The following is a 135,785-nucleotide window of genomic DNA, read 5'->3' as shown; positions in this document are numbered from 1 at the left end:
CCACAGATACAACGGAAAACGTTCCTAGCACGAGCGTGCCAGAAAGTCAGAGGTGTCTCACTCGTAACTGGCTTGGGCTATGCAAGGAGTGGGCTGTTGAAGACGTGGAATTTGCCCCAGATGAGATGTAGGAATCGGCATTGAGAGGTCCTATTGCAGCAGCAACGTCCAGACCATCTCTCGTATCTCGTACATCGATCGCTGGTCGAAGCAACATGCACCTTTGCCTGCCTGTTCCAGCAGCTTGATTTCTGTTTTTCTCTCTCGTACGCGTGCTTGGCTGCGATATAGAGGGGCCCGCTCAGCGGTTAGCCATGATATGTTTAGCGTTTTAGATACACTCATGCAGATCATGAGGATGGAGTCTTTGTTTTGTATACTGGAGGACACGGCGTTTGATTAGGTACGAATGACCGGGCTACAGATTTGAATACATGCGATCTACACATGAGACTCGCACATTTGGACGAATAAAGCAGGTTAAATATCAGAATAAATTGGATTATTAGATTATTCACAATTAATTGTTGTTCATCACCTCGCGATCATTGTGTCGGTGGAATGCACCTATCGTAGTACATCTTCTGTCGTGATGTCAGCAACGTACCTAAAAAAACCATTCCCAAGTCTAGGCGTGTCCCCACCAAAAAAACGCGTTCGTCAACCTTGCATCTTCTATCTTTAGCTTCAATCCCACCAGGCGAAGAGCCACGGCACAATACCGCTTCATTCTATCAACTTGGATATCGTTCAACATACGCAATGTGACATCTTTACGCTTACTCGTTCCGATAATAGATAACTCACAATGGAAACGGAATCCAAACCTTCCGATATGGGGACCCCCTTGTCTTCGACATTATCTAGCCTCAGCGACAGCGGCAGTGACGCTGAAGTTTCGAAGACTACTGGTCTCAACAACCACACCGATAGCCAGAAAAATGACGAAGACACTGTAGAATGGCTGGCTACAACTCGAAAACGCCGTTCCACCGCCGGCAATCGAATGAAGTCGATGCTCGCCAACGAGGAACCCGATTCAGATCTCGAACTACTCTTCGCCGAAGATGAGAACGACCAGGGCTTCTCCGATGCTGAAGAGAACGGTTCGGATGTCCAGATGGACTCTTCAGACGATGAAGACGAGAACGACAATAATGATGATGACCTCGAGGGCGAGAAGGAATTGGAAAAGCAGGCCAAGGAACGTCGCGCTGCTCAGCGCAAGCGAAAGGCGCAAGAAGCCATCCCTGCCAAATTCCGCAAGAAAGTCCGTATCGACCCTACGACGAGAACGCCTGCATCTGCGAAGCCCGCGCCACGACCTAAGAAGAAATCTGAGCGCACTTCATGGCTGCCGTCTGCCGCGGACCTACCGACACGAGCCTCTTCCCGCCAAACGACTCGACTCTCCAAGGAGCAACTGCATCAACAAATGGTGGAGCGAGAGGCGCGCCGGATAAAACAGCTAGCCCAAATGCAGAAGAAAGCTGCCAAGCTGGAGGCGATGAAGAAGCCACCCATGACCCAGGAGGAGCGATTACGAGAGGCAGCCATTGTCGAGAAGCGCAATAGCAAGAGTTTGAATCGCTGGGAGGAGGCTGAGAAACAGCGTGAGGAAGAACGTCGAGCGAAACTGGCGGCACTTCATAACAGAACGTTGAAGGGGCCTGTGGTTACATTTTGGAGTGGAATTGGTGAATGGATGGGAAGGCACATGGTGATCGAGGAGCCTGCCAAGGAGAAGCGGAAGAGAGGCGAGAAGGCAAAGGGTAAAGAGAAGGACAAGGAGAAAGAGAAGGAGAAAGCTGGTTCAATAGAGGACAAGAAGGAGGACGGTCAAAATGGCGAAATCGCAAACGCCAACGCCAAAGAAGGATTGCAACCTTCACAGGACAAACTACCAAGCACAGCGTCAGCAGAGCCTGCAGCACCCTCCGATTCCAAAGACACGAAGCCCGCTACTCCTACTAAACATGTTGAAGACATCACGAAACCCACAGATACACCTTCAACTTCAGAGACTAGTGGTGCTCCTCCAGCGGTTCCCAGGACCGAAGACATCGCTGCTCCGATGACTATGCCACCACCTCCTCAACCGCCCCCTACACCTCCGAGCAGTTTGGCTGCTCCAGCTCCTCCACCATCAACCCTCGTGCCAGCTCCAAGCCCTCCTCCATCCCAGGATCCTCCAGCATGTGGTCTCGCTGCACCGCCGCTGCCTCCTCCACCTACGCCCGTTGGGGCAACATTATCAACAACTTCCTTCGTGGCTCCTCCGTCAGGACTATCTCGCCCACCAGATTCTAAACCATCTGGCGTTCTAGCAGCGCCTATACTTGCTCCTCCCCCAGGTATTGGCATCAACCCTAATGCTCCTCCTATGATGGGCTACGGCAATCCCAAATCCAATGTCCTGGCACCACCAAATACGTCTCAAGGGGCCATGCCTCCTACACTCACTGCAACTGCAACTGCAACTGCAACTGCAACTGCTCCTCTTCATAACACTCCTCCGTCAACTATCTCACCCCCTCCATCACAAACTTCCACGGGAGTTGCGCCCATATCTTCTACAACAAATCTTCAACCCAAAACTATCACGCCCGCTCTCCCAACCAAGTCTACCAGTCCCGACACTCCCGTTGTAGCCCAAGCCCCTGACTCTCAAACTCAACCTCCTCAGCCCTCAACCGGAGCCCGCAATGCCATTGTCTTCCAAAACTTTGACGACAACGCCCTCAAGGATCGTAGCATTCAAACACAGATCATTTTTGGCCGCAAGATGAACAGGCTTTCCAGTAAGTTTACATGGATCTTCAATAAACGTCACCTTCTCTAACATTGGTCAGAACCTTCTCCTGCGCCTCTTTGCGTAATCACAAATCATCCCGCTCGGTATCGGGATCCGTGTACCGGCCTCCCTTATTACAATGCCTACGCGTATCGGGAGATCCAACGCCTCACCCGAGGCGAGTACCGATGGAGCCACATCCTTGGTGCTTGGGTCGGTAGCGGAACATATGCTGCACGGGGCGTCCCCGAACGCTTCCTGAACCCCAACAAGAAAGGGCCTGAAAAGAAATCGACGCCTGACGAGGGCATCAAGGGCAAAGATGCTGTCAAGGCCCCAGATCAAGCCCAGGACCCGCAAACAAAAACCCCTGATGTTCCGTCGGGTATCCCGACTACGGGGGACAAGTTGACTGGGGTCGAACAAGGGGCTTCCGCACCACCAAACTCTGAGCCTAGCCAGACGATACAACCCAAGATGGCGCCACCGGCAGTCACTCAGCCTACAAAGGCTACAAATGCAACGGCCGCAACACCAGAAGCGCCAAATATTGCTCCTGCTCCCGAGCCACAGGCTCAAGCTCCAACAAACCCTCAATCAACTACCGCAGGAAATCTCCCAGCACCACTTCAGGCAGCTCAATAGGATTTGAGGCGAGTTGCTTAGACCACTATTATAGTACTTTGACTAGATACCTTGGGTAGATACAGAGCTGTTGAATGGCAGGAATTGGCGTGATAACACAACAGCGACTACAATATGTCCCAATATTTATGAATAAAAAACGTGTTAACAGCACAAAAGCACGCCTGAGACTATTCACGGTTGGAAGCGTCAACGGAGGTGTGTAACTGGTAAAACCAGTGTTGTAGGTTGGTTATAATTGTGTCTTATCTCATCTATCAAGATTGTGCCACCTACCGATCGCTATGTCATCTACATACACATGCAGATGATAGCAGATCGGTCCATACCATAATCCTCGCCTTAGGTCCACAATTCGTGTCGCGATAACTGCCATGTTGTCCGTCTCATGAACCATACCACCCTTCCCTCACATAATCCTTTAGAATTCCACTGTTACACGGCCGTCTATCTCGATTCGCCCAGACCCTTTTCTTATTACCCCTCGGGGATTGTTGTACGTTTGACATCTCCTTAAGCTGCCTATGCTTGCGCCATCCCCTCTTGTTTCTTTTAAAACGCCAAATGCAAAACCCGCTGTGTTATGTTCATCAAATGTTGAACTCATTTTTTTGAAAACCAGTATTAAACGCCGTCAAAACAATGTTGATCATGGAGTACGGTAGGCGCTGAAGCCCAAAATTAAGTTGTATCGTATCAGATACTATGTGAGTATGTTGTAGTTGACTAGTTGGTCTTGGTGCCAATAACGTCAACCATCCAGCCCAGCTCGGCCGCAAAGTCGTCCAGGCCGGTATCGATAGGCGCACCGAGGAAGTTTCCGCTGTCGCCGCGAGAAAGAAGCGATGTAGAGTTGACCTTGGCATAGGCAGACTGGGACTCGACAATTTTCCGTCCTTGTTCCTGAGACTCCGGGAGACTGTAGCACTCGAAGGAGTCGGTAGTAGGGGCCATGCCAGGAACAGGCTGAAATGCGAGGATGTCACTGTTGCTACTTGATACAACGTCATCCTCATCATCGGTAAGATCAAAGAAGTTGTTTCCTTCATCTTCGGGAAAGTTTGGTGTGGCCGGCGACAAGAAGAAGCTCGTGGCAGGATTGATTCGAGGGCTAGGGGCCCGAAGAGTCTCCAGCCTAGGTCGTGAAGGAAGCACAGCCGATGCAGGCACACCGCTGACCTCTAATAAGTCCTTCCTAGATGGTCTTGAAGGAATCAGAGGCAGCGGCCTTGAATTAGCGGCATCGCTTCTGACTGACTCGGAGGAAGTAGTTCGCTTGAAGGGAGGAGGTGAGAGATGAGTGACGTAGGGCTGTCCATCAGATGCTGCTGAAGTCGCAAAGTTATCGTCGTCATCGTTCTCGTTTTCCTCCACAACATCTTCAGGGATGACTAGAGATGGTCTCTCACTGAGGTTAGAGCCAGGGCGGGGAGGAAGATCATCAGACAGGAAGCGTCGAAGAGATTCGGGTGAGATATCTCTTGTTCGAGTGCCTTCTGATGGCGTCGTGCAACGGTCGTCGATATCCTCGGCGGTATCAGACAAGTCATTGCGGATGGGAGATCGCCCACGCTCGCCTTCAGAATTCACCTTGCGACCGAACAAGCGCTTCCATGCCGCCGGGGCAGGCGATAATGATCGGGACGAAGACTTGTGATTTAAGGATGGAGATGAGCCAACCCGGTAGGGGATGTGGTTGGCTGGTACTGAAGGTGCAGGTCGAGGTGTGATGTACTTGGATTCGGGATTCATGGTTTTGAGATCGGTAGCACGCATAGAGGTAAGAGAAGCACTTCGCTGCCTGAGAGCCTGCTCGACAGGAACGATTAAAGTATTGACAGTTTGGCCAGGTAGGTATGGGCAAGCTGTGGTTGAAGGGAGGCTAAGGTCGTGTGTCTCGACCGAGCCATCTAGCTCATACTGGAAACCCATTGTTAATATAAATGAATGACTGGATTAAGTAATAAACAAGTAATGAATGAATGAATGAGTGAATAAAGAATTGAAATAAGTGAGAGAGGCGATGTTGATTAAATGTGTTTAGGTGGTTGGGTAAACGGGTGTTGATGTATGTAGTTGAGTTCACTAGTTTAAGGCAAGGGAGAGGAATGGGTTTGTTATGAGGTGATGTGCAATGCAATGCAATAAGATGGCATATACCGAAACGGATAGAACAACACACGTACATAGTAATAATAGGTATGACCCATCTTAAGACCACCATGCCTCTTGTTGGGATACGAAGGTGCTGTGCCAGTAGTACCTGAGCCTGAGCTTGAGCTTGTTCCAGCGCCTACGCCAGCGCACGTCGCAGAAGCCGAGACGGAAACGTCGTCACAGACAATGTCACGAAAAGAATAGCAACCTCTCCACTGATCACGGCCCCGCCGGATGTCTCGTTGCATGGGGTGAGATTGGCTGAAATTGTCCCACGACCCAATAAGCCGCACGGACTGTGTCGAAGGGGGAGCTTGACTGGGGGGTGCTTGTCAGCGGCCGTCGTTAAAAGCCATCGGGTGACGGCATGGAAGGGGAATAGAAGCAAAGAAAAAAGGGCAGGGAAATTGCACCAAGCTGCAGTGCGTTACAGCCAGCCACACGCCTTGAAGCCAAGGGGTAACAGCTGAGAAACAAACTGGTACGATAGGCTTGGTCCGTATGAAATGACAGAGCTGGCAATCGTGGGGAGACAAGGGAACCCTTGGATCGATCCCAAGGTAGCTGCAGATAGAGACTTCCATCTGTAATCAAACCCAGCTGTCTTCCCCATTTTGATGCATACAGCATATTAGCAGTACCAAGCACTGCAGCTAGAGGCTGGCTGAGAGGGCTTCGACGCTGACTTCAGCTCCGACTTTTTACGCCCTCAATACAAAAAAAAAGCGACTCAAACATTTTGTTTTTTTCCTAAACACGGCGTCCGTCTATGTCTTGAGGCACAGGCCGGGGGGGCTGGTCGGGGACGGAGCCAAATTCAGATGATTTTCATGCGAGGGTACAGAAATAAGACAATTGAAGCATACCACGGCAAATAAGACACTTCTAGGTAATGTGTACCGGTCCCGGGGTAGAGAATGGAATGACAGCGTTCGATAGTTGAAACACAAAGGGAATGCTGAGAGATGAAGCTGACGCAGTCGGAGAGAAAGTGGTCCAATTGCTGAAGAGAACGATTGTTGTAAAGAGGGATTGGATTGGATATAATGAACCGACTCAACGGTTCCGTAGAAGGCGATCCGCAGAAGTAGTGGATCAACAATCGACCAGCGAGAGGCGAAGTAAGGGAGCAAACAAGCAAACAAACGGAAGGAATATAATTAACAAAAGAAAGAAGAAATGGTCCGAACTCACAACAAGAAAGTGAAAAGAGTCGTTGATGGATCCATGACAGGCGACGGGTGACGGGCCTTTACTACAGTTAATATGTAGGCACCCGTTACCACAGGTCGCTGTGGGGATTAATGATGAGATTGGTACTAATCTGGGAAACCAGTCAAGATCCACGAAAGCGCCTATAGGCTTTGATGCCGGGGATTCGGACAGGTCGAGATTAAGCAATAACAGGAGGCTGATGAAACACCATGAGGTGTTCGTCGCATGTTCAGACAGGCGCGAAGTGGTGTTAGAGACTCTATACTGACTGTCAATGATTGGATGTGAGCCTCTCAAATTACAGCGAATTTAGTTGTAGGTGGTTGACAGCCAATGACCTGACGAGGAGCCCTGAAAGGTGACGGGCAGTAAGCGCCGCAATGGAGTCTTGGAACATGGAACCCCTAGACGACGACGAATGTTGACGTGTACCAAGAACTGGGTAAGTAAGGTACGGAATGCGGCACAGGACGGGCGCTTAAGCGCAGGGCGTCAAAGGCAGCGCAAAATGCCAAAGCGAGGCAAGACGAGGATACTCGGCTATGAGACGAAGCAATGCAACAGTCGGGCACAGCGAAGTACCGTATAACAAAGGCAGGGCAAGGCCGTAGACGAGGGAGCCAAGGGCGGCTAGTGAAGCTGCTTGCTTGCTTGCTTGTTTGCTTGCTTGCGACGCTCGAGTAAAAGTTGTGACCCAGGAGTGGTCGATGCTGCAAAGCAAAGGTGCGCGCGGACAGTTTGGAATACGGTCCCACTAACAAGAGGGTGAATAGTTGACGGTCTCTCGCTACCTAGTTTGCTTTTGGGTGGTCTCAGTCTCAGTCGCAGTCGCAGTCTTGGACGAGGAATGAATGGGGAAAGGTAGAAAAGGGAGACCAAAGATGCAGAATGTTAGATCGAAGAAGAAAAGAGGGTGAGACTTTTTGGATGGGGAGGAGGAGGAATATTGGATATGAGATTGCGGAAAGAGCGGGAGAGGACCCAATTCTGACCAAGATGGAGATGGGGAAATAATGCTCCTGCCTTTCTTCACATTAATTACCTTACCTGCTTAGGTGCCTACCTACCTAGTCGAAAAGCCAAAGGCCTCGCCAATCTAAGGCCAGCTCGGAATGGGAAATGCCACTGTCATTGGAGAAGACAGGTAATATTTCAGCCCGTGGCTGTCAAGTGACAGGTCTGGTTCAGCCCAGCTCAGCCAGGTTTGAATATTGGCCTTTCCAGTTGCGATATCGTTCCGGGTTTGCCAGTGAGACCAACCGAACCATGCACGAGGGCGTCAAGGGGTAGTATTGGCCTATTGGTCTGTTTGAGCATGCGCTATGGAATATTGCCTTGCTCCTTGAAGTTTCCAGCCTGTTGATCATCGCCAATGAATAGCACAGACCGCATGCGTCTCGTGAGGAAGGATCGGCATCGTCATGTCTCGGGTTGATGGTTGTTGATCAACAACTTACAGATAGACACAAGTAGACAAAGAAGAGGGGAGAGACATTTCTGTACATTGTACCACAATCAACAAAGACAAAGATTTCAGGGGAACAAGGGCGATCATCTACATCTACCTGCACGAGCACGGCATCACCAAAGACAAGGAACCCAAGTCTCTGGAACATTGGTCAGTCGTGATTGGTCCACTAGCCTTTCTCTGATCGAACCGAACCTGATCTCATTAACTTGAATAGGTTCTAGCTCTCAGCCTGAGACCTGGTGGGTCAGCTTGTGCCAGGGGTCTTTGTGGAGCTCAGCCAGGGTTCCGGGATCTCCTTAGCACGAAAGAAGGGCGTCATAAAAGATGGAGCATTTTATGTCTGCCAAAGTTCATAAGCTGCACGTATTATTCCTGACCATGAGCTTCACTAATTATCCTTGTCTTGGCAAATTCAAAAGGGGAGGGACGGGTGCTGTCAGGATTGGCCAGACACATCTGCAGTACAGCTCGGCAAGTTGCCAATAGTCTCTTGCAAGAGATCAGCTGGGTTGTGACATGATGAAGAAATCAAGTCAGGATAAATCACTCTTCGGACAGAATCAAGAAAATGCAGGCTCCAAAACCAATGCTACTCAGCTGTGAACCAGGGGGCGGGCAGAGAGAGAGGGTGAGCTCTATTCCCGACCTCCGGGCCTTGGGGAGCAAGAAAACATCAGGCCTTGAGATAGGGTGTCAGAATAAACTTAGCAGTGAGTCACCTAAACTTAGGCTATATTTTTCTAAGTATTTACATCCCTTATAGTCAAGGGCCTGGGTTTTCTTCCTCCCCTAGCGGGACACTAATACCTTGAGTGGAAATTCAGGGTCCTCTTAGCCACAGCCAGTGAAAACCTGTGGTCTGAAACTCGCCTGAGCTGTCTTGACTCTTGAGAAGCGAGCGTTTAGCGCTCAAAGCTCAAGGGAGAGACAAAAAGTCGGCGGGTTCTTGACGGAAAACAGGCCAGAACCGGAGAGAATGGGCCGCTTGCATCAATTGTCATAGGGAAAGACGAGACAGCAAGACGAGACAAAGCTGGTTGCGGCTTGCATTACAGTACCTATAAACCACATGATAGTTACATATCTGTCTCGAGCTGTCTATTGGTGTCTGTATCAACCACGTCAGTCATCACCGTTGACAACAGCCACAACATATCGTCAACGTTGGTAACGCCTTGTACGTGCATATGCACAATTAATTACACAACTGACAGACAGAATGCATGTTATCAACCCTATTTGCTTTTTTCTGTCTTATCTTTTGTCTTGTCTCGGATGCATCAAGCCTACATCCGCCCTGCAGCATTCATCATCCATCGTCCCCCCAACCGTATTCATTGTTTTCTTTTTTATCGGTAAATCACGTCACCAAGTTCTCACATCTGACTGAATGTTTGTTTCCAGGGAAGTCCCATCGCCAAGTCATGCCCTTTCTTGCTTTTCACCCCGATCTCTGCTTCATATCTCAGCCCCAATTTCAAGAGACCCGGTTTCTGGTGGAGGAATATCTCCCTCCCACCTCGAAGCTTCTCCCTGAACACGGATGTGGATACGTCAATAAGCCGAGAAAGAAAGCATTTACCGAGAAAATTGACAGTTCGTCGTGACGGGACACAAGCCAAGACGGAAAACAACAAAGGAGCTTCCCTGATTGTGGCTCCGGATGTTGTGAAATTGTCTCTTCCTTCCAAACAAATGGATACCTGTACAACCACGTACAGAATTTAAGGCCGAGACAATCATTCAATGTCTTTCCCGGGTTCGCAGGAACTCATCCCGTCCTGTCGTTGTGAAGCGTGTCACAAAAAGTCAGACACGTTCAATATCGTCATACCTAGGTATCCGATACCAGCTTCATCAACCGGTCCTATCGGTCCGGGATTTAACTTTAGTCCTAGATTCCAAATAAACCAAAAACGGCGCTTGATGATCTTCAATGTTTCTATATTATTCCCAGCCGCTGTTAGCACTTTAAATCTACTCTCGAGGCCGGAGGTTCTGTCATTCCCCCCGCGTAGAGAGCCTCCATCTGATCAAAGCGTTTGTTTCGTCGTTAAATAGAAACACCGTTGTTTGTTACAAGCTATTTCCCTAGCCTATACTTAATTTCCATCAAGATCATAGGACTTATTAAGACTGTCTTAGAGCTGAAGTGTGGAGTTCATTTCTGTAGGAGGAAATGATGCTCGTCACGAATTCTCATCACTCACAGTCCGCTGGCTCAACGTGTATTCTCACACGCCACATAACCTCAACTAATCTCGACAGATCACATATCACTTAACAGTGAGCAACGATTTGTCGTTCTCATCGTAACATGGAAAAGTTGGGTCTACGATACACGGCATACATATGGTTTATTTCTTCACAATATTGGAGACTCCTTTCTTCCGAATCAGGGATACTTCTATAGGGTAGGCGGACTGCTCACAATAAGATCGGGCTGGGTAGTCTCGATTTTGACAATTGCTGAGTGATGCATTAGACATTTACATTCATATGATCGCCGGCGCTAATACATGTGATGTCGGGAGGGTCCTCTTGCATTCATACGTCGAGATTCTAGCTGTGGCTCACACTCAATAGTATCTCTCAGATGCTAGATACTGAGGTCCCGCCGCCAATTCGTTGCCCAAACCATGAACGTTATGAATCAATGACCCATCTGCCATTATAACAATGGCTGTAAATACCGACGCTTTGTGCGCAAAAATATATAGATGGTCTCATTGATATCCTTCTAGCATTACCTGTAAGTTATAACCACGTAGGTAGACTCAGGGTGGCTCTACTAGTGGACAGGTATCGCGTTGGCATTCAAGAGTTATCGGGACGGGTTACAGAAAGAACTCTTAGTATTCTGCTCCTGGGGGCTATCCTGAGAACCAAACCGAGATTCAGCGTCGTACATCTGCCCAGATATTTATCTTCTCACTGGGTTTCTTCCTCCTTGCGGCCATACATACTCGTTCCCGATACACAGGAACAGGGACCCAAAGCCCATCATTTCACATACTAATTGTGCGCCGTTACTAAACCCAACTCTGTGTCTCATTCTTGACAATTATGGTACAAATCCAGATGCAAAGCAAAAAAGCTGGAAGACCCTCGTCTACCCAACACCGCCGTTCTCGGAAGGCCAGCCCTGCCACTGCACCACCAGACCCTTGGATTGCGGCGACGGGACTGGTGGCAGGGTAAGAATGAGAGTGTGTAAGAATAACGAAAGTAGTAAGAACGTATTAGGCCCAAGGAGTTGGTCCATCAGGCGCCTCATTAAAGCCATGAATTAAAGGTTGATAAAAATTACCGCAAGCTTCGAGCCGTAATGATAAGTGTTGATGTTGAAATTGCCGTCATGCCCAAACCGATCCAAAACCGTAACAAAAAGCGCCCCCCCCTGATAAGATTAAACAGCCATACCGCAATCCGGCGATTCCTCAAGAATACTGATGCTTGATTTTCTTGTTTTGTTGGGACTGTGCAATGTGCTCCTTATGCTGAAATCAAAAAGTTCATAGGCCAATGTCTCAAAAACAAAATCTACTGAGCCTTTGCCTCGACCTTGGCCTTCCTTTGGCTAGGCTTGTTGGTCTTGGAGCCCCTGTACTTGGTATCGAGAAGAGTGTCCCAGAAAGTGAAGAAAGGCTGAGCAAAGTTGGTCTTGATGCCCCAGTGTTGGTGGTGGATATCGTGATATTCAGCGTTATTGCTGGTCACGATCTGGAGAGGGTCCCAGGGAAATGCGTAGCCGCAGTGGTCATCGACTGTCTTGATTGTGGACATTGAGAAGAAGAGGATGCCCTGGCGCAAAGTCATGCGGGTGACCTTGAATGCGACGGCGGCGCCGAGAGTGTCGAGCAGGAATCCCTCAACAGGGTGGTTGTAGAGAGCACCGTAAGCGTAAGGGACGTAAAGACGATGGTGGCGAGAGTGGAAGTGAACTGTTGAATTGAGTTAGCGACCGTGACATTGAAATCAAGCAGTTTGTGGATGGAACTTACCATACAACCACTTGTTGACATGCATCAATCGGTGGAGGAAGTATTGCCAAGTATCGATGATAGCAGCACCAATAAAGTACTGAACAGCAGGGATCATGAAGTAGTAGATGGCCTTGGCCAATGTCATCTCCCAAGAGGCGAAAGCAGGCTCATTGTTCGCGCCCACCAGCGATGGGTAGTAACCGCCAGCAACAGCCCCGGCCAGCAGGGGGTGAGTGTCAAGGAGACTCTTGGAGATTGCTGTAGCATTGAGGCCGACGAGGCCGAGCACAGTTGGGAGAGCTCGCTGCGTGATACGGATGCGAGTAGCCCAGACTGCAACGTCATAGTCATTCTTTCCAATCATCTCCGGAGGCTCGGACAAGGCGAGAAGAGCGCCGGTGACGACCTGGATGATCTGCTGCAGGATAACATCGCGGGCGACCTCAAAGCGGGAGACGTGGTTGCGTTTGGTGATTTCTTCGGGCGTGTGTAGTCGATATTGGGGGAACCAGTCGTTGACGTCGATTGCATGGAATATCAGGGACAGGACCCAGTACACAACAACAGGGAGTAACAAATTGAGCCAAAAGTCGGAGACCCAAGGAAAGAGATCAGGCTGGACCTCTAGACTAAATGTTGGCAGCGGTGGTAAAGCTGTTTCGAAGAGCGTGTGATTGAATGAAGTGCCGGGCATGGCCATGGCGGAGCCGTCGGCGAGGATAGAGCTGTCGTTGCCCATGACAGGTTCAGAAATTAAGTTGCCAAGGTATCGATGCTGCGGTCGCGTTATAACGTTTTAGTTGGTGATGATGACGATGTGAAGGAGTGAAAGGAGACAATTCAGTTCCGTACGAGAGGCGAAACTGTTAGCGACAAAACGAAACAAACAATTAATAGAGCCTCGATCAACAAATGAAGGTAGAAAGAGTTGGAGGCTAGACCTGGAGGATACAAGAGATTTAAGAAAAGGGAGCGTCGATGTCGATTGCGATGGCAATGGCAAGTTAATAAAACCCGACGCCCAAGACAAATGGAGGCAAGGCAAGGCAAGGCAAGGCAAGGTAGGTACCTTGATTTGGGGGGCAGAAGATTAGATTAAGGCTCGTGTCGTCCAATCGCTCGCGCCGCTGGGTCACTTAAAGTGGCAACCCACCTCAGGTACACGCGAAAAAACAGTGATGATACAGTATCTGCAGACACGGAGGCAGCCCTGGGCCCGGGAGCTTCGGAGTGCAAAGTAGAATCAATCAGCGGACGGACTGTGCAACTTTGAAGAGGTCCAATTATTCCAAACCCACGCCAAGAGACTAATCAATCTCCTTTTTGTAGACGATACTTTACGAATGCGACATTCTCATGCGTTATTTCATGTACAAGTGTCTTTGCAGTTCTCACAATCGACATCTCCTGAAGAGCAATTCCGTGAGGTCGCATCATGGCCGGGAGTGGCGGATCAGCCCACGCGTTAACTTAGTAGACTGTCAATGACTTTGTCAAATCACATGTGCTCTGCGATATCTCTATTATTAAAGGGGCTTTGCATTCTGTCATTGCTCAATGAACTCAGAAAACGTACGAATATCTTACGCCTGTCCTCCCTGTCAATTCATGTTGGTACTCCATCGCCTGTTCATTCCTCTCAACACAGGGCAAGCCTTGCGAAGCCTCTCGTGGCTCATACCACTGAAACGTCACCAACAGGTCATATGTCTGCTGTCAACCTAAGGCAGAGTAGCTGCTTACAGCTCGTCTGAATATTTAGATTAACTGAACCGAGACGCAGATGGATCATGCCAGCCTAGCCAGCTCATCCGTCCCTTTCCCTGCCCATGACATCGCATGAAGCCGTTCGGTTCCAAATCCGCGTATTAAAAAATAAATCCGGGGCAAACGCGGAACCCCTGGCTGATCTTGTCAGGCGTTGAAGATCATAGGTCCCCTCGGACTCCGGGTGCTAAGCCTGATTTCGGCTCCTTGGGACTTGGGAAAAATACTCGGTATGGGACATACAATGCTGGTAATCGGCAGTATGTACATGCATTTTCCATGATGCGTGAGACGCAGCTCAGCATTGCCGTCCGCGGTGTAATTCTATTGGGCTAGAGCTGGCCTATTATATTACATTGTCGCGCGCAGAGTACTCAAAGTTCCATCGCTTCCACCACTCGTCAGCGTGTAGCCAGCCAGCTTGGTGGTCAGCTCAGTTAGGTAGGTAAGTATTTTTCACTACCTTATTAGGTAGCCATGGGATCGCTCAAAATGCCTACAATTCTTCCTTGCTTACAACTACACTGAAAAGTTTTTGTTTATCTTAGCTCAATAACCTCTCGCTAAGAAGCCCACAATGCTAAGATCTATGCTCTAATTTAGCATATTCCGCCTGTCATTTTAACTCTTCCTCCAAAACGTGATATTAGCAGAGAGACCGATTTGGTGCTTTCGAGTCCCACTCCATGATTTTGATTGGTTCGCAGGAATCGGCCACGGAAAAATTTTACGGCGTTGTTCAGTGAGCTTTTTCAGTTTGCGTGCCGCTAATGTACTCGAGCCCCACTACCCCGCCACTGGCTCTAGATTTTTATTATCATCAGGCTCTGTTTCTCCCTTTGGCTTTTGCTCCTCTTTGCCAGTCTCATCAGCTTCATTTTCTCCTCTTCTCCATCCTATCCCATCCTCAAAGGTCTAATCGACTCCAGCCGTCAAAATGCTTATCTACAAGGTACGACCATGAACAAACTCGTCTCATCGCCTTGAGCAGTACCCCGCCTACTCTTACCCCGCGCTCGATTCTTGTCTTGTTTTGTCTTATTCGCATGATCTGTCGCTGAACCCCGCAACAATAGGATATCCTCACCGGTGACGAGCTCATCTCCGACTCTTACGATCTCAAGGAGGTCGATGGCATCGTCTACGAGGCCGACTGTGCCATGATCGAGGAGGGTGGCGTTAACGTCGGTACGTGACGACCAGCATCAAAGCCTCAGGGCTGGTGTAAAACAAGGTTCAATTTTGCCCTAACACCATAATCCACAGATATCGGTGCCAACGCTTCCGCCGAGGAGGCTGCTGAGGACCTCGAGGACCAGGTCGTCAAGGTCAACAACATCGTCAGCTCTTTCCGTCTCCAGGAGACCTCTTTCGACAAGAAGAGCTACCTCACCTACCTTAAGGGTACATAAAAGCCATCCCATCGGGATCCACGATATCAGAAGTTAACACCAATTCCAGGTTACATGAAGGCTGTCAAGGCTGCTCTCCAGGAGAAGGGTGCCCCCGCCGAGGAGATCACTGCCTTCGAGAAGGGTGCCCAGAACTATGTCAAGAACGTCGTCCTTGCCAAGTTCAAGGACTTCGAGTTCCTTACTGGAGAGTCCATGAACCCAGACGGAATGTAAGCTTGCCCCTTATTACTGAGTCTTTTTTTTTTTAAGAGACTAATTATCTATAGGGTTGTCCTTCTCAACTACCGTGATGATGGTGTCACCCCCTACATCACCGTCTGGAAGCACGGTCTTACCGAGATGAAGGTCTAAGGTGGAGGTAGTGACGTGGTGATGTTTTTGGTCTGCCTTGTTTGTGACGACAGACGGACGAGCAGTTATTTAGATTACGAGCCACACGAATCTCGTTCTCGGCGCTTGGTATATCCCCGAGATATTGCGATGAGATGAACAAAAAAGAAAGAAGTCATGAGTTCCAACCAATTTGTATTTTTGACCCTTTTGTGCAGTGATGAAGGCGATTCTCGTTGCAAAGAAAGCAAGAAAGATCAAAAAACTCCCCTAGATGCGCGCCTGGCAATGCTGTGCGTCTAATACTGATTCTCGTAACTTAAAACTGTGGCCTAGTTGCCATAGGAATAGGAGGTGGTTCATCGTTGGCGGGAGTAGCTGAAGCGCTCATAAGAGCTGGCTTCTTCTTTGGCGGAGGTGGAGGAGGCTTCTTCTTTCCAACAACGCTGGCCAATCCGGGCGATGCTGGTGCAGAGGGAGCATCTTCATTTTGACTTTGTGTTTGGTTGCCTTGGAACCTAGAGTATGAATTCTGCGCCTTGTCAAGGAGTCCATACTTTTGGTTCAGGTTGTTTGCTGTTTTGGCTCCAGCAGCAACTTGTTCACCATGGCGCTGGCGGAAGTTGTTAGCTGTACTGGCAGCAGCTCGGGCATCGGAGAGGGAGACCGAAGAAGGATCCTTTTGGAATGATGAGGCAGTCTTGAGAGCGGCTTGCTTCTGAGCCCACGTGGTGCTCTCACTAGGTGGTGGAGGTGCTGCTGTGTTAGCGCTAGATGATGTTCCGAACTTCGAGAATCGGTTCTGCAGTTCGCTCATGTGTGATGCAGCAGGTGCTGGAGATGGTGACGCGACACCGGGTCGTGGAGGTTGAGGTGGACTAGAGGATGCTTCAGCTGCCGGGCTGGAACGACCAATACCAAAGCCAGGAACTGATATCCCTGCTGCACCCAGACGATTGACTGCTCCTTGATTCAACAGACCGTTGCCTGTAGGCGCGGGACTAGCAGCGGGAGAGCTCGCGATGGTGCTTCCAGAATTTGTCCTTGGAGGCAGTCGTGGTGGCAAGCTCGGAGGTGCAGCTCTTCCTCCTCCCCCTACACCCGCCATCGCCGACTGATATGAAGGCGGTTGGCCCGAACGTCCGTCAGCACCATCTCTGCGACCGGGAGGCTTCGGTAGGTTATCCGTTGAAAGACCTGTAGTATTTGTGCGATAAGGGCCACGGGGCTGTTCCTCATATTCCTCCTCAGGCTCGGCATACACGGGTTCTTGAGGGGGCGGTGCTCTCGGATCCTGGTATTTCGAAGGGGCGGTGATAACCTTTCTAGGTGCCGACTCTGCCTTTGGAGGTGGTGGAATAAGACCAGAACCGGTACGTTTGGGAGGTGGTGCAAAGCTTGAAGGGTCCTTTAGTTGGGACAGCGGAACAGAAACGTGACTACCTCGATCCTCCTCCTCAGACTTCCCTCTCCCAACTAGTCCTTTCTTTGAGTATGTCAGCCATTGATTTCAGTAGCAGATAAGAGAGAGGAGAGACTGCTTACAACTTGACCTTTCAAGCTGCTACCGGTCTTTTCAGGATGCCACCCATTTTTCACAATATCCTTGTATTTGGACATGGCCAAGACTTGTAGGTATCAGATTTTTATAGGAATGAAGGAGTAAGGTGAGGTTGGGATAGGCGATCCGCTGAAGGTTTACCTTAGTACATTACCCGCAGGCAGTTCCATTTGGGTTGGGCCCAAATCCACTGAGCACGAGAGAGTGACGTACAGTTCTGCCGAGCCACTGAAGATCCGTCAGTCAGTCAAGCCACAATGTATGTTCGCGGGGTAGGTAGCTAAGATTCAGGGCTGACGCCTTGCGATTTAGGTGTCAATTATTTGGACTCGACTTCTCATGATGGGATAGAGAGCCCATGAGTTTACAGCACATAATATCAATTGACATGTAGAAATATTACACAAGATTAGGTACTGCTTCAGTTCATTTGGTCTCTTCGACGGAGGACGAGATACTATTTTAGCTGGCAATTAATTACTGGCGCAGGAATTGAGCATTTCTTAGACGCGTCTCTTCCATTTACGCGTCTAATTGTCCATTAAACCAAAGCACTTCAACACTCCAAACTTTGTACACATAGCGACAAATCAAAATGACATCGCAACAAAACTCAGACTATGAACTCTTAACAGAGCATCTTGGTTACCCTCCAGTTGTAAGTTGGCACTGGTAGTATCACAATATCACACAATCAGCGCTAACGCCTCCAAGTCCCTCCTCGACGACATCATCAACACTGTCAATGTCCTCGCCGACCGTGCCCTCAACTCGGTCGAACAACTTCTTCTCTCCATTCCTCCTCAATCATTAGGCTTCTCCAATAAACACGCCCCGAAAGATGGAACACCGGCTCTACCGCCCGACGAGGCAGCCAAGCTAGAGATTGAACATGGCACACACCAGCTCGAGACTCTCCTCAACGCGTCCATCGATAAGAACTTTGATTTGTTCGAGCTATACACAATGCGCAATATCCTCACTGTGCGGCCAGACGATCAACCGTATATGCGTCTGGCGCACTACGAGGGCTTGGATTTCTCTGGGTCAGAAGGTCCCGATCGGCCAACGACAGAGTCTGTGACTGCGCTGCGGAGGAGATTGCATGCTAGCCAGCGACTGCACACAGCACTCGAGTCTGAGAGAGCCCGAAATGATGCGCTGCTTGGAAAATTGAGGTCTGTGCTAGGTGTTGTGCCTGGCAATGTAAAAGCGGAAGAAGGACAGGCTCAGGCGCCAGACGGTTCAGCCTTTGGCTTCTTGCGCGACAAGGCAAGTCTTCAGGCCGCTGGAGCTGACAAGCCCATCGCGACGACAACAGAATTCACCCTCTCACAATTACAAGCCCTCCGCGCTCTATCAACATCACTACGCACATTGCTTCCAGACCTTGGTCCCACGGACGCAGACACCTCGATGGAGGATGCCTCAAGTAGCTCACGTACATGGAGGCGTGAGCGTGTGGAATACGTCGAGGGTGCTTCGCGGAAATATCTCGAGACAGCTAGAGGTCTCGAACTGGGAGATCAGGGCGATGTACGTGATGGTGAGTGGCAGGGAGAAGGACGCAAAATTACGAGAAGCGATGTTGAGGGGCTAGAGCAACTGGCTGGTATGCTTGGGCAGAAGTCAACGACGGCAGACGAAGCTTCTGGAGAAGGAGAAGCAATGGATCAGTCATAGGTTGAGAACTGCATATTTGATGTGTCAAGTTGAGTTGAATAATTTTTTGAAAGGCGTTGGGCCAACGAAGAAAAAGGTCTGTATCATAATATTGGCGAGGGAAACTTTTGTCATGCAATATACAAAACGGATGCCTCAAGGCATGGTCAACACAGCGTCTACCCTAGCGAGGTATATACCTCTAGTACACGTCTAACCCTTGAATGGTGGTACAATTCTCCCATTCCATCATCCCTCCTTGTTTTCTCTATGAACGCGCATACTGCCTCAACTTCTGGCTGTCTATCAAACCATTATGCTGAGCCAGATACCAGAAATGATGTCTCCAGTATCTCTCATTCGCACTCTTGCTCTCTCTATCATGAAGCTTATACTTGAGAACAACATCCACGACTCTCTTAGCCGACTCCGTGTCTCCATTTTCGAGAAGGGCTTGCATCAGTTCTTTGAGACACGAGAGCGATGTGACAGGTCGACCAGCATTGGCGAGATCATCAAAGATAGACATGGCTTCTCGAACATCACCACCGATGGCGTGGGCGGTCATGACTCGCTCCCACAGAGTCTGGTCGCCAGAGGACACCTTTGTCAGATTGTTGTCCTTGAGCAGAGTGCGGATCTTGTTGATATCAGGAGGATCATGACGAATAGCGCGCTCTACCAGAATAGTAATCATGTGAGGTGTCAAAACAGAACCGAAGCCGTTGCTGCGCATATGTTGCTGCAAGGCAGCAATAACATCGTCGGAGCAGTTGGGAAGACCATCAAGAGCGTAAAGCATCTTGCCATATGTCTCGAGATTAGGCTTGAGTTCAGCTTGTTCAATATGGCTGAAGACTTCTTTGATAGCAACAACTTGCTCCTCAGCACTGGCATCTTCCATCCGCCCAATAACAGACTCGAGTAGAATGGTAAAGGTAGCAGAGTCAGGCTCGATGCCCTCCTTCTGCATGGACTGTAAGAGTTCCCCAATGTTCTTGTGATAGCCCATGCGAATCGTCTCGCGGATGAGAATATTGTAGGTGCGAGTATTTGGGGCAAGACCCTGTCTTCCAGCCCACGCCAACAAATCGTGTGCGGCCTTGGGGTCTGCATTTAACAGACTCTTGAAGGCAGCATTGACGGCTTCGATAGTAGGCTCAACAGCTTGAGACTGTTTTCCTTGCTTGACTGCATGTTGCCAGTTTTCTACCATCTCCGCGAGTGCCTGTAGACCCTTCTGATGCTGACCAAGCTCGATAAGCGCCGACACACGCTCGGTCCAGATAACAGCGTCGAGCTTTATGCCAGACTTGACAAGTTGACCCCATAATGCCTCGATCTTGCCAATATCCTTGCACATCTTCCATCCGTGCATCATGCTTGTATAAGTTCTGACTGTTGGCTCGACACCAAGCGAGCGCATTAGCTCTAGAGTCTCCTGCACTCTTGGATGACGACGAACTGCACACCACACAAAGATCCAAAAATCGAGGAATTCACGATCATGAGCTAGCTGGGGTTTGATATCCGGGTTGTCGCGCAAGGCCTCTAACATGGCGTCCCAGACGAATCCAATGGCGCTTTTGTTGCGTGCCCTATAAGCTAATCGTAGTTGCTTGTGAAAGTGGCTGAGCTCGTTTCTCGCCCCCGGATATGCACCCTGAGATGAGGCTCTCACCCAGGCGTGAGATTCACGCATGATCATATCTGATGCAAGAGCCCATTGTCGCGTGACATACTCCTTGAGTGTGGTCAGCTTCTCGGGAGAAATCTTTGAGGATTTTGACACGATAGTATCGATATCAGCCTGTTTGATTTTGTGCTTGGATATCACCGCTCGGACAAGTACTAGTAAAGGCGACAACTCCGACTTGTAGTCAGAGCTAGAATATCTGTTATCTGAAGTGATAGCGAGTGTAGCCAGTAGTGAAGGGATGACTTCAATGGATTGCGGCGGTGGTAGCTGAAGGAACAAAGAGGCTAACGCTCGAGATGCCTGTGTCCCTGCTTGTGCTGGGGCGCCACCGCTGCTATACTCTATATCCTTCAACACCTCCGTGATGCTGGGTAGTGCGAAGCGTGCCTCCTTATTGGCTTCACTAGGTCGCTTGAGCTGAGAGATATGCTGCCACATTTTGATGATCTCCACCCTCATTGCGGTGCGGTCATTGGACGCGTTCTTATGTTGTAAGAACTTAGCACACATGTTGAGAATGAGATCGTTTCGTAGGCGGAGGCTATAGTCCCCAAATGCCCGGTACTTCTCAGCTATATCGTGACTATTCTTGTATAGACCATTTTGAAGCATGTGATGACACTCAGTGCCGAGTAGTTGGGTTACAGCTGTGTAGATATGCTTGGGGATCTGGCCTTCAAGTCCGACGATACTCGGCCAGATCTCGTCGCGGAAGATGTTATAGCGCTCATCGGGGCTGAAACCTCTAGACATGACTTCCTTGAGTCTTGCGCTGATTTCAAGCTCAGTGAGTACAGGCATAGGCCCACTGACAGCCTCGGTGCTTGGGGTAGCTTCATGATCGGCGCGGCTCACGATTTCTTTGAAAAGAGCCAATGCCGGGTCCTGGTCTGATTTCTGTTTATACCTGAACGCATTGGCTCCTATTCTTGGTCCATTGTGGGAATATTTTGACTCTCTGCTGGTGTTGGCTGAGTGTGAAGCTGTCCTTGTCCTGGTCCTGGGTGTATCAGGGATGTCAGCTGTGGTTGAATACGCAGCTGCAGCCCCAAGCCTCTTGGCTGAGGCTGGAACCGATCGCAACTGCGATGAGCATCTTGAACAGGCTGTCCGAGATGCGTACATGGCGTAAAGGCCCGGGGGTTTTTTGGCGGGTGCAGTTGCAATATGTAACTCAGTAGAGGGCCACTTAGTAAGGTACGTAGGTATTTTCATCAAGTTGATGGGCCGAAGGTGAGGAGCCAATCAAGTGCGTTTTTGCATCCCACCTCGGTAAATTCGGTGTGGCCTGTACCGGGTAGTCTAAGTCGCTACCAAACGAGTTATTCGCCAGTAGGTAGGTAGGTAGTTAAGGATATTTATTGCTTACTGTCTACCTATCTATGTCGCTTCTGGGATCAAAATATCATCTTCATTTAGGTATACATACTTGTTATCTAATAAATCAATACCTCGTTTCTATCCAGTTGCTTCAAACTTATTGTCCCGGTCGAAGAGTAGCAGAAAACTCTCCATCAATCTCAATAATCTTCTCTACACTCTTCTTATAGCCCTCTTCATTCTCAATCAAGTCAATATACTCGGCCAATTTTGGGAACTCTGACTTCCAAGAGCCATTCTCAAAGCTTCCGAACTCGTCAAGATCTTCCTTGGCAGCAATCAATGGGAAGCTCAAGAGAATATCCGCAGCAGTGAGTTGCGGTCCACAGATGTACTTTCCACCTGATGTAGCGAGATGACCTTCAATCATCTTGAGGTTGACGTGCACATTGGGGAAGATGAAGGCCGAGAAGATGCGGTTGGCAAGGATTGTTGATATGGGGCGGATGAAGAAGGGAACCTGAGGAGACTTGAGGGCTGTATATCGAGTTAGTAATCATTGTTTGAGGCGAGAAAGAGAGAGAGAGAGAGAGTTAACATACCGCTGATAACAAGGGCCATGACCAGAGGAGGCATGAGAGTACCCTCGCAATAGTGAAGATAGTACTGATATCTCATCCAAGCCTCAGTCTCGCCACCAATCTTGCCCTCCATACCCTCTTTCCATCGCTGAGGCACCAGCTTCTTACCCTCAGGCACGTTCTCCGCCAGATACTGAGTGATGAAGCCACTCTCAGCCAGGGTGATGGGCTCAGCGTCCTCAGCGGCACCAGCAGGTTTGATCTGGATCACAGGCGACTTGCCTAGTGGGTGCACCTTTTGCAGCTCCGGGGGAGCCATCATGGTCTTCTTGTTGCGGTGGAAGATCTCGAGCTCATACGGCAGATTGAGCTCCTGGAGTAGCCATAGGATGCGCTGGGAGCGCGACTTCTCGAGCCTGGATTGGTTAGCATTTGAAGGCACAGCACAGCACAGTGATGTATGTAAATGAGACATACCAAAAGAGCTTGACGTGGGGTAGTTCGTTTGAAGCCATGATTAGGTATTACTGCGAAGGGTGTGAAACGGTGTGAAACGGTGTATCAAGATGAATCAATTGACAATAATAGAAATCAAGTCTATGACAGCTTCTCAAAACATCCGGGAGAGCCAAATTTATATGGCCGATTAGTCTCGGCCAAGGTTCCAGATATGGCCGCCCTAAATATGATATGCGCCCATGATGCATCACTTTTGGTTGGCTGGTCGATGTCGATCCATAAAATAACTAAAATAATAAAAAGGACCGGGAGCATCACATGTGCCGAGTCCTCGGGTCGATCTCTTTAGCAAGTATGTAAGGAGTAGTATTCATTGATTTTGTCTTGCCTGCCTTTGTCTTTGTCTCATACAAACAAGAGCCCAGTTTCAGAGCCTCTAATCTAGGTAGTTACAGTATTTCTCTCTTTCTATGCCACTCCCAAATGCTGCCGGTTGCCATGTGATGCGATGCCATTGGATGCTTTCCGTTCCTCTCCCTCTCCGAACCCCTTCCACAAAAGCAAATATAGGAACCAAACGCCTTTTGCTCTAAGACTCCTCCAATCCAGGCTTTGCCGCCAAAATCAACACGCTGTGACCATCGCCAAGTCCGCTGTAAAAAATTCATCGAGATCCTTTTTCTGGATGCTTTCCTTTGCTATGCAGTCAATTCACACCTCAGACACCATTTTGATACGAGACGCATATTGCCCCATAAGCAACACACAAATTCCTTCATCGTCGTCGAGACTTTGCTGCTGGGGCTGGCGCGTCGTTAACGGCCTCCCGCTTTCGTGTCTGCTTTCGAGATCTGGGAGGTGGCGGGGGATCACTGTGCAAGTGTCCTAGTTCCTCCAGCGCGGTCGTGTTCTCCCACTGGAGACTGCGATAGTTGGGCGTCTCCGGTGACTTGTCCCGGATGCGAGTGCTCATTCGCTTGTGATTCTCCTCTTTCTTGTCGCCATCTTCCTCCTTGGACAGGTAGGCCTTGCGACTCTCCATGTGTTTGGCGATCTTGTCCTTGAAACTTAAGAGCTCCTTTCGAAGCTTGAGTTCGTTGAACCCGCGAGGGTCCAGCCATTTGATGAGCTCATCTACATGCGCCGGCTCCGAGATATAACCCCACTGGTGAGCGTTGAAGACGCTGGTGTTGGCCTCTTCCATAGCCTTTCGCTCAGGGACAGTCATGTTGAACTTTTCCTTGTACTCTTCCTGGAGCTCAGCAGGCAGGTCGATGTATCCTTCTCGCTCAAGCTCGTCAGGTCCTTGAACCCAGATCAGGCCGTTGGCGTAATCGGCTGATGCGGTCGAGCTATCAGGAAGCCCACCATACGGCATGCCATTTCGTTCAAACCAATAGTACCGGTTCCAGAAGCGATCCTTTCCGAGTACTCGGGTTCGAGGGCAGTCTGCCTCGCGAAGATCGTTTTCGATGACGGCAATCTCCTCCTCACACTTTTTGACGACTTCTTCTTTCTTCTGAATATCCTTCAACAGTTTGGTGAACTGCTTTGACTGGGCTGGCGGTTTGGGCGTCTTGGCAACCTTGACAGCCTTCTCCTTCTTGCGAGCCTCTTCCTCCTCTTGCTTGCGCTGCTTAGCCGTCTGAGGTCGTCGGCGCTTGCGAGCCGATGGGTCATCTTCCGTTTCTTCGCCGTCTCCCCCTCGTGAGATAATGGAATCTTCAGGATCAGCCATTTTCACGTCTCCATCCTCTTCCTTTGGTGGGGAAGGAGGCATGTTCTCTGGTAAGAGGATCTTTTTCTGCTCATTGAGTTGGCGCAGATCTTCAATGCTGCATAGATTGTTAGCATTTGGTACCGAATGGGTAAGTTTGGCTCTTGACTTACGCTTGCTTACGTTGCCGCTGCCATTCGATCCTCTCCTTGCGGTACGTGGTCATGGTTTCGCTGCAATCTTCCATATAGCCTCGCATGGCCTTGGTCTCAGTGGTCAGCATGCAGATTATTTGCAAAGCCTTGACACGCTGGTTGATATCGAGTTGGGCGTATCGCTGCTTGACGGTTTCTTGAGTAGCGTCAACTCCAGCAGGCACAAGGAGGTGCAAGAGCTCCTCACAGACCTCGTGTCGACGTTCGTTCTTTGATAACTGATGGAGAAGGCCAACCATGATTCGCTCCCATCCCCCGTTAGTAAAGTCTCGCTTTCGAAGATGTTCGATCCAGTCGTAATCCTTGAGAAGTTGCTCGGCACGATGCTTAGTCTCCTCCTCGCTTTCCTTCTCAGCGGCCGCGGCCTCGGCAGCCAAACGTTCTGCTTCCGCCTTAGCAAGACTACTGCGGGTAGCTCGTCCCACTGGCCGAGCCTCGGGCTCGGGAGTTGGCAGAGCGCTGGCATCCTCATCGCTGTCCTCGTCGCTATCTTCTTCGTCGACTTCGGGTAAAGTGATGCGAACCTTGCCACCATCGGCTTCAGAGTCCACCAAAATCTTCAATACTGAGCAATGAATCTCGTCAAGTAATTGGATCGGAACCTCCTCTGATGCAAAGCAGAGGGTCTCAACATAATCATCAAATGTGAACGAGTCCAGTTTGAACACCTCGCAGTACACATTGAGGGTGTCCCAAGTCTCAAGCAATGGGCCAATCGATTCCATCTCAATCTTGTCGCAATACTCACTCTGCGGCATATCATCGTTTTCAATCTTGACAGGCGGGTTTCTGCAGAGAAATTTAAGTGGTGGACGCTTGCGATCATCTCGGGGCTCAAGCTGCAAATCTTCGATAGGATATTTCGGGGGAGGTGGTGGAGGAGGCGGCGGTGTAGGTTCACGCTGGATTGGTGTCTGGATGCCATAGTCCGAAGGAGAGTTGAATGGGTTGCTGCCATGAACAGGCATGTTAAGAGGCCACTTAAGACCTTTGGAACCAGATCCCGGCTGACCAGGCTTCGCCTTACTCTTGGGAGCCGGCTTGAGTTCCGGCAGACGTACTGGACCAGAATGAAGTGCAGAAGTCAGATCATGACCATTGGTGTCATGGTTGAGGTGGGCTCGCTTCTGGGCCTGCAGCTGTTTACGCTCCATAACTTTGGTGTCATATCGAAGGTGAGGAGGAACACGAGTATCGATATGATACTGGCTCGCATAGTCATGCTTAACTAACCACGGTGCCCCGTTCCATGCATCGCGGGTGACAGTCTTCTTAATGAAAGATCGAAGCATGGCCTTGGTGAAGATACCCCGGTCGCGACAGATGTGCTCATCGGTTACAATCGTGTCCTGCTCTGTGTCCTTGAGATCCACCAGATAGCGGGTTGTAGGTAAAGAGTGAGTTCCATCAGCAAGAGCGCGGGGACCAAAAGTTGTCTTGTCGCGGACCAATCCGTGAGCGCGATCGCCTCCCTTCATGGTCACTGTGACCTCTTCACCAGGGTAATAGTCATGCTTGAACTCTTCGTAGATTTGATCAACGAGGTTATCCAGGCGAGAAACGGTCTGAAACTGCACCTTACGCAGTATAGGGCCTTTCAACGCCTCAGGAAATGAAGCTTCGACTTCTTTGCCACCAGCAAGCTAAGCCAATTGTTAGCCGTTGAACGATAAATCAAAGTTTACAAAACAAACCTCGCTCTTGAGAGCTTCAAAGAAAGTCAGACCGGAATGGCCTGTAATCTGATCATTAAAGCGACGCTACAGGATCGTTAGGAAGGGGTGTCAAGGTGTAAACCAGATATCATGGCTAACCTGTTTATAGAAGTCCATTCTGAGAGTTGTGTAAGTAACGTGTAATATTGAACTCGGGTGATATATGGTACTTACCGATCAAGATAGTCCTCATATGAGGTAAAGATCTCCCCTGTTTGAGGAATGTGCCAGACCTATTGCTGTTCAGCTATTGCGCAAAGCCTATAGCTATGTTGAGTTAGCCGTACCTCAGTGTTCTCATCTTCAAGTTCCTGTGCCGGCACGAAGCGGACCGGTTTACGTTTGAAGAGGACCTGGTGATACTCGTTTAGCAAAGGCGAAGTGGCCGAGAGGCAAGCATGAGAAGCGCGTACCATGGTCAAGTAATCGAGGCGCAAGCGGCCGAGTCGGATGTGCAAGAGAAACCACCTGCAAGGCTAAGGGATAGCCTGCCCCCACTAACAAGATTGAAGGTTAAAAGCGATGCTATATTGCAGCATGAGCACGAGGGTGATTGTGGTGGAAGACGCGACGTTGAAGAATGGTGCTAAGGTGAAATTTGGGGTCGCTTCGTTCTGCGTGGGCGGATCGAGGAGAACGCGGGCGCGCAGGTGGGAAATAGAAATCGGGGGTGGGCTCCTCGAGAGACGGAGTCCGGAGTTGAACGACTTACACGCTCGCTCGCAGGCTGCGGAGGTCGGAAGCAAGGTATAAGACGCGAAAAAGATGATATATGAGATATCTCTTGCAATGCGCAGACGTTGTCGAGGCAGAGACAAGTTGCAGGCGTGACTAGAGTGAGGAGAATGATGTAGGAAGAAAAGAAGAATCTAAAGAAGGAAAAGAAGCGGGCTACAAGTACGCGACCTGGGCTGGCGGGAGGGAGTTTAACGGGCAGGCAGGCCAGGTCCCGGTAGTACGGTGGGTCACTGGGAGCTGAGAGATACCCGGGCCGCCACTAAGATATGGGCCATTTTCCAGTAACTTGCAAGTACAGGTACTTGGAGTCAATGCCGTCCCTGAGGTGCCCTCCACGACTGGTACATAAGGTAAGTACTTACATTATTAGGGTCCGATCCAATGCTTTGATGAAGAATGCGGCTGCAGATACCCGAGGATGAGACTAACACGGTACGAAAAGTGAGAGAAGTGATCTATCAGCAAGTGTATATATGATATATTACGGCTTACAATTTACTTGTGTACTGTCCATTATACTACCTATATCCATGCCTGCTTTGTTGGAGTCAACATTCTAAGCGCGTCAAAATGTCTTGTCATGTCCCAGCTTTTTTTTTATAGCTTAGCTCCTCATGGATCCGTTCCATCCTCTCCACCTCCAACCCCTGTCGGGCCGTGGCCCTCCTCCTCGTCGTCTAAGATCCATCATTCAACTTTGCCCGCCTATAAAACAAGCCTAACTCAACTTTTTGCCCACGTTCTTGGACTCTTTATAATCCTCACGTCACTCTGTAACCAGCAAACGTGGATTCGGAAACATGTAGTGTAGATTCGGGAAGTTATATCCAATATAGCTTAATATTGAAATTCTCGTGGAGATACTCCAGACCGTCATCTCGGGACGCCAAGTAAGCTTCTGATACAACAATCACTCACGATAATCATCAGCAAAGCGCAGTTCAGAATCATAGAGCCTCTGAAGATACCACTCTGTCAATGTAGTAAACTTATATCTAGACTGCCTGGAATTAATAGAGCATCATGACATAGAACAAGAGCCTCTTCGGTCTCTCCGTCCAACGCGTCGTGTAAGTCATATTGGAATTATATACAACCCTATCACTTAATAAATACCTCCAAACGAAACTCAGAAGTCAGTTTTAATGTATTTAGACCACATGCAGTGTCTTTGCGCTTTTGGGCACCTGCAAAGGAGCCATTATGTCCCTGCCAGAGCTGGAGCCACCGCCTCGTCCAGGGATATCCCATAGCTTTGTACTCTATGAAGCTCCACAATTGGTATCGCATGCTATTCGACACTTGCTTGCCACTGCTTCCGCACGCGCGGGGATAAAAAGCACAATAGAATGACAAACTATCGTGAATAGGTACCGAGAAGCCAGCTAGCCTGATGGTGCCCCTGGATAGATTCAGGGTCTCTGAAGCACAGGCCTGGCATTGATTATTCCTGCTGCCTAATTACCAACAGAATGATATGTTTTACTCAGAGAACATCATGACAGACGTAATCACGTTGAGAAAAGATATGAAATCTATTGGGTATCTAACATCAACACTTCATGCTGTGAAATACACAACCATATAACCCAACCAGCTTCCAACCACGCCAATCGCAGTATACGAGCTCGTAAACATCAACGGGAGGAATTCATAGCTCTTGCCAAATATGATCTGGTGCAGGAGTGAGCAGTATAAAATGAGTGGGATGCACACGGCAATGTACAGTGTACTGAATCGGTCTAGTAGGAAGATCCTGGGCTTGTTGGAAGCAGGGGCAAGACGATCAAACGCCATGAGGAAAACAACAAGCCAGGTAATAGTGTAGAGTGTCTTGATAGGAAATTCTGCCGGCGTGAATAGCAGGGGGAAGAGTGATACATGGCCAGCAACAGCCAGCGGCCGGAAGGCTCCGAGGTGACGTCTGTCTCGGAGGGCAATAAGACTAAAGGGGATGATGACAAGAAGAATGGCCTTCTCATGAACGTGCCAGCCAAAGAGAAAGGAGGCATAGCCACATAGGGTGACAGCACCGATGAACGTCTCCCAGGTTGGTTGGGAGAATAGCTTGATCAAAGGTAGGAACTGGAAGAACAATGTGAGAACGAAACATGTTCTTGGGCTGATTTCAGGCAGAACGGCAAAAGCTGTATCTCCAACTAAACCACGAGTGACACTCTGCAAGGCGTTCTTATCGACAGCCCAGCCAACGCGTGGAGCAACTACAGAATGTTAGACCAATGGCTGAGGTAGCTGTTCTGGATCAAGGTGAAACTCACTGTGAATCAAGATTCGATCCGCAAAAGAGTAAAGCGCCCAGACATTTGGCGCCCAGTAAGCGTGACATAGGCCACGAGAGAAAGGGAATAATCGACTCAAAAGCTGAGGAATCTGATTCATAGCTGCAAATGGCCCAAAAGCAGCTCCAAAGATGGTTCCAATACCCAAACCCAGCTTGATCGAATTCAAGAATCGAATTCGGAAGATGGATTTAGACGACAAGCAATATGCTCGCAGGAGATATACGAAATAAGCTGGCGCCAAGTACAAGTAAATGTGCTTGAAGCATAGGAGGGCAGCAAAGATAAGCCCACTGGTTAGTAGCTCGTTCTTTTCACGAGCAAGAACAAGAGACATGACAAGAATTCCATACATGAAGCCATTGTACTGGAAATGGATATGGTCGATAATGAGAAGTCCGGGAGAGAGGATGATAGATAGGGCAGCGACCTGAGCGGCGCGACGGGACTTTAGAGGCGCATTGTCGATAAAGGTCTGAAGGGCCCAGACCAGCACAAGCTCTGTAATGATGACAGAAGTTCGTTGGAAGTAGACCGTTTGCCAGCTCTCGTAATCGAGGTTGTAGACCTTGACCATGAGGGGATCAATTAGACGGGCGACGTGTGCGAGGATCCATTCGAAGTAGGCGAAGAAGGGGGGGTAATCCAAGGTCCATTCCGACGTCTTTTCGAAGTACCACTTCTCTAGAGGAAGACTGTTGGTGATGGCGAGCCAATTGCGATGGACTTCAAAGTCGGTCGATTTGCTTTTCGGTGGTGGTGAGCGACGGCACGCGACGGATATGATGGAACGAGACTCACTATGCGGGGAACAGGAGGACTTTGAAGGCGGCAGCGACAAGCGCCGTCTGCGCGAGTGTTGGGTAATGTTCGCTCATGATGCGCGGTCACTATTTGTGTTGTCGCGGAGCTGGGGATGGCCTCATGACCTTGTGACTGTGGGATTAGTTGAAGTAGATCTTGATACAAGTCATGACGAGAAGGAGATTGGCTCGTGTTCTTTTTTGGGCATGAGGTGGTTTGTTCAAGCACATGTCCCCACTAAAACACACTAGCATGAGTTGACAGCTAAGGAACCAGTACAACAGAGCTTCAAGCACTCAACACATTTCACCAGAGGTAAGAGTTGACAGAGTTTATTGGCCAATTTCTCAAATAATGAAATAACATTAAGACAAGGCTTTTAGACCGTTAAAGTAACCAAGGCAAGTCTAAAGACGCACAATGGTCTTTGAGACCTCTTTTGGACATGTCCAATCTGGGGTCCAGCTACCTTACCTATGGTGTCACTTACAGGGGTATAGCTTTGACTTTATTCTGGCAAATACGTGTCAGTCAACGTCTGAGTAACAGAAACAGCTCCCAAACTACTAACCTAATCAGTCCTTGCTTTACTTATTATTCAATTCAATTCAATTCAATCATATTACACAATCTCAAAACACCTCGAAAGGGGTTCACCGTATTCTCTTTGAAGCTACCGACGGCCCGAGCTCTTTTCCCCAGCTTCCCATCTCGTTAGTTAACAAATCCACCAATAATGCTCTTTACTGGGCTTCATCAAGCCACGCCGCTCCAATTTGGTTGCGCCACAAAACCCTTTCCAAGGCTGAGTTGAATTATCGTATATGTGGCTCTATTAAGCCAACGACTGCTTCCTATGAGACTTTTCCCTCTCCCTTATTGTGTTTGAGTATCAATTGATAGATTCTTTGTTCTTCCATTATCTCAGTTCTTATATTACAGGCCTCATTATTCTGTCTTTCAGAACCCCATGGTTAACTCTTGGTCGTTGGTCTATAGTGAAACCCCCGCTCTACTAAACTCCAACCACCAAGTACGGTATACGCTTGTTCCAGGGGCTGCATAGTGCAAAGTGTCCTTAGACCTCAGCCTTGCCTCCACCAACTCGGCTCATTCCATTCAACTTCCCGAGCTCGTTTTTTTCCGTGACCCGAACTTGGGAAAAAGGAGTGAGTCCGTCTTGCGCAGGTGTCTAGTCTAGTCTAGTCTTGTCTTGTCTTGTCTTGTCTTGTCTGCGGTTGAAATATTGTTCTATCCTTGTTCTTATTTCGTCTTTTGGTCCCATTGGAAGCTCTCTATCTGCATCCATTTTTACGCTGCTATGAAGGTCTCTTTCTCTTTGGCTGCGCTGCTGGCAGCAAGCCTGTCGCAGGCTCAGTATCTCATCAGTGAACTTAGCTTTGGTCATGCTGGAAGGTTTGTTCTACCTTTTTTGTACCTTTGTGGTACTGCACTGTCCAGCGAACCAACGTTGCTAACCCATGCTGCGTCTACAGGATAAGCCCACCCGAAGCTCGTGGACAGATTCCCAACTTTGCTGTCCAAGGCAACCCCAACACGCCCGAGGTTCTCTCAAACCGAATTATCTTGACACCTCTTGCGCCTGGCAACCAACGAGGTGCCGTCTGGGGCCAGCAGCCTTTGCTTCGGAACCAATGGATCGCCGACGTCGACTTCCGAGCCAACGGCCCTGATCGTGGCCGTGGCAACCTCAACATCTGGCTTGTTCGCAACGGTCCTGCTACGATCGGCTCTGGAAGCATCTACACTGTCGGAAAGTTCGACGGTTTGGCTCTGGTTATTGATACTTCTGGCGGTTCCAGCGGTATGGTTCGAGGTTTCTTGAACGATGGAAACACCGATTATTCAAGGCAAAGCAATGTCGATGAGCTCTCGTTCGGCCACTGCCCATACAACTATCGCAACCTCGGCCGACCCTCGCAGGTCAAGCTTCGACAGACCGCTAGGACATTCCGTGTTGAGTTGGATGGTAACCTGTGCTTCGAGTCAGACAAGTTCAGCATTCCCACAGGTTATCAGTTTGGTGTCACTGCTGCTACCCCTGATAACCCTGATTCTTTTGAGGTCTTCAAGATGGTTGTCATGGCTGATAACAGCGACAGTGGTCCTGTTCGTGACCCTCCTAAGCAGAACCAAAATCAGGGACAGAACCAGGACCAGAACCAGCGTGTTCCACCCGTCAAGGACACCTCCAACAGTAACAACAAGCAAAGCGATGGCGAGTACGCAGATGAAGATCCCGATGTCTTCCAGACTTCCAAGGCTCAGTTCATGGATCTGCACAATCGGCTCCAGAACACCAACCACCAGCTCGCCTCCCTCCAGCGCACCTCCTCACGCCACCAGCAGCAGGATGAGAAGCGCCACGAGGACTTAACTGCCCTTATCGGCCAGCTCCGTGCTGATATGCGTAAGCTTGACGATATCACTGCTCTGCACAGCCGTGTCTTGGAGCTCGAGAAGGATATCCAGGGCCTCCGAAAGGAACTCAACCGCAAGCTGCAATCCACCGAGCGTACCTTCAAGGACACCCTCTCTGACCACCATAACTCTTTGTCAGAGACCGTCATGGCCAAGACTCCTGGCCACCGTTTCCTTATCTTTGTTTTCCTTGGTACACAGGGTCTTCTCGTTGCGGCTTATGTCGTTTACAAGAAACGGCGCTCATCCATGCCCAAGAAGTACCTGTAAACTCATAAGAAGGACTATAAAGAGGAGGAGTATGGATTCAAGGGAGAACTTGTATTTGGACAGTGAGGTTTGACGTCACGTCTTGTTCCTGGGTACTGCAGTGCTTTGTAAATTAGACGCATGAGCCGTGTGTACATGGGAGAGTCTTTATGTTAGCAAAAGAAATGAGTGTGATGATTAGAAAAAATCATAAATCAATATTGTAAATCTGAAAGACCATATACCCAAGACGCATTCTCATTACTTGGACCATACACTCAACGTCATTAGACCACTCCCTGACCACCCATGACTACTAATCCACGCATTCAAACACTAAACATTTCAGACTCGCTTAACTTGCTCGCCGACAGTTTCATAGCTAAATGCAAGCATTCATATCGTCATTAAATCTTCTCAAAGCTGCCGTTGATCACATCAAGCATCTCGTCACCCTTGGGGGCAGCAGAGGTCAGGTTCTCATAGCCTCCGGATGTGACGAGAATGTCATCTTCGATGCGAACACCACCAACTGGGTAGTATGTCTCGAGGAGGTCTTGGTTAATGAACTTGGCATGTGACGGGTTGTTCAAAAAGTATCCCTCAATAAAAGGACGGCAGAAATAGCTTCGATAAATTAGCTTCATGGACCTCGTTTTCGAAGAAGGTATAGGACTTACATTCCTGGCTCGATTGTCACAATCATATTGGGTTGGAGAGACTGTCTTGGCTTTATAGGCGGGGAGGACGAAGCCATACGATGCATGGCCACCAGAGCTGTGGCAGTCACCATCTCACGCTTACCACCCTCGACGTGGAAGTTATCTCTCATCAAGAGACGCTCATAGCCAGTGACATCGTGAACCTCAAGACCAACATGATGACCGAGACCGTGGGGAAAGAAAGCAGCGACGGTTCCCGCCTTTTGGATCTCCTCAAAGTTGCCCTTCAAAAGACCCAACTTGCGCAAGCCTTGAAGAGCTACATCACTAGCATGAAGCTGAAGTTCGTAGTAGACAGTGCCAGGTCGAACACGTGCTATACACTCTTCCTGCATGCGCTGCACAATAGAGTAGATCGCGGAGGCCTCCTTGGAAAAGGAACCACTGACAGGGAGAGTACGGGTGATGTCGCTGGCGTAGCACTGATACTCACAGCCGGCATCGACAACGATCAGTTGCTTGCCCTCGAGAGGCTGGTTGTTGGCTCCGTAGTGTAGAATCGAAGCATTGACACCAGCGCCAGCAATAATAGGATAAGCCTGGGCATGAGCACCACGCGAAGTGCAAGCGGCAAGTAGAACTGCCTCGACGTCTTGCTCGTTGCGCATAGAAAGGAGGCGTTCAGCCACAGCACGATGAGCAGCGGCAGAGATACGTGAAGCCCGACGGATGAGTGCAACTTCATATTCCGTCTTGATTACACGGGCCTCATCCATGGCAGGTCGCAGCTTGGAGCAGTTGATCTGGGTCTGCCCACGTGGTCGATCAGTCAACTTAGGAGCCTGATCAGAATGAAGGACAAAGAGAGTCTTCTCAGGACGAAGTTGGCCATGAAGGAATTTTGACAGCTGAGCAGTGTATCGAACGTCATCGACGTCGTATTTGCGCATAGCCTCTGCTGCGTCAGGAGTTGGGCCGTGATACAAGACCTGTCGCGGCTCAGCATAAGGGATCCAGAGGGTGAGACGATCCATGGCGATTTCGTAAGTCACGGCACAGTCGGGAAAGTCAACGCCGGTCATGTAATAGAAGCTGTGCTTTTGTCAGTAGATTTTCTTTCACGGGACTGTGTAGCATACTATCTACGTTGCTTGAAAGGGGGTGACTGGTCTGAGTCCTCATAGAGGCGTGTAGGCTCGCCAGGAAGATAGATGAGTCCATCAGTAACGCCGAGCTCTTTGACGACTTTGCGCGCATGGAGTTTTGCTTCATGACATATCAGTACTCGTTTGCATATGAAGGACATGTGAGATAACTAGAGCTTCTTTGAACATACCAGGATATTTGTTACCGCTGCTGCTTTTGCCGCCGTAGTCATCGTCACTCTTCTTTACCTCAACACATCTGCCACGAAGCCCGAGTCAGTGATCTGAGCAGTACGCAACACTAACAAGGGCATAAGAGCCCAAGATCAACTCACAGCGCATCAAATTCATCCTCAAGCACAAACTCGTAGCTCATCGACCTTCTTTCACGTGCTTGAGGCCTCTGCTCCCCGCAGACGGGCTTCGGCGGCGTTATCGGCGGCGCCATCTGCGTGCACATAAATAATTACAGTACAGTACAGCCTTGTTGACTCGTATGTAGGATCGAATGAGCGTGTTGAAAAAAGGGCCGAGAGGGACGAAAAGATTTACTCAAGAATAGGTACGTGTTGTTTATTGAGAAGAGAGGAAGGTTCAAGTTTCATGTGATAACACATACACTAAAGCTACAGTTACAGCTACAGTTGGAGTTACAGTATCCGCCCCCAATAAGTCAGCCATAGTCTCCCCCGTATCGCTTCCTTGCGGTGCTCATCGGGAGTGGTCACAGCGTATCGTAACCCCCCGATAACGCCCCTTCTAAGCCCAACTGCACTAATTCATCCATTTCATGGCGCAACCAGATCGAGTATGAGACGCTTTTAGTCCGCTGCCGTGGAATTGTTGAGGAAAAGGTAGATTAGATTACGGGACGATCTGATCTTGTTCCAGTGGCTGAAAGATCTCGTATCTCCGAGCCAAGCGATACAAAATGCATATTTGATACTCAGTCAACCACTTTCAATGTTTCATATTGCTTGGTGGCAAGTCTCATTACAATTGGATGAATCTGTACTCAAAGCTGAATTCATTGCAGTCCTAGCAAGTAGTCTTCTCCTCCATGATCCTACACCTTTCATTCAGCTTCCCTCCTCTCTTCACATCCACTTCGACTTCAACCTCAACAGACAATCCAATGTTTGTCCAAGTGTACAACAGTCCCAGCCGCCGTCTATGTGCGTTGGCCATATCTAAAAACGCGATCATTCCTGTGCCATACTCTTCAACCGTGGTATCCTAGCCCCTTTAACAGACAGCCCAAGCACTCCGTTCCAAATCAAAATCGCTCTTCCCATGAAATAAAAATCAAGATCAAAATCACTAGCCGACGCCTCGCGCGCTTTCCGTCCTCCCGTATCATGAGTGGGTATCAAATGTAGCGACCGTTACATTCCTTGGAATCCTCCTCTTCCAGAGCCAAAGAAGCCTCCCCAATCCGCCTGCATGCCCTGTTCCGTAAACATTTGTTGTATTTGCCTTTCTTGATGCCGCTGTGCGTGCGCTCGTCGGTTTGACATGGCGTGCCCTTGATGAATTGCGTGCGTTTGTGACACTGGTCGCCGTTGCTGCATCATCGGTTGACCGGGCTGCATTCCCATTATGGCTGATGGACTGGCGAACATCGGTTGGTGGCTCGGTGCACTCATCATGGGCTGGCCCTGCTGGTGCATCATGTAGGGCGGTGGTTGTCCAAAGATCTGGCTTTCCACGTCGTCGAAAGTTCCAGTCAAGAAGAGTTGCATATCTTGGTTCTGGTCTCCCATAGTCGTGGGTTGGTCTGTCTTGCCCGGGAATCCCAGTTCCATCATAGGTTGGTTCGGATAGGCAAAAGGATCCTCGGACGGGAACATGAGCGAGTCGAGTTTGTTGACAGGGTTGTGCATACCCATTTGCTGTCCTGCGTAGGGGTAGCGCTGAGTACTTGTCGCCGCGCTGCTTGTCGACTCTGGGGTGCTTCGTTGCAAATCGGGAGACATGAAATCACCAAAGTTGGCTGAGAAAGTGTTATCTTGGAAGGCTGTCATGCCTCCTCCGGGCAGATCCATCGTTCCTTGGGACAAGGTTGTAGGATAGGAACTTGTTGACATCTGGCTTGCACGAGTGAAGTCTGTCGTTCCTATCGAGGACATGCTTGCAGGAATTGGAGTGTGATGAGACGAAACAGAGGAAGGCCGTCCTGTAGGGGCGGGTCTTTTCTTTGAAGGTGCTTGTCGCATCGCTCCAGCATCCAATTGCTCTGGTAATTGATCAAATAGAGCCTGTTTCGATAACGTCAGTAAAATTACAAGGGTTCAAATATTTAGGTCATACCTTGAGGGCACTGGTAACTCGTTCGGCCGACATGCTCTTCTCCGCCAGGGCTGCAATCATTTGTCTTCCAGCTCGAGCATCTGCTAGAACCTCGCCGGAACCGGGTTTCTCGGGGTTTTCTGTAGCATAGAACACAAGGGACAGGACGGCAAAGAACTCAGTGTACAGCATGAACCAGTACGGTCCACTGAGAACCCGCTGTTTGCGGATTTCCAATCCAATATGCACAATGTTACGAGAGACGCTGATTGCTGCGGCTGCACAAGCATATGATAGCTCATCGACCTTGCTTCCGTGACTCAAACGAGGAGAGACGTAGTGCAAGAACGGTCGGTATAGCACAAGTTGGACATGTGCATAGGCAAATCTCAACAAATGACGGATTCTGTCACCTTGGTTAGTAATGCTTTACAGTTTGTTCAAATACATCATTGCTACACTTACCGAACCGTCTCAATTGGCCCCTCACCGCTTGGGCGCCAATGCTGAGGCAGCCTCTCAAACCAAGAATGAAGCTCAGCTTCAATTTCCTTGATGCGGCCATAACTAATTAGATAGGTGGAGGCAGGTTTGCTGTCTTTTGCAGCGGTCTGGCCCAATCCCTTGGTTGGATAGACGTATTTCGTAACCTTTGCCAAGATTTCCATGAGTTCTGAATGGGCGTTGAACGCTTGGAAGAAAGATGGTGATCCAGGCGGTGGTCGCAAAATTCCGGTGTGTGTAATAAACTCGTCGTCAACTTCCAAGGGGAATGGCTGATCGATATCGTCCACGTTAAGGAGGAGAGGAAAGCCAAGTAATGTAGAAACATAGATATCCATTTGTCGAACCACGTAGAACACACGTTTCCGGACTTCCTGCTCGATCGGATCGATTTTTTCGTGCTGCAAGTGTCGATGAAGGCCTATTCGGAGTGACGAGCGCAGCGCAATACCAACGAAGGAATAGCAGCTGCTGAGATTCGAGGTGGCTTGGAGGAAAAGAATAATGAATAGAAGAGCTTGTAGTGAAATAAGGTCGCGACAATCGGTCACATCGTGTAATACCGATCGCGCAGCATTGTAGTATTTGAGACCCTCTTCTGTCGCATCCTGATAGGGCATGCTTCCTGGGTCGTTATCGTCGAGATTGTTGTACATACACCCAAGAGACATGACGGAGAATAATAGTCCAAGATATTGCGTTTCGTCCTTTGTTAGATTATCCAATGGTCGTTCGTAAATCTTGTCCATTTGCTCGTAGAAAGTGGGAACGTGAAGGATTCGGACGAGACATGTCGCGCAGCTGAGGGAATAATAGCACAGCTTCCGGGCAACATCCTTTGGCGGGAGCTCTGGGTAGCTTGGAACTGCTGAGAAGGGTGTTCCGACCGAAGATAATGAAGGCGACTCCAGACCAGCCGGTCGTTCGGCACGAGGCAGAAACGGAGCTTTTGAGGACGAACCAAGCATTCCTCTGAAATGATCCTTCATACGTTTCAAGAACACAGCGCCTGAGGAGTTGCCATGAAATTCCAAACTTCCCTTCTCGTCGATATCAAGTTGGCCAACGGAATCGATCATCGAAGTCAGATGGGCTTCATTCTGCTCAGGCTGGGGTGGTGGTGGTGGAGGAGGCTGTCGAGCCTTGGAGGCTTGGGCACGAGCATTTTCGCGATTACGGAATTCTTGCTGAATTGCTGGATCAAGATTCGGGTCGGCAAGGTCGACATCGGGCATAAATTTGTGAAGTAGAGACTCGGCGCGTTGCAGTCGACTTTCCAGGGCTTCGATGTACTGTGGGGCCGGGTTTCTTCTCCTGTTTGAAGGTTTATCGTACGTGCATTCTGCATGTAACGGTCAGCCACTGCGTCGTTTTCCAGTATGAGGGTTAAAGTGTATAAGAACAAGCGATTGAGCGATAAATTAGATAGAAGCCGCGTACCATAACTATAGACGGAGCAGTGCGTGCATGGTTGCTTGCCGTCACATTTAATCTTCTTCCGTCGGCATTCATCGCATGCGCGCGTTACTCGTCGTCGCTTCTGAATCGGTTGGGATGACGCGCCAGGTTGTGGGTTGCCGTCTTCGTCAAGATCGTTGTCGGACTTGATGCTCGCTGACGGCGATGGAGCATCATCGTGCCAGTCGTGAGCCGACTGGCCAGCGTCGTTGTCACCGACGTCCGGAGGCATGTCGAACTTGGTTGAATTAGCAAAGGACCATGGAGTTAACTACTCGACATTGGTGAATTGAGGGGATAAGGTGATCGGGGTATGAAATTTGGAGTGTCTTGGCAAAGGCTAGGGCCCCATCGCCGATTGAACTCGCAGATGGGACAGTTTCCTTGTAAGGATACAGCGCAACGTACAATGTTGATGCGAATGCCAGGTAGAGAAGAGGAGGTGAGTTCGGGGCACAATGCTGAGGTGCCAAGGAACGACGGGGAGAGCCGACGGGCGGGTGATTGATGTTACAGGTTTTCACTCACCAGTTAATGGGCCTCTTGGCCAGGACGAAAAGGAAATAACGAGCTGGGTATTATTATGACAAGGGTCGAGAAAGGAAATGTCGTCGTCGTTGTCGCCGCTGCCGTGCGGCAGAACTGGGAATTGATTGAAGCGGGCAGTCGAGAAGAGTCGAAGAGAGTCAAAGGGAGTACAGAGTGAATGAGGTGCAGATACAGTTACAGTTGCAGGGTCGCAAGTGTAAGTTGTGAGGCAAGTGGTAGCCCATATCCCAATCGCCCCAAAGACTCACGGCCTAGGCCATCAGCGTTCAAGAGAGTTCAGTTAAAGTTCCTGCGAAGCAAATGGCAGGGTCAAGAATAGAAATAGAAGAGTGAGGTCGGTAGGTATCCAAGACTGAAATGAGATGGTGATGATGGGGGGAAGCGCCCTGGTAGAGAGAGTCTGAGAGTGAGTGCCCTGGCGCTGGTGTTGGGCAATAGACGGGGGATAGCCTGTCGTAGCAAGTACCGCCCCGTAGCGCGCTGCACTGCACTGACTTGACTTGACGGAACCTAACTGAACTGAACTGGGTATGGACTGAGCCAGAAGGGACTAAACTGTTCCAAGTCAAAGAGAAAGGGATGAGTGAGAGAGCCCAGTTGTAGCGGGCGGGTTTCGCGACCGAGGCGGATACGGATGATCCGCTTTGGTTTGGATTGAGCAACAACAGGAGAGTAACAAGCCCAGTACAAGCGACAATACTACAGCAGCTCGCAACAACAGGTAGTTAGTTAGGTAACCTACGAACAAAACGGGGTGAGCGAACGAGAGCGAACGAGAGAGGGGAGAACAACGAAAGAAGGTGGAGTCGCAGAGACGGTAACTCGAACGGGCTCTCCAAAAGGACCTCAGTCTCAGTCCAGTCTGAGTCTGAGCCTGCCCGAGCCTGGGCTGGTTTTGGGGCTTTGGATGGGGTCCTTAGGCGGAGCCAATGACCACGGTACTTGATACCGTATTATCAGCACGGTACAGCCTGGTACCTCGGTCTTTCACGTTCATGTCTCAATCGTAAGTGACTAGTGAGAGGATGCAGATACGATAGGTGAGGCCACCTTTGAGGGTAATATTCAGGTCTCCAAAGAGATGGTGGCAGATGCTAAGATTCTACCAAGACCCAGGGCTGGCAAACCAGAGTTGCCAAAGGGATGATGAGACACAAAGGCTGGGAAATTCTAGTGCCAAGCAATACCAAGGCACAAAACATGTCGAGCCAAGAGTTGAAGCCAAGTAAAATCAAAGGCTAGTGGATGAATGAGTGGCATGAGCACCAGAGGGAGCAGCCCAGCACAAGACGCGCAATGTCATTTCGACCAACTTCCAATGGCCCAAGAATGGCTGTCGCTGTGAAACCGCTGCACTCTAAGCGATCAGTATGAAAAGGAACAACGGCAATTGGAAAGATTGCGGACGCGTCAAGAGACTGAAAGCTTGATGTTTTGAATGCAACGTAGAGCAAGGGATAATTGAGTTAAGGTTGCGGGTGTAACAGCCATGAAATAACCCGTACAGTTAGGTCAGCCAAGAAACAGAAAGCAAAAGAGGTTGTTCAGCCATTTCAAAATTAAAAGTACGAATATTAATTTCAGTCGCGATCAACTCACGATGTCAGGTTGAGGAACCTCATTTGGAGCATCACACATTACGGCGGCGTTGCGCAATTCTACCTACCAAGGGGAAATGACCGAGACGGAAGGGTTCAAGGAAAAGACGGCTTCTGAAATGTCACACTGTCCTCTGGAGGTCATTTTGTTACTGCAGGGGGGATCGGCCTCCAAGTTTACCAGGGCAGGGAGGTGAGGTGACATTGGATCCAGCGTATACCTTTTAGACAGGTACCAGTTTTTTGAGTTGCTCGCTGTTACTGACTTATGTACAAAAGAACCCCCTCGTCTTGAGATAACTACAGTATCTCCATGCCTCATGTGTCGTTTTGTCTTGTGTTGTACTGCGGGCTTCCTTGAGAAACCACGCGCATAACGCCAATAGTGTCCCATTGCGTCGCTGAATAGTTACAGAAGTCGTTGATGCTGTTCATCAAGACTTATCTTACCCAGATTCTCTAGAGACTATCACTTGGCGCATTGCCCAAGTGAGTCAGGTCCATGCCCCCAAATAGACTATCACCTCGTAAAACGCGTCGGTGGCTGGTTTACCGGGGCTTTCCTTCGACAACGCTTCTTCTCATCAAACAAGAAGGAATTGGAAACACGAATAACACATTGCAGTACCAACTCGTGCGCAGCTACAGCAGGATCACGGCTATGACGGGACGGCGACCTCTAGAAAAGAGAAGCCATCTCCACTGCTCAGGGCCCTGCAAGTGGACGGATACATCCATCAACCCCAAAGCCGCGCGGCCGCAAAATAAACTCGCAGTCAGTCTCAGGAACAGACCCCCTTTGCATTTTGGGACCAACCGGCCGCTCAGCGCCGTCGCATGCACAAGCACAAGCTGTTGCACCGGCGGATTCAAGATGGCCAGCGTCTTCTTTCTTCAATGGATGTCGTTAATTGAAGCACTGAAATGAGACCGATACAACTTTCAGGGACCACGGGCTGCTGGCTGCTGTAGACGACCACTACGCCATTGATTACGGTCTGATACCGTTCCAACGCCTCGAGTCGCGAGTACCAGTACCCAGCAGTAATTTTAAGCACCCGCTAATTGGGTTCGAAGACACTCACTAACTCCCTAGGGGCAATGAATGAACCGCCCAAAGGCGCAAAACGCTCTGGACCAACCTTGTCGTCAGCTAGATCGCATCCAATCCAATTCACCCTGACGAGACTTGCATGGCCTAGCCCGGGCAGGCTTGTGAGTGGCTGCACTAGGCAAACCTAAGCCCCAGCGGCATAAACTTATGGGGATTGATCTTGTTCCCGTGTTATCTGCGCTGATGAAGCTGTGGCAAGAGTCTCTAGACGAGAGGCCAAGAGGGTCTCGGAATCGCGAGATAAAGCCATTGAAGATGGTGTTGACGACAGGAACCAAACGTCATTGCTGGCATTTTATTTGGGGTCGATTGGCAGCGTTGAAATTTGCGTGTTGATCAATGAAAATCACAGTCAACTCTATTCGCAACAGCAGTAGACCGCTCCAACTTTGTTCATACCTTATTGAGAGTCTAGTCTAATGCACTGGCTGAAGTGTGACCCAGGCTGCAGCAACGGAGACAAGCATAAGATAAACCAAACACTAACAGAGATGCTTTAACCCGTAGCGTTTGCGAGAAGAAGCAGGGTCCAAAATCAAAATAGTTAGATGCAGAGCGTGTTGGTACAGTACAGTACCTACAAATTGATATTGAACTGAATCCAGAAACCACCATTGCATCGGCTCCGGGAGTCACGGAAGCTGACGGGCGGGATGATCCCTATTCATGTGGCTTCTGGCCCGCCACGCATGAGAACAAGGCGCCACATGCATGTTGGGTAGTGACCATCATGCAATGTGATTCGAATTCTCTTCACGTACCCGAGAATCGAATTGGGAAGAGGATCACGACGACCAGGTGAAGAATCTGTGCGTTGGACATGACATCATCCAACTAAACCGAACTTGACACACACAGAATGGATGGAGATGGATGGATGTATGGATCCTAACCTCAATCTCCGGCTCTCACCCGGGTTTCCTCCGTTCCCTGACCTGCCTGGGCTCTAGCTCTAAACGGCGCAGCCGAATCAGACAGAGGGCCCTCTCGCGTCTTCGCGGTTCTGATTCACTTTAGATTCAGGATCTATTGGTGGAAAAGGTGCCAGTGGTTCTCTATCGCTCTAGAGACCCATCGCTAAGCTGGAACCGTCGTGGTTCTTTGGTCCAAAAATATGCATCTCCTTCGGCCGATAAAGTCGGGTCAGAGAGCGATTCAGAATTATCTGCCGTAGATTTGTGTTGCAACAAGTCTTGGCATTGGTCTTGGCGTTCAAGCTTTGTTTTGACCTCTTCTACAAAGTTTCAATCAAACTTGACCAGGCCTTGCTTGAGCCTAATGAACAACGTCTGTTTTTCCAGAAACATCAACTCTCAGTCAAAACGACCTAACTCAACTATAATTGAATAGAGTTAACACGTCCGGAACTAGCATTACCCTGCCAGTCACAACATCTGCAGCCATGTTCCAGCACATTGTCTAGACTCTAGATTGTCTGATAATTCAGGGTCTCTTGATCGTCGTAACGTTAACTCAATGGTGAAAAACGCTCACAATGTTCGCAACTAGGCAGGTGGTTATTTCCTGCCCGGGCCTGAATGTCACAGTCACTTTGTCCTCGTGAAAGAGCGGACATGCTGCATTGGGACCCTCATCCAAGCGCTCAGCTCCAGAATATTGCTGATGTGCCAACATGCATCTGTGCCTCTGCCGTATCAGGAGAACACTGTACGTAAAGTCTCCAATTGAAAGTTGCATTATGCGCATTAATTGTCAGGAAAAGTCGCAGAACGTCATCACGAAGTCCTGAGTCAAACCTGAGGCTAGCCTTGCTGGAGTCAAAAAGCTTCTTTTTTTGATCGTCAGCAACCAAGAACCGAAGCTGGATGTCATGGGAGGCTCGGGACCGAGTCGGCTCCCCACTTACCGCCACCAAATCCTCACCTTGGCTCACCGAGGTTGACCCATGTTGCCCCGGTCTGGCTGCTCACTCACCGAGCCTCCCCCACCTTGTCTTACCCCACTGTAGCCTAACCTAGCCTACCTTACCTAGCAGCAGCAAGTGATTGCTATCCACCAAAGCACACGTCAAGTTACAGATAGCTCTTTGTATCCATCCCACATTGTTTAATAGGCGTGTCTGGGTGTGTATGAGCTACGCACAGCTTCGAGATGTCTGAATCAAGTCCCTTGGCGGCTTACTTTGCCCATATGAGAAACACGGGTGGCATCATTGTCCAAGGTTCGTTGAGCTGCTGGTTGTCGTCAAAGCCGTGAACACTGGCTTCAACATGCGATTAGAATCATGTGCTGAGTTGCATCTTCAGAACAACCAAAGCTCGATCTCGATCTCTATATCCAGAATTACACCGGTCAGTCAATCCGGTCTCACTGGTACCATCTCGATGTGCCAGCTGACAGTTCATTTAGGGCGAACAAGAATCGATCGCCTCATCCACGTCGGAAAGTCTTCAGTACCACTTTGTATCGACGCGCTCAAGACTGCTATCGCTGAGATCAAGCAAGGCTCAGATGTGGCCCTATACATCGAAGCTTGGGGCTGCATTCGACTTGCTGCTCCTGACGACCCCGACGCCCAAAAAGATCAAGCATGGATCGATACAGTCGAGCGCGAGAACAAGGCGGAAGCTGGACGGCTCGAAACCCAGCTTAAGCAATACAAACACAATCTGATCAAAGAGAGCATCCGAGTGCGTGAAGATTTCAAAACTCTGTGAATATAAGTTTCTAACTTTAGTAGATGGGAAACGAAGATTTGGGTTTGCATTTTGAAAAGACCGGATATTTAGAGGCAGCCGCCGAGGCGTACAATCGCATGCGCCAGGACGTCACCACCACCAAACACATTATCGATTGCGGCATCCATCTCGTGAATGTCTACATCGCTCGACGGGACTGGACCATGGTTCTGAACAATCTGGGTAAGATCGTCGGTGTTCAGAGTGGTGAGGAGGAACGTTTATATCAGCCATACACAAAACTTGTCTCCGGTATTGCGCTCCTTGGCCTCAAGCACTACAGGGATGCAGCCAACAACTTTCTCCAAGTCGACTTCACCATACCGCCTGCGCAATACAACCACATCGCTAGCCCCAACGACATTGCAGTTTATGGAGGTCTCCTTGCCCTGGCGACTATGGACAGACAGGAACTTCAAACTCTAGTCTTGGAAAACCAGTCGTTTCGTTCATTCCTAGAACACGAGTCGCACGTCCGCAAGGCCATCAGCCTTTTTGTCAATGGCAGATACTCAAGCTGCCTTGCTATTCTCGAGTCCATTCGAAACGACTGTCTCCTGGACATTTACCTACAGCGCCACGTCCCATCCCTCTACTCACAGATCCGAAGAAAATGCATTGTCCAGTACTTCATACCATTCTCATGTGTCACCCTCGAGAGCTTGAACCAAGCATTTGCGCACGATGGAGAGTCAGTCGAGATGGAGCTCGTATCTATGATCCGCGAAGGAATTCTCAAGGCCCGTCTAGATATCAAGGAGCAGGTAGGCAACCTTTTTTTCTTATCTTGACCATTTACTGATTGTCTATAGTTGCTCATTGCAGAACAACCCAACCCGAGACTTGATATGCAGAAGCAAGCACTTGAGGTCGCTACCAAGTACGAGGAGGAGGCCAAGGAGAGACTCCGTCGCATCAACCTCATTGCTGCTGGTCTCGAGGTTGCAGGAAGGTCAAAAGGACCTGGCCTTGGTGGTCGCGGAATAGATGAGCAGTGGTACGGTGAGGGCAAGGCACCGGGACAAGCAGGCGCCGTCGAGGCCTAGAAATTTCGGTGCATAATGGTAAAAGATTGTGCGCCTTGGCCCTTGTCGACTGATCCAGCGAAGAAGCAGGACGAACTGGGTATCACAAGCTGAACCAATGGACTGCACATCGCATTACGGCCTAGGCGTTAGGAATTCCTGATCACGGTTATCCACTTACGGGTACGGAACTATACTGCGGTAGATTAGATGAGGCGTCAGGAGCATTCTTCGAAATAAATCATTCCATACAATGCTGTTGTGGTGCATATATTTTAATTATCCTTGTTCAAAGGGGGTATCGTTATTACGTTCGAGCCCTTGCCTCTAGCTATATACTACTCTTCAGCCCATCAACTGTCGCAAGTCTGTGGGCGGCCATCGAACTTGCGCAAAGGTCAGGCAACGTTTGATGCTCTGAAGATACTTGCGGGTAACCTCATCTCCCATGACATGACCCTTCTCTCCATCATGTAGCTTCTCGCGAGCGCTTCGCTCGTGGATGCCTACCATGGTAACGCCAATAGGCCACGCTGCCTTGCCGATACTCAGACGTAGATATCCATCATTGGCGTCCACGTAACGGCGCTCTTGGAGAGCTTGAACGATTTCTGTAACAGGCTTGAGAATGTCGTCGTCGAGTTTGCCTTGCTCAAATTTGCGGAATAGCTTCCAGGTGTTAGTGCGTGTCCCGACTCTGTAAATAAGGATGACTTACTGGTTTCATGTTCTCTCGAGTCTGCACCATAGCGTTATATGCCGTTTTGCTGGCACTCGTATCCCGCTTCTCAGCCTCCATAGCTCGCTCGTACTCTGTAAGAACCATCGTAAAGTAGCTTGCCAGTTGTCGAAATAGCCACTTCCTGCCTTCCTTGTCTTTAGGTAGCTCAGTAGTCACCTTCATATCCTTCTCATCCACGAGTTCTAAGGTTGTTGGTATTGGGCCCTTGGTCACGACTGTCGTCCACTTGCGATATCGTCTCAATTTCGCCGAGTGATTCTCTCCGAACAATACAGCTGGTTCACCCAGCTCCCTTAGCTTATCAACTAGCTCCTCCTCTGGTATATCCTCGCTGGCATGCACACCATCCTCAACATCTTCGCTTTTGGCCTTGACCAGCTCTGGCAAACCAAGTCGCTTCCTTCGGGCGCGTTCTTCTTCAGCTTCTTGCTCTTCGCGTCTTTTGCGCATGTCTTCAGCAAGTTTACGACGCTTCTCTTCGCGGGCGGCGTTCTCGGCGGCAGCATCTTCCTCTCGTTTGCGCTTTGCGGCTGCTTTGGCTTCTCGCTCGGCCTCGAGGGCTTTTTGTTCGGCAAGGTATGCTTCTTTTCTTTGCGCTTCGATTTCTGAGCGTTTCAAGTACTTCTTTTCCTCGCTGCCGGAGCTCTTCTTGCTCTTTGAGAGCTCTTTGTTCATCAGCGCCGCGAAATCCATGGTGTAGATTGGACAGCGTTTTTATCGACGTGTTGGTGTTTCCTATAGGAGCCTTGATCCAATATTCGAATTGGCCTTTGATTTGTGTTGGGAGATTGCCAAGATTGTGCCGCTAGCGGTTCAAATATTTGTTGTCGCAGTCTGTAAGTGGTAAGAGTTTACAAATTGATGATGGAGCGCGAAGTCATGATGGTTTAAGCGGATATAGATCGGTTAATTTGGATACTTTAGTGATGCCTCTCATCATTCGTAACTTAAACAACGAAACCTCACCAGAATAACAGAGTCTCACGATTTTCCTTTTTTCCTCCTTTTCAGTCTCATAAGATGTCTTCCTCTCCAGAAAGGCCACTACGCGAAGATACAACACCTTTCTTGCTGCATCTCTTCTACCGTACAGGATCTCTTCACAGGTATACATGACCCCTTCCAATATATATGGCGTTAGATCACAAGATGTTAACAACGTTTCATTTATAGGCCAGATGAATTTGAGTCGCATAGTTTGCCGCCACATATACCTGTGTACACATGGTCAGACTGCACTCTGAATGAGTTGGCTCTGGAACTTGCAGGCGCCAAAAAGTCAGCATTGCCTTCGCCCTCTGTGGGATGTCGTCTCGTATTCCAGTTGGTATTTCCAGACCTTCGAAACACCGCCGCAGTCACGAATGCTCTCCCCAAATACGGGGTTAAGGACCTCGGCAGCATTGTATTGGGTGGTGGTTCCGCAGCAGACACATCTGGTGATATTCCCATGGATGGCACAACAAGAGGGAGTGACGACAAAACCAAGACACTAAGCGATTGTCGATTTGTAGTTGGTGACTACATAACTTGCGCAATATTACCACCACTCTCGGATGGCTCAGTGGCGCCCGCTTCAAGCGTGCGTAGGGAGCAGGCTTCGGGTCCACATGAAGTCCGAGGGACTCACCGAGGAGGTCGAGATAACGGTTCTGGGCGTAGGAACTCGAGAGGAGGACGAGCTGGCTGGAGGGATGATGTCGGGGGAGATTTTCCTATGGGCGATTGGAGAAGAGGCGAAAGATTACCGGACACCTCTAGTGGGCGACCGAGGGGCAGAGGGAGGTGGTAACATACACCCAGTGCTTAATTTGATAGCGTCACGTCGATTATACCCATTTCTCATTCAATTCATCAGACACATCACAATTCGGCCACCATTCGTTCATTGTTGACCTCGGTTCAATTGAAACCCTACCATGGGCTCTATCCCAATCAGGGTGCTTTATATGTACAGATCTCAATGCTCCAATGCCTAGTCGGTTTATTTCTCGTAAATGAGGTCGCCCTTTCGCTTCGCTCGAAAATCCCAGAGTCCCTTCGCCTGTCAGCATTTCGGTGGTCGTCGCGATTTCTATTCCTTGACTTACGTCGGTACTGTAGGCGATGTAGCCCATGATGGCGGGGACCACGGCCACGTAGGTGAAGGTGAGCCGGGCAGTTCGGGGTGTCCATCGGAAGTAGTGATGGCGCGTCTTCATCATAGCTATTTACATTGTCAGAATAAGCTCGAGCCGAGGGTGTTGCCGTCGAGGTCGGGTAGAAGTCACGCACCGGCATATTTGAGATAGGCCGGGTCCGGCTTCACGTCTGCAGAGCAGCGGTTAGCAGAGTTCGGAGTTATTTGTCTCTACTTGACCTACTGAGGTGCGCCATTTTGATTGACGGTGATCTGTGTCGTGCTAGAGTGGTTTGCGGCACGAATTGGTTGTCGTGATGTTCAGTTGAATGATGCTAACCTTGGACGATGATTGTAGCTTTGATGATTACCTAAGTCAGTGTCTGAATCATGGTAGCGATCATTGGACAGCTCCCATCGGGACGTGGCTACCCTGTACCTTGGCCATATTTCGCTTGGTAAACCACTGGGTACAGTCTCCTCTAAGGGTTACTTATTTCAATTTAGAAGTGATACATCTATTTGTCCTAAGCTTTTATGGTTTGTAATTTTGATTATAGACGTCGATTTTTGCTGGCTTTAAATATAACTGTTGGACGCGACAGTCATTACTCATCTGAGCGCCAAAAGCAATGACAACTCATACGCAGGTAACATTCAAAACGTCCTTACTGCTAAGAATAGCATAGGTTATTTTCACAAATGACATGATATCGAAGCTGAAGCAGGAGCTGTAGGGCGTTTATGACTTCATAAACCTTTCTATGAACTACAACATAAGTTAACCTTCTAACTGAAGCAATAGTTTAGTTATTTGAACCCAGATACTGGTATACATGAATAGACAAAAATATATATGAGATCAACTCTGAACAGTAAACACTATTATAACCCAGCAGTAGAATACTACCTAGCCAAGATCACAAATAAGTCGCAGGCAACATGGATTGTAGTATAACTTACAACCAAACTGCAGAAGTCACGTGATAAGACCCACATTGAAGCGCGTCTCAAGGCCATGGCCCAGAATTTATCGTGATGAAGGCAACTTTCTCAAAAGCTCCTTAACATCTACCCCTGGTCGTGCTTGCTCAAAATCTGCGCGACCAGCATCAATTTCATCACCAAGCAACCGCGACAAAGCAGCTACTACTAATATTAATACTGATAGCGCTTTGGAACCGGTAGCGTGACTAATCACGCGCAACGGCGCTCAGCCTAATAGCGACAGCTTTCCGATCCTTCCCTTTCTCTTCTGCGCATTAAGAAACAATCATGTCGCAGCCTCCTCCGCCTCCTCCCCCAGGATGGGGACCGCCACCACCTCCTCCTCCGCCTTCTTCTTCTCTGCCTCCTCCCCCTTCAACGCCAGCTCCGCCGCCGCCACCAGGTTTTCGTCCTCCAACCAACACCCAGATGGCCAAGTTCGCGCAAAAGAAGAACGAATGGGTGAGGTCGCAACGAAACCGCTTTGGCGAGAAGCGCAAGGGTGGTTTCGTCCAAACCCAGAAGGCAGATATGCCTCCTGAACACCTACGGAAAATTGTTAAGGATATCGGAGATGTCTCGCAGAAAAAATACACGAACGATAAGAGAAGCTACCTAGGAGCCCTGAAGTTCATGCCACACGCAGTTCTGAAGCTCCTCGAAAACATGCCGATGCCATGGGAATCGGCGCGAGAAGTCAAGGTGCTCTATCATGTAAACGGATGCTTGACTTTGGTCAACGAGATCCCGCGTGTTATCGAGCCTGTCTTCTTTGCGCAGTGGGCTATGATGTGGACATTTATGCGCAAAGAAAAGGCCGACAGACGACTATTCAAGCGCATGCGATTTCCACCTTTCGACGACGAAGAGCCTCCCCTGTCATGGGCCGAAAACTTGGAGGATGTTGAGCCACTGGAGCCGATTCAGATGGAGTTGGACGAGGAAGATGACGAGGCCGTATATGAATGGTTCTACGATCACAGACCCCTTCTGGACACACCGCACGTCAACGGCCCAAGCTACAAGGCCTGGAACCTCACACTACCTCAGATGGCGACGCTATTCCGTCTGAGTCGACCACTTGTTTCTGATGTCGTCGACAAGAACTACTTCTATCTCTTCGACCTTAAGAGCTTGTTAACAGCCAAGGCTCTCAACGTCGCCCTTCCTGGTGGTCCTCGTTTCGAACCACTGTATAAAGATATCGACCCCAACGACGAAGACTTCGGCGAATTTAATGCGATTGATCGTATCATTTTCCGAAACCCCATTCGAACCGAGTTCAGGGTCGCCTACCCGTACCTCTATAATTCGCTACCAAGAAGTGTTCATTTATCGTGGCACTCACACCCTCAGGTCGTATTCAATCGTGCGGATGACCCTGATCTTCCGACCTTCCATTTCGATCGTCGCATCAACCCCATCTCGTCGCGAACCGTCGCACCCAAGAATGTCGAAGTTTCCCATGAGGACGAGATATTTGGCGCTGGTAACATTGAGGAGTCCGAAGACGATGCCTTTGAGCTGCCTGCTGGAGTCGAGCCGTTCCTTGCCGATGAGGATATTGAGAATGAGAACACATCATCCGCCGTCGAACTATGGTGGGCGCCTTACCCATTTGACCGACGATCCGGACGCATGGTTCGAGCACAAGATGTACCTCTCGTCAAGCAGTGGTACCTCGAGCATCCTCCCTCGGATCGACCTCCAGTCAAGGTCCGAGTCTCGTACCAGAAACTCCTCAAAAATTTCGTATTGAATGAATTGCACAAGAAGAAGCCCAAGGCGCAAAACAAGCAGAACTTGATGCGATCACTCAAGCAAACCAAGTTCTTCCAGCAGACAACCATCGATTGGGTCGAGGCTGGTCTGCAGGTTTGTCGCCAGGGTTTCAACATGCTGAACCTCCTTATCCACCGCAAGAACTTGACGTATCTTCACCTCGATTACAATTTTAATTTGAAGCCTGTCAAGACTTTGACCACCAAGGAGCGAAAGAAGTCACGTTTCGGAAACGCTTTCCATCTCATGCGAGAGATCTTGAGGCTTACAAAGCTTATCGTTGATGCCCAAGTTCAGTACAGACTTGGAAATATTGATGCCTTCCAACTTGCAGATGGTATCCTATACGCCTTCAACCACGTTGGCCAGCTGACGGGCATGTACCGATACAAATACAAGCTGATGCACCAGATTCGAACTTGCAAGGATCTGAAACATCTCATTTACTACCGGTTCAATTCTGGACCTGTCGGTAAGGGTCCTGGATGTGGTTTCTGGGCTCCCGCTTGGAGAGTTTGGCTTTTCTTCATGCGAGGAATTATTCCTCTGCTTGAAAGATGGTTAGGAAATCTTTTGTCTCGTCAATTTGAGGGTCGACACAGCAAGGGAGTTGCAAAGACCGTCACCAAGCAACGTGTGGAGTCTCATTTCGATTTGGAGCTTCGCGCTTCCGTTATGGCTGATCTTATGGACATGATGCCTGAGGGTATCAAGCAGAACAAGGTCAATACCGTGCTTCAGCATTTATCCGAGGCCTGGAGATGCTGGAAGAGTAATATCCCTTGGAAGGTTCCGGGCTTGCCTGCACCCATTGAGAACATCATTCTCCGATATGTCAAGTCCAAGGCCGATTGGTGGATCTCAGTTGCCCACTACAACCGTGAGCGTATCCGACGAGGAGCTACCGTTGATAAGACTGTTGCTAAGAAGAACGTTGGTCGTTTGACTCGACTTTGGCTCAAGGCTGAGCAAGAACGCCAGCACAACCACATGAAGGATGGACCTTACGTATCCTCCGAAGAAGCCATTGCCATATACACAACTACCGTGCATTGGCTTGAGTCTCGCAAGTTCTCTCCCATTCCCTTCCCAAGTGTTTCTTATAAGCACGACACCAAGATCCTCATTCTTGCGCTTGAGCGCCTCAGGGAGGCATATTCAGTGAAGGGCCGTCTCAACCAGAGCCAACGAGAAGAATTAGCTTTGATTGAGCAAGCATATGATAGTCCCGGAACTACACTGGAGCGAATCAAGCGATTTTTGCTTACCCAGCGAGCTTTCAAGGAAGTGAACATCGACATGAACGACAACTACAGCACCATCAACCCTGTCTACGATATTGAGCCTATCGAGAAGATTAGCGATGCCTACCTGGATCAATATTTGTGGTATCAAGCAGATCAGCGACATCTTTTCCCTGCCTGGATCAAGCCATCGGATTCCGAGGTCCCGCCTTTGCTTGTTTACAAGTGGGCACAGGGCATCAACAACCTTGACCGTGTGTGGCAGACTGAGAATGGTGAATGCAATGTCATGATTGAGACGGAACTATCCAAGGTTTACGAAAAGATGGAGCTCACGCTTCTGAACTCTCTCCTCAGACTGATTATGGACCACAATTTGGCGGATTATATCACAGCCAAGAACAACGTCCAACTCACCTACAAGGACATGAACCATGTCAACAGTTATGGCATGATCCGTGGCTTGCAGTTCTCTGCATTTGTGTTCCAATTCTATGGCCTTGTGTTGGATCTTCTGCTTCTGGGTCCTCAGCGAGCCAGCGAGATTGCTGGACCACCTCAAAGTCCCAACGACTTCTTGCAATTCCGTGACCGCGAGACTGAGTCTAGCCATCCCATCCGACTCTACACCCGATACATCGACAAAGTTTGGATCTTCCTCCGATTTACTGCCGAGGAGTCTCGAGACCTCATCCAAAGATTTCTCACCGAACAACCCGACCCCAACTTTGAGAACGTTATCGGATACAAGAGCAAGAAGTGCTGGCCAAGAGATTCTCGCATGCGCCTGATGCGTCATGATGTGAACCTTGGACGAGCTGTCTTCTGGGATATGAAGAATCGTCTGCCTCGATCCGTGACAACGATCGAGTGGGATGAAAGCTTTGTCAGCGTTTACAGTCGTGATAACCCGAACTTGCTCTTCTCTATGTGTGGTTTTGAAGTCCGCATTCTCCCCAAGATTCGCAACCAGAATGAAGAATTCCCGGTCAAGGATAGTGTGTGGTCTCTCGTGGACAACACCACAAAGGAGAGGACTGCTCACGCTTTCCTGCAAGTCACTGAGGAGGATATTCAGAAGTTCAACAATCGTATTCGACAGATTCTCATGTCGTCAGGTTCTACAACTTTCACCAAGATTGCCAACAAGTGGAACACAGCGTTGATCGCCCTCTTCACTTATTATCGTGAGGCGGCCGTATCGACCGTCGACCTGCTTGACACAATTGTCAAGTGCGAGACCAAGATTCAGACTCGAGTCAAGATTGGTCTAAACTCCAAAATGCCTTCTCGTTTCCCTCCTGCCGTCTTCTACACCCCCAAGGAGCTTGGTGGTCTTGGAATGATTTCGGGCTCACATATTCTTATTCCTGCTAGTGATAAGCGTTGGTCAAAGCAAACCGACACTGGCGTTACTCATTACAGGGCAGGAATGACCCACGATGAGGAGACCCTCATCCCGAATATTTTCCGATACATCATCCCCTGGGAGGCCGAGTTCATCGACTCTCAACGAGTCTGGACAGAATATTCCCAGAAACGTCTTGAAGCCAATCAACAGAACCGTCGTCTTACTCTTGAGGATCTTGAGGATAGTTGGGATCGCGGTCTTCCTCGAATCAACACCTTGTTCCAAAAGGACCGAAGCACCCTGAGCTTCGATAAGGGATTCCGAGCTCGAGCTGAATTCAAGATCTATCAATTGATGAAGAATAATCCTTTCTGGTGGACTAGTCAACGTCATGATGGAAAATTGTGGAACCTGAATGCTTATCGTACCGATGTGATCCAGGCATTGGGTGGTGTTGAGACCATCCTCGAACACACGTTGTTTAAAGCAACAGGTTTCCCGTCATGGGAAGGCCTCTTCTGGGAAAAGGCCTCGGGATTTGAATAAGTACCCCCCGTTCTGATGCGAAGAAACACATTTGCTAACCAGAAATTTACAGAATCGATGAAGTTCAAGAAATTGACCAATGCCCAGAGATCTGGATTAAAGTTTGGCGACCCCCCTTCTCTAAAGCTCTCTTAACTAACTTTTCTTAGTCAAATTCCTAACCGTCGCTTCACTTTGTGGTGGTCACCCACCATCAACCGAGCCAACGTCTACGTGGGTTTCCAGGTCCAGCTTGATTTGACTGGCATTTTCTTGCACGGAAAGATCCCTACTCTGAAGATCTCGCTTATCCAGATCTTCCGAGCTCATTTGTGGCAGAAGATCCATGAGTCTGTTGTTATGGATCTTTGCCAGGTGTTTGACCAGGAACTGGAATCTCTAGGCATTGAAACAGTTCAGAAAGAGACCATTCATCCTCGAAAGTCTTACAAGATGAACAGTTCTTGTGCCGATATCCTTCTGTTCTCTAACCACAAGTGGAATGTGACCAGACCTTCACTTCTTTACGATACCAAGGATGTTATTGAGCAGACAACTACCAACAAGTTCTGGATTGATGTTCAGCTCCGATATGGCGACTACGACTCACATGATATTGAACGATACACACGTGCAAAGTATCTCGACTATACGACAGACAGTGCCAGTATCTACCCCTCAGCTACTGGTCTCATGATTGGCATCGATCTTGCCTACAACCTCTACTCTGCTTATGGCATGTACTTCCCTGGTCTCAAGGTCCTTGTGCAGCAGGCTATGGCCAAGGTCATGAAGGCGAACCCCGCTCTGTACGTTTTGCGCGAGCGTATCCGAAAGGGTCTACAGCTCTACGCTTCTGAGAGCAACCAGGAGTTCTTGAACTCCCAGAACTACTCGGAATTGTTTAGCAACCAGACACAGTTGTTTATCGATGACACAAACGTCTACCGTGTCACCATTCACAAGACCTTTGAGGGTAACTTGACAACCAAGCCTATCAACGGTGCTATCTTCATCTTCAACCCAAGAACCGGACAGCTCTTCCTCAAGATCATTCACACTAGTGTCTGGGCTGGACAGAAGCGTCTTGGTCAACTCGCCAAGTGGAAGACGGCCGAAGAAGTCGCTGCTCTGATCCGATCATTGCCTGTGGAAGAACAACCCAAGCAGCTGATTGTGACAAGAAAGGGTCTTTTGGATCCTCTCGAGGTCCACTTGCTCGACTTCCCCAACATTTCCATTCGGGCTTCAGAGCTTCAGCTTCCCTTCCAGGCAGCGATGAAGGTGGAGAAGCTTGGTGACATGATTCTGCGTGCCACTGAACCTCAGATGGTGCTTTTCAACCTGTACGATGAGTGGCTGAAGAGTATTTCATCTTACACTGCCTTCTCTCGTCTTGTTCTTATTCTGCGCGCGCTCCACGTCAACCCTGACAAGACGAAGCTCATTCTCCGACCTGACAAGACTGTCATTACACACGAGCACCATATTTGGCCATCGCTCTCAGATGAAGATTGGATCAAGGTTGAAACGCAGCTTCGAGATCTTATCCTGAATGACTACGGCAAGAAGAACAATGTCAATGTCTCCAGTTTGACGACCAGCGAAGTGCGAGATATTATCCTGGGTATGGAAATTTCAGCCCCATCAATGCAACGACAACAAGCCGCCGAAATTGAGAAGCAACAACAAGAGCAGGCACAGTTGACCGCTGTGACTACGAAGACCCAGAACGTCCATGGCGAAGAGATCATTGTTACCACAACTTCGCAATTCGAGCAGCAAACATTTGCCTCCAAGACTGAGTGGCGAACACGAGCCATTGCTACATCCAACTTGCGCACACGAGCAAAGAACATTTATGTCTCGTCGGTTGACAATGATCTTGACGATATCACCTACGTCATGCCAAACAACATTCTGAAGCGCTTCATCACCATTGCTGACCTCAGAGTTCAAGTGGCCGGCTACCTGTACGGTTCCTCAGCCCCCGACAACGACCAGGTCAAGGAGATCAAGTGTATTGTCATGATCCCCCAGATTGGCGGCCTCCGCAACATCCAATTGCCCCAGCAACTTCCTCAGAGCGAGTTCCTTGAAGGAATGGAGCCTCTAGGTGTGATCCACACCGTCTCTGGCAGCGAACTACCTTACATGTCTGCCATGGATGTGACAGAACACTCAAAGCTCCTCGATGCGCATAACGAGTGGGACAAGACCAACACGGTCACGGTCTCGGTTGCATTCACACCTGGCAGTGTATCTCTATCGGCGTGGGGCCTCACACCAGCAGGCTACAAGTGGGGAGCTGAGAACAAGGACACCCAGAGTGATCAACCTCAAGGGTTTACTACAACGATGGGCGAGAAGCGAAAGCTGTTGCTGAGCCCACGGTTCAGGGGATTCTTCTTGGTACCGGACGATGGCAGGTGGAACTACAGCTTTATGGGCAACGCGTTTGCTGGGATGGAGAAGAGGCCTGTCCACGTCAAGCTGGATACGCCACTGCCGTTCTATAGCGACCAGCACAGACCAGTGCATTTCGTTAACTTTGCGGAACTGGAGGATATTTGGGTGGACCGATCGGATAACTTTGCTTAAAGTAGTGGGTAAACGGGCGTTGTTTTATCAAATGAGGGAGCATTTCATTCTGTAATCAATTAGTTGACCTGGGCAGACTGGGTGTATTTTTTATGCATGTTGTAAAATAGCTATGGTAAAAATGACAAGAAGGACTCAAGGAGAAATTGAAGCCGAGATGACGCATCACTTGATTTGATTAGTGACGGGATGATTTCCTTATATGGTGTTGATCACATTTGCAGAGGATTTGGATTACGCCATCCTCGTAGCTGAACATACACACATAGGTACTCTAATATGGTCATAACTTAGTTAGGATATGTTATCATAAACCCTAAAATTAGACTATATTTATTTCTCATCATAAAGTGATCTAAACTCATGTAAAATTGAATTCTCTAATAGATCTAGATCGCACACTTGGACGGGATCTAGTATAGACAGAAATTGGTTTCCTTTCTTTCTTTTCTTTTTCTCACTAGGGTGCAAAGTCTAAAAAGAAGTCATCGACATCGACCAGCAAAGATGCATGCGGATGTAGATGACGGATGACGGATAGTGACAGGGGTTCGCATGGATGACCCACGTCGATAGCCGGATAATTGACCGTGTCGTTGGGAGAAGGGGAGATGGGTTATGGAAAATGGAGATGTTAAACTGTAGGTGGCAGAATTGGGAATAGATTTGTGCAAGGGCCGTGGTGTATGCACTAAAAGGCGGCTTGGCCGAAGGCGTGGAAGCGCGCTGAGCTGTCAGTCAGCTGCGTGGGGGAGTAAAATTGGTCATTTATGCATTCATGCGAATATTCGAAGCGAGGTTATGAAATTCAAAAGCTTGGATAGTTTGATAGTCTGAGTGGCGGAGTAAAGTCAAGTTGGTTAGTTGATAGAAGATCTTATGGTAGTTTCGGTAAAGACTTTTTCAAAGATTTCCCCCTCCTATTTAGCTTTTTCGTTTACCTATAGTCGCCTATGTTATAACGATATCTTTGGAAATTCAGCGAAGATCATTTCTCTCTGCATGCTGTGGGGCGAATGGCATTAGGACGGGCGTACCTATCTTTGTTATTTTTGGCCGTTGGGTTTTCAGGGGTTGAGAGCTGGAGATCTACGCGAATTTCGCTGACGTCGATTACTATTCTTGTCAACCCAACCCAACCCAACCCAGGTCATGTCAGGCGACCCCATGTCATTTTGCCTCCTTGACAAGTATGTAAAGTGACCCGCATGCCTACATGCCTTAGTCTAGGCATTCTGTACCTGCAGTAAGGAGCCTGTAAGGTGAGGTAAGATTTGACTAGGGATGGTTACAAGGTGGTTCGAGCCAAAGATGGCGTCAAAGACCAGGCCCTGGGCTGCCATTGCTCGGTAAGATGGACGATCCCTCCCCAGAATTGGGTCTTGGGTTGGGTTCACGGCAGGCAGGCAGACCACGGACGGCCATTCTAGTTTCCGGGCCGTTGAGCTGAGCTAGACTATCACTTGATGAGACAATGCTCCGGCCATGGCTGGCTTATTCAACATCACGTAAAGTGAGCTCTGTTCAATAGTCTTGTCTCATTGTTTAGGGTATCCTAGGTTTGGAATGCAGTGCGTTGTGCTGGTTCAACGCTGGTTCAAGCATAACTTCCAAGCCGTCTCTTCAAATCAGTTAATCGTCTACATCTGGATTTACTAATACTGAAAATCATGAGCAAGGAGATTAGATAAGATCAACAGAATAAAAACAGTTCGTGTCAATGTTTCCAATTAATAATATTAAGTCTCGGTATATATCACTGGCTTATAGACAATCCTGCCTATATCGACCTGTCAAATCACTATATCTAATGTGTTCAGCGTTTCAAATAGACAATGCAGAAGGGCTTGAACGAGCTGCCAACCTAACTTAGAGTAATACTATTCATAGACTAAAAACCTCGATCTATCCGTTAATCCACGGTCTAGCATGTCATTTTGGCACTATTTCGCTGCGATAGATTTGTTGATAAAAGTAATATTGAGCTCGGGATATAGCTGAGATTAGGTTGCTGTCATCGTGGGGAAGCGATACTGTTGCATTCTCTAGGCCAACTGCTACCTACCATCGCCCGCCGCTTGACGTCGATGACATTCATTCTTTCCATTACCTGGTGCCCGCGTACTACGTAAAGCCTCAAGGCACTTTCCTGGAAGGCACAGTGACATTTGCTCCTTCTTCAATTTTGATCTTCAGTCTGTCTTGGTGGCTCTTTCTCAAATCTTCAAACAGGTCACATCATGCTCGGGCAACTTTCCCCTGTTCCAACTCCCCCCTCTCAGCCAAGCCTCCATTTTTGCTACTCATCATCCGCCCCCTTTGACAGTATCATCACCTCTTCATTCCAACTCCAAGCAAGCATCACCACTCAAAATTGAGCCCATTCATCGCCGGATACCCCTAAGGAGTTACCGTCCGACAACGTACATCCACTATTGCCCATCTTCAATCATACTCAGAGCGGCGCGTGCTCATTCCGCTCCACCAGCAACTAGGGTCCTCTGCGCTAGCCAAGGTCCCGACTCCCAACAAGGCCCTGTACGCGCTAGAATGTCCTTCTAGAAGGCCATACCCGACCTCCTGTTCCTGTTCCTGAACCGGGGCCCTGGGATCCGATCCCCCCATTGACGTCTCCTTCATGACGACAATGCCAGTGACAGAACCGTCGACTCGACTTGACTTGTCATACTCGCGCATCAGGAGATGCTTGCTAATGCCTCCCTGCCGCCGGAACACCATCTTGCCGGATTCTCAGGCTGCTTTCGGCCTCAACATCATGCGTGTTTCGACTTCAAAACGCCTGTTACCCTACGCGATGCACGCCTTCCAAGGGCCGTCTGATTGATTAGCATGAGGCATTGAGCAGCGCAATCTTGGCCACTCCGAACGGATTGTCAATGCCCGCTCAATAGGGCTGTTCCGGGCACACGCACCAGCACCAGCCACTGTCGATAGCGGCTTCGATATGGGGCGTTCGTCCCTTTGACATATCGCCAGGTTTCAAGCCAAGACACATTTTCTATCTTGGTCCCGGCTCAGAACCGGATAGGTCCAGCCTGATGCAGTATCGCATCGCATACAGCTCCATGCTTCTCAGACAAGCAAGCACCTGCGCATATGTCTGAGTTCCCATCTTTTTCGGCATCATGGCCTTTACCAGAAGCTCTCATTTGCATCCATTACTTGCCAAGCCAGTCACTAACAGACTCATCTCGGTCACCAATTCTGATGTGGACGTCGCTGCCCGTTACCGTTCTTCTCAGCCCTCCCCTATTGAGTGATCCAGATAATCGGTTCGCAGGGTCGATTTTCCCGTTGGCTCGACTGGGCCCATGTTCACGTACCCAGGTGCGCCCTGTCCATGAGCCGCGAGGCCACTTAAGGCTCTAGGCAGTTGTTAGTTGACTGTTGCACGTATCTGGTCCCTGACTTTAGTGCGGGAGCTTGTTCAATCCAGCCACCGTTGACCAGGATGTCGATCTAGCTTGTGCGGAACAACATCATGGCGTGCGCTCATATTGATCAAATCTGGACCAGCCCCGACAACCCGGCGTGCACACTCATCCATCCATGATGGGTTTCTCCCTGCTTTACCATCCAGATTTGCCAAACGGAGGTTCCCGGACAGTGGAGAATGGTTCTGCTTGCGATCTAGTCCAATTGATAGACACGATCCCGGTTGAGCCATCTGCTATAGCAAACCCTGGGTTTGTTATAACCCTCCACTCCACACCGTTACTCCTGTCCTGCACCAAGCACCATAACTGTTTTCTCCCTTGTTGCCACGCCATCAGCTCGGCACCCACTCTCTGTGGCTCTTTCTTTGTTCAGGCGGCGAAAAACCTGACAATGGCCGTTTTGCTGCTGTATTGCTACGGCTGTTCTTGGCCACCTCAGTGTGGTCTAGTCTCACGCTCTTCAAGCGAAGCGCGTTTCAAGTTGGCATTGTGCTCCAATAAGCACCTCCGCCCACCGTCCTTTCTGTGTCATCTTTTCCAGCAGAGGTACATTTTCCTAATTGTTCTATGCGCAGGGGCTTTGTAATGGCAAATTGCCATCTATTCGGGAGAGCTTGTCTTCAAAGCAATGCTATTGCATTGTGCTCTTATCCTTGCTAGTCATGATGGATGCCAGGGGTGGCTATTGTTTCTATATCAGGCACCCTGGAGACCTTGCAATGGACATAAGATCGTCAAATTGACCACCCTCCAGACCCTGGCCTTGGTTAACAGGTAGTCTCCGCAGCACAGCACTTGTCGGACGGGGATTGTTCTCATACCGGACTGGGCAAAATCTCCAAGTGCTTTAACCTGCAGCATGAACGCAGAGAGGCCAGTGATCCACTCCCTCTGCGACCCTGCTCTAGCTACTCCGTCATCAGACGATATAGGCCTGCCCTGGTACTGGCAACGCTTGCCAGGTTACTAGCCCTTGTGTTAAATACGTTTACTGACCCCAGGCCGGGAGCTAAAAGAGATCTTGTGAGGGGACGTATCCTATCATACAAAATAAAGCATTACCGCTTCTACAAACTCGCTTTCCTATCGACTGCCTTACTCGGTGTAGTAGTGGTATGTCCTAATAGTATTCATCCTAATCAAGTCCTTCTCTTATGCCTTCTCTCCAAGACAGCAGCTTCGGATTGAATGCGCATTCGACACACTCCTTTGGACTACTCACAACCGTTACGCTATTATAACTCCTGCCTGAGCTCACCCCCCCAACACGGCCCTCCAACGCCAGTCACCAGCGTCTCACTCAACTACGGAAACGGGAAAGCCTCTGGCCCGGTACCAATCAGTGAAAATTCAGACAATATATGTGGCAAGCTGCTTAGTAGCTAGTAACGCTATCGACTTACACTTCAGACGCAAAATACAACAACCAGAAGCCTAGCTTGACGCACACAAATCACACCGTTTTGGACACCACTAAATAACCCTTTCTCTTCCTCGCCGTAGCCCGCAAGGGCTTCATCCTGTCAAATTCTTTCCATTCAGAGCCCAGCGGCCGTCCAGAGCGGTTCGCTCTGGAGGACCTCATGTATCGGAGGCACGCTGGCGGGCACCTATCGAGTGGGGGATTATACCGTGGACTATTCGGGTCAGGGCTCACAATCAGGACAGCAAAATCAACATCAGCAAGCGTATGATACGTCACTTCATCAGCGTTCACGACACCAGCAGCCTCGGGCCTCTATTCACCATCCTGGAGGCCCGGCTGCTGGTATTCATGGCACTCCCGACCCGCATCACGGAAACCCTCATGTCCAGCACGCAGCAATGGCTCAACACCATCAGCATCAATCACCACAGATGGTCATGGACCCTTCTCATCTAGGACATCATCGTCTGGGGCCGCCTCAGTTTGGAGCCCCAGGACAAGTTATGGCCCCTATGTACCAGACTCTTTCGACCCCAACACCACCGAATCACCCTCAGCATTCTGTGCCTCCACCCGGCTCTAAGCGGCCACGACCCAGTGATCTTGATCTATCTGTTACAGGAATGGCTGACTTGGACCATTCGGATCTCAGTGGCATGCAACAGACACCTTTAGGAGCAGCATATGCTCACGCTGCCGCCGTGGCAGTTTCACAGCCTCAACACCAACCTATACATCACCACCACCACCTCCCCGACTCGGAGCCACCATCCAAGATGATGCGCCGTGACGACGGTTTAGGGGGAGCCCCAAGCGTTGTGGGACAGATTGGAATGCCGGATCCAGCACCTCGCCCCCGTGGCCCTAAACTGAAGTTCACGCCAGAAGATGACCAGCTGTTGATCGAACTGAAGGAAAACAAGAACCTGACGTGGAAGCAAATAGCAGATTTCTTTCCAGGACGATCTTCAGGGACATTACAAGTTCGATACTGTACGAAGCTCAAAGCTAAAACAACGAACTGGACCGACGAGACGGTACGTTAACCAGCAAACTAACCCTTGGTGGTGTGATTGAAGAACTTGCTGACTTTCTCCCTAGGACCAAAAGCTCCGAACTGCCCTTCAGGACTACGAGAACGAGAAATGGAGAATCGTCGCCAATAAAGTTGGCACTGGCTTTACTCCTGCAGCGTGTCGAGAACGGGCTGAGCAGCTAATGGTTGAGGATCCAGCAACTTTGGCGGCTTTGTCACAGTCATTATCACCAGCTGTGGCCTCAAACGCAGAATCCGAAGAGCCCTTATATTCCCATCATCAGCTTCAATAATAAAAGAAAAATAATTATGCCAGCGGAGGGTTCATTCTATAATCGCGACGCATCAAAAACACAACATTTCCCTTTCAGAACGCTCCTTATTTCTTTACGATCATTCGACCTACGCCCAAACACATTCGCTTTTGCATTTGGCTGCTGTCAGTCAACATAATAACCATTACGACAACTTTATCAACGACCTCAAGGCCTTCTTCCTAGAGTTGTCGACTTGAGCACACCGGTTTCAGCCCAGGTAGGGCACAACGCACCCACGACTTGTTTCTTTTATCCTTGTATTAATTTCTTTTGTTCCGTGCTTACAGGCTTCGTTTCATTGTTCTATCGTATTCGAGACTGGCCTTTTTTTGTCACACACCCTTTTTTTAACATTAATCATACTTCACTTCCCCATTCCCCTTCTCAAAAAATTGTCTTGTATTCCGTTTTGTTACGTCTATGATCTCCTATGTCGCTTTACGAAAAAAAAACTATAGACCTGGGAGCCCCGGAAAAGGAGAAAGAATTATTTACATGCACTTAATATTCCCCATCCTTCAGCCAGGGGAAACCGTCCAATCGCTTGGGATATGTGGCTGATCACACTTTCTTGTCACTTATTACCCTTATCTTATAACTATATTCTACCTCTTAATCATTTATGTACGGGAGCAAAAGCAGGATCATGGGCGGAGCAGGTTTCCTTTTTTGGCGCAGCGTATTTTTCGGGTTTGTGTATGTAGAACGACGGACGAACAGGAGCATATTGTGATGTTTCTTGATACCACAGAAGAGGAAACGGAGCATGTAAGCGTAGAGCACGAAAGGCTGGGGCTGGGGCTGGGGGTGGCTGGATTCGGATTCGGGAGACGAAGTCCAGTATAGCTATCGGGGTGCCATGATTCAGGAACACTTGGAAGACGAAGGCGCTAGATAATAGAAGACAAGATCTGCTCGATCAGCATCAGAATCACGCCATGAGGCTCCTCTCTCTCAGGTCCAGAGTCGTGACGCTAGAAAGACGAGAAAATGGAGCCGGTTCACCTCGACTCCGAACGTCGTGATGCCCTATAGTTGAAGCCTTGAAACAATATATAACGCCCACACTGCAAAGGTTCCCTCGGATCTGGCTCAGAGCACCCCCCTGTATGCTTTGTCTCACCGGAACCGGTCTCCACAGTTGAGCTAGACGAAACGAAAGTGTTTATGCTTTAAATCCTTGCCACACTCCGCGCAAATCGTCCCTGTCCATGAGATGTAGGCATGTATGTATAGGGGGGCGCGCTGCGATCAGTTATGATATAGGTAGGGTAAGGCGGGACCTTGCCACGTAGCTATCTGTACAGAGAGAGACAGTGCTGCGGCACAATCGCCATGGTTGCCGACTGGCGGGGGCCAACCCTGGAGAAAAGGCTGCCAGTGAGCGGATGGAGCCGATGAAACGGAGGGCAAAGGGCCCTTTGGGTGTCATGTCACTTGTGGCTTTAAGGCGGTCGAGTCCATCCCATCGGTGTCCTCGTGATGTTAATACTTTGTCGACAGGCTATATGACCAGAAGAGTGCAGAAGGCCCGATCTTGGCTGTGATGGGATGAGATGAGTTGATGGGATGGTGCTTTGTTGTTTGCCTGACCTTTAGAGAGGGACCCGCCTGGCTCTGATTAACTTGTTGTATTACACCGCATGGGATGCGAGTCACGGCGCTAAACGATGGCGTTTTTTTGAACTGGAGCTACAAAGAGTAACAGTTATTTCAGATATGGGGGTGCGCATGCGTGCTGGCTCTGTGACGAGCTGCGTGGTGTCTCATTGTGACGTGTTGGGAGGTGAGCAGGAATGGGACAGTATGTATGCATGTGCGAGCGCGCGTCTGTAAGAGACGCGTTGAGCGGTCACACGACGCCAAGTGCAGTCGCACAGCGGCCGAGAGGAGGTAACACAAGATGTAGGTCGCGTAGCTTGCTGAGTTTGGATGATCTTCATGCTCCGGGGTTGAGGTCGTGTCGAGCCACGGCTATCGAGGCCATCTCAGAGCTGAGAGCATGAAAGAGCAGCAGCTGTGCCACATCTCATCACAGGTAGCTAGCTAGGAAAGCAAGCAAGCAAGCAAACAGTACCTACATGTCGGAGAGCCGGGGAACGTAAAGGGTTACCGCCGCTGAAACATCTCTTTCGAAATCTCCGATGTGCAGTCTCTAAGCGAGGCGTTATGGCTGGCTGATGTTGTTGATTTGATGTAGGTACTGCATAATATCATAAAGCAGACTGCCCGATCTGTGAAAAACTAGGCCTGAAACTGGCTTCAAGTCCCGGTTGCTACACTGACGATGCGTGATAAAACTTGGGGCACAACACCCCCTTCCAGTCTTGGTCATGGATTTGTCAACCCCCCGTCGACCGAGACTTTTTGACCCATCCCAGGGCTATAACGGTCTGAGCTTTCAGGTCACATCGGCGGCCAGAGATGGGTAGGATAGAGAGGAGAGGAGAGGGAGGTTGGGTCGATATGACGGCGGTGTTTGGTGATGATGCATTGCGACGCTGAACTGGGTTAAGATGCCTGCATGTTTCTTTTTCGCCCCACGAGAGAGATGGGCTTTAAAACGTTTGTTTCATCTGGTTGGCAGAGCAGTTTTCGAGAGGGTTAGCGCGAGTCGATAACCACCTGTCTTATGGCCTATATAACCCAGTCTTATAAGTTGGGTTGAGTTTAGACCCCTGGTAATCGAGACCGAGGAAGAAACAAACGCAGCCAAACAAAACGAAACGAAACACGCCACTTCCGGGAATTCCCAGTCGCCTTGTCAAATGCAACAGGACATATCCCCCAATGCGGATGGGAGCCTTGTTAATTCATTATCTCTTGCTGTCTCCTCTTGCAAGGGTGCAGACGTTGGCCCGGAGCCGATCACAACCCTGGTCAGCCAAAATCTGCCAGGTGCCTATTTGGACAACACTCATGGCCCATGCTCATCCAATGTGCGGAGGGAAGTTGGATTGACCACAACCGTTAGCAGGGCACGTCCCCGGATCTCCAGTAGCCATGACTCTGTCATCATTTTCCTGCATCTGTCCCGGAACCGTTGAAGCAACTTCCGAGTTGATCCACATCTAGGGTTCTGCCAGCCTCCACCAGCTCGACCAAGGTGCCGTGGCCCGTAACGTCCAGTCCCGGGTCTAGGAACGCTGCCATCTCAACTAGCCAGCCGTTGAAGTCCCTGATCTCGGTTGATCTGCCGGCACGCACGTCTTGCAGCATGGAGCTTGTGTTCTCCCTAACTTTGTGACCCACTCGATAGATCATGTCCTTCAGCTGAGGATGTGAGAATCTTTCCTGCAGGCTTTTGGGCGAGAGATCGATGGCCGTCTCAGGCTCGCCTGGTAAACGTCCTTCCTGCCGTCCAATGATTTCTGCGCTGCTCTCGTGGGCCACTAGAAGTTGGAGCACTTGACTTGCTTCGCTTAGAAGTTGGTCAATGACTCGTGCGAGAACTCCATCTGATTCAGTGAATAGAGCTCCATTTTTGCACCCCAGAACAGCTGTCAAAGGGTTGATTACCGCGTTAACGACGAGCTTTTCCAATTGCAGAATCCAAAGTTCTCCCCTAGGCACAGCCCTAGCCTCTAGGTGAGGGGCTTCCAGTAGCTGCTTGACTAAGTAAGCTGTTTTCCCGAGCGAAATGGAGTTCGGGAGAACCGCTCCGACGACAACATCAGCTTGGGAGGCGTGAAAACTTTTGAATGTTCCCTGGGATGTCACTCCATGCGTTGTAACACAAGCTAAGAAGTTGGGCTCATGGCTGCTATGATAGCGATGGGAAACGTATAAGGATCCATGAGGAGGCCACAATTTCGACATTCCGTTTTGAGCGAATAGCACAGTGCTGTTTCGGTCGAGGTATCCTCGAACTCGGTCAACCTGTGGCAGGGCAGCTGAAGCCTTGGTCAAGACGATGAGGTTCTTTAGTTTTTCGCCATCGGCGACCTCTCGCACTGGGCCGAAATCCGGCTCATTTTCTGTCCACCATTCAATATCGAAGTCTTTGTTCTTCTCCAGCTTGCCGTGACGCAAGATTTCAATGCCGTCACTCTCGATCCATTGCTCCAAGAGCTCCTTTCTGTGAACAACCAGTGTGATTGGGGGCCTGTCAGGCGCTTGGGCCAGTGAACTTGCGAAGAGGCGGCCTAAGTTACCTACTCCTAGGACATAGATACGCTGGTCGGAATCACCAGAAGCAGACGAGGTTGAAGGGTCAGAACCATGGTAAGAAGCAAGGTTTGACAGGTTCCATGCAAACAGCGTAGGGGTCGGCCTTACGTCATTGCAACATACTTCCAGCCATGAGGGTCTCTGAGAATACATTCTGACTGAAGCGACTGAAGCGACTGAAGCGAGAGGCCAAATCCGGCGTGGACGGGTAGCAATGTTGAGGCGGTGAGACTGATTAAAATTGAACAAGATAGACCGCATTTTGAACCCTAATAGATTGGAAAGTCTGACTGTATTATACGAGGACCGGTAGTGCCGGCACTTGTAGGAAGAGATAGACTCGTCGTCAGTCGATCAGAGACGCTAGATGTGTCGTATGTTCCTGATGGAGACGGGCTGTTTTGTCATTGGGAAGTCGAGACGGGACCCAATTGGGAGAGACTTATCGGACCGATGGTGAAGACATAGCTTCTATTGAGTTTGAAGAGTGGAATAACCCAGAAACTGATGATTTGTTATGGTTCGACTATATGCAACTCATTGTGGATGTAGTTGAAAATAAGGAAGGTGGTGATCTGAACTCAATGCTGGGGCGGGTGGAGTTGGTCTCACAGTGTAGATAACAAGGTTGAGGTAATTGCACTGTATTTTCATGACAGTCCAGCAGACTACCTAGACGAGCAACTATAGGTAAGACTTGAGATCCTTACATAGGTACCTAGCATATTGGACAAGTATGGTAGGTACTAATATAATGTTGCTACAAAGTTGGAATAAATTACGATTCAAAGTGTCTTTTCAACACACTTAAAGTCGTGGAGTCATGCCTAGGCTAAACTTGGACAGCTGAGAAGTGCCCAACCATGGCTCGGTTCAGTTGAAACGAACTTCAATGTAAATGAAGAATAAAAGAAAGAAAATATACAACAGTAAGCATAAACTCTAACGCAACTAACTTGGCTGTCTTTCTGCCAGTGATGTTCCAAGCTATTGCTAAGTTAGTCACTACCTATCTCAGTTGAGGTGCACATCGATTTCCAATTAACAGAGACCCGCTTGGTGCCTGGATTCCTGTGCGCACCAATCAACACACGCCCCTCATAATTTAGCACGCCCTGTAGCCTAGGTAGACTCGTCTTTCATCTTCACTTCTTCGACGTCATTACAGGCTATTATTTGCGTGCAAAGGCGACTTCAACTTTTCGCAACTGGTTGATATTATCATCTCCTCATCTTCCTCTCCAGGATTAAAGCCTCAGATTAATCTTCAGATCGCTAAGGTCTTTCAACGAAGCTAGAAGCGCTCAACCAAGTGCGACGTAATCCATAGAAATTGTCTCCATTCTCATTCACGCACATTTTCAACCTCCTGTCATTACCCAGAAGTTTCAACCCGTCTCAGGCTTTCACTGAATCATGAGGATGCGGACTCATCAGTGCTAACTCACCATACCCGGATATCCTCTCATTTTGTAAAGCGCAGAGCCGATTACTCGATTTCTCCTTACCCGAGAGCACAAGAAGTGCAGCTTTGTGAACTCTGCAACCAGCACGTCCATCACCATGGCATCTGAAGATACGGTCTCGGATAATCGAGAAGTCGAAAAAGCAGCGCTTCTTGATCGAATGGTTGCTGCTGCACAACAAAGCGCATCTCAGGATAAGGAAGACAGTGAAGAGCAACCCAACACCGAAGGTCTCAATGAAGAAGATGCGCTGCGGAATTTGACCGGCACCGTGAGAGACCAGAACGACCTGGAACGCGACATCACACTTCAAGCCAATGCTGCACTTAACGAAGCCGAGGATAAGAAGGATCAAAACCGCATCGAAAAGCTGGAAGCCACCAAGCATCGGCTTCAGCTTCAGCTGGACAAAGAGAAGAAACGCCTCGAGAAAATTGCTCACAGCAATGTCTACCAAACCCGAAACATCCAGAAGGAAATCGCAAAACTCGATGAAGAGATTAGACAAGTGAGCAATGACATATCCGATTTCCAGGCACGAATAAAGAAGCGTCATGAAGAAAGCTCTGTGGACGATTCTGCCAAGTCCAAATCTACTAGGCTTCCAGGTGAAAGTCACCGTGACTTTCTGATTCGAACTGGAAAGATTACGCCATTTGCCAAGATTGGAGGACCACGACCTGCAGGAATTCAAGGCCAACTCGCTGATACGATCCTGGATGCAGAAGAAGAGGCAGCAGCTGAACAACTTGGAGGAGAGCTTGAAGGGCCTGCTTCGCATCAACGACTTCGCAGACCTGGATTTGCTGATGAGCTTGATTCGGAACCCGAACCCGCTCAACCTGCCCCAGCTGTTGAGAGTGAGTTCTCGCTGAGGCCAAGGAAAAAACGTCGCGTTCAAAAGGAGCGTAGCCCGTCTGCGGATTTTGAACCCGGAGCATCCGGTTCTGAATCTCACGATGATGATGTCTGGAAGCAAGGGAACGAGGACGATCTAATTAGAGAACAACGCCGCCAGAACAAAGCCAAGGCTAAGGCCGCCGATCAAGAGCAGATCGATCTTAGTAAGATCGACGATGGCAATGAAGCCCACTTCAAGGCCCGTTTGAATGACTGGGTGATTCGGAGAAGTCGCGCACGGAGGGCTCGGAAGCAAGCAGTCGACGTGTCTGCTGATGCAGGAGAGAGTGATGAAGAAGAAGAGGAATGGTTCAAACCGGCCCCTGACTTTCCCGACTACAGCTTTGGTGACGATTTGAAACTACCTGGAGATATTCACCCGTCGCTATTCGGATACCAAAAAACAGGTGTACAATGGCTTGCCGAACTTTATAAGCAGAACGTCGGAGGCATCATTGGTGATGAGATGGGCCTGGGGAAAACTGTACAGCTTATTGCATTCATCGCAGCTCTCCACTACAGCAAAAAGCTACGCCGTCCTGTCATTGTTGTTGCGCCTGCTACACTTCTGCGACAATGGGTGAGTGAATTTCATCGCTGGTGGCCACCACTTCGCGTGTCTATCTTGCACGCTTCTGGTAGTGGTATGATGAACCCCAAGTTCGAAGACGAGTACGATCTGGATCATTTCCGACCCTTGGCCACCAAGTCAGAAAAGGCTGCTCAAAGAATCGTCGACGGAGTCGTCAAGAGTGGGCATGTCTTGGTAACGACGTACGCTGGCCTCCAAACGTACGCCGAGACTTTGCTGCCAGTTCAATGGGACTATGCAGTTTTGGACGAAGGACACAAAATTCGTAACCCAAACGCCGAAATTACTGTTACTTGCAAAGAACTCAACACACCGAATCGTGTTATTCTCTCGGGAACACCAGTCCAGAATAACTTGACCGAACTGTGGTCACTCTTCGACTTTATCTACCCTATGCGATTGGGGACCCTCGTCAATTTCAGAGCCCAATTCGAGATCCCGATTCGTCAAGGTGGTTATGCCAACGCATCTAATCTGCAGGTCATGACAGCAGAGAAATGCGCAGAAGCATTGAAAGAAACAATCGGAGAATATCTACTTCAGCGTTTGAAGGTCGATGTCGCAGCCGATCTCCCGGAAAAGACAGAGCAAGTGTTGTTTTGCAAATTGACTGATGGCCAGCATAAGGCGTATGAGACTTTCATTAAATCGGACGAGGTCTCGGCCATCTTGAATCGAAGGCGACAATCACTTTATGGCATTGACATATTGCGCAAAATCTGCAACCACCCAGATCTGCTCGACAAGACTCTTGCAAAGAAAGCTGGCTACGATTTTGGGAACCCCAAGCTATCTGCGAAACTGCAGCTCACAAAAGATCTGCTACAAAAGGTCATGATTCCCAATGGACACAAGACGCTCCTCTTCTCACAAGGTAAACAAATGCTGAACATTATCGAGAAGTGCATCAGCGAATGTGGAATCTCTTATGTGCGAATGGATGGAGAGACACCCGTCGACCAGCGCCAACCAATGATCGACAGATTCAATGAAAGCCCAGATATCCACGTCTTCCTTATGACAACTCGTACCGGAGGATTGGGAACTAATCTTACGGGTGCTGATCGAATCATAATCTTTGACCCTGACTGGAATCCTTCAACAGACCTCCAAGCTCGAGAAAGAGCATGGAGACTCGGTCAGAAGAAGCCGGTAAAAATCTACAGACTGATGACGGAAGGGACCATCGAAGAGAAGATATATCATCGCCAAATTTTCAAGCAGTTCATGACGAACAAAGTTCTGAAGGATCCAAAGCAGCGTAGCAGTTATGACCTGTCAGACCTCTACGATCTCTTCAGTTACAACACAGGGGAAGATGCGAGTGCCAACCGAAGCGAGCTCTTCAAAAAAGCAGAAGTTGAACTTCCTTCCGGCGATGGCGAACAGGGGCAAACGTCAGAACCAGCCCAGAATGTTGCCGGCGGGGCAGATGTGGAGAGTAAAGAGCTCCGGCAGATGGGCCTTGTAGCTGCGATGGAAGACTTCCGAGAAGACAAGTCTGCTCACGACGAAAAGCGCATGCTGGACGGTATCTTCGCCAAGTCAGTCAACAATGCTTACGACCATGAGGCTATTGTGAACGGGCCCCAAAAAGCAAAGGCGGATATATCTGTTCTGCAACAAGAAGCAAATATGGTAGCCCGCCAGGCTGCAGCACACCTTCGCCAAGCTGGCGCAGAAGCGAGAAGAGTTCCCATAGGCACTGTTACATGGACTGGCGAGGTCGGGCAGGCTGGCCGTCCTGGGGCTAACCGTCGCCGTGGAGGGCCAAGCTCCGCGGCCATCATGAGTAATCTGGCAGACCGTCAAGGTCTTGACACAGGGAGTGGGGGAAGTTCTCGTTCAGGAACTCCTGGTGCAGACAAGAATTTAAAGTCTAAAGACTTTGTGGCCATGATCAAAACATTCATCAACCGCCACAACGGTCGAGTCCCCAGCAAGATGTTAGTAGACCACTTCAACCCCTACTGTCCCGGCAAGAAGCAGAGCGACGAGTTCAAAGCAGCTTTAGACAAAGTTGCAGTATTGAACAAGACTGGAGGCGCCGGTAGAGGAATCTGGACACTCAAGCCAGGTGTAAAATAACAGGGATGAAAAAGGCATGATTTGGCGAGGAGTTCAGGAGGCATCAAGATCACATATAGTAGACATAGCGGCTTATAAATGTATACAATTGCTTTTTTGTCTCACGTCATCATACATCGTCAAGCGTACAGCTGAAAGGTATCACATCATGGAACAGATTTGACAAGCAGGATGATTCATAGGCCTTCTTCGGGCGAATTCATAACTGTCTACTGCGTCCTAACCCATAACCTGACCAGGCTCTGCAGTGTAGACTGGAGACCAGGCGAAAAAGCCGTTCTCCTCGTGATTCTCAACGCCACAGAGAAACCAGATAGCGAATCTCCTGTCCGATCCAAGCCACCCATGAGCGAGCAGCTTAGAGACGACGACCACGGCGACCACCCTTTCTGCGGGTAGAGTCGGAGGGAGTAGGGGTAACATCCTCAATTCGGCCGATCTTCATGCCAGCACGGGCGAGGGCACGGAGAGCGGACTGGGCACCGGGACCGGGGGTCTTGGTACCGTTACCTGCATGTGAATTAGAACGACTGTCTGAGTGAGGGACACTCCCAATTGAACTTACCACCAGTGGCACGGATCTTGATGTGAAGAGCGTTGATGCCAAGCTCCTTGCAGCGGGCAGCGACGTCCTGGGCAGCCAACATGGCAGCGTAGGGGGAGGACTCGTCACGGTCGGCCTTGACCTTCATACCACCAGTAACACGGGTGATGGTCTCACGGCCACTGGAATCACCCAAGTTAGCCTCATTGAACCATACAACATAGCAAATTGCTCCTCCAAATTTCATGTTCCTTATTCATGGGCTGACGAACCTCAGATCGGTAACGTGGACGAAGGTATCGTTGAAGGAGGCGAAGATACGGGCAACGCCGAAGACCAGCTCGCCTGTTGAAGCAATTTCGTTAGTCCATGATCTCTCTCTTCCTCAATCTGCTCGGAATTCGTCCAAGGGTGGTCGCATACCATCGCGAACGGAGGGTCCGAGGGAGATGTTCTCCTGGGGAGCGCGGGTGGTGGTCTTCTTGGGAGCCATTTTGGAGGATTGGGCGACTGCTGGTTATTTCGTCACTTGGCGGTTGAGAATGAGGATCTCCAAATGTTATTTGCGCACCAAAAATTCGGCAAGTGCGATAAATGGGCGGTGGAGCGTGGCAGAATTGAAACCCTACGAGACCCACATTTTCGGCTGAAAATTTCTGGTAGCAAAAAGGCGGGTGTTCCCCTTCTTCAACTCACGCTTCCGACCGACAACCACTAACCGACCTCTCCAACAGCCGTCGCCGACAAAATGGGTGCTACGTATGTGAATCCTCCCTGAGGACGTGGACGATATGGGCAGATGCCCTGGTTCTCGAGACTTCTTTTGCTTTGCGGATTGCCGTGGTCCTCTCGCTGGAAAGTCACGGTCTCTGAATTGAGTCGTTGACCGCCAGCTCGATCTTTCTTGAGCTTCTCCCTCAATTGTTCTAGGCTTGAAACACAGTTTGGGCATTGAGAGATGTTGCTTGGGGTGTTGGAGATGAAGATGAAATACTTTTCTTTCCTAAAATCATTATCGTCGAATTGCACGCGGTCGCTGAAACACGCACCACAGACCAATTCTTCGAATATCTTTCTTGAACTTCATGTTTGGGGCGTTGTCGGATGAGCGGTCAAGGAAATCACCTCGATCCTCGTATCATGGTCTTCCAGCTCACCGATTAAAAACATCTTTCGAGTTAGCCAAGCGGAGAATGCTGCATTGCAACAGTTCTCGCACCGGCGCTCTGTTCCATACCACGCCCTGTGGTATCGTGGACTGCGAGCTAATCTGCTTCTATAGCGTTCCTACCAACGACCAGATCTTGGTCCCCGAGACCCTTCTCAAGAAGCGCAAGTCTCAGGAGAAGGCCCGCGCTGAGCGCACCGACGCCATTGAGAAGAAGAAGGCTGTGAGTACTATCCTCTGTTCACTCTGGCACTATGATGGAAAACATACATTCATCAACTAGACTCCGGTCGATGCTGTTGATAGTTAACCTTCTTTCGGGTCTGACATTGCCTGACTGATTCCAATCATTTCTTCATCCACTTGCAAGACATGAACTGACCAGTTTGAAATAGGCCAACAAGGAGAAGCGTCAGGTCATCTTCAAGCGTGCTGAGAAGTACGTTCAGGAGTACCGCGATGCTGAGCGTGAGAAGGTTCGCCTTCACCGCGTCGCCAAGTCCGAGGACTCTGCTTTCGTCCCTGCCGAGGCCAAGCTGATCTTCGTTGTCCGCATCAAGGGTATCAACAAGATGCCCCCCAAGCCCCGCAAGATCCTCCAGCTCCTCCGTCTCCTTCAGATCAACAACGGTGTCTTCGTCAAGGTCACCAAGGCCATTACTGAGATGCTCAAGGTCGTCGAGCCCTGGATCGCCTACGGTTACCCCAACCTGAAGACCGTCAAGGAGCTCGTCTACAAGCGCGGTTACGGAAAGGTCAACAAGCAGCGTGTTGCCCTCACCGACAACGCCATCGTTGAGGAGAACCTTGGCAAGTACGGCATTGTCTGTGTTGAGGATCTCATCCACGAGATCTACACCGTCGGCCCCAACTTCAAGCAGGCCTCCAACTTCCTCTGGCCCTTCAAGCTCTCCAACCCCACTGGTGGCTTCCGCCCCCGCAAGTTCAAGCACTTCATCGAGGGTGGTGACCTTGGTAACCGTGAGGAGGCTATCAACGCTCTCGTCCGCCAGATGAACTAAGCGTTGGTTTCTTCAAACAAAAAAGGCTTCTAAGGAATCGGTCGTTAGGACCTGACGGATTAAAAAAAGATCTGCATTTGACTGCTCGGCGTTCTTATCATGACAGGGGAAATGGCAATTGATACCGTGATTAATGACACCCGAGTTTTCAAATTATTCCATCAGTGATATCCTGTTACGTGAAGCTATTGTGAAGAGTTTTCTCACGTGCCATTTGCATGCATGCTCGTCATAAATGTGAGGGGTATTAATAATGCCAATTATACATGTGGAGAACCACTTTTAAATCTATGGATCATGAATCTTAATGTCTCCAAAGATTGGGTAGGTAGGTATTCTACATCTTGATATCAAAGCTTGTGCCACAACCACAGCTACTAGTAGCAAGTGGGTTATCAATGATCTTGAACTGTGAGCCGATCAACTCCATTGTAAAGTCGACTTTGCTGCCCTTGAGGAGATCGAGAGACGGCTCGTCGAGAATGATCTTGGGGCCTTCTTCTGAGGTTGTGGCCGGATCAGCGTCATCGGGGATGTACTGGAAAATGGTATCGTCCTCGTTCACGATGGATGACCACTTGGCGGCGTCCTTGGCTGGTAAAGTAACAAGGCTCATGAGATATTGGAAGCCATGGCAACCACCACTCTCGACTTGAATCCTTAAGGCAAGGTTCGGGTTACCGTCCTTTTCCATGATCTTGTTGAGACGCTTTGAGAGTCAGCAGTGTCTCCATAGGATCTTTCCTTCTTGCAATTACCTTGGCAGCTCGCTCAGTTATCTCCAGCATCATCTCATTGCCATCATCATCTTCTTGGGGATTTAGAATAGCTCGCGTTTTCTGTTGGATAGCAGTAGTCGAGAATTGCCTCGCAGCTGTTTCTCTTGACTTGGATTCCCACGACCGTCTCGGATGAGCATATGTTCTGGATTGTGCAATGGTGATATAAGGGGTTCGTAGTCGAGATGGAGGAGTGCATCGTGGAATAAGGAACTCGAGAGGCGTTGAGGTCTGAGACGTCGTTGTGTAGCTTCGTCGTGCAAGTTGAATGAAAGAATTGGCGGTCGATTGCGCATCAGCGCAGTAGATTCGAGCCATTGTGAAGGTAATGATTTGAAGGAATTAAGGTTGTAAGGATGATGTTGGAGAGAAGTGGAATTACGTAGCGCATCTATTATGCTGAGAAATCCATGTTACAAGCCGATTCCGCTTGCCTCCCGGACCTCGAAATTCTTCTACGGCCCGGAGACCGAGAGAACCTGGAGGGCAAGGTCCGGCTCAACGACGGATAAGACACTTTTACCGCCGTTGTATTCCGAAGGTCACCGATGAAGACATGTTTACATGACAGCATTATGAGAATGTACTGATCCCATGAATTTGACTAGCCCTTTCAAGGCTTTGTTGATCTATTATTACCTTTTAATACTGATGCATTTTCTTACCTATGCCCATGGTAGAGTTTGTCAAAGAATTTATACCGTTGACCGTGTATTAAGACGGGAGGGCACAGAAGAATGGCTGCAGGGCTGATTACGCATAACTCTATCCTATCCAGCACTGCAGCCACTATTCTCTCGACATTCGTAGCTCTTATCAAATATTATGTTCAATACCTTTAAACTAAGATATAGTAGCTAGGCCTTCTCAAACTCATGCTCGTCACTCAATTTGAAGCTTGTGACTCATGTCATCTCAGCCACTTACAACCAATCTTTCTGTGGCTGTGCGCCTATCAGCTCGGTTGCCCCCAGCCCCACCCTAAACATCCCACACTGAATGAATTTTGTTTTTGGAAGGAACAACCCCGCCCACTGACTTGACTTGACTTGAGCCAGGCCAGCCCAACAGACAAGTTTCAGTGTCAAACAATTTGCCCAGCATGTCTCGATTTTTCCGCGGCGGCGACGACAGCTCTAGCGACAGCTCCAGCGACGAGGAGGAGCTCTACTCCGAGGAGGAAGAGGAGGAGGAGAAGCAAGACTCCCAGGAGGATTCTTCCGAGGCCGACAGCGACGACTCGAGCAGCGATGACGAGGGTGGCCGAGGAATCAACAAGTTCTTGAAGGACGCATCCTCCGATAGCGAAGATAGCGACGATGAAGTACGAGCCAAAGTCAAGTCCGCCAAGGACAAGCGCCTGGATGAGTTAGAATCATCCATCAAGCAAATCGAGAACGGTCAAAAGAATGGCGACTGGACACTCATCTCTGCCGGTACGAGAAACACTGTCGAACTTTTTGTCAATTTTTTTTGGGTCAAAAATACTAATAAAACCGCTCAGAATATGAGAAGCTCAACCGTCAGGTCGCTAAGCTGCCTGGCAGCAGACCCCCCAAGCTTTATATCCGTATCCTCGCCGAGCTGGAGGACTTTATGAATGAGTCTCTCGCGAAGCAGAAGGTCACCCCCAAGAAGATGAACGCCATCCAAGCCCGATCCCTCAATGCCGTTAAGCAAAAGGTCAAGAAGACCAACAAGGAATACCAGACCCAGATCGATGCCTACCGAGCGGATAAGGATGCTTTCATGGAGTCCTCGGACAACGAGCCCGTTGCCCCTGCTCCTAAGCCCAAGAAGGTTTCTCTCCAGGTTGACGCTGCTCCTACTGAGGAGGGCGACGACGATGGTTTCGCTACTGTTGGCAAGGGTGGACGCACACTCCAGTACACCCCCGAGAGCATCTTCAAGCACCTGCGAACCATCATGGAGTCCCGAGGAAAGAAGAACACCGACCGAACAGAGCAGATCAAGACTATGGAGAAGCTCCACGAGATCGCCACCACACCCTACCAAAAGATCCGTGTTCTCCTTACTCTGGTTTCTACTCGTTTCGATGTTGGCTCTGGCGGCGCTGCTGCCATGCCTGTTGAGCACTGGAAGGCCGCTGAGAAGGAGCTCTCAAGCCTTCTCCAAGTTCTCGAGGACAACCACGACTACGTTGTTGTCGAGAACGCTGAGGAGTGGGACGATGATGACAAGCCCCCTACCCTGCAGGAGGGTGAGAAGCACATCAAGGTCCCCGGCAGCATTGTATCTTACATCGAGCGTCTTGATGACGAGCTCGTCCGATCCCTCCAGAGCATCGACCCTCACACCTCCGAGTACATCGAGCGATTGCAAGACGAGGGTGCTCTCTACAACATCATTTTCCGTGGCCTCCTCTACTACGAGTACCTCCGAAAGGATGACTCTCTTGATATTCCCCAAGATAGCGTGAACCGAATTGTTATGCGCCGTTTGGAACACGTCTACTTCAAGGTAATTTCCCAACTATTCTTCCACCTGTTTTCGCAGTAACTAACATTTATCCAGCCCGCCCAAGTTGTCAAGACCTTTGAGGAGAACTGCTGGAAGGTTGTTGGCGAGACCGTCGAGTCTGTCATCACCCCCCGCGACCAAGCCCAGAACGCTGGCAATCTGGTCAATGTTCTCTGCAACTACCTGTTCAGCAACAGCGACGGCATTATTCGTGCCCGAGCCATGCTGTGCCAGGTTTACTTCCTCGCCCTCCATGGCGAGTACTACAAGGCCCGTGATATGATGTTGATGTCCCATCTTCAGGAGAACATCCCCAACTTTGATGTGCAGAGCCAAATTCTTTACAACCGTACTCTGGTGCAAGTTGGTCTTTGTGCTTTCCGCAAGGGTCTCGTTTACGAGGCCCAGAACACTCTTCAGGAGATCTGCGGCAGTGGCCGCCAGAAGGAGTTGCTCGCTCAGGGTGTCATGATGCAGCGATACAACCAAGTGTCTCCTGAGCAGGAGCGTCTTGAGAAGCAGCGACAACTCCCCTTCCACATGCACATCAACCTCGAGCTCCTCGAGTGTGTGTACTTGACATGCAGCATGCTCCTCGAGATCCCTCTGCTGGCCCAGACTGGATCATCTCCTGATGTCAAGAAGCGAGTGATCAGCAAGACCTACCGCCGCATGTTGGAGTACCATGAGAGACAAATCTTCACTGGTCCTCCCGAGAACACCCGTGACCATGTGATGCAAGCGTCCAAGGCCTTGGCTGCTGGCGAGTGGAAGAAGTCGATTGACTTCATCCACAGCATCAAGATCTGGGACTTGATGCCCAGCGCCGAGGAGATCAAGACCATGCTCTCCAAGCAGATCCAGGAGGAGGGTCTGCGAACTTACCTATTCACCTACGCCCCCTTCTACGACACCCTCTCCATCGAGACCCTCAGCGCCATGTTCGAGCTTGACTCGACCAAGGTTGCGGCAGTGATCAGCAAGATGATCAGCCACGAGGAGCTCGCTGCCTCTCTGGACCAAGTCACATCCACCGTCATCTTCCGCAAGGGTGTTGAGCTCAGCCGTCTCCAATCGCTTGCCCTCGCGCTATCAGACAAGGCCAGCGCGCTCATCGAGAGCAACGAGCGAACTCTGGAGCAAAAGACACAGGGAACATCAAATGCATTCGAGAGACAAGGAGGCCGAGGCCGAGGAGGACAGAGACGGGGTGGTGGACAGGGCCGAGGAGGAGCGCGAGCAGGTGGCAACACGCAGCGACAAGCTGGTGGAACACAGTTCACGGGTGGTGCGCTGGGAGCGGCTGTCAGGGGTTAAGAATTGGAGAATGAACGAGATGAGGCGTCTTAGTCGTTTGCATTTTGCATGGGATGGTTTCTTTTAATGAAAAGGGGCGAAGATGCGGAAGCACTCGCTACGTGTCACTAGGTCGAAAGGGAATATGGATACATAGAACTCGTCAACATTGCTTGTGCTGGTGCCGGTGCTATGCTGTGAGAGGAGATGAGAGACGACAAAGAGAGTAGATCAAAAGTCTTTACTGTAGCGAACGAATCCATGAGATGAAAGTTATTTGAGCTGCATAACGACTTGTAGGTTCGTGTGAGGGTCTATAGATACCTGAGCTACCTAGTAGTGAGGACATGATGTTGTGGTGCTTGACTACCAAATCTTTTCACACCACATTGCGACCAACGGTGAAGATAGAGATGGACGTAATACTCTAGTTCCACCTCCGAAGCCAACAACTCTTGCATGGAGATTGGGCTTTCGTGGTTGAGCGAAGCGCGCGATTCAACGATATACACACGTGATGACTAAGTTGGCGCGCGGATAAAGACCGAGTCCATCAGTCAGCGATTTCCAATCTCGTTGACTTTTTCCATTGCGGATATGGGCGGCTTGTGAGTGGTCCAGAGGGTTCCTAATCTGGAGACATCATGAGGTAGACTCTTCTGTTTTTGTATATCATTAGTGAGATTTTCCGTGTCTTTGTCCTTGTTTTTCTCTGGTAATATTCTTTTGTCAATTAATAATGAGAGCTATTTGGAGGTTGCAACACTGTAAAAACGTCAAACCTCTAAACAAGACCAATTCTCAGACATTGCCACTTGGACTGTTCTCGATACCCTCTTTGCGTTTTCGGGTGGCTATATCCGCGAAATCTCATATTTTGACTGCTCCTTTCTTCACATCTTCAGGTAATCACCAGCAGCAAACAGTCATGTCTGAATCAAAACCTCAAGAAGAGGCAAAGCCTATTGAGACTGTTGAGACAAAGACAGAGGAGGAGTTACCACCGCTGTCAGACCATGACTTCAAGATATATAACCGAGCGGCCGACCACATGGAATATTTTGTAAGTCTCGCTTGCATATATCTCACCAGTTATTGTTAAGTATAGACCTAATGAATGCAGCACAACAACTTTCGAAGATCATGGAACCTCCTATGGAATGCCTGCACCAACAACCGTCGGCCCCAAGGCATGTCACTAAAGCAGTTCATCATGGAAGGTCTCCAGTTTGCCGAGCATCTCACCATGCACCACAACATCGAGGAGACGTACATCTTCCCCGTGCTAGCCAAGAAGATGCCCGAGTTCCGAGGAGGACGCGCTGAACTTCTCCGCCAGCACAAGCAGATCCATGCAGGGCTGGGCCATTTTGAGGAATACCTCAAGAAATGCAGGACGGGAGACGCCGAGTTTGAGCTCAGTGTGCTCAAGACAAAGATGGAGACTTGGGGCGAGGTGCTGTGGAAGCATCTGGACCAAGAGGTTGAGACGTTGGGGGCGAATAATATGAGGAAATACTGGACCAAGGAGGAGGTGATGAGATTGCCGATGTGAAAGAGCCTATGCTTATTATTTAGCGGTACTGTTGATATAGATTGTGCCATATGTAAAGGATTAGGGAGATACTTGATGCTGTTGAAAGATGTCTATGTAAGTGGGATACAAAGACTCTGATTCTTGGCCATTTAAGTCAGGTCGAATGTATAAATAACTATTCACAAAATGAAATACAAATTAAACTATTTGATAAACTATTTAATAAACTGTCAACTCGAGAGTATTTCTTTTGTTAGTCGTAGGTTTACACGCGCGCTTAGAGTGTGGATCCTACGGTTTTGTAGGTAAGTGAGTGGGGATAATTGATATTCCATCCGTCCACATCTCGAACCAATTTTCGAGCATCATCGCTATCGATCGACGCCCAGCGACAGGCAGGCAAGATGATGCGCCAAAGTATTAGACCCTTGCGGGCTTTTTCGGTATGAAACCTACGACAAAATCACTCTCAATTGGCTCTTGAGCTAACATTTGTGCCAGTCCGAGGTGTCATGGATCGCCCGCCGAACACAGGCCTCACTGTACGTCAACTCGCTACGACGATCGATTGCACGACCATAAATATTGACTGATTTAGGGCCAAGCCTGGAGATCTGATCCCAAACAAAGTGGAGGAGTCTCAACCAGAAAAAGCTCCTGAACCCCGATACCCTCGCTCCCTCCAGGCCCTACACCTCAAGCCTCTAAAGCGCGAGGCCCAGCACGGCATCCCCTCGTGCGACCTCCAGCTCCGATCCTTCAGCGTCCAACCCCTCGAATTCTTCTCCGACTTCGCCCTCCGCGCCGCCTACTACCTCGGCCTGCCCGCCTACGGCCCCGTGCCTCTCCCCCGTATCACAGAGCGCTGGACCGTGCCCCGAGACAACTTCATCTTCAAGAAGTCGCAGGAGAACTTTGAGCGAAAGACGCTGCGGCGGCTTATCCAGATCCGCGACGGGAACCCCGAGACGGTGCAGCTGTGGCTGGCATACTTGCGCAAGCACCAGCTCTACGGCGTGGGAATGAAGGCCAACATGTGGGAGTTTAGCGAGCTGAGCGTTGGGAAGAAGATGGATGCGCTGCCGGAGGCGGAGAAGGGCGAGATTGATGCCAAGTGGTCGCATCTTGGACAGACAAAGACGATTGGTACTGTGGAAAAGGTTGAGGAGTTGCTGAACCAGCGGAGGTTCCGTGAGGCTGCTGGCCTGAGGGTTCCTCCTACGACGAGCGTGTAAGAATGAGTTTGAAGTCTTCGTACTGTGGTCCTGAGAAGTGGCCGGCGGAGGAGGACTTTATGTGTACAATAGCCCATAGAAGGCTCCAATTTTGTAAAATCAACGTTTGGAATGACAAAAGTAATCTCTGACGATTGAAGCGAGTTGGAATATCATTCTGGTGATGTACTTAGTGAGGCTACAACGCCACAACACCAGCAAATAATTATCTCAGACCCCCAATCACACCCTTAGACAGTAGCAAATGAAATAATTACTATAGTTCCTCATATTTCGGTAGTTGCCGGGGACAATCTTGAGCCTTTTCACAACACGAAGAAAGGCGCCCCGGTAGATGCATACACAACAATCTCGAACCACTCACGACTCAACCTCAGTCTCAATTCAATCTCAACATGACTTGGAATCTCTCGAGCCACAGACTCAATTCCTTCCATTGAGCATCACACATCCCATCAAACATGTTAAAATCAGCAATTACAAAACCTCGAGTGATTTTCTCGGGCATTCAACCAACGGGCATACCTCACCTAGGAAATTATGCCGGCGCACTTCGACAATGGGTTAACCTACAAGAGAGCCATACACAAGACAAGCTCATCTACTCTATTGTAGATCTCCACGCTATAACAACACCCCAGCCAGCGGATGTACTAAGGAAGAGCAAGAGGGAGGCACTAGCTGCCTTGTTGGCCATCGGTATTGATCCCGAGAAAGTGACTCTGTTCTATCAGTCTTCTGTGAGAGATTCTACACCACCAACTCGCTATCTCATTACTGACGATGGCGGCAAAGGTGCCCGCTCATTCAGAACTCATGTGGATTCTCAGCTGCACAGCATCCGTTGGGTATCTATCAAGAATGACACAGTGGAAGGTCAGTGTACACACCAAAATATACCAACGCCAACTAACTCTCATTCAGAGCAAACTCAATATAAGTGACAAGTCCAACATGAACGACAAAGCAGCCAGCAACCTTAAGCTCGGCCTGTTCTCCTATCCCGTCCTCCAAGCTGCCGATATTCTTGTACACAGGTTCGTGGTGTACTCATTCTCAGCACAGGACTGGCTAAGCTGACACTCATGTCTTTAGAGCAACTCATGTTCCCGTTGGAGAAGATCAAAGACAACATCTCGAGTTTGCGCGAGAGTGTGTAACAAACTTCAATGCAGCTTATGGCAACCATCTAGTATCCCCCCAAACTACCACCTGTAAGTCCAAGCTCTCACCTTTGGTCCTGTGACACAGATTAACATGCTATGTACAGCGCCTGTGCAACGGGTAATGTCTCTCCAGAACCCAACAGAGAAAATGTCAAAGTCCAGCAAGTCACCAAAGTCACGAATCAGCATCACCTCCTCACCTCAAGAGATCAAGGCCAAAATCAAAGCCGCAACAACAGACTCCATCCAGGGCATAAGTTACAACAGAGAAGAACGACCTGGAATCTCGAATCTACTGGATATTATGGCCATTTTTGATCCTGAGGGTAGGAAGGCCCAGGAGCTCGGAGAGCAGTATAGCGACCTTTCACCTAAGCAGCTTAAGGAGATGGTTAGTGATGCTGTCATTGGTGGTCTAGATGGTATTCGTGATCGGTATACCGAGCTGCTGGATAAAGGGGATAAGTACCTCGATTCGATTGAGGCAATTGGCGCTGAAAAGGCACGAAAAAGTGCCGAGGCAACCATGCAGGTTGTCCGAAACGCTGTTGGGCTATAAAATATTTCATGTAAATCACTTGTACATTAACAATTGCTTCTCTGAAGTCTACGGCAACAAAATGACGAGCTGTGTCTCTCAGAAGAGAAGATAGAAGGTTACTCATAGATCCACAGACCCAACTGATCAAACCCAGATCGTTATAAAGTTAATGCGGAGATCACTTGGTGAAGATTCATCTTTCCATATTATGATATGTATTTGCAGGATAAGCAACGTCCCCAAACTCTCATGCCCAAGGTATCTTCATGTGCTAATTTTGGTCTAAACATCCTAGTACTTGATCTAAATTGTCTTCCTATTTACTTGTTGTAACTCCTGTTTTATTCATGAGGCGTAAGCAAAATTCGAGCCTCGCGCCGACTGCCAAAAGTCTCTGACGACCTGATTTGTGGCCTTGGCTCCCCTAAGACTGTGACATGGTCAGTGGTGTATAAAAGAATGAGATGGAGTTTGGACGGCAGTTATGCCGGATATTCCAAGGCGGGGCGTTTGAAAGGAGGAGGAATGCTGTACCTAATGATCTTCTTCAAGAACATCGATTTGTCCTGGGGAGTAACCTTTGTACTAGGAAAGGTCTCATGTGTGAGACCAGCCTCAAGCCAGCTCTTGGCCATGGGGTACCGATATACCAGCTTCTTGAGGGGCTCACTCAACTTGTCTAGCTCACTTCTGGAAGCATTGCCCCCAAGGTTCCTAGCAAGAGTCCGCGAGAGCAAAGGTCCCAGCATTTGCATAGCCTGTTGGGCAACATCATTGAGCTCCTGCGACTCATACTTGATGCTGACAAAGGTAGCCTATTGCCTGATGTTAGCTTTGGTGATGGCGCCCAATTTTCAACGGCACATCTTACCCAGAACTCTGCTGCACTTGCTTTGGGGAGTGGCTCCTTTCCGTCCAATACCTGAAGTGTGAAGAGAAAGAAGAATTCGGCAGCATCGGAAGGCTGGAGACGAAGTAAAGTAATGGGGCGCTTGTTTAAAAGGCGTGTTACAAAGTCAATGCCGTTTTGTGTAAGTTCGGTGTCTACCTCGTAGTCTATCGTGAAGTTGATGGTTAGGTGAGTACTAGGCGTTGGTGGCAGAACTTACTAGGCAGCTGTTTTAGCAATCCAATCACCCAGAGGAGCACAGAGTTTAACATGTCTTGCTGGTGGTCGAGTCCGTCGTGTTCCAGGGAGCTGACGAAAGAGCAAGCAGTCTTGACGAGCAGGCCAACTCTTGGTGTTTGAAGGTTCTGGTTCGTCAGGTACTGTGCAACACTCTGTGGTGGCAGTACAAAGGGACCAGGTTCAGATTCGGAGAACCCACTGCGTAGGACACTGCAGATGAGCTCAACAACCTCACCGCTGGTGTTGAACGCCTCTTGAATCTGGCTGACCATCGACATGATACTTCCTTGGAGCTGAGCGAGGTGAGGATCCACGACTCGAGTGCTGACCCTGCTACTCTCCAGATCAACCGATAACTCGGCTGGGGCTTGGAGGCCTTTCCCAATGCTAGCCAGACATCTCAGAGACTTCAGTGCAGTATGAAGGGCAGGAGTCTCATCGGGGGCAGCATATGAGCAGGCGTAAACAGCACAGCATGGCATAGGGCTGCCGTCGTAGGATCTCAGAAGGTCTAGAGAATGCTGGACATCAGTCTGAACAAACTCGAGAAGGCGGCCACACGCTAGGTATTTCTGGTTTGATACAGGCATCGCTTGAATGACTGATGCAATGCCACCGACTACCTTCTCGCTTGCTCCACAGTCAAGTCGTCTTCCAGATACTAGGCTATGATACTCGTTGAGAAAGCTGTTGGCTTCTGTATGAAGATATCCGCGACAGGAACCGCATAACCTGTGAATGGACTTTGCTGCCGCGTTGGCCATTGCATGTTCTCCGACCACGCCAAAGATGAAGTTGAGCACGGGATGCAGCTCAGAAACATTGCGTTCGAAGTACTCTGTATAGCGGGCAATGAGAGAGACGCATGTTTGCTGAACCTTGGGAGGAATCTCGGACTGGCCTGAACGCAGGATAGCGAACAGAGATGACTTGAAGACCACGGAGAGGGCATCGTCACCTCTGTTTGTCTCGCTGATACAATCGGCAAGTCCACCCAGACAGAAGGCCGCTGCTTCGAGCTGAGGCCACGACGATTCAGACAAAGCTTTCAGAACAAGGTCCGCAAAGGTAGAGACGAGCTGTGGTCCCACCAATGTAAATGCGGACTGAAGAAGATCGACTACATCCTTTCTTGCGTCATGGAAGCTTATCCGTTCGCTCGAGTCCCACGAGTGGAATTCCTCGGCAGGCGGGTATATGATTTTCTGCCATGCATTCGAAACAGCTTGCAGAAGGTGGGATCGAGCTCGAGGAACCCAGGTTCCCGCTGACTCCTCGTCTGAGTACGTTAGATCAGTCAAGGTCTCAGCATACGTCAGCCAGAACTCGAGAGCTGGGACAAAGATCCTGTCCTCCTCGACAACATAACCTCGAGCAGCGAGTAGACCGCATAGATTTGAGAGCAGTTTCTCACTCCTGCTGCCACCAGTTTGCATGAATCTCTCTATCTTCGCCTCTCCAAAGGCTAACAAGAGCAGGCCGTATTGCAGAGAGTCAAACTCAAAATCTCCTTGCACTAATTTCTCGTAGCGACGCTGAGACCAGGGGGAGTCAAAGAGCTGAGCGAGATTGTCAAAATGGGTATCGCTCAGAAACATCAGGCAGTTGGATAACAGATCGACCATTAGTTCGACTGACACGCTGTAAAGTTGGTCAACTGTCAAGGAGGTGATTACTGCCGTGATCAAGGGTCCGATGGGTTCCGAGAGTCTTGTATCCTTGGACGATGACTTTTGAGCGAACCATACCCACGACTGCATTTTTCGTCAGTGAACTTCAGGAGAGAAGACTGTGTGTGTTTACCTGTAGGCACCGTATTGCGTCTTCATGAGCCTCCTCCGTTGTCGTTTGTGGTGACATGCTGCGACTCATCAAAGCCACTGCATCGGAGCTATTCTCCAAGATGGAACCATAGATACCAACGCTGCCATCATGTTAGCCGCGAACAGAGCAGTCGAGCATGAAGCGGTGCGGCAGGTACATACTTTTGCACGGAGTTGAGGTTGATTTTGGCAACCTCCTCGAAGACGTTGGTCAGTACCCAAAGAGCAGCCTGTGCTTGTGATGGTTCCATGCGCTCCATAAGCGAAACAGTATCAGGTCCCTCATCGGGGGCACTTGGTAGACACGACTGGCCTGAGACTAAGCAGAATATGAGATGGCGGATGAAACGACTCCATAGTTGGTGAAAGTTGACGTAAAAGGTCGCAAGGGCTGATGCGAGTTTCCGGGCTACCAACGGTGAGCTTCGACTGCGCAGCGTATCCAGGTAATGATTAATCAATAACAATAACAGCTCAGATGCATCTTCAGGCGAGAGGGATGAACTGCAGAGAGAGTGAGTATTAGTGAGAGGCCAGTAACGACAACAAAGACACGAATGAAAGGATGAATACCTCTCGTTGTTGAGTTTGATGACGATGGTGAGTGCGCCAAAGAACTTGACCTGCTGATCAGGCTTCTCCAATAGGATACGAGCAAGACCCCAAGCTTCAGGAGTGCCTTGAAGGCGAGATAAGGTTGCTTGTGTCTGAGCGATCACATCGGGAGGATTCGGTTGGTACAGTGAGAGAATGAGCTACAGAGAGAGAGAGAAAAGTTAGTCGAGACGATGCAATTTGCTGCGCTTCACTTCACGACAGCAGAAGCTTCTCCTGTATTGGTTCAAGCGCAAGAAAGAACAGAATCGATTATACATACTCTCTCAACTTCTGCTGGGTCTTGGGCCATCGTTGAAAGGATTGTGTAGTCTAGGTCACTCGAGCAAGCGATGCGATCACTGGGCTCTCATGCCCCGCCGTAAGATAGGTACTGTACCTAGAGTGAAGGCTGGTGGGGGTTGAAAAATGACAGCCACAATGACCGTGAAAGGAAGAAAAGTTACAAGTATCTTTATCCTTGATTGTTAGGCCCTTAGGTACTACAGCATTCGTCTTACGGATAAACGAATAGGGACATCACTCAGACAAGCATCATTGTTTGACAATATTATTATTTAATTACGTTTACGACGTTGCGCTACAACGTTCTTGTAGAAAGCCTTCTTTCCACTGGTCTTTTGCTTCTGGATGCCAGCGTACTTGTCGGTGAACTTGTGACTATCAAGGTCCCGTGTGACCTCCTCGAGGAGAGTCTTCTTCCTCTCCTTGCGCGTCAGTCTCGCGCTGAAGAACTCGGTCGGTCCGGCGATGATCTCGCCGACCTGGGAATATTCGGGAGCGCTCGCGCGGAGGTTCTTCTTCTGGTGCTTGGGGTCCAGGATGCCTCGCATGCGGAGGACTTGCCACTCTCGCTTGAACTCGGGGGTCATGTTCGTCTTGGGCAGATCGAACCACTCAGGGCCTGCGGTAGACTATTGCGAAACCTGTTAGCCATGTCTGTTCGGCAGCGAGTGTCCTGCATTGATGTGCTAAAGTGTTTGCGCAAGGTAAAAGTCAGAGTAACTATGATATAAAGAGATCATGTTGTCATGGTCCTTTGATCCAAAACGGATACTGTCCCATGTCACAAGGTTTGGGATAAATTTTCTTCATGCAAAGTGGCAAACGAACGGAATAGACTTGGAGGGAGCTTGTTTTCTTACCTTTTCCTTGGCCTTGAGTCCCAATTGCGGTTGAGGTGGTGCCCGAACAGTCAGGCCATCTTTCTTGCTGCTGCTGTCGGAAGAGTTTTGCTGTTTGACATGTTTTGTTGTCGCGGCGTCGCCAGCGACTACAGCATTTGAGGTTGTGGAAGAGACGATAGCAGAAGCAGAGCCGTCTTTCAGGCGCTGCTCAGCCTTGCGCAGCAGCTCATCGACCCGATCATCTAAGATGTCTGTCATGGTCTGCTGTCGACCGAGAGGAAGAAGAGAAGAGAAGTGAAGAGGACTAGAAACGAGCGCGTAGAAATAGTTGAGAGATGGCAGAAAAAATGCAGTGGAGACAGATCAGGAGCCCCACTCTGGCCGCTTCCACCTCATTGCTCTATAGGTACCTTACTTACCTTAGGTACCTTACCTTAAGGTAGATCAAAGTACCAGGGAGTACAAGGTTTGATGAGAACACGATATGATTTTTGTCCAATATAATAAACTTCTACCACAATTTTTACAAGATGTGGTTGGCTACCTAGCTATTAAGATTTAGGTATCTCTATTCGTGACCTCAGCCTTATACTCAGGAGGGAGCTCGTCATGTGGCATGCGAATCATTGGCCAATCAATGCGCAAGACACCTAGGCCAAGCCCCATATATATACCTACGTTAGGCACCTTACGTCAAAGGTGCTCTCTCTCTGTTCCAAGTCAAGGGACATTTTTACTCCCCCACCTCAGCTTCATATATCCACCACATTTCTATCATGGAGAACAACCCAGCAGCAAGCCGTACGAGGCCTGTCTATGACTCCGCTCAAGGCGGACACTATGGCGCCAGCGCTGCGGTAAGTCAAACTCCCTTCCTTGCTCATGATGTGACGCGATGCGACGCGACGCGATAGCTTCAATCTCTGCTGTAGACATGCCGCTAATAACTTGCTTAGCTCGCGGCTCAGGGCTTTGCGCCCAGTGAGCTTTACACCGGTCCTTGGGCAAATGTAAGTCATCATACCATACCATACCACTGTAGGTTGTAAATGATTGCGCTGACCGGGTGGTGCTTTGCCAGGTGCATCAAGGCCTCACGGGCCAGTACAAGGACATCTTGACTACATACTGGCAACACACCATCTCCTGCCTCGAAAACGACAACCACGACTTCAAGCTCCATCAGCTACCGCTAGCGCGCATCAAGAAAGTTATGAAAGCCGATCCCGACGTCAAGATGATATCTGCCGAGGCCCCGATCTTGTTCGCAAAGGCTTGCGACAACTTCATCACAGAGTTGACCATGAGGGCATGGATTCATGCCGAGGAGAACAAGCGCCGTACTCTCCAACGCTCAGACATCGCATCCGCTCTCGCCAAGTCCGACATGTACGACTTTCTGATCGATATTGTCCCCCGCGAAGAAGCATCCAGCCATGCCAAGCGGACCCAGACCGCAGTTGCTCAACCTGCACCTGCTGGTCAGGCTCCAATGTCAGGACAACAACACACGATGACCCAGGCGCCCAACCAAGCCCATCCAATGGGTGCTGATTACATGGCTGGGCATGGCCTCGCTCCCGATCAAGACTACCGCAATCAGCCCAACATGTATCCCGACCAATCAGTGCCTAACCCCCAGGCCGCATACGGTCAGACCCAGCCTATGCACCCATACGGCAACATGGGCGACATGTATCCCTACTCAGCCATGCCACCACAGCAGACAAGCATGCCCAACGAAGAATTTGAGCAGTAGAGCCCTTCAACTTCCGTGAAGGAGCTGAAGGAGCTGCTAAGTCCGCTCACACACCTTCATGACATGGTGGAATAAAGGCGCAGTGAAGAGCTGGAGGAGCTTCTAGAGCGGTTATGGTATGGATATGGGTATGGAGGGACTACGAACTTCATTCTTCTTAGCAGCGATTCCCCAAATATGATTTGATATGACATTAAACGCCCTTGTCCTCTTTCCCATCTATGTGACACTTGATGCAAGAGTAGGGGAAACCAACACCCATCATTTCTTATTGCTCTGGCTTTCACCATCCGCCCTGCCCGAGAACTCCCAATGGACTCATTATCGTCGCAGTACTACATCATGTTCGGTTTATACCAAATCGTGAGGAAAAGTTGGCCAGCGGCGCGCTTCTAACGGGGCTCGCGGTAATGGGCGTCAACCTGCAGTTGGTTAGCAACGTGAAAGACTGATCGCAATTTGATTTGACATACTTCTCCAATAGCATTGGTCCGTTGAGGGCATCTACACGTCCGTATTTCTTGTTACGCGTAGAAATGTCAAAGAACTCGTCTTGGTTATCCGTCTGGAGGAGAGCAATGGTCTGTGCCAGCTCATCCAAGTTCTCTCGAAGCATCTGTCCGTTCTCTAGACTGCTGACGAACTGGACGAGATAATCTACGTCTTGTGCAAGAGCGGCTACGCCGTTGGGATTTATGTGCTTCACGTCAGGAGAAAGGGGGAGGGCCTGGAGAGTCAGCAGGTGCATATTTGCAGCAGGAGGAGTAGTACGTACGAGAATCTTTTCAGCTGTGTGGCTCAGAGCGTCAAAGTAAATAAGTTCCTTGATCTCTCGAGGTAAACCAAGAAGAGTCGAGTTCATAATGTTGGACAGGTACCGCGTCAAAGTCTGCATATAGTTGCTGGGTTCCTTTTCCACTGTCGATGCCGTCCTAAGACCAGTTAGACCTGCCGCAAAGGATCAGCTAAAGAACATACCATTCATATTCGGCTGTTTCAATCAGGTCATCGATCTTGGAGTTGACAAGCTCAAAAATTCTCTTCTCCGCCGTCTTCTTGTTGTTGCGGAACGAGTCGGTGGCTTTAAGCTTGACTGGGCCGCCGGCTGAAGTTGATGAGCGTGCACGAATGAGTAATTGCTCAAGCTCTTGACAGGCAATCTCGAAGTGCTCCAAGTTAATGAGAATTTGGACGATCTGGCCCAGGTATTGAGAGCTCAGACGCTCTACTAACGACTTGCAGACCTTTTCTGTAAGAAGTTCGTCAAGCGACTATCGAAGATGTGAGCAACAAACTTTGTGCGTGAAAAGAGTGCCGTACCTTTTTGAGCGTTTCATCAATGACATTGGGATGTTGGAAGTGGTCATCTGAAAAGAAGTAGAACTGATTCAGGAAGTTCCTAATGTCTATACAACATAAAGGATACATCTGCGAGAACGGGAGTACGCATGGGTACCTGTTTTGTTAGCATGGATTGGCTGCAGTCAGGCTGAGAGAACTTACGTGAGTTGATCTGTTGGCTTCTCTTGAGTGAACCAACTGACATTGACAACCTTTTCGTACTCTTCTGGTGTATTGATGGCCATTGGCATGTAGTCATCCGTGGACACTATCTGGTGGCTTGTCAGTAAATGGCAACGATAGGGTTTGTGCAACACTCACCTCCTGGAAGTCTACGCTAAAGCGATTCTTCAATAGCTCGGCATACTTGTCGAACAGCTTCAGAAGGAAGTTGTCCAGCATTGTGACTGTATATCCCCAGCCCTGTATACGTTAGCAAAGCCGTGGCAAATTGCGGTTACGCGCTGGGCATCAAGATTGTCGCACCTCCATCGTTTGAATGAAAAGAGCAATGATGGTCTTGATCTTGATCAAGGCCTCAGCATTCTCGATATCACTTAAAGCTTTTGAGGTGAGGTTTATCACAGCAGTGCACATGGATTCCCACAGCTCTTCAACCTTTGCGTCATGTTAGTTCAAGCAACCACATACAAGACTGTCTAAACTCACATCGTTCGCTGAGCGCAAATGTGGAACCCTTTGCATGGTCGCCTTTTCGACGATGGCGAATCCTGCTATTCCTTCCAGCAAACTACTCAAAGATTGCTCATCCTCCGCCAAGAGTTCAATAAACCCAGGGAGTAATAGGTCCTTTTGTTGACGTCGAGTCGCACCGTATTCTGATCTGAACTTCTCAAGCTGACCCAGGGCCTCATGAATATGAAGCGCTTCGAGCAAAGGGGTGAAGTCTACTTGTAATTCCTCGTTATTCAACACATCAAAGTCTTCGTTTTCGTCGCTGACAAGCTCAATGGCCGAGTTCAGCTTGAAATTGGCCAGAAATGGGTCCTCTTCTATTCTCTTTTTTTGTCGAGTCCTCCTCATTTCAGTATGGTAGAATGCGACCTCGCCCAAGAACTGAGATGTCTCTCGTATACGAAATAGCCATGTATTTAGGTCTGTCATAACCGCTTCTGAGATCGCTTTCTGGGACGCGGGTATAGATTTTTGGATGACATCGGCCAGCCGATGCTGCGTAGAATAGCGATTTTGGATGATGGGAACAAGATGTTCATTTTGAAGATCGTCAAGGGATTTGAGAGCGGCATAGTAGTTCTTGCGACGAACTAGTTCGTGAGCATTATTGACGGCGCGGAGGATGGTAAGGGAGTCGTTCAGGGCGCTGGTCGCATCGGCGATGTTTTGCCTGACAGCAGAAGTGTTGACCAGAGCTTCCTTTTGTATAGCCAGCTTCTTCGTGCTTTCAGCGATTGACTCGTTCAGACTCAAGATCTCTTGCGTCAAGGCCACAGTCTCGGCTCGAACGGTCTGAAGGTGATTGATGGAATCGAGGAACTCCTCATGCCTGGTAAGACCGATGCGCTCGATTTCAGCTTCACGCTCTTCGTAGTACCGACTTAGGCATTGAGTCAAAAGGGGTGTTCGGTTCGAGTGTGTGGCATCTTTGAGGACGGGTATCAACTGATCGAGGAACTCGGCATCAGAGGATGCGAGGATGACCTGAAGAGGTGACAGGTTAGCGCATTATTCTGTTACGATCGTGGAGAGGCGGGAGTTGTACATGCGGAACAGCGGACGCATAATCGTCCACAGCAGGCGGACGTCGCGGCATGCCTATAGCCTTCGTTCGTATCGTTAAAGCTATCAGCGATGAGGGTATCGTCTTAGTCTTCGCGTGTCGCAAGCTGCCCTGAAGCTCCCTCCCACTAAGACCAAGTGACGCTTAGGCTTCAGGATAAGATAAGATAACAACTGTCACTGCCACAGCGCCTCACAAGCCTCGTTCCCATTTGTGTAGGCTTACTTAAGCCGACACTCCACTCAGAACTACATGGGATCAGGAGAGTGTATTCGATATGTAGAAGCAGATAACTATCGAAATAACATGTTCTGTACTCATCAGAATATGACTTGAATTTTCCTATTTTTTAAAGTCTGTTATTACTTGCGAGATACCCGCATGAAGGTTCTTTAAAGTGGTGATTGTTCTTTACTGTCTACGGATTGAACCATGTCTTCCCATGAAACTCATTAAGATTGTGGCTACACGGCTCCAAAAACACGGCTAAATCAGCTTCAAATAAAAGAACTAAGTTAAAAGCCACAATAAACAGCATGGTTATCACATCATAATAAAGAACGGCTTTATTCTCTGAGAGAAGCGCAATGTTGACGGAGTTCTAGAAGGAGATGATATAGGGTAAGAACCATATCAAGGAAGTATGTTTGCCTGCAATGCAGGACACGAACTCTTCATCAAAGTATGGGCTTAGTAGAGTAGAACTCATACTATTATGCTAGTAGAGCATAGAAAAGCAAAGTTGATCACATGTGACAACAAAACATGACCTTAAGAAAGACATACAGGGAGTTCCCAGAATAACATGGCACCTTACTCATACGGAAATATTCCGATGCAATAGAGGGACTGCTTATCTCTGTCCCAGCATGATACATTCACCTGCAAAGCTGGCGCTAGACCGAGCCATATTTCAACCAAACAGTTGAGTCGCATCGGTGTAGAACTCACACTTCTCTAGCCGCTATGAACGATAGATCTATTCTTATGGCGGAAGCAGTTACTGCTTAGGGGAACTAGCTGGAAGCTCTACTGTAGTGATATTGAACTTGCTTGAACTATCGGCGTCTCTTTTGACCAGTCTTCATTATCTGTGTTGTGTTAGTACTGGGCCTGCGCCGTACATGCTGTGAGAATGGATCGCTGCATGTCCCAAGCCCTACCGGGGAAGTGGTAGTTGTGACTGTGAGAGTAGCTTATAAGCTGATGGTCAAGCGTGCAGCGGCGAGGCCAAGTTTTGCAACAAAAACGAGGAGGCAAAGAGCATAAATCTCTTAAAATGCTCGTTAAGATAATCCCAAGCCGCAAATGAACGCGGGGGGGGGGGGGGGTTTCGAGCGATCTCTGCCATCGAAGCTATGTCGCAACGGCATGGAGAACTACCTGAATTGTGCTTGAGAAGAGACGACCGAAATGGTCATACAAAGATGCTCCCAGTGTATGTATGGCAGGCAAACTGATTTGGGGATACTGGAGACTAGATGTGGGTGTTTTGACAGGCCAATTCGGGAACTCTATGGGACAGTGTCGTAAGCTAGAGGCTTTTGCCCCATCAATGCTGGAAGACAAGACCTCAGGCCCTGGTACTAGAAGCGCAGACGGTATTCGTGTGTATTGGCAAGCTATGACGTTAGGAAGGTGAAGTGAGAACTGGCGTTGGATGTTCGTCTACATGGTCATTGTCGCTGTAAAATCTGCTTCTATTCAGAAATTAGTGCCGGAGACTTGCACAGACGAGCCGAAACCTTTTGGATCTATCCCACCAGACAAGTCGAAAGGGGTGTTCACTGAAAACCGCTGTTGTGATGAAGTCAAGAACTAAACATCTGCTTCTGAGGACACATGTAAGATGCTAGACCAGCCGTATCCCTTTTCTCTTTCGAATCTTATCACTGATGACCATAATGCGAAGTGTTGTTCTTTGGTGGCACTCAACTATCTAGAGCCACCTATGGTGGCTGGCAAGATGGAACATTGAGGAAGGGCCGAAAGCTTTCGAAACAAGTCTTGGCCAAGATTCGCAGGTATTGACCGCCTCGACCGTTAGGGAGGGAAACTGGAGTGACGGAAAGTTTGTGTATGAGCTGTTGCCTAAAGGTTTGAGAACTTATGTTAGTGACAGAAGATGGCGAGGAATCAGGGAGGGAACGAAACAGGACAAACCCTGCACAGCGTTGAAGGGCTTCTTGCTCAGATACATGATCCGAATGGCTGCCGAGGAGGATCATAATTTCTTTCGACTTGAAGACACTCAGATATCGAGTTACAAAAGGACCTCGTAACGACAGGAGCTTAGGGGTACCATAATCCTAGGGCCGGGATAGGCTTCTCAGAACCCAGCCCTTGCCCAACCAACACGAGGCATCTCGGCCAAGCTAGAAAGTAGTCAATTATTAGGCAGAAGTGCCATTCAGACAGGTGACTGAGTGGTGCTCGATTGAAGGGACCATAATGGCTGGACGGCCAAATTTGCTTCGCGACTAACATGATACTTCCTCAGGGGCTGACTTGAGCACCAAGTCGTCGCTCATGCAATTGAGGGACGACAGACCACATCTTGCTATCCTGGGTATGCACTCCGGTCGGATAGCCTGGGCTGAACTGAAATCTACCATGCCGAGGAGAATCGGTAACTCGCTAGTGTTGTGGTCGTGGTCGGGTAATTAGAAATAATTGGCGTGCCCTTTGATGCTCTTGTGACTGGGAAAATGGAGCGTGAGCTTTGCTATCTATCCCATGGAATTTGGCTGTGTGAGATTCGAGGCCCCTGACAGCGCGACCGCCACCACCACCATGTCAGGATATGGCCATGATGCCTTGCCATTTGAAGGCCCTATCAGAAGCCATGCCTTTGATCGCAGTAAAGGGGACCACCAATACCACCAATACAACCAACCCTCTGTTTGTGCGGAAGTATCCAATAATGAGTATCAAAGACGTTTCGGCCCAGTCGTAACCTCTCAGAAACTGTAAAAGGGGTCGTACGACTGGTGTCAGAACTACCCCTGAAGGGAAGTGAAGTACCGGAACCGGCTTGGGGCGCATATATAGAAGAAACAGAGTTCGAAGATCGAAGTATTGGATACGCAACACTGGGGAGAGGCGCATCATGGTCACCAGGACGAAACTAGTGAAGTGTCTGAAGGGCATTAGCAAGATCTGTGACAGAGTGGCGGCTAAGGTTCTTGGATGTACCTTCGGAGCATCTAGCAAAGAGGTTGTTCTGCTGCTGCTAGATGGCGAAGTATTAGGTCCGTTGCAACGGAGTGACTGTGGTAGTACCGAAATGGAGATGCCCATAGTAGTTCCATGCCATAACAGGCAATCGAAGTCAGAGACGCCCTGTAACGTTATTTGGTTTCATCATGTTAAGCTCTTCAGAGCAATGGAACAATGTTAATGCAATTCCACTGCAGTTATGACTGAGAAGATACCATCTCTGCAGTCCATGTGATGGCTCTTGTAGCCTCCACTCACTCTGCATTGGTCAAGCTTTGGTACTGGGGGTAATGAGTTATAGGCGGCCACTCACAATGCCAGTAATCTGAAGTCCCGGGTGCTTGGTCAGTGACAGCGCTGGAGATTCTGTGATGGAAGCCCTGACATGACCGCAGCCTTTTTCAAGATTGGCACGGTGCTATTGCCAAAGATTATGACCCCTGTATGGAAGGCAATACAGTACTGAATGTCGTTGAAAAGGGGCCTTCTACCATAATATGAAGGACTAATTAGCTTGAAAAGCTCCCGGATGCCTGACAGCATATAAAAAGGGTCAGCGCATGGCAACGACCGGCGCTGCCACAAGCCTCAGGACAGTACACACAATGTGTAATGGTATCAAGGGCCCGAAAGATGAAGTGCTATTAGGGGCAGAACTCTAGTCGGAAACAGAACAACGTTTGAGAGCTTCTGAGCTCAGGGGGAATGCTGAGGCATCTTGAAACACCGATGGACATCTGGTAGCTCGAGTCATCAGCTACGACCGGAGAATATGAAGGGGATGCAAATAGTGACCAATGTACCTTGAGAAACCTTGAATCGTGTCAAGGAGTGTGGCTTGGCTCCGAGTGCGCGAGAGCCTGTTACGCTGACGTTGAAGCTGGGCCCCAATATTGAAAGCACAGGAACTTCGACATTTCTGTGATCGCAGACAGATTAAGCGCTATAGACATAAAGCCTATGTAGGACATCATGGCAAAGTGTGTCACGCACCGAGCTCCAGGATCCGTGTGAATACATGTTTCTCTGGAATGAGAGTCTACTTGTGTTGCTCAGAGGCTACAAGCAACCAGAAGGTAACCTTCTTCATGAAAAGTGGATGCGAGTAGCGAATGAATTGTCTTGTTTTGCCAAAGCTGACTACAAGCCATCTGTCGAGGCTGGGATAATGCTGAGGAAGTTCAATCATCTAGGTCTGCGAGATGTTAGGATAGGAGAAAAGGTCGGAGTTGCGTTTCCACGAGGGGTAGCTGAAGAGAACGTACCGGAGCTTGGAGTATATGAAGATCTTGAGCTAATCAGACAAACTTGGGCAAAGAAGACGTCCGAGAGAACTCCAACGACTTGAAGCTACGAATGTCAAAGTTAAGGACATCGACAAAATGACAAGTATGATAGTACTGGAATCGAGTTTCGAGGAAGAAGCGAGAGTGGCAAGGTTGAGCAAAGAGATTGTTGAACTGACTGCTGTGATGGCTTGGTTTGCTACATCTCACAAAGACTGGCTGACCATGGACGGGCAATGTTGGTAGCCAGGTTGGTGCTCAAACAAAAGGGTACCTACCTAGCAAATACGCCTGGGCTTCGGATGGGTCAGCATTGTTTGGTGGGTAGCCCCGTGTAACAGAAGCGAGTTAGGTAGCCCGGCGGGAGGGACAGGGGATATTGGATCCGCTACCATATGCAGCCAGCCCTGGAGCAGTCTGCCCGGATTGCTACAGTTCCTGCTAATACTTTAGTCGTCCAATGTTGAATGACCCACTGGTGAGTGCTCAACACGAAGTCTTGCCTAAGAAATCCTCGAGTTGTAACTGCTTTACCTCCCCACTTTACTTTGCCATCTTAGGAGTTCTTTTCTTTTGCCTCACCCTTACCATCAAAAACGCAAGCCATGTAACAAGAAAACATCTTCCACTCTTATCCCGCTCAAGAGCCTACATTCTACCCCTAGTATTTCATCGGATCGTCACCCATTATCTCATCATCACCCCTTACATTTCGACCCCCCCGTCACTCTATCACACACTCCGGAAAGCTCGACTCCCTGAACTCCCTTCCATCCTCCTGAGTAAGCCTGACGCTCACTATGCTTGGTATGAAGTACTTAACTGACCTGCAGCAGACTTCACTTCACTCTTTGCTGCCAAACATATCACATCCAGCTCTCATCACTCCTGCATGCAGCTGTCAAATATCACACCACGGAGCTACTAGTTAGGTAAGATGAACGCGGATGATTCGAGCTCGTCTCGTCTTCGTCTTACTTTCGTCTGAGCTGTATTAGCGGTACTGACAGTTACTGCTGCAGCACTGGAGCAAGTTTCTACATCGCCAGGAAGAGAGTAGTACATGAACAGACGAGCCAAAATTACAGAAGCCAAAGGTCCCGGTGCTTGGGATCCAAGCTACAGACACAAATACTGTGCAGAAAAAGCTGGCAACCATACACTAAATACCTCACTTCTGACGTCCCCGAGTTCAACAACAGACGCCCACCGTACCGAGAGTGCTTCCCTCCTGGATTTACTTGCCGGCAAACTGCAGTTGCAAGACTCTTCGGCTAGCCATAGGGCTTGGGCAGTCCCTATTTTCGGTAAGAAGAAGGCCTCCTGGCTCTCATCCTGCAGTTCGCTAACGTCAGTTGTGTAGTAGCAGGACCTTGCCACTCCTCCTTGAAAAGCAAGTGTGGCACCTCAAAGGCCAAAGAATTCCCCATCGGCCTACGAACCCGGACATGTTCGAGTGCAATGATTATCTGCACTTCGACCTGGAGCATCCTAGACAGGCAGCTTGTTTACAAGTCTCCGTCGAGGATGACCTGGCCAACAATGGAACTGCATTTAAGTTCACCTGTGTGGAATTTCGAGGCTCGGCCGCCGCTAAGAAGTACGTTGCCAACGTCAAGCTCAAGAGCCTTGAGTTGTCGACAACAACGGAAGATTCTTTGACATCAAAGAGCTGGTGCCTAGGAATACCACAGTACAAGATGATGCAGAAAGGCGGAGATGACATCGCTGGAAACATGAAGAAAGGTGGAGAGCATTTCGGCGCGATGGGGCGGACAGACCCCAAGCAGAAACAAAACGACAACACCCGCCAGTGGAACAGACAAGATCCCCGGCCACCGAAATGTTCGAAACAGACGACTTTCTTGGTTTCGATCTTGAACATCACGAACAGGCTATAATCATACATGAGCCACCACTACCCCTTGACAGCGGCAATGGTCGATACCAATGACCTCCTGTGGTTTGATCTTGAAAACCTGGAGCAGGTAGTCATCGTACCAACTAGGTACAACAGTCGCATTAATATGGAGAGAGATATCAATGAAATCGTGGCAAAGATGAAGGAGAGCCGCGAGCGTTTCTTGGAAATGGGGAGGGACAAGATACTTTAACATCTCTCTTCATATAGATGCGACTGTTGTATCTGGTCGGGACGATTACCACCTGCCCCCGATATGTTCGACACCAACGACTTCCTCCGGTTTGATCTTGAACACCCGGAGCAGGTGGTTATTGTATCAACTACATATAACAGTCGCATCTACATGAATAGAGATGTCAACGAAATTGTGGCAAAGATGAAGGAGAGCCGGGAGCGTTTCACGGAAATGGGAAGATACAAAACAAACCCTTTCCCATGGACAAGTCTGATGCCCTATCGCCATCGTTATTTACATCGTGGAGTCCGTGAATGTGATAATCAAATGGTATTGAACCCGTTAGAGTCGAGCAACTATCTTCCTTTCGACGTGGAGAAACCACAATAGTCAGTCATTATACCGACCAAATACCACGCCCCCTCTATATTTTCTATACTACTTGGCTTGGATAATGACTGTCTGTAGTAGTCTCTAGAGGTCGAAGGGCAGCTATCCGAACCAGATCAAGGCATACCTGAACCCAAAGTCACGAAAAGTAGTCTCGGCCGCCTCAGCCCTGGTCGAAAGTGGATCTGCACCAAGAATCGTCTTCGATAACTACGGAGGACAACTGATCAACGATAGACCAGGAGTGTCCAGTGGGGCACGCTCGAGGTAGTTCAATGCACCAACGAAATAGTCGCCAAGATGAGAGAAAGACGTGAGAGCTTTGGTGTATGTATGGCCGAAAGGATGGGAAGAGGCTTCTGGTATCTCAACTGCAAACAACACATCTAGTCCACAATTAAAAATTCCCCCAAATACTTTATCCGCCTCTTGAATGCCTATTTATAACCACTTAACTGCATTAGAGAAGCATAGGATGCCCAATGTAAGATGACAAAGATAGCACGTTAGCAGTGGTCGACTCCATGAACTATTTCTCCGCACAGAGCGACCCTTGAAAACTCGCATGTTAAATACGGCATTCAATGTATGAGGGACCTGATTTTTCTGATAGTTAGCATGGTCAACCCTTTGATATAGCGCGCTGTTGGAGGTGCCAGGAACAATCAAGGCTACGAGGACAGTTTTGATCCTTTTACCACAAATTGTTATACTTAGGATGTTCTTATATGTTGAGATACTTTAATCATGCTCGCTCGAGTAAACGACTTCATGTGCAGTAGCAACAAACTTGCTCTCAACATCAGGCCTGTATTCCATGGACAAGTACGAGTCTCCATGTGACTGCCTATGATCCTGTATAGGATACATAGCGAGGGGTTAGCCGACTTGAGGTCTGCAACCACAAAGCCATGCTATAAGTGTCTTTAACTACTCCTGAATATCATTATTGGACTGAAGGACATGCCGAGATACCTGGTACACACTGCACTGAACTTTTGAGAAGTTGAGAAGTTTGATAAGGAATATAAATGGCTGCATATACAGAATATATATGAATGCCTGAATTCCCAATCCGTCTCCTCGCTCAGCAGCTGTCCCAACACCGTCAGACAAAGTAACGATTTATCAGGAACGCAAACTCTGAATTCAAGACAGCGGAGTTCGTGTAAATCTCAATTGCAGAACCTGCATGGTTTACGAAGCCTAACAGAGTCCTGCGCGTTTCTGTGTGACTGGGGTCTACAAAGAACCACCCACTTCACATTACACCCAAGACAGCGCTCAACCCCAATTCCAGAGATGTTCGACGTCCTTCTTATTCATGCAAGTATTGATAACGGGGGAAAGCCTTTTGTCGGGTCGACTGCAATACTTGGCGTGTCTTGCGAGCGGCGGTGGGTGGACTCAGGGGCTGGGCGGAAACCGAAACCTGGAATCAACGATAGAAGTCAGCACACCACATATTTCTCGACGATAAATAAAGCAAACTTAGATAATTGCACTGGGATTATGATAGAGTACCATTCATATTCATAGGAAGTCTCAGAAAAAAAAGCGCCGCGTTTGAAGATTCGATGCGTCTCAACCAAAAGCTCAACTTCAAGCGCTAGCCAGCATCTTGTGTACGAATCGGTTGGCTTCAGGCTTTGAAACAACGCCTGTTACCCATAATGACGATCATTTAGAGTCATTAGTGCCCTTGTTCATGGTCAGACCTTGGGGTGTGGGATTTGTGAGCAGTACCAACCTACCCCTTTGAATCTAGCACTTGAGTGCGAGCACCTAGCCACTCCGAAATACATCAAATTACTGTTGAAGTATATGGAGAGTCAAAGCCATAGTACTTAGGCGCGTAGCTGCTGCTTGTGGTGGAAGAGGATATGGCTGTCGGTCCCTGCGCTGCGCGTTACCCCTGAACGACCCTTCAGTCACTACAGGACCAGCACGCTTGGCTCAGCTGCGAAGGGCTACTAAAGACTGGCTGAAGAAGCTCAAAAGAGTTTGGAAAGCGTGATTGAAGACCAAGGATTCGAAGGCTGAGCATTTCGGATCATCTGGCGGCAGCTCTTCAGGTGCTTTGTTTGCAGTGTCGTGATCAATCTCTGGGCAAGGGAAGGAGAGCCAGACAGAAGGAAGCAGTCCAAAGCTTCTGAAGATATCCTTGTATGTATCTGAAGGTTTGAGGAACCGAGCTGTCAGTATGATACCTTCTCCCGTGTCTTCATGGACTTGCCTTCTCATAAACCATATAGGGGCTCAACACAAGCGAGACACTGACGAACCAAACCCCCGGCGGCCTTTTGTCTCGATACTCTTGCGGTCACAGAAAGGTCATCAGGAAAGCATAGGAACGTCCTGTTTCACTCTCTTTGCTTCCTGAAGGGCTGAGCTGCCCGTCTGGCCCAAGAGCGTCGCCCCTCCTGGACACATTCGCCCTTGATGCTACATCACCAATACCTGTGGTGGTAGGGGCAAGGATGGTCAAGTACTCGTGATGGTGTTGCTCGCTGTTTGATGTATGGTTGAGGAAGCGGTGCCGCTGACGTTGCTGTTTGATCTTTCGTTGGATGTCGTCTTTTGTACCGTCTCACATGTATCCTTATGATTATCTGCATCTATTGAGACGTTTAGTCCGAGTAAGAAGCTTAGGAAATTAGCAAGGTCTGTCTTGAGCGTACCTGGGATGTTGTGTCTTCCGTAGAGGGCTCTTGAAATGCGACATGCACCAATATTGGGACACAAGCCACGGCCGTCACTACCAAACATGAATTTCATCATGTGAAAGAAGGACAGAAGCAAAGTGAAACCTATAGTCGTCGTAATGGACAAGCTTGGCTGGTTGGAAAAGGCCAGGTATCGTTGATTGTTACAAGTATCAAAGGAATACCGGAAATCAAGGATCGTGACCCAAAGACTGGGGCAAACACTTTGATATTAGACAAAGAACGCAATCCCTGAATAGCATCAAATTAACTAACAGGAGGGCTAAATGGAATATTATAGGGGTCCTGTACTGGAAATGGCGTACGGGTTGCATGGAATTAGTGGAGGGGCAGTTCTGGCAGCGAGTCCCAGGGGCCCAACGTTGTGAATGACCTCGCTCGCACCGCCAGACACTCGACAACCGAAACACCAACACAACGTATCTACAATGCAAATATAACTTTTTAGTATACAGTATAGGTCAGAGAACGAGCGAGGATAGTTCATTTCAGAAGTGCACGCATGTTGGATGCATCATCGGTGAGTAACAGGCGAGCATATCTAAATGTAGTATACGGATCACCATCACGAAAGGCTTCAACACCACGGCGATATCATGATCAATAGAGAGATACAGTCTCAATGGATGCATCAAGGTAATCAGTCAAAGCTTCGGAGTCACGAGCGGGGTAGGGAGGCCCAAAGACCGATCATCGGCCTCAACCTGGAAGTTCAACATCGTGATATCACGAGACCTCACGAGACGAAGCACACAACTTGAACGCACAGATATTAATTCGAAGAAGAAGAACGAAATTAGTTATGCAGGAATGGCCTCGTGAATCAAGGAGAGGAGAGAAGCCGTTGCCGGGGTAGCAAGAGGTTGAGACGCGTTAGTCGTTGAGATTCAGGGACCGAGCCGTATATATATCAGATGCGATAGGGGGCTAGATGAGTTTACTAGGGGAAATACACTGTTGATATGTCTCTATTCCACGTGGGTTCCATCTGCTGAGTCCCTGTCAACCAATAAGTTCGCTAACTACGTCCCTACAACTTGGGCCCCTGAGGCTAGCTTCTCCTCTAACTTGGCCTACAACCCACCCGTCTGCTCCTGCCATTATTCCTACCCGCACCCGCCTATTCTCAACTTGCCCTGAGGCAGCCCCACTCACGCATTACCCTCCTACCCAAGTCGCTCCCAACTTTCCTTCCCCTCCTCCCTCTCTTCCTTTCTTCTTCACCCACCTCAACATCATTCCGGCTTCACTATCCAACTTGGATGTGGAACAGGATCTTTGGGTTTTGATCTCGGTCGCATTTCTTCTTTTCTTTCAGCTTCTTGAGAAGCACGTATACAAGTCAAACTTCAGATTTCATCTACTCATCATTTTGTTGTGACATCTTGTCTTCCTCCATCGACAACATGTCTTCTTCTCACGTAGGCCATCGTGTCTACGCAAACATGTCTTCTCCTGCTGAGGGAGCTATTGACTCGATTCAGGGTACTCCCAACACCCAGATCACAGTCTTCTCTCCTTCCGAGAGCTCTCAGGGAACCTCCATCCACGGCAGCAACTATCTTGGCCAAAGCCAGGCTCCTGACGACCCCTTCGTTGATGGTGGCCTTGCTCAAGGTAGCACGCTCTCGGCTACTGCATCCTCCTTTCAACCCAGTGTTCATCGGTACAAGGGGAAGAACGCACTTGTATTTTACCCAGAGGGCAGCCCAACTGTTGCTGGCGCGCTTAGCCAGGACATGGACATTTCTCATCGCATTGAAGTCTGTGATACACCGACACCTTCGATTGTCGATCTTGGGAATTTCATCACCGTAAGTATTATTTGTTATCTAGGGAAATGCAAAATGTACTGACAAGCTTACAGGAGCTCACCCAAAAGGGTGTGAAATTCCACGGCGGTCGGAACCTTGAAACCTCTGGAGACCACGTGTACGTGGTCTTCGAAGATCTTCGAGATGCCGCCTGGGCCTTCTATGCCATCCGCAAGGCTCCTAAGGGCTGGTTCACGGCGTACGTGAAGATCCGACCTGAGCGCGTAAGTTTCTCTCTTCATCTCATCTCTTCATTCTTCTGCTAACTATATTTTACAGCTGGACCTTGGCCTTGTACGATTCTCCGAGCTTAGACAGCTCAGCATCGAGGTCAACGTCCTCAACTTCGCTATCATCGATCCCGCCCATGTCGATGAGATTGCTCAGAGAGCCCTTAATGTCTACGGTCAGCTTTTTGCGCTGATTAGACATTTGAGCTTCCCCAACGGAGCCTTCCGCGGTATCGCGCAGTTCTGCAAGGCTGCCGACGCTTTCATCGCCTACAAGGCTTTTGGGAATGGCATTACCACCGGCGTAAGTATTTTCTTTTACAATTTTCTCTTACTTCTCATCATTTAATCTTCCTCATCTCTCTCTTCATCATGCATCATCCATTTCCCATTTATTTTCACTGCTTTGTCTTTCGCGAATTCTCTCGGTGTCGTGTTTTCTAACTTGAGCAGGGCGTGGTCATCACCCTGTCCAAGCCAGAGGACGTTGGCGGTGCAATTTCTCCCGAGGATCAACTCGCCGGCAGCATGGGTAACATGACAATTCAGCAAGGTCCCCGCGGTGCTGAAAGAGGTCGCTACCAGTCATTCTTCGCAATGAACGCCCCGCAGGGGAACCCCTTTGCGGCAGCTGGCGCTGCCAACATGCCCTTTCCTCCTAACCTTCAGCAGCAGCCCTTTACTGGGCAGCACTTCGGGCCTGTTGCTTCCAGCAACCTCTCTGCCGTTGCATTTGGCAATCCCAACGGGTTCGGACGATTTGACCCCCGCCGAGGTGCGGGTCGCTATGGTCGGGGATCCCGAGGGTTGAACAACATCGTCGACCTCGGCGAGCTCATCGCCGGGCGTGATGTGCGCACGACGGTAAGTCCTACCACCCTCTCTTGCATCACTATCAGCCCTAATATCTCAATAGATCATGCTTCGGAATATTCCGAACAAGGTGGACCAGCCTCTCCTAAAGAAGATTGTCGATGTTTCCTCCTTCGGTCGCTATGACTTTATGTACTTGCGAATTGACTTTGCCAACGATTGCAAGTAAGTACAAACCCCAGCAATACCTGACTCCAATACTAACCATTCTCTAGCGTCGGCTATGCGTTCATCAACTTCGTCAAAGCCGAGTACATCATCGACGTTAGTCACCGTTGAGAGTGTCCCCATCTTGTTGACATGCTAACTTCTGGGTAGTTCTTCCAGGCACGAGCCAACAAGCGCTGGAACTGCTTCCGCTCGGACAAGGTCGCTGAGATCTCCTATGCGAGTAAGCTTTCCATTCTCTCCTCTTGTGCCGCAGTCACTGACATACAGTAGCTATCCAGGGAAAGGACTGCCTTGTGCAGAAATTCCGGAACTCCTCTGTCATGCTTGAGGCGGAGCACTATCGACCAAAGGTCAGTTGCCGATGGCTTACTATTCACCCTCACCAACTAACAGATGCAGCTCTTCTACACTATCCACAGCGAAGACCCTAACCTCGTGGGTCAGGAGGAGCCTTTCCCTGGCCCTGATAACCAGTCTAAAATGAAGCGCTCAGTGGAGAACGCTGAGCATGTTGGTATGAAGCTCCTCACAATCAATCGCAATAACAGGGCACTGACATACTATAGGGCTGTTCACTCCTACTGCCGGCCAGTACTTCCGGGACGAGCAACGCCGCCGTCACTCCCAGTACGACCGTGGCACTCGTCTGGCCGAGCTGGAGGAGATCTCCTATGGGTCTGGTGTCATTCCGTACCACGGTCGCGGCCGTTACTAAGTCGGACATCATCTGAAGACTATTTTGATTTTTGATCGTTTTTTTTTCAAAAGTCATCTTGAGCTTTGGAGTGGTTGGGTCTCTTGAGATCTTGAGGTCTTGGGCATGGCCATAACTAAATTTTCGAAGACCTTTGAATGGTCTGACTATTCTGCAGGATCTCCTTTGGTACAATCTCCATTGGCCTTACGCCTAAGTAGCAGCAACTGGCAGCATCTTTGATGCACGTAGAAGCGCAGAATAGATTTCATCAGCCAAACCCTGGGATGTGCTTTGTGACGTTTACATTGCAGCAACAGTCACTGAACAAATGCCGGATCACGCTAGACACGGATGTTTAAGTTCAGCTGCAGTTTTATAACGCTTTTCGCTTATTGATTCTATTTAAGACGTAGCTAACAGTCAACAGTCATGGAGAAGATGGATTCTCGGGCAGAGCTGGTAATGGTTTTCGCGAATTGGTTGGTTGTGCGATTGAGCGACGCAACACGTTCGGCTTTGTGTCGTGGGAAGGGGGCGATAGATCAGATGACGAGGAAAAGCCCCCAGAAGATCTCGGCGTCGGAGGAGGTGAAAGCTGCTCGCATTCAACACGATCATGATGTATGTCGTCGGCAAAAGGCCCTCGATCCATTTCAGTAGCACCATCGTGTCCTCCTGATGTCGGAGAAAATTGGCCTCTCTGACGGGCTGCCAGTAACACTGCATCTTCTCCGTCGTATGCACCTCCGTGCATGGCTCGAACGCGAGCCGCCGAGGATGCAGCGTCGTAGGAAGCGAGACCAGCCTGATCTGAAAAGGGTGCGAGGTGATGTAGTGGCACACCTCGGGAGAAGATGACGAGGATCAGACATGACATGAGTAACACGGCTTGTACTATGGCCATGCGTTTCTGAAAGACTACCTCGTCGGCCAGGAGGTTGAGACGAGCGCTGAGAGCAACTATCTCTCGGTTGGACTGCTCACGCTGACTCTCCAGAGCCAGGACTGTTGACTGCCAGATCTGGTCGTACTGCTCACGAACGGAGCGCAGCTCGGCCAGGACGGTCTTGTTGAGGTTCTCGAGGAACAGTGTCGTTTTTGAGAGTTGCTTCTGTTCTGTGCGGTGCAGAGTTTCGGACATGTGGCGAGCTTGGTCCTCAACGTATTTGAGGGAGAGTGTGAGGTTGGTTTCAACGATTGTAAGGCGCTTGGAGATGGACTTGAAGAATCCTTCTTGCACAGTGGGCGAGGCCGGTGAGCCAGAGGCTGTTCCCGTGGAGCCCTTCTTGGCATTAACAGTATTGGCGGGGGAGGGCTTCTGAGTAGATGATGACGTTGGGGAAGATGATGTTGCGGTCGTCTTTGTGCCTGGTGCTGAAGTGGTGGAGTTTGAAGCGGATTCGACGCTGGAGGATGAGATGGATGATGGACTGGTTGGAGACACAGCGGGCGTAGCGCTTGGAGATGCAGTGATGGAAGACGATGAGGCCGTGGGCTCTTCACTTGCAGGGTGCTCTGATCGGGGAGTGTGCGGTGTTGAAGTCCCCTTTTGTGCCCTCTCGTCAGGGGAGTTGGTTTTGGGTGCAGCGCTGGTGACTTCAGCAGAGCTGCTGGGGTTTGAGATTGGCTGTGTAGTTTGATTTAGGGAGGCAGAGCAGAACAATGGCTCGAAAAGTAGTCGCGAAGCGGTATTGGCTTCACAGTATGGCATTGATCCCATCGAGCTCGGCTTGGCAGGCTCAGGAGGACTCTCGAGTTCTTGGGGTTTTGTCGGCTCTTCTCCTGAAGGGAGAGCTTGAGGAGTCACTTTAGCCTCCTCAGCCTCATTCGTATCATCGTTACGATCTTCGTTGAAAGCAGCGAAGAAGCGCGAGCCATGGATTCGAAGCAATGAAACGGGGCAGTAGTACTGTTTTCCGTAATGGGTGAGATAGTCGATGCGGACATATTTGGAGAAGATCTGAGCATTCTCGACCAAGAAGGGCTGAATAGCTCGTGAGTTCTCTGCCTGAAAGACACCGATCTGTTTCCACTCGTCCCTTTTGACTGGGTACCGGTCACTAACGCTGACAGTAAAAGTTTGGATCATACTAGAAAAGAACTCGAAGTTGGCGAGGACGACGGTATCGATGTAGACATCGTCGCTCAGTTCGACAATAAACCACTTCTCCTTGGCACTGCACTCGAAGAGTAGGTAAGAGTCTTTGTTCTCGACGAGAATTGCCTTTGCATTCCTTGCGCCGGGGCTCGTCTTGAGAATGGTGGCGCCGGCATCAAAGGACGAGTAAGAGAATCGTTCCTTGCAAGTCTTGCCAGCATCTTTGTTTCTATGGATTGCAACACCACGGCCATCCTTTCCTGATCCCTCGTTCTTAGCTTGTTGGAGATCCGAAGGACGCTCATTTTGCTCCCCGGTGTCATCCATGTAGCTTCCAAAGTTCAGGGATATCTCATCTTCCTCGCCGAGGCCGCCGTAGCCCATATCCGGGGGTGTCCTGTCGCGGGGCTTGGCGTTCCTGTGTAGGTTCTGAGGGTCCTGCCCTGTCTGTTTCAACATCATGGCCTTCCAGTCCTCAAAGGACATGAAAGGCTTTGCATCTCCATCTCCATCTGCAGCGGCATCTTCCGACTCGTGTTTGGCGGGAGTGGCGCTGGACGCTGATGGTTGGGGCTGGGATTGGGAAGGGGATTCGCTTTGTGTGTTGGGGGGTGGCGCATCGCTTTGTGTCGAGTCGGGGGCAGCGTCGGAGATGGAATTGGCATCTGAATGGGTTGCGCTCACAGAAGTGCTCGCCCAGGAGCTTGTGAGGCAAGCTTGGGGCAGCGTGTGGGTGATGTAGTTGATGGTTCGGGCATCGCAGGTCAAGTCGATTGGGTCGGGGATGACACTGGGTTCGTGGGACTGGGCCTCGGTCTGGGCTTGTGTCCAGGCTGCGATAAGTGCCAGGGATCGTAGAAGGGCTGAGCCTAGCGAAGGCATCGTGACCTCGAGTGTCGGCGGCACATTGAAGCGTCGCTGAGGTCGAATTGACGGAGTTGACGTTGAATTATGGATGGGGGTTGGGATTGTGTCCTGTCGTTGATCAGCGTTGGACTAGACACGAAGTGGGTGTAGCGTATCCCGTACCTTACCCCGTAGCCCAAGGCTCGTTTAACTTCAGCGTGGCCCACTGACGTCGTCAGATGCTGATTGGTGCACCAACAGTAAAGTGTGTCTGTTGATTGATTAGATCCATTTCTTAGATCGAGGTAAAAATAGAAATTGGGCGTTGATGACTTACACGCGGAAACAAACACTCGTTCACTATGACCTCTATAACCGATAAAAGACTTGAAATTGGGGGCCTGGATAAAGATGTGACCCGTTGTGTTGTTGATGACGATGATAAGTATGAAACAGGATAGATTGGCATCAAGCGAAGGAGATTTGAGAAGAGAGGTACCAAGCTAGTGGCCATTCAGCCTTCCTAAACTGTGTCATTGTTGATGCCAGGCCCAAAACTTCAGGCTAAGAGATGCAGGAGCCTACCTGCCTAAGTACCTAAGGTAGTAGAGGCATCTGTAGGACATGGGAGTTCTTTCGCTATATGGGCTCTGTGCTGTAGGGAAATGGCTTGGGGGAATAGCAAGCCAATAACTTCAGATGACTTGATTTCAGTGTGGTTTTAGGCTCAGTATAATTACACAGATTCTGTTTTCTAGGTAGTGTTTGATGAACTCAGATTGAGACAGTGACTCTCCTTAGGGTAGGTAGATAGAATGGCGATGTGATTGATATCCATGTAATTGCATTTGCGTGATTCCAACAAAACAGGTTGCTTTAGAGCAACTTGTTGGGTGAATAAGTTGTTTTAGATTGTTATCATAATGCAATCAGGAAGTCTCTGTATGAACTTGCATTCATTCGAGTCACAGTTTGCTGTTTGCACAGATGCCTACATCCTCTATCAGTAACCCTTGACGATTGTGGTCGATCTTTTATTTCAGTTTCCATGGATGGGAAGGATTTTGCTTGAAATTCAATCCAACACTGAAAACGCAACAGCAACCAGCCTGACCGAAACTCGAATATTCTGTTCGCTAGCATTACGTAATGTTGCCATTTACTGTCGTCTGCCCCATTTCTGGGCCGCTGCATGCGTTTTGCTTTCGAGGGGGGTAAAGGTACTGGCGTGTCAATCTAGATCCCGGCCACGCTGCCATTGAAAGCCGACGAGCAAGTTGCTATTACTTCATCGTGAGTAATGAAATAAGAGAATGAGTGTAAACTACTGACCAGTGTTTCCTCAGAAGAGACTTTTCTTTCCTCTCCTCCACGTTCTCGCGCGCGATCCGTGTCGTATCGTGATTCGGCATGAGAAACAAACCTGTAGTACCTTTCGACAGCAGCAGATACGCAACTGTCGGCTCATCGGTATTGGCTTCAAGATGGAAACATGGCAAAGAAATTCTCGACAAGATGTTACATGAAGAATCAAAATCAAAATCAGCAAAGACCGCCCCAAGGAACCCTCTAACCGACGGAAATCTCCAAGATCGAGAGCTCAGGCTCCTGCTTTCCAACCAATTCAGACTTGCCATTGCTTGAAGTCGACAATCATGACAGTTGTACATGCGAGCGGGATCATTTCATCTTGAGCAATTCATATCCGGACCCCAAACGCTTACGGACGATGGAACATTACTCAATGTTGGGCAGTTGTCTGATCTAGCCACGCCGCAGTGTTGCGTGTGACAATTTGGCCTGCCGAGAACAAAGTACCAGAGGCAATTCCATCCTTATTTCTTGTTACTTTCAAATGGCCACGAGGCCTTGATGAGAAACTCCTAGCCAATGGAGGGATAGGAATTGCCTTGGAAGCATGCACAAATGAAGCACCTCTGGCCAAAGGCAATAGTCAACTGACCATGATCCGATATTCTAAAGCGGCGTTTAATTAGCTTGGGCTTGCCAAGAAGGCTCTGGCCTTGTCAAATCGCGCCTTTGTCGCAGCCTAAGCTCACCAAGGACAGCAATGCGATACTTGGTCGAGAAACCCCTGGTTTTTAATGCTCGGCATACACGATATATGCAGGCTAAGAAGAATCCAAAATCCTGTCGATCCACAGCCTTACCTACCAGCTACTTATGCGCGCCTTTGAATCAGTATGGGTCCTCAAGAGTTTGAACTCAGGTCGGTGGTTACTCTCACCAATGATTCAGATGGTGAGCCTCATCGACCACGGCATTCTTCAAGCTTAGCAAAAGCCAAACAGGTCATTCGCCACTCCAAATGCTCACTATGAACTTTTGGCTTCTATCTCCTGATTCTGGTCCTACCGTGGATACTCACCTGTGTTTTAATGGTCAGGCCCATCAACAAGGAATCATACTTCAACCAAGCGGGATCAATAACCCCCAGAGACGTGAATAGTTGGCATAGATCTCGCGTTTCTCTCAGTTATCTCACTGCACTCTCAAGTGTTATTGGACTCCCAATGGTTTCTGGCCTCCTTGTCCATGGAGCGGTTGTCTACACCCAGCGTCGAAACCTAGGTCAGAAATTGAGCGTTTTGCAGCTATTTGCGCTGGCAGATAGAGAATGGCTAGACCCTCGGTATCTATTCAAGCCTCCAAGCTAGTTTAAGAGCACGGAAAGGTCGCTTTACCTCTGGCTAGCGACTTTTCTCATCCTGATCAGTAAGTCCAGAAACACACCCTGACCCTGTATAATATACCCCTTATACTGACCGCTTCTGAACAGTTGCTTCCAACCATCTATACAAGCCATTTTAGTCCAAGACGAAGAGATTAACGTTTTGGCGTGTATGGGGCATCCCGTGGCGCACAGCAATCACAGATCGAGAGCTTGCAGATTTCCTTCCAGGGATTTAAATACCCAGATCGTGCGCGAGACGCAGAGCCCATCGATCCGATCTAAACTTCTGCCCACAACACTTTATCGTCAAGAAGACCAGCCAGAAACTCCTCAGCTCCCCCAACAGCGATATTCAACCCAATTTGCGGTCTGATGAGGCTTCTCTTGGAAAAGACCCAAACTACTATACTGACAATAGGCGGGCTTTTGACTGGTGTTACCTGGAGTCATCATACGACAAGGGCAAACGGCCATATTATTCGTCTTCCGTCCCGAATGGCACCGCCACCGGCGTCTATCGACATCACGCGGCCAGGATGGACTCTACAGCAAGTTGCTACATATCCAAAAACTTCCCCAAGGAGTGCAAAGGAGACAAACCATTCGCGCCATCTGTCTCCGAGGGTTGGCTGAATGTCGATATTTGTGCCGAGGGAAGGGAAGTTATGATACTGTAGCTTGGAACACAAGTCGAATCAAACAAGGGTACAAGGAGACTTTGTGGCTCCCTATGAAATGGGATATTCCTGAAGGTCAAGACAGCTCTGGACAATTTCTCAATGATGATAGCTATGTCCTCAGATGCGACAGTGTCTCAAGAAGAGGGTGGTTTCAGCTCACAAAAAACGCAAACGGAGAAAGTCCTGGTCCCTTACGTGACAATTGGCCTTCGTGGAGAGAGCTCAAGGATGAGTTCAATGATTATTACATCAAGAGCCCTCATTGGGAGAGCAAATTTTCAGGTCACATGTATCCAGCAGCAGAGTATGCACCCCTTCCAGTCATAATATCTTTTTGACAGCCCCTGGCTAACAACTTATCACTGACTAGAATCCAGGATGAAGAACTGCGAAATTATCGTGATCAATCGAGCTACACCTAGCAGGGACCCGATGTGCCTGGCCCCCTCATGACGGTGGCTCTGGCTATGTTTGGAAATTCGTCATTCTTTCAAGCAGCTAGGGATGCTGATCGTGGCACTTACAACTAAGCCATCAACAGCATCTGTGAGAACTCTTTGTTTCCAATGCTTGGGATGATGCCGCGTGATTATAATTTGGGCTGGTACAGTCCATCTGTAAGAAATCGGAAGCATAGTCTGAAAATGCAGGACGTGATTTACTATTATTTCAATGGCCTCAAGCACGAAGAGGTCACCGCACAAGCACTCGAAAAGGCCATGTTCTTTGCAAACGAAGCCCTTCTCACCACCGCCGCCTCGCTATCCCAGAAGCGCACCATCTTCTATAGCCCGGGAACTGCAGTCATGAAGCCGAAAAAGGATTTAGCAGCGGTGATATCTGTTACTGCACTGATATTTCTTCAAGTGATGGCTCTTTGTGCTCTGATGTGGTTCATTCTGCGTGCCCCTACGTGGACGCAGACTCTTGATGCAGATGCTTTGGCGCAGATCGGAGGTCAACTGAAGGAATGGGGAGAGCGCAGACCGAATCTAAGGCGGATAAATGGTGTTGTGAGAGTTGATGAGATTCTACACCAGGCCGAGACGTCATTGGTGAGACTGCCATCAGCACAGGATGGTGCCTCGCAGCCAGGGTCTGTACATTTGACCCTTGGTGGGGAGGGACTGATCAACAGAGGTGTGATGAAAAGGATGCCAGCAGATATAACTACTGCAGTCCAAGCGTGATGAACCTGTTTGGCAAGTAAGTTTGAAGTGACTTTGATGTCGGGACTCCTTTTCGGAAACTCTCCGTTCTTCCTACTATCAATCGATTTAATATTACCATGTGCGGTTGGCATTTGAGAAATCTGATACGCCCAGCCACTACAGAGCTCTGTGTATCATATGATGAGGGTAATCACCAGAGCAGTAGACTGCATATACCGAAGCAGGGAAATTAAAGGGGAGGCACTTGGTTTGGCACATGGACCCTAGGCTGGAGCCCGGCCTCAGAGAGCAAGAAGACTTCCGATGTTGAATCAAGGTGTTAGAATAGACTGGCCTACAGCACTATATCCTAAACCCAACCAAATTCTTTCATAACTTGAAAAAGAGATTTTGAGTCTTCTTGCTTCCTGGTCCCTGCTAGATCCCGGGGTCAAGAAGATGCAGACTTATCTCGTCTGATATCTCGTTACTTTCTCAATTTAGATACAAAAAGGGAAGTATCACCCTCTCCTCGATGCATCGTGGCTTTTCTCTCTAAATTGAAGAGAATAACCCTAGGTCGTAGATTTTGACCGAAAAGAGGCTGCCTTGTTCGGGGTTCATATCGAGAGCTCGATTATAACTCTTTGATTTCGGGGGCCGGAGGCTCTGTGAGGGTATTTTCGTGTAACTGTGACGTCAGGGGTACTATTTATGATCCTAGGAAGAAGAACAATAAGTCAGTCATGTAGATAGATAACGAGGAAAGGGGTATATAAAGATGCTACCGTCGGGTGTCGTATGCCGTATGCTGTACTTGATCTCCTTTCCTGTTCGTCGTTGGCAAGCCATCTCAGGTCTTTTAGGCGCTGATATACTTGTATTGAGAAGATCTGGAATGAAAACGAGAAACCGAGAGCCACCGGATAGTTTGTCACCAAGGGGGAAACACAAACCTTTCAGTTAACTAGGCCGAGAAATTACAGAAGCATCTCCAACTCTTAATGTTTGATGGTAGGCAATGGCTTAGTCGGCCATGAAGTAATACTTTGATCCGTTGCGCAGTTCCCAAGAAGCGATGGCTAGAGTCACTGTCCTCGGCATCGTCGGTAGGCGCAACTCACTTTGATTTTTAGCAAAAGAGAAAGGGTCTTGAAGCTTTCTTAGATACTCAAAGAGATCTCCTGGTCAATTACTGAGCTTCGACGAGCTGTTACGGCGGCCTGCAGTGCTGGGAGTGATAAGGGAGTCCGATATCGCTGACGACTCATGAGTTCGGACGAATCTTGCGCTCCAAGACATGGCAACTTTGTATCAACAACAAACGAGTAGAGTACAAAGTTTCTCAGCAAACCCGTGAGATATATTTCAACTGCCGCAATAAGTGAGTGATCTGTTCATATGGCTGTTCTTCACAGACACTTACATAAATCAATAACTCAGGTTGGTAACATGGCCCAGTCATGTAGCGACATGCCTCAAGAATGACGCCGAAGGAAAATGTGTCCGCGCAAAGAATTCTTCTCATTACTACGGACAACTCTTGACTCCAGCCACTCTCTGTCTCATTATCCAGAGTTCGACCCAGGCCCGGAAAGACAAGGACTGCTCCAACCTGCGATACGTGCCAAGAAAGGACATTCATTTGCCCCCAGTCAATATTCAAACCTGTCATATTCTCAAATGCAACTCAAACGAGATATCCACAAGGCTCCCGATACCTTGAGGCGAGTTACCTGAAGCATTATTACCTAGGTATTTCAATACCGTTCCTCGGACGGATGCCAAGATGGCCTGCGCGAGTACACGACTTTAGACAAGCGTATCACAGCCAAGATTTTACTCGAGCCGAACATGACATTGACAAATTATCAGACGAACAACGATCCTTGCGTGATATTTTGTGCCTCCTAGGAAGACCCAATTGTCAAAAGTCCCTCTCAGTCTCGATCAATCCATCACTCCGAACCTTGATAGGCCACAACAGCTTCGTTGAACTCTTGAGATTCAGACGATCTCAACATGACGTGATATCAACGGCTGTCTACCCTATGTCAACTTCAATACTCAGCCCAACTTTTCGGCAGTTCATCTAAGCAATCCCAACTCGCCATCTGGTTCTCCGATTCGTTCAAGTCCAAAGTCAAGGATCGGCAATGACAGTTTCCCGTCATCCGTCCGACCATGGTTCTGAAAGTGTTTCAGGGAATTATAGCCAATGGGCAATTGACAATCTTTCGGTGATGGCTCTTCCGTCACAGACCTGAGACGATTGTTCATCTAGCCGTGTTAATGCCTGCTGACTGATTGACAGGCTGAGACGCCAACCATCAACGCTCTGACAGGGCATGCACCAGACCCCTGTCGATCGAAGAAGCATAAACCCAACCTTAACTTTTCAGAGTCGACATCTGAAACTCAGCCTTGGGCTTTATCAGATGTCTGCTATAGTTTCATCGGCTCAGAGACTTGCAGTCCCGAAGCTCTGACACTTTGCCCCCTGCAAGACTTGAGCGGATGAAAAAGAGCCCAGCTTGGCGTTGCAACTCCCGGGGACATGTTGCATTCTACCACGCCAGATCGATATCATGAAACGGTGTATTGCACTTTTGTACGGCATCGTCATAGGGCTAGCTCCGGCCTCTGGTGCTGCCGGTGACAAGGAGCACTTTCATGGCCACGGCTCTGGGGATGAAATGCATCCGATCAAGAAACAACGTTGAATCTCAGCTGACAATGTTTGCAAGCAGTTCATCTATAAAGATGGAGAAGAACTCCCGCTGAAATGATTCCATTCTTCATCTCACAATCATCAACCAGTCCATCCTTCCAAACACCAGTCATTTCCTAAAGAGGTGAGCCTTGAACGCTATTCCCGACTTCAAACATCAAGTTTACTAACACTGAACTCTCCAGCTGTGCTCTTGTCGGCTTTCATTCCTTCCACCGTTTCGCCTTTAGAGCTGCGCTCACATTACAACATTCATATACCCATTTGATATTTACTGTCCAACTCCAACATTCACTCACTCAAAAACAACCAAAACCAAAACCAAAACCATCTTCTCAATCCTTTCAAGATGAAGTTCTCCGCTCTCTTTGTTATCGCCTCTGCCGCGTTCGCTGTTGCCGCCCCCGGTGTTGCCACTTTCTCTCAAGAGCGCGCTGCTCTCAACGAGAGTGCCCCCAGCCGCGACCGCGAGGACGGCCGTGCTGATCTCCGCGAGCCAGGACGAGAGGCGGGCCGTGAAGGCGAGCGCAAAGATGACCAAGAGGACCGTGCTGGCCGTGGTCGCCAGGATGATCGTCTCAACCGCGGCGGCCTTGCCTTCAGCCAAGTCGATCTCAACTACCTCCTTCAGATCAACCAGCTCAACCTCGGCAAGCTCCAGGTCCTCAGCCAGCGAAACAACTTCAACGTCGTCGTCTTCCAAGATCTCTTTGCCTCTCGGGACTTCAGCCTCCAGTCTCTTCTCCAGCTCCAGCAGCTCTCTACCATGCTTGCTATTGCCGAGACTGGTATCTTTGACCAGTTTGAGCTGTCTCGATTGGACCTTGGCAACTTGAACCTTGGACTCATCAACGGCATTTCTGGCCTCAACTTGGCTCAGTTCATCGATGCTGCCCTGAGGCCCCAGATCACTATTATCTCTAAAGAGGGCAAGTGAACAAATCGAATTGACTGTTTTTAACAAGTGCTAACTCTTGCATAGTCAACAACAACATCATCATTGCCAAGTAAGGATGCCGGGAGTCTACTTGATGAGGGGGCAGGTACTCCTGAATACGGGGAGGCTTCGGGTCAAGCCATACCCTTCACGTGTAATGAACTATCATCTTCAGGAACGGATTAAGACTGGGCTCGCTTTCTCATGGTCACTGGATGGCTTGAAGGCGAGGGTTACTATATAATGAATGAATCTAATATTTCAATGATCTCAAGTCGCCTGGATATATCATGAGACCTTACGTCACTGGAGTGATGAGTGAACGTTTCCGGAAACCTCGGATACTCGTATAAATTACGACGCTTTTGTTAATAAGCGCAGTGATAGCATAATCATCGACTCCGAGTTGTCCGTTAAGCGAAAGATAGAGTTTGCAACGGCGTCGAAAAGTTCTACGGGTATACTATCCACCAAGCAGAATACAGTATTTCGACTAGGATATCCTGGCACAGCGTCTTTCTAGAAGAAATTGCATACTATGCTCCCTTGTTAAGAGTTTCTACTGACAGTCTAACAGCCACGCTCGCCGGCAGTTGAGCATTGACTGGGGTTTACTAGCTCATCTCGTATTACAGCTCAGACCACCAATTAGAATATATAATGCCTCTATCAGCCCCTGAGTTACCACTGAGGAAACCAGCAATCGATTCAGAATGTTGTTCAAACAATTGCTCGCTTTCGGAGCTCTCGCCAATGGCCTGGCTACCCGTCAGGAGAAGCCAATCTGGCTGACACTCCCACAGACACCAGACCTACCAGCACCCATCACCCACAAAACAACTCCCATCAACCATGTTTCTCTGTGGATGCAGGAGTACAACAAGAAAGCAGATGCTATCCCTATTGTTATGGATCACGGCGGTCTAGGTTACTCTGCATACTTTGGATCCGTCATCTCTCGTCTGATCAAGCATGGATACTATGTCATTGCTGTTGATCGTCGAGGCCACGGCCGTTCAACTTTCAACAAGGACGATGTCTTTACTTACGAAGGATTCGCTCAAGATACGAATGATCTATTAAAGAGCCATGGTATTTCCGAGTACAACGTCGTTGGCTGGTCCGATGGTGCCATCACAACTCTCGCTGCACTCATGGACCCCGTCATGTCAGAGCCTATCAAGAAGGCCTTTATCTTTGGAGGATCAGCCAACCCCGAGCAGACCAACGCCACATTCTCAAGCACAGACATCTTCTCAGAATTTGTCTCTCGCTGTCGTACTGAGTACGCTGAACTACAGCCTCACGCCAACTTCACCCTCTTCGGCACCAAAGTTGCCACCATGGAGGCTACACTTCCTCAGTTCACGGATGAGCAGCTTGGATCTATCGATGGACCGAGGGTTATTATTGTTGGGGCTGAGCATGAGGAGGCTGTGAACAGGGATGTGCCTGAGAAGCTGCACAAGGCTATCAAGGGTAGTCACATCGAGATTTTGACTGGAGTGAGCCATTTTGCGCCGCTTCAGGATCCTGATCAGTTCACCAAGGCTGTTGAGGAGTGGTTTGAAGCACCAATCCCTTGAGCTTAGGAGTCTATTGTACTGCAGCAGTAGTTTAAAAACAAGAAAGCCTATGTAGGTCGACTTGTATCTTCACAATAACGGCTCCTGTTACATGGGCATATTGAAACAGTCTCGTTCTGATCGAGCTGTTGGTATCTATATTTACAAAATATGAACAAATGAGAACCAGGTGAAACCCATATTGAGAAGATGTGTCCATGACTACAGCCTTTACTTTTTCTAAGGCCTACCATGATCTTGCCAGCAGAACTACGATTTAGAGAAGGATCAGACTTGGGTATCATCAGGTTGTTTGGTTTGATACAGCAGAGATTGGTTTACCACCTTTTTTAGTTTTCTATTTTGTATCTACTGTGCATATGGACCTACCGGCTTCACGTAATACCACGCTTGTCATGTTGATATCCTTGGTCGTTGTGTTAACACCCCAATTTGCGGTTCAGTCCCTAGAGAGAGGTTCAGCTGATCGGTACGATATTGGCCTACCCAGCAACACCCAGCTCATACAAGGTACCCTTATAATGCGGAGCGGTTGTTCATAGGTCAAACCACATAGCAGGAAGGTTATACCACCCAAATGCAACGCAAGTAGTACCCCAAAGACTCTCCGCAACCATCAACACCTGAGCAAGGAAAAAATAGAACACCACGTAAGCCAACGACCCAAACAGTGTTCCCGGAAAATGGCCATCAGTAATAAGAATATAGAGAGCCAGTACGAGCTTGGTCAGACAAAGACCGGCATAAATGTCCCTTCTGCGGTCGCGTGTGTGCATATCGTACCATGTAAACATGTTGGCAAGACGTCGTCGAGAATCCTCAACTAAGTCTCCAGTGCGCTGGAAGTCTTGAGGTTTCTGGAAGATATGCTCTGGGGGTGCCGTGCCGATGATTTTGACGACGATGAAGAGTAGAGCTGTGAATGTGATGAAGGATGTCATGATGGCTGCTGCGGATAAGGGTGTTTCTTTATTGAGAAGAGATTGCTGAGGAGAAAAGGTCAAGTCAATAAGTGAGTCGATGCCTATTTATTGCCTCAAGTCCTGTGAGTTCGGGAAACCACCACCTCTGTCGTGAATTGCGAACACTTGTTGTCCTCGGTGAACTTAGGTCATAATACAGGGACTAGGTACCAATGACAAAGCAATTCTGCGAACAAGGTATGATCCGCACGCCGTGATGGTGACTTTTGATCTCATGATACATTAAATCTACATACGAGGTATCCTCAACTCAATCATACAAGCCGTCATTGCAAAGCTGATATCCATTCCCAACCTCTTCGCCAAAACACCTGTCCTCATTACATACAACATCACACCAACACACTATCCATTCTAACCAACAACACCAGCCTGCCGTCTAGCTTGGCTGTTACCGCCGGTCTTCTTCTGTGTACCAGGTCGTGCGAGCGTGTATTTGGCAAACGCCCTCGCGAGAGCCTTCTTGCAACTAACTTTCTGGCTGCCCACGAAGCTGTCTACTGTGACGGCAATGGCTCGGTCCATGTCTTGTGATGAGCAGTATTCTGAGAGGCGCATGCGGCAGAAGGCTTCGCTGATGCGAATGATGGCTTCAAGATGTCGCACCTGAGTTTGTTAGTATGCGATATAGCGGAGTAATGATGTAGGATCAGCTTACTGTGATGGGGTAGGCACCAGTGGCAAGAGACTCTCGTCTCATGTCGGCAAACAGTCGTGCAATCTTGTCCTCGTCCACATGGTAGAGTTTCGGTGAACAGTGCTCCCGGGCGTAAAGAATATACTTTCTTAACAGCTCTTGAGGAATCTCACCCTCTGCCTTGCGACCACCATTCGTGGCTTGTGTCTCAGCTTGAGTATCATGTTCAACCTCCATTGAGTCCTGCTCGGCTTGGCTAAGAGGGTGACTTCGGCTATGTGATCCGACGATGAATCGTGCCAGACGCTCATCCTCTTCGGGCTCAACGGTGTCTCGTACCACACACAGGATGTCAAAACGAGACAAGATAGGCTCTGTTAACTCAACATTGGCAGAGAATGGGGCAGTAGAGTTGTATCGTCCACCGATGGGATTGGCAGCAGCGATGACACCACATCGAGCTTGTAGAGTGGTGACAATACCGGCCTTGGAGATGGAGATGGTCTGCTGTTCCATGGCTTCGTGAATAGATGTTCGATCTTGGTCGTTCATCTTGTCAAACTCGTCAATGAGGCAAGTTCCACGATCAGCCAACACCAGAGCACCACCTTCTAATGTCCATTCACTGGTGAGAGGATCTCTTCGGACACTGGCCGTCAGACCGACAGCACTGGCACCCTGACCTGTAGCAAAAACAGCTCGATGGGCTGTCTTCTCGGCGTACTTGAGAACCTGGGACTTGGCTGTACCAGGATCGCCGAGGAGAAGCACATTGATGTCACCTCGGAGGTGATGTGCACCCTTGGTGACCTTCGCAACACCACCGAAGAGTGACAAAGCCACGGCAGTCTTGACGTCAGTATGTCCATAAATACTAGGTGCTATCGAGTTGATGATCTTGTCCACGATGTTGGGGTCGCGAGACAACTTGCGGATGTTATGCTCATCCTCCTCAGTCATTCGGAAACCAGCTAGCTGGTCATGAGACTTGACAACATTGTTTGCTTCGAGAATAGTAGCAAACACAGGGAAGCCATTGCGGTTGTTGAGCTGGGCATCATAGTTGTTGCGGTAGATTCCAGTCACTTCAATCTCCTCACCAGGCTTTGCCTTGTCGATCAGATCCCAGAGAAGGATAACCTCGCGCGATCGTGGCAATCGACCAGCGGGTACTGTTCCAGGAGATTCTTGGAGAGTGAGTTTCTGATAGTTTCGGTAGACGGTCTTCTCAGAGTTGAGAGTAAAGGGGCCTCGCGACTGGCAACTTTGGCAGAATGTGATCTTGACCTCGACGTTTGACTCTTGCTGGAAAGGTCCAAGGGTCACGCCGCACTTGCTGCAGTCGAACTTGACGTACTTGAGCTGAGGGAAGACACCCGATCGTCGAGTGACGACACCGCTGACTCGAACAAGGCAGTTGAGATGCGACTGACGGAGCTGTCGTAGGGTGTAGTGCACAGGCAGATCAAAAATGCGAACATGAATCTCGGCGTGAATGCGCTCGTAATCGGGGTAGTGAAGCAGAACAACGTCCATGGCAACCTCGTCGAATAACTTGATAATCTCTTGAGGCGCATTGGCCAGGAAGTAAGCCAGAATGGCCTTGCTTTCGGACAGGTGTTCGTATGAGACCTCTAGAGACTCGGCGTTGATCTCACCGAGAGTTCGGATCCGGTTACCGTAGACGGACGAACCAGAGCTATCGGTGTAGGATGTGAGGAAAGCCTTGAACTCGCGTCTAATGGTTCGCTGAACTGAGGGTTGCGACACCCACTCGGTGAGGTTGGAAGCCTTGACATCAGCAAGTGCTTCAAGCGAGAGTTCCTCGGCCATGATGTCGGTGTCCATGATGTCGTCGGGATCTTCATCGTAATGATGACGGCGACGTCGGGGCTGAGCTGTGAGATCAATGTCGCCATCCTCTTCATCGCCATCGAGGTAAATATTGGGGATTTCCCTTCTGACTGCTTGATCTCTTCGGTTGAGCTGAGCTTCTAGCCGACGCCGATCCGCAAGGTTCATCTCGTCATAATCGCCCTCATCGTCAATGCCAATGCCTTCGTACATATCGTTCTCTCGATCTTGGTAATCGGCCTCGTAGCCTTCACGGAACAGATCAACGTCATCCTCTGCCATTTCGTCAAGCTCGTCGATATCGTCTTGGATCTGGGCCTCTTCCTCGATGTCATCGTCGTCCTCGACACCATGTGCCATGTTGAACTCGGCAGGGGGCGAAGAAGGCATAGGGCTTGAGCCGAAGGCTGCTGGTGAAGGGCCATCGCTGCCTCCTGTTCGCGATCGCTTTCTATTCGGACGAGCCGAAGAAGGGTGTAGCGGGGAACTTCAACTGGTTGTCAGCTAATTTTCTTTTGTTTAAATGGTGGTCCAGAACACGCTGGGGAGACAAACCTCATAATTGCAACTCCTCAAAGATATCGAGATTCGGTGATATCGTGATAGAGTATCTGGCCAATTCGGGAGACCAAAAGTTTGGTTTGAACTGAAAGTGACAAGATTGAGGGGCTCAATTTGTGGTCATGGTTGGAAGGGGAACGACAGCATGAAAGTGGGTGCAGTTGACAAGGGGTAATTTCGCGTATCAGGGCGCGACTTGACGCGTTAATTGATTGGTACTGACGTGCCACGCGTAAAGTGGTTTGCCTCCAGCGACAGAATTACTTGATCAAATCTCAGTGGAAAGTCGCCTGTAGATCCCCGCGCTATTATAGCACCTTCCAAGCTTCGCAACCTCCAACTCGAGCTGTAAGGTACCTGTCGCACTGTCGATAACGCCCGCACCTTAGCTGACCTTTCTCCTCGTCTTGTACTTGTACAAGTATCAAACCTTGCATCACCCATCAATTCTGACAAATCTGTCATCCGATCCTTCAATTGTCATCCTTCATCTGTTTCTTTCTTTTCTACATTTATCTTCCATATTCGACATCCTCTGATTTCATCAATCCCAATCATGTCTGCAGATACTCCCTCGGCCTCTGCGCCCGCGCAAGATGCGCCTCAACAACAATCTCGAGAACGCAAGGAGAGCTTTTCTGGAAAATCGGAAACCTCAGAGACATCGCAAACAGCTGCTGAGTAGGATTCCAATGTCTCTGAAAATGCAATGGCTCTCTAACACCAACTAGGTTTATTCGATCTCAGGAAGCTCTTGAAGCTGATGCCCGCGAGGCATTGCCTTACGTATGTTACCACTCTTTTCTTAATCACGACATGCGCTCACGAATCCACAGAGCATTGATACATGCACCAAAATCCTCGGTCCTCTGCGACAAGCTGTCTTTGCCTGCTTGACTTGCAACCCCCCACCAGCGAAAGAAGGCGACGACTGGACCCCCGCTGGTGTCTGCTATGCTTGTTCCATCCAGTGTCACGGCGAACATACCCTCGTCGAGATCTTCCAGAAGCGCAACTTCACATGTGACTGCGGCACCAAGCGCATCCCATCAACAAGCCCATGCACTCTCCGCTTGAACGAGGCCACTAACACTCGGGGTGGTGTTCACTCCGAGGAGCCCGATGTGAACAACAAGTACAACCACAACTTCCGCAATAGATTCTGCGGCTGCGAGTGCGACTATGACCCGTTCCAACAGAAGGGTACAATGTTCCAGTGCCTTGGTCTGGGAACCACTGAAACAGGTGGATGCGGCGAAGACTGGTATCATCCAGGATGTCTTGTTGGCATGGGGCCTAACTGGTTCGAGAAGATGGAGAAGCCTAAGAAGGCAGCCAAAGAGAATGCTGATGGAGGCAAATTGATGACCATCACCGAGGGTAACGAAGAGCAACAGAATTCTGCCGAGAAGCCCGGAGAGACGAACGGTACTGCTCATCCTATTGCTGAGGAAGAGGATGAGGAAGAGGACGTCCCCATGCCTCCTGGATTCCCAGAGGAGGATGCCTTCGAAGCCTTCCTATGCTACAAGTGTGTCGATGCGCATCCCTGGATCGAGCGCTACGCTGGAACCTCCGGCTTTCTTCCAGCAGTCTTCGTCAACCAAGCCGACTCCGAGACAAAGATTGAAGCAACCTCTATTGAGGAGGAGTCTTCCGCTACTACTGAGCCAGCCCCTACCAACGAGCCCACTCAGGAGTCGCGAAAGCGCAAGGCCGAAGATGATGCCGAGGAGTCTGCAGAAGCTAAGCGTGTAAAGAGCGAGTCCTTACCTGAAGATGCGAAGCCCGCAAAGACACCCTCCACAGATACACTTCCATGCAAGCTGAAGAATCTCCCTCCTGCCCCTCTGGGCCAGTTCTCGCTTTTCATGACAGAAGACTTCCGCGAAGCCTTTTGCCGCTGCTTGTCCTGTTATCCCAACCTCAACCCCCACCCTCAGCTTCTCGAAGAGGAGGAAGTCTACGAACCACCTCTGTCCGACGGTGGTTCCCAAGCAGGTGGTAATGGCGGTGGATCGCATGGCAGTGGCAGTCTCCTCGAGCGTGGCGAGAGCGCACTTCGCAATGTCGACCGCGTACGTGCCATTGAGGGTGTCATGGCATACAACCATCTCAAGGAACGACTCAAGCCATTCTTCCAGCAGTTCGCTGAAAGTGGACAAGCGATTGGCGCTGAAGATATCAAGGCATACTTTGCCAAGCTGAGAGGTGATGAGCAGGGTATTCAGGAGGCAGCTGCTGGAGCAAAGGATGGCGAGGGTGGTAGCAGCGGTGATGGAGGTTCGCGAAAGGAGCAGAGTGGTTACTAATCATTAGAATATGGGACTTGAACATGAAATCGATGTTACAAGAGTGAGCGGGGAGTTGACTGGACTGGATCCACGGCTGGGTTATTTGGTGTAAGAGTAGTGTACAGTAAAGGCGGCATACCATGATTTGATACCGAAAATGGAGATATAAAGATATTGCAAGATGATGCTTCATACAAAACTCAACCAGTTTCTCTTTCGATGACCACTATTCATGATAATAAGCACCGAATCAGGCAAGATAACGCTGCATTTTGTCGTGCCTCCTGATGCTCAGGGAAACCAAGCAATAGCATGTTTCTAGCACATAAAATCCATTTATTCCTATAGTACATATCCATTCATGTCTTGGGTATCGCTAAATCAAAACATTCCCATTTTTCAAGCCGTCGCCATGTCCTTCAAAAACTCCCACTTACTGCCCCGTCGACCCTGTACTTGACGCAGCACTCGACGGCCGAGGTGGCAGCGCAGGTACACCATGCGAAGCCCCAGAATCTTCCCTCTGCATCGGAATACCTCCCATCATACCCATCCCAATGCCCGTACCCGGTAGTGGCAGCTGAGGCGGTGGACCTTGTCCATCACTATCCTCCGCCTGACTGTCCAGCTGCTCCTGCGCCGCCTTGAGGTCCAATTCATGTAGCCTTTGCTTTTCGGCTGGGTCGATGATATCATCATCATCACTCCAGTAGGGATCATCATCGTCGAGTTCAGGCATGGCCATGCGCTTCCAGAACCGCAGCTCCTGACGATGCGCTTTCTCATCAACGAGTTTGTTCCAGCGCCCTTCGTCTTCGTCGTACTTGCGCCGGTACTCGCGAAGACTTTCGTTGGCGCGGCCTGCGTGCGCCTGCATCTGCCAGATTTGTTCGCGAAGACGAGCATTCTCGTCACGTGCGTCGGCGAGTTGCTTACGGTAGGAGCGGTGCCAGGCGGCTACGTCGCTGACGTGCTTTGTCTTGTACTCGTGGAACTGTCGAAGAAGGTTTGCCATGGCGTTGGCGTATTGCGAGAGGAGTTTGGCATTGGCGTCACGGCTGAACTTTGCCTTTTCGAGGGATTCTGTGAGGAGCGATACAAGGGCGTCAATGTTTTGTTCTTGGCCTGAGCAAGTTAGCTGTGGTTCAGTGAGTGTAAGATAGGAGACATACCATTTATATCATCGGCCGCATTTTCGATTACTTGCGAATTGCTGACCCCCTGTGCCCTCGCCCTGTTCCTCACTCTTCCTAGGCCATTGACAATATCCTCTGTAACTCTTCGGTTCTCTGCAAGTTGGCGGCTGAGTTCCTCAACCATACCATAAATGTAGTTGAGTTCAGCTTGGTGGCCCGCAGGCGTAGGAACAGGCATCCCAGCAGCCATGTTCGTCCCATTCATGCCATTCATCATAGCGATCTGCTGCTGCTGCCACTGATGCTGCGGCTGCGGGGAGTACTGCTGCTGCTGCTGCTGATACTGTTGTTGTTGTTGCTGCTGCTGGTAGTGACGCGCCGTGGATGTTGGGGATGGCGCAGGCGCGGGAGAAGAAGGTGAGGATAGTGATGGATCGTGGGGGTTCGGGCTTGGAGGCGCTTGAAAGCTCATGTCTTGTCCACTCGGGAACCTGGGCCTCGAGCGTTTGGAGGATGGTGTTGGTTGTCTTAGCCTTGTTTGTGGATGGAGCTGGATGCTTGATTTGGTATAGCCTAGCGGTTCTCCCCCTCAGTGTTGCGACACTTCACCAGCACTCGGAGGGGCGCAAAATTATTTTACCGACGACGGTGGACCTTGATTGACAACGAGTGAGGAAAACCCTGAGCAAAATGTTTATAGAAGGGTCTTTATTATACAAGTAATTGTTTCATTGAAGCTTGCTGATTCTTTGGCACTTGAAGACAAATTCCAATTGATCATACTACTGGAGATAACCTAACTTTAAAACATGTACCCCTATATTCAGGAACAAGTCATTCCCTGGACTATACAAAAGCGGGATCACTTATACTAGCAAGCTCATTTGATTGTCTCTTATTTTGATGATCGACTTTTTGTATCCTCTTACATTTCTCATAACTCCAGCCGGATTGAACTCAATCCGTCCCGTCAGGGTAGTCTTTATGAGAGGTCATCTAAGCGAGTGACTGCTGAGCAAGGTAGCGACTGTCACTACTATAGGAAAGGAAAGCTGTATAAAATCTCAGGTCATTTACTTCGTTTCGTCATATCGTTGGGTGCATTGCACTGATTCGTAACAAGGGTCCTGTAGTCAGTCACCAAGCGCCAAATTTTTTCTCTCACTCTGGAGTGTCAACCTCCATCCTGTCTTCTGAAGGCTTTGTGTCCATGATCAAGGAGTCTTCCGCCGGCTGTGAGGGTTCAAGTGTCGATGTCGATGTCATAGTCGACTCTTTTTGTTCAAAGACAGGGGGAACAGCTGCGCTGCTGCCACTCGTACTCCCAGTACCCCCGCCGCTTCCCATACCGTTGCTAGCCGACAACCGGTATTCGCCATCAGGCTTGCGCTCAATGATACCCTCATCCAGTGCCCACTGGGCCAGAAGGCCATCGACTCCAAGCCTGCCACCTTCGCCCTTCTCCATGTGCCGACCGACATGCTCAGTCCACTCGTCCCAAGATGATGGGCCTTCGAAGATGCTCTGGCAGCCTTGCTTCGGGCATGCTGAGCGCTGCGGTGGTAACCGACGCTGAACAAGGCACGACACTTGCATGTCCTTCACATGCGTATCCCACTCAGATTGTAGTTTACTATCGCCCTTAGCAATCGCTCTCTTGATCTGAAAGGGTGCATGCATGCGTCGCAAGTGTTGGGTGAACAAATCTTTGCGATTGAACTCGTTGCCCTTGCCCTCGGCCGTGGTCTGAGGGCAGGATGAACAACGATAGTACTGCAGACACAGATGTTGAGATGCAATATGTCGCTTCCATTCGTTCTTGGATCCAAAAGTGCTGGTACATCCCGCGAACGAAAACGCACATGGGAACGGCCTTGTATGAGCCGCAGCAATGTGTTTCCTCAACGAAGACGAATCCTTGAAAGGAGCATGACTGCAGTGATTGCAACGCGTGTCCTGCTTGGGGAGTGACCTCCGTGGTGGCTTGGTTGTCGCGTTGGCATTGCGAAGTGTTGCCAAAGGATCATCGTTACCATGCTCCTCAGTCTCGCCTTCAGGCCTTATGTCAGGCATCCCGTCGGGAAGAATCGTGCGCGGCCTGTTGATATTTTGGGTCTCGTCGCTGCGATGCCGAACATGGCTCAAGGCCTTCAATTGCTCAGCAGCTTCCTGCATCTCCGCAGAGTCCTCCACTTCGTCTTTGGGTTTCCCATGTCCACCTGCTGGGTTCGCATACGATGGTGCTGAAGGACTTGTCTGCGGAAGATGCTCGTTTCGCTCTACAGAGTTGGGAGTTTCCCTCACGGCAGGAGAATGAAAAGAGATATCGTGACCCTCGTCTCGTCGTACACGTGCAGGTGTTCCATATGCGTGGTCCCTTGCCTCCAGGAGAATTCGGCCGTCTTCGACTTCTCTTGCAGATGGCTTAATACCAGAAGACCCTACAAGTCTGTGATACAAGTGAATCATGTTGTGAGAGCTTATATACCCCAAGAAGCAACAAACTTTGTCGTGCTGTACCACGTTCCAGATGGAGTGAGGCATGGAGATAAGGAGCATTGTAGGTGGTCCAAGGAACATGCCTTCTACAGCGATTTTGTCGCCAAGAGGCGGCGTGCTTTGTAGCCATTGGGAGAAAAAGGACATATCTGGGCTAGCATCACCAACAAAGGTCGTACAGACGAGGACACGGTGCTCTTCGAACCTGAGGTCAACGACTGACTCTGGGTCAATGAGCTGTTCTTCGCGGTTCCCTTGGCCCTCTACGTCGACTCCATTCTGTGATTCCGAACGAGGTCTCGAGGGCATTGGCGCAAGAGCAATACTATGTCCCTTTCCTGGTGTCAGGGGCATAAAAACCGGCTGATTTGGGAACGAATGTGTATTCGAGGTACTGCCATTCGTTTTCCGGGGAGTCTGAACAAGTTGCTGCTGCTGCTTCAGCGACAACACTTCCTCGTGGAGCTTCTGTGTCGTAAAGGGGCGCCCGCTACTAAGCTTTTGCAAAGCCTCGACCAAATTTGACGTAAAGGAGCGGTCTGTACTGTCTGGGCTACGGTCGGATGTACAGGCTGCTATGGCTTGCTTCACGCCGTGACTACCGGCCATGGGAGGATCCGGTAACGCGCATGTGTCCAGCAACAAGAGGATATCGGACTGGGCATCCTCGAACAGGCAACGGACACCATCCCACTTGAGTTTTGCAGCATCTTCTCGTGCATTACTATGGGAAAACTGTCAGAGGCAGGAGGAAGAGGACATTTGAGAAATATTCGACTCACCAAGCCCAGAAAAGCTGGCCATCAGATCTTACGTAGCCCTGGCCAGCATAGTAGATAATGAGCAGATGATTGGCTCTTGCATTCTCGAGAAAAGAAGCAATCTGAACTCCGAGCTTTACGCTAGGGTTCGGTACTGTGGGAATGTGCCATCGCTCAGTTCGGTATTTGTAGTGCTTCTGGAACACTTGCTCGAGTGCAGCCAGGTCTTCATCAACAGACTTGTCTTCTTCCCACCTTAATAGTAACACAGAAACGTCAGTGTATGGGTGACGCTCGGTCTGTCTCTGGATCAGCATAGCAGCATCCTGTAGATGCCGCGCAAAAGACTCGAAATCATGTCTTTCGGAAAGAGGAGCTGCGACCTCCTGAGCTGGATAATGTTGCTGAGGCTATATCCAAGCCTGGGTTAGCAAGGACAAGCGGAAAGCTGGAAAGCAAAGCTGACCGATTCGTGAGGGAATTGTGTTGGCGGTGGCGGCTTGCTAGGAGTCGTATTGACCTTAGGTGCCAGCTTTCGCTTTTTGCTCGAAGGTTCCATCGGGCAAGGCTGTGAGTCGATGTAGATGCAGTCGTCAGCAGGTTAAGCCGGCGGAGGTCATTGATCAATCGAGGACGAATCGGCCAAGCGATCGAGCACGAAAGTTCCTGCTACCTAGTCGTTGGTTAAGAATCAATATCGTCGCAATTTCGGTATAATTGATGTCGAAGAAAAGTGAATAGAGACGGCGAAACAAAGATATACGGGCAGTGGAGGGAATTGAAATCGAAATCGAACGATGTGCGAACAAAGTCTCGGCTGATGAGGTCAGAAGGAGGGACAAGGTAGAGGCCAATGGCTACAGAAATGTGGAAAGTCAAAGCACGCCCACGAGAAAAGAGACACCCAAAGTCGCAAGAGGTGAAAGAAGAAGAAAATGGCAAAGAGGAAACAGGTGAGGCTGGCTCGGCGAGGCTATCGTGGCCGACCTAGGCCCAGGTTATGGAAGATGGGTACAGTGGGTGCTAGGGGTTCTTCATTGGCTATTAGCCGAGCAGAAATGCCACAGAAGAGGAGAGCCAAACTGAAAGTGGCGGCCTCCGCCTCCACTTCGTCAGCCTCTCACTCGCCAAGAGCAAGGTCAAGTCAACGCGTGCACCTCAGCGAGAGCTGGGTAAGATGGGGCTGTTTCTGTTTCGCCTTGTACGCACAACAAGAGCATACCGATTGATTGTCTGATCATGTACTCACTTTTGAACAATTTCCCAGTATCGGGTTACTTCACCTCACTTGGCTCAGCAGCAAACTCAGCCAGGTAGCTGTCTTGTCTCAGCAACTCCTGTGAGAAAAGAAAAAAAGGTAGTTGGAACTACCATGGAGGGGTTGAATGTTGAACTGAGGGGGTTTGACGAATGGAACCAAAGATGGAAGGCTTCACAAAAGTTCTCAGCTGATAAAAGAAGGAGGAGGAGGTAGGAGAGGAAAAGTCTAGATCAGCATTATTTCCAGCGCCTTACCTACCTTGCTTGAGCTTGAGCTGCACAAATCATCCATGGCCAGCACAGCTAAAGTTCTCACACAACTTTGAACAACTCCCCCAGCCAATCCGAGCCTCATACTCCATCCCCTCTATTCTCGCAACACGCTACAGATTCACTGAGACGGACGCCAGGTGGGCTGCGATAAGATTGACACATTGGGGAGCGGTCGAGTTAAATATGGTGTGTTTTTCTTCGTAGTGAATCACTCTCATTGAGTTGACTTCACCCTCCAAACTCTGATAACGGCCTCTACTGGCAATACCCTCATTACCAGACCTACCTTACTTATCTCACCCGTGTCGAGGTACTACAGTGTGTGAATTTATCCCGATCCACCTGAGCGCTAACTACGACGAGACCAAGAGCACCGAGGCTGGTCTGGGGTCTTGTCCTTTGTGGGCCGCTTTTTGAGACCCTGAAATGTGTTTTGCAGTTGCAGCGATTTAGCTCAAGCTGATCAGCCTTCAGAGTTTCAACGGCGCAAGCCCCCCTCAATCGTCTACACCCAAACACTTGCTATCGTCCTCGGTTATCATTCGATTCATACTTCAATGTCACCATGGCATAACCAAATCGAAAGTATTGCAGCAATGAGCTTTCGGGGTGGAGAAATGGCGCACCCAACTCAACGCCCGGACGAGCCGTGTCGACTTGTCAACACGGCTGTGGACAGCCAGCAACAGCTGCTGCACCGTGGAGGACGAGTAGGAGAGCAGAACACGAAACAGCCGGGTCTCCAACGAATGAATGCAGCAGCTGGCGAGAGGGCCGCTCGGTAACCTTGTCCTAAGCATGCACGACGGTAACACTGATTGCAGAAGCACAGCCTGTGTCGCCAGTCGTTGTAGACCTTGAGCTTGCTGCATTATGCTTTCTGGCACGGGATCATGCAACCCGAAGCCTCCAGCGTAGATAGTAGATGTCTTGAAACTCAATGGATTGGTTGCTCACATATGAGCCTCATATTATGAGGCCATTGGGCTGCATAAGTGATAAGAATCACTTGCCTCGCAGCCTAGCATCCTGAGGTACGTCTGCAGATAGCAACCACAAAAGCAGAGCCTCGGTGTGGCAGGGCTGACGCATTGAAATAATCCTATTGTTTGGGATGCAGCATGCATCCCTGTTGGTTCGGCAAAACTCAACTGCTCAAGTTGCATGTGGAAGAGGTTTCGTCTAGTTATCGTCTAAGATTAGGCAGGAGACAATAGCGAAGCCTCCATCTATATCACTGAATGCGCGATGTATCCTCCACTTCCTTTCGAATATCACTATACCAACTCGTGGTTATAACGGAAGTGGAAGGGTGCTGACAGCTTCAGTTGATGCTCTGTAGGGTCCTGAAATAGACTCAGGTGGGTGTAAGTGGAGGCTGAAAGACTGGGAGGGAGTCCAGAGCCTACTGCTGTAAGCGGAGACATTGTATCTCCTCATTCTACCGTAATCAGATCAGTTCGCATTCTTGACATTGCATTCCATCTTTGGGGGTTACAAATACTTACTCAAGAAACACAAGGCCAGATGGGTTTATTAAACTACTTCTATTGTAAGTAACACCTCGCCAATAAGTTGACGAGGATAATGACCGCGCATTCGATCGGACTTCGTAAGTAAAACTATTGAGCCCCGAGGTTGATTACGAGGTTAGATCCTTAACCCTCGTATCTCAGCCAGAAGATTCTCGACGAAAATAAAGACCGCGCGTCTCGTCAGGAACTCGTGTAAAGTAAGGATACAGCCTTGGTGCCGTGTGCCGAAGATTGAGCGTAGGGTTCAACCACTCCGTGGATTTCCGTCGAAGCTCAAGAAATCCAGGTACACCATGTAACTCGAAGGAGGCAATTGTGGTTCTCTTGGGTATCACTTGGCTCCCTCATGGAGATTTCAAGAATCAGTATCGAGAAACCCAACATTCCCAACATGGAGACGAGATCGTCAACGTCCCTGAATCTAATAAGAAACCCTGAAGACAGTCCGACGACAAAGTGGGCGAGGCTCGGTTACAGGAGTGTGGCGAGCACAGCCACAGCCTGAAGATCAACACAGCCAATCAGAGTTCACGACCGACTAACAATTTCCATCTTCGGTCGTTCTATTTCCGTGACTGCAAATCCCATCCCTTCTTGTGGAAAATGCCACTGATGGGGTATGGGCTTTCCGACGGAGCTGTCCATTCCCGTTGAATCGTTTCGTAGATCAAACGCAGGCGATTCTTCTCTGCAAACCACAAGCCAAGATCATCGAGGGGGGAAAAAAGGCCAAAGCTTTTGGAACATGCCAAGAACAATCGATGGACCCGTGAACGGGCGGGAGAGCATGGGATAGTCGAAAAAAGAAGAGCCAAGCTTACACAGCCACTCTCTAGCCGTCTCGTGTCTGCGAACCACCACATGGGACGGACGGGATGTAGAGTTTATGGTATCATCGTTTCAGCCCAGACAACTGGATCTCATGATTTCTACGCGTACTGGACGAGCAGAGGGATTCGGCGATCATCCTCTGCATCCCCCATGTCCTCTATTAAACGTGCAGTAGCCAGGAGAAATGTCTTGTGTCCAACCACAAGACAAGCCGCTGTCAGGATGTCGAGTGGCGCGTGAGTTTCCAGGCCTGGGCAAGTTCCCGTCGCCTCTGTAGTCAAAGACTCGAAATTTACAGGGGTCGAGGGGCACCATCTCGCTGTTCCCAGCAGAGGCTTCCAAGATTCCTCCACTGACGAGCCTGGCTCGCGCGCAAATCCGAGAGGTCCGCTCACTGTTGCGTCAGGGCTTCCAGGGATGATGGATCCAAAAATGGCTGTGGTGAGGTGCCCTGGGCTTCCATGAGGCGGGGCGACCTGCGTTACGTTACGTAGTGCCGACTCTTTTAGTCTTGGGTTGTT

At 49.4% G+C, this 135,785-nt stretch overlaps 40 protein-coding genes across 40 annotated transcripts in view; 20 read left to right on the top strand and 20 right to left on the bottom strand.

The window, feature by feature from the left end:
• The window catches only part of FSUBG_168 (triacylglycerol lipase), a gene marked incomplete at both ends in the record, with an annotated part of 1,884 nt that extends 1,753 nt beyond the window's left edge, over positions 1-131 (top strand). Inside the window, one exon of the mRNA XM_036679372.1 lies at positions 1-131. This exon is cut by the window's left edge and continues 1,753 nt beyond it. Within this exon, the coding sequence (XP_036544306.1) occupies positions 1-131 (131 nt within the window).
• Positions 132-808: 677 nt separating this feature from the next.
• FSUBG_167 (signal transducer) lies at positions 809-3,439 on the top strand (the record flags this gene model as incomplete). The annotated part of the gene is made up of 2 exons (XM_036679361.1): positions 809-2,801; positions 2,853-3,439. 2 exons carry the CDS (start codon positions 809-811, stop codon positions 3,437-3,439), a joined length of 2,580 nt encoding a protein of 859 aa, XP_036544305.1.
• A 726-nt stretch (positions 3,440-4,165) lies between these two features.
• On the bottom strand, positions 4,166-5,371 carry FSUBG_166 (uncharacterized protein; the record flags this gene model as incomplete). The annotated part of the gene is made up of 1 exon (XM_036679350.1): positions 4,166-5,371. The coding sequence occupies one exon, from the start codon at positions 5,369-5,371 to the stop codon at positions 4,166-4,168; it is 1,206 nt and encodes a 401-aa protein (XP_036544304.1).
• A 6,454-nt stretch (positions 5,372-11,825) lies between these two features.
• Positions 11,826-13,007, bottom strand: FSUBG_165 (SUR2; the record flags this gene model as incomplete). Its single annotated transcript, XM_036679339.1, has 2 exons — positions 11,826-12,226; positions 12,287-13,007. 2 exons carry the CDS (start codon positions 13,005-13,007, stop codon positions 11,826-11,828), a joined length of 1,122 nt encoding a protein of 373 aa, XP_036544303.1.
• Positions 13,008-14,972: 1,965 nt separating this feature from the next.
• Positions 14,973-15,801, top strand: FSUBG_164 (dependent histamine-releasing factor; the record flags this gene model as incomplete). The annotated part of the gene is made up of 5 exons (XM_036679328.1): positions 14,973-14,987; positions 15,112-15,223; positions 15,302-15,439; positions 15,497-15,659; positions 15,717-15,801. 5 exons carry the CDS (start codon positions 14,973-14,975, stop codon positions 15,799-15,801), a joined length of 513 nt encoding a protein of 170 aa, XP_036544302.1.
• A 298-nt stretch (positions 15,802-16,099) lies between these two features.
• Positions 16,100-17,400, bottom strand: FSUBG_163 (gmp synthase; the record flags this gene model as incomplete). Its single annotated transcript, XM_036679317.1, has 2 exons — positions 16,100-17,266; positions 17,326-17,400. The coding sequence occupies 2 exons, from the start codon at positions 17,398-17,400 to the stop codon at positions 16,100-16,102; spliced, it is 1,242 nt and encodes a 413-aa protein (XP_036544301.1).
• A 536-nt stretch (positions 17,401-17,936) lies between these two features.
• On the top strand, positions 17,937-19,024 carry FSUBG_162 (MTW1 Determining metaphase spindle length; the record flags this gene model as incomplete). The annotated part of the gene is made up of 2 exons (XM_036679306.1): positions 17,937-17,999; positions 18,056-19,024. 2 exons carry the CDS (start codon positions 17,937-17,939, stop codon positions 19,022-19,024), a joined length of 1,032 nt encoding a protein of 343 aa, XP_036544300.1.
• A 247-nt stretch (positions 19,025-19,271) lies between these two features.
• On the bottom strand, positions 19,272-21,827 carry FSUBG_161 (glutathione S-transferase; the record flags this gene model as incomplete). Its single annotated transcript, XM_036679295.1, has 1 exon — positions 19,272-21,827. The coding sequence occupies one exon, from the start codon at positions 21,825-21,827 to the stop codon at positions 19,272-19,274; it is 2,556 nt and encodes an 851-aa protein (XP_036544299.1).
• A 352-nt stretch (positions 21,828-22,179) lies between these two features.
• On the bottom strand, positions 22,180-23,118 carry FSUBG_160 (glutathione s-transferase; the record flags this gene model as incomplete). The annotated part of the gene is made up of 3 exons (XM_036679284.1): positions 22,180-22,559; positions 22,625-23,019; positions 23,081-23,118. The coding sequence occupies 3 exons, from the start codon at positions 23,116-23,118 to the stop codon at positions 22,180-22,182; spliced, it is 813 nt and encodes a 270-aa protein (XP_036544298.1).
• Positions 23,119-23,837: 719 nt separating this feature from the next.
• Positions 23,838-27,125, bottom strand: FSUBG_159 (ITC1-subunit of Isw2 chromatin remodelling complex; the record flags this gene model as incomplete). Its single annotated transcript, XM_036679272.1, has 6 exons — positions 23,838-24,897; positions 24,953-26,637; positions 26,689-26,754; positions 26,809-26,827; positions 26,884-26,942; positions 26,997-27,125. 6 exons carry the CDS (start codon positions 27,123-27,125, stop codon positions 23,838-23,840), a joined length of 3,018 nt encoding a protein of 1,005 aa, XP_036544297.1.
• A 1,882-nt stretch (positions 27,126-29,007) lies between these two features.
• Positions 29,008-30,625, bottom strand: FSUBG_158 (dolichyl pyrophosphate Glc1Man9 c2 alpha-1 3-glucosyltransferase; the record flags this gene model as incomplete). The annotated part of the gene is made up of 3 exons (XM_036679261.1): positions 29,008-29,669; positions 29,727-30,493; positions 30,549-30,625. 3 exons carry the CDS (start codon positions 30,623-30,625, stop codon positions 29,008-29,010), a joined length of 1,506 nt encoding a protein of 501 aa, XP_036544296.1.
• A 1,247-nt stretch (positions 30,626-31,872) lies between these two features.
• FSUBG_157 (EMP47 golgi membrane) lies at positions 31,873-33,263 on the top strand (the record flags this gene model as incomplete). Its single annotated transcript, XM_036679250.1, has 2 exons — positions 31,873-31,967; positions 32,048-33,263. The coding sequence occupies 2 exons, from the start codon at positions 31,873-31,875 to the stop codon at positions 33,261-33,263; spliced, it is 1,311 nt and encodes a 436-aa protein (XP_036544295.1).
• A 386-nt stretch (positions 33,264-33,649) lies between these two features.
• On the bottom strand, positions 33,650-35,497 carry FSUBG_156 (prolidase; the record flags this gene model as incomplete). Its single annotated transcript, XM_036679239.1, has 5 exons — positions 33,650-33,869; positions 33,923-34,996; positions 35,044-35,170; positions 35,241-35,308; positions 35,385-35,497. The coding sequence occupies 5 exons, from the start codon at positions 35,495-35,497 to the stop codon at positions 33,650-33,652; spliced, it is 1,602 nt and encodes a 533-aa protein (XP_036544294.1).
• Positions 35,498-36,434: 937 nt separating this feature from the next.
• On the bottom strand, positions 36,435-39,532 carry FSUBG_155 (transcriptional activator Mut3p; the record flags this gene model as incomplete). Its single annotated transcript, XM_036679228.1, has 4 exons — positions 36,435-37,307; positions 37,360-37,744; positions 37,804-39,184; positions 39,283-39,532. 4 exons carry the CDS (start codon positions 39,530-39,532, stop codon positions 36,435-36,437), a joined length of 2,889 nt encoding a protein of 962 aa, XP_036544293.1.
• Positions 39,533-44,673: 5,141 nt separating this feature from the next.
• FSUBG_154 (COP9 signalosome complex subunit 1 (G pathway suppressor 1)) lies at positions 44,674-46,306 on the top strand (the record flags this gene model as incomplete). The annotated part of the gene is made up of 5 exons (XM_036679217.1): positions 44,674-44,743; positions 44,829-44,873; positions 44,932-45,212; positions 45,263-46,024; positions 46,073-46,306. The coding sequence occupies 5 exons, from the start codon at positions 44,674-44,676 to the stop codon at positions 46,304-46,306; spliced, it is 1,392 nt and encodes a 463-aa protein (XP_036544292.1).
• Positions 46,307-46,630: 324 nt separating this feature from the next.
• FSUBG_153 (potassium channel regulatory factor) lies at positions 46,631-47,720 on the bottom strand (the record flags this gene model as incomplete). The annotated part of the gene is made up of 2 exons (XM_036679206.1): positions 46,631-46,954; positions 47,004-47,720. 2 exons carry the CDS (start codon positions 47,718-47,720, stop codon positions 46,631-46,633), a joined length of 1,041 nt encoding a protein of 346 aa, XP_036544291.1.
• A 1,291-nt stretch (positions 47,721-49,011) lies between these two features.
• Positions 49,012-49,403, bottom strand: FSUBG_152 (NADH:ubiquinone oxidoreductase subunit; the record flags this gene model as incomplete). The annotated part of the gene is made up of 4 exons (XM_036679195.1): positions 49,012-49,065; positions 49,118-49,233; positions 49,302-49,337; positions 49,391-49,403. The coding sequence occupies 4 exons, from the start codon at positions 49,401-49,403 to the stop codon at positions 49,012-49,014; spliced, it is 219 nt and encodes a 72-aa protein (XP_036544290.1).
• Positions 49,404-50,421: 1,018 nt separating this feature from the next.
• FSUBG_151 (pre-mRNA-splicing factor spp42) lies at positions 50,422-57,636 on the top strand (the record flags this gene model as incomplete). Its single annotated transcript, XM_036679184.1, has 2 exons — positions 50,422-54,986; positions 55,206-57,636. 2 exons carry the CDS (start codon positions 50,422-50,424, stop codon positions 57,634-57,636), a joined length of 6,996 nt encoding a protein of 2,331 aa, XP_036544289.1.
• A 5,282-nt stretch (positions 57,637-62,918) lies between these two features.
• Positions 62,919-63,849, top strand: FSUBG_150 (transcriptional activator Myb; the record flags this gene model as incomplete). Its single annotated transcript, XM_036679173.1, has 2 exons — positions 62,919-63,557; positions 63,622-63,849. 2 exons carry the CDS (start codon positions 62,919-62,921, stop codon positions 63,847-63,849), a joined length of 867 nt encoding a protein of 288 aa, XP_036544288.1.
• A 3,039-nt stretch (positions 63,850-66,888) lies between these two features.
• Positions 66,889-68,304, bottom strand: FSUBG_149 (2-dehydropantoate 2-reductase; the record flags this gene model as incomplete). Its single annotated transcript, XM_036679161.1, has 1 exon — positions 66,889-68,304. The coding sequence occupies one exon, from the start codon at positions 68,302-68,304 to the stop codon at positions 66,889-66,891; it is 1,416 nt and encodes a 471-aa protein (XP_036544287.1).
• A 1,302-nt stretch (positions 68,305-69,606) lies between these two features.
• FSUBG_148 (DNA excision repair ERCC-6) lies at positions 69,607-73,089 on the top strand (the record flags this gene model as incomplete). The annotated part of the gene is made up of 1 exon (XM_036679150.1): positions 69,607-73,089. One exon carries the CDS (start codon positions 69,607-69,609, stop codon positions 73,087-73,089), a length of 3,483 nt encoding a protein of 1,160 aa, XP_036544286.1.
• Positions 73,090-73,447: 358 nt separating this feature from the next.
• Positions 73,448-74,126, bottom strand: FSUBG_147 (40S ribosomal S14 protein; the record flags this gene model as incomplete). The annotated part of the gene is made up of 4 exons (XM_036679139.1): positions 73,448-73,599; positions 73,655-73,815; positions 73,906-73,978; positions 74,057-74,126. The coding sequence occupies 4 exons, from the start codon at positions 74,124-74,126 to the stop codon at positions 73,448-73,450; spliced, it is 456 nt and encodes a 151-aa protein (XP_036544285.1).
• Positions 74,127-74,381: 255 nt separating this feature from the next.
• On the top strand, positions 74,382-75,823 carry FSUBG_146 (60s ribosomal l7; the record flags this gene model as incomplete). The annotated part of the gene is made up of 3 exons (XM_036679128.1): positions 74,382-74,392; positions 74,844-75,024; positions 75,197-75,823. 3 exons carry the CDS (start codon positions 74,382-74,384, stop codon positions 75,821-75,823), a joined length of 819 nt encoding a protein of 272 aa, XP_036544284.1.
• Positions 75,824-76,160: 337 nt separating this feature from the next.
• FSUBG_145 (iron transport) lies at positions 76,161-76,920 on the bottom strand (the record flags this gene model as incomplete). Its single annotated transcript, XM_036679117.1, has 2 exons — positions 76,161-76,532; positions 76,582-76,920. 2 exons carry the CDS (start codon positions 76,918-76,920, stop codon positions 76,161-76,163), a joined length of 711 nt encoding a protein of 236 aa, XP_036544283.1.
• A 784-nt stretch (positions 76,921-77,704) lies between these two features.
• Positions 77,705-80,400, top strand: FSUBG_144 (eukaryotic translation initiation factor 3 subunit C; the record flags this gene model as incomplete). Its single annotated transcript, XM_036679106.1, has 3 exons — positions 77,705-78,038; positions 78,107-79,083; positions 79,138-80,400. 3 exons carry the CDS (start codon positions 77,705-77,707, stop codon positions 80,398-80,400), a joined length of 2,574 nt encoding a protein of 857 aa, XP_036544282.1.
• Positions 80,401-81,307: 907 nt separating this feature from the next.
• On the top strand, positions 81,308-83,151 carry FSUBG_143 (30S ribosomal S10 mitochondrial; the record flags this gene model as incomplete). The annotated part of the gene is made up of 4 exons (XM_036679097.1): positions 81,308-81,442; positions 81,503-81,862; positions 82,418-82,458; positions 82,515-83,151. 4 exons carry the CDS (start codon positions 81,308-81,310, stop codon positions 83,149-83,151), a joined length of 1,173 nt encoding a protein of 390 aa, XP_036544281.1.
• A 461-nt stretch (positions 83,152-83,612) lies between these two features.
• On the top strand, positions 83,613-84,876 carry FSUBG_142 (tryptophanyl-tRNA synthetase; the record flags this gene model as incomplete). Its single annotated transcript, XM_036679086.1, has 4 exons — positions 83,613-84,027; positions 84,122-84,188; positions 84,247-84,365; positions 84,422-84,876. The coding sequence occupies 4 exons, from the start codon at positions 83,613-83,615 to the stop codon at positions 84,874-84,876; spliced, it is 1,056 nt and encodes a 351-aa protein (XP_036544280.1).
• Positions 84,877-85,203: 327 nt separating this feature from the next.
• Positions 85,204-89,810, bottom strand: FSUBG_141 (member of the karyopherin-beta family nuclear import; the record flags this gene model as incomplete). The annotated part of the gene is made up of 10 exons (XM_036679057.1): positions 85,204-85,288; positions 85,393-85,673; positions 85,730-85,914; positions 85,968-87,741; positions 87,791-87,911; positions 87,973-88,314; positions 88,384-88,565; positions 88,688-88,737; positions 88,991-89,339; positions 89,571-89,810. 10 exons carry the CDS (start codon positions 89,808-89,810, stop codon positions 85,204-85,206), a joined length of 3,609 nt encoding a protein of 1,202 aa, XP_036544279.1.
• A 518-nt stretch (positions 89,811-90,328) lies between these two features.
• On the top strand, positions 90,329-91,311 carry FSUBG_140 (CCAAT-binding transcription factor subunit aab-1; the record flags this gene model as incomplete). The annotated part of the gene is made up of 3 exons (XM_036678949.1): positions 90,329-90,409; positions 90,509-90,562; positions 90,634-91,311. The coding sequence occupies 3 exons, from the start codon at positions 90,329-90,331 to the stop codon at positions 91,309-91,311; spliced, it is 813 nt and encodes a 270-aa protein (XP_036544278.1).
• A 340-nt stretch (positions 91,312-91,651) lies between these two features.
• On the bottom strand, positions 91,652-94,444 carry FSUBG_139 (exocyst complex component sec15; the record flags this gene model as incomplete). The annotated part of the gene is made up of 10 exons (XM_036678838.1): positions 91,652-91,733; positions 91,785-92,038; positions 92,087-92,243; positions 92,290-92,582; positions 92,632-92,710; positions 92,815-92,924; positions 92,974-93,075; positions 93,139-93,270; positions 93,322-94,332; positions 94,394-94,444. The coding sequence occupies 10 exons, from the start codon at positions 94,442-94,444 to the stop codon at positions 91,652-91,654; spliced, it is 2,271 nt and encodes a 756-aa protein (XP_036544277.1).
• A 5,920-nt stretch (positions 94,445-100,364) lies between these two features.
• On the top strand, positions 100,365-100,817 carry FSUBG_138 (uncharacterized protein; the record flags this gene model as incomplete). The annotated part of the gene is made up of 1 exon (XM_036678728.1): positions 100,365-100,817. The coding sequence occupies one exon, from the start codon at positions 100,365-100,367 to the stop codon at positions 100,815-100,817; it is 453 nt and encodes a 150-aa protein (XP_036544276.1).
• A 4,720-nt stretch (positions 100,818-105,537) lies between these two features.
• On the top strand, positions 105,538-107,934 carry FSUBG_137 (meiosis mei2; the record flags this gene model as incomplete). Its single annotated transcript, XM_036678618.1, has 10 exons — positions 105,538-105,945; positions 105,999-106,169; positions 106,225-106,479; positions 106,629-107,039; positions 107,092-107,213; positions 107,264-107,312; positions 107,376-107,439; positions 107,490-107,569; positions 107,619-107,733; positions 107,786-107,934. The coding sequence occupies 10 exons, from the start codon at positions 105,538-105,540 to the stop codon at positions 107,932-107,934; spliced, it is 1,824 nt and encodes a 607-aa protein (XP_036544275.1).
• Positions 107,935-108,343: 409 nt separating this feature from the next.
• On the bottom strand, positions 108,344-110,896 carry FSUBG_136 (SLP1; the record flags this gene model as incomplete). Its single annotated transcript, XM_036678508.1, has 1 exon — positions 108,344-110,896. The coding sequence occupies one exon, from the start codon at positions 110,894-110,896 to the stop codon at positions 108,344-108,346; it is 2,553 nt and encodes an 850-aa protein (XP_036544274.1).
• Positions 110,897-114,879: 3,983 nt separating this feature from the next.
• FSUBG_135 (uncharacterized protein) lies at positions 114,880-115,425 on the top strand (the record flags this gene model as incomplete). Its single annotated transcript, XM_036678397.1, has 1 exon — positions 114,880-115,425. The coding sequence occupies one exon, from the start codon at positions 114,880-114,882 to the stop codon at positions 115,423-115,425; it is 546 nt and encodes a 181-aa protein (XP_036544273.1).
• A 3,041-nt stretch (positions 115,426-118,466) lies between these two features.
• On the top strand, positions 118,467-119,054 carry FSUBG_134 (uncharacterized protein; the record flags this gene model as incomplete). The annotated part of the gene is made up of 1 exon (XM_036678286.1): positions 118,467-119,054. The coding sequence occupies one exon, from the start codon at positions 118,467-118,469 to the stop codon at positions 119,052-119,054; it is 588 nt and encodes a 195-aa protein (XP_036544272.1).
• A 713-nt stretch (positions 119,055-119,767) lies between these two features.
• Positions 119,768-120,640, top strand: FSUBG_133 (Valacyclovir hydrolase; the record flags this gene model as incomplete). The annotated part of the gene is made up of 1 exon (XM_036678176.1): positions 119,768-120,640. One exon carries the CDS (start codon positions 119,768-119,770, stop codon positions 120,638-120,640), a length of 873 nt encoding a protein of 290 aa, XP_036544271.1.
• Positions 120,641-121,176: 536 nt separating this feature from the next.
• On the bottom strand, positions 121,177-124,674 carry FSUBG_132 (DNA replication licensing factor mcm2; the record flags this gene model as incomplete). The annotated part of the gene is made up of 4 exons (XM_036678065.1): positions 121,177-121,664; positions 121,983-122,229; positions 122,282-124,601; positions 124,670-124,674. The coding sequence occupies 4 exons, from the start codon at positions 124,672-124,674 to the stop codon at positions 121,177-121,179; spliced, it is 3,060 nt and encodes a 1,019-aa protein (XP_036544270.1).
• A 557-nt stretch (positions 124,675-125,231) lies between these two features.
• FSUBG_131 (metaphase-anaphase transition (Mlo2)) lies at positions 125,232-126,987 on the top strand (the record flags this gene model as incomplete). The annotated part of the gene is made up of 3 exons (XM_036677955.1): positions 125,232-125,356; positions 125,407-125,461; positions 125,512-126,987. 3 exons carry the CDS (start codon positions 125,232-125,234, stop codon positions 126,985-126,987), a joined length of 1,656 nt encoding a protein of 551 aa, XP_036544269.1.
• A 415-nt stretch (positions 126,988-127,402) lies between these two features.
• FSUBG_130 (uncharacterized protein) lies at positions 127,403-128,577 on the bottom strand (the record flags this gene model as incomplete). Its single annotated transcript, XM_036677845.1, has 2 exons — positions 127,403-128,094; positions 128,142-128,577. 2 exons carry the CDS (start codon positions 128,575-128,577, stop codon positions 127,403-127,405), a joined length of 1,128 nt encoding a protein of 375 aa, XP_036544268.1.
• A 689-nt stretch (positions 128,578-129,266) lies between these two features.
• On the bottom strand, positions 129,267-131,924 carry FSUBG_129 (uncharacterized protein; the record flags this gene model as incomplete). Its single annotated transcript, XM_036677734.1, has 4 exons — positions 129,267-130,546; positions 130,607-131,328; positions 131,387-131,756; positions 131,804-131,924. The coding sequence occupies 4 exons, from the start codon at positions 131,922-131,924 to the stop codon at positions 129,267-129,269; spliced, it is 2,493 nt and encodes an 830-aa protein (XP_036544267.1).
• Positions 131,925-135,785: the final 3,861 nt, after the last annotated feature.

This window comes from Fusarium subglutinans (genome assembly GCF_013396075.1).
Source record: "Fusarium subglutinans strain NRRL 66333 chromosome Unknown NRRL66333_c0000001, whole genome shotgun sequence".
In the NCBI taxonomy this organism is placed as follows: Eukaryota; Fungi; Ascomycota; class Sordariomycetes; order Hypocreales; family Nectriaceae; genus Fusarium; species Fusarium subglutinans.
This window is presented reverse-complemented; position numbering and strand designations above follow the sequence as displayed.